The sequence below is a fragment of the Boleophthalmus pectinirostris genome, unplaced genomic scaffold, assembly GCF_026225935.1.
Source record: "Boleophthalmus pectinirostris isolate CB_2022bp ecotype Guang Dong unplaced genomic scaffold, ASM2622593v1 HiC_scaffold_7, whole genome shotgun sequence".
In the NCBI taxonomy this organism is placed as follows: domain Eukaryota; kingdom Metazoa; phylum Chordata; class Actinopteri; order Gobiiformes; family Gobiidae; genus Boleophthalmus; species Boleophthalmus pectinirostris.
This window is the reverse complement of record NW_026571473.1, coordinates 14,693,636-14,837,814: the sequence shown is the minus strand read 5'-3', so window position 1 is coordinate 14,837,814 and position 144,179 is coordinate 14,693,636. Positions and strand designations below refer to the sequence as shown.

The 144,179-nt window shown below is 38.2% G+C and overlaps 8 protein-coding genes, 1 long non-coding RNA gene and 2 other non-coding genes across 15 annotated transcripts; 4 read left to right on the top strand and 7 right to left on the bottom strand.

Annotated features, from left to right (window-relative positions):
- Positions 1 to 30,726: 30,726 nt before the first annotated feature.
- On the bottom strand, positions 30,727 to 37,208 carry mfsd8l1 (major facilitator superfamily domain containing 8-like 1). The gene is made up of 11 exons (XM_020924808.2): positions 36,824 to 37,208; positions 36,063 to 36,248; positions 35,888 to 35,950; positions 35,665 to 35,784; positions 35,458 to 35,537; positions 35,056 to 35,389; positions 34,884 to 34,957; positions 33,550 to 33,763; positions 33,301 to 33,423; positions 33,097 to 33,227; positions 30,727 to 32,803 (listed from the first exon to the last, which is right to left on the bottom strand). The coding sequence occupies exons 1-11, from the start codon at positions 36,897 to 36,899 to the stop codon at positions 32,726 to 32,728; spliced, it is 1,479 nt and encodes a 492-aa protein (XP_020780467.1). The 5' UTR covers positions 36,900 to 37,208; the 3' UTR covers positions 30,727 to 32,725.
- A 1,055-nt stretch (positions 37,209 to 38,263) lies between these two features.
- LOC110160159 (uncharacterized) lies at positions 38,264 to 40,734 on the top strand. 2 transcript variants are annotated; one of them, XM_055164925.1, is made up of 6 exons: positions 38,264 to 38,610; positions 38,823 to 38,925; positions 39,080 to 39,180; positions 39,271 to 39,818; positions 39,935 to 40,153; positions 40,503 to 40,734. In XM_055164925.1, exons 2-6 carry the CDS (start codon positions 38,826 to 38,828, stop codon positions 40,702 to 40,704), a joined length of 1,170 nt encoding a protein of 389 aa, XP_055020900.1. In that variant the 5' UTR covers positions 38,264 to 38,610; positions 38,823 to 38,825; the 3' UTR covers positions 40,705 to 40,734. The 2 variants fall into 2 exon arrangements, with proteins under 2 accessions (XP_055020900.1, XP_020780450.2); XM_020924791.2 differs by having other exon boundaries at positions 39,080 to 39,818.
- Positions 40,735 to 40,894: 160 nt separating this feature from the next.
- LOC110160158 (G2/M phase-specific E3 ubiquitin-protein ligase-like) lies at positions 40,895 to 45,294 on the bottom strand. 2 transcript variants are annotated; one of them, XM_055164804.1, is made up of 12 exons: positions 45,140 to 45,294; positions 44,886 to 45,003; positions 44,643 to 44,794; positions 44,202 to 44,511; positions 44,019 to 44,110; positions 43,733 to 43,821; positions 43,566 to 43,652; positions 43,137 to 43,447; positions 42,860 to 43,038; positions 42,509 to 42,681; positions 42,047 to 42,261; positions 40,895 to 41,434 (listed from the first exon to the last, which is right to left on the bottom strand). In XM_055164804.1, the coding sequence occupies exons 2-12, from the start codon at positions 44,995 to 44,997 to the stop codon at positions 41,199 to 41,201; spliced, it is 1,956 nt and encodes a 651-aa protein (XP_055020779.1). In that variant the 5' UTR covers positions 44,998 to 45,003; positions 45,140 to 45,294; the 3' UTR covers positions 40,895 to 41,198. The 2 variants fall into 2 exon arrangements, with proteins under 2 accessions (XP_055020779.1, XP_055020780.1); XM_055164805.1 differs by having other exon boundaries at positions 40,896 to 41,434; positions 44,643 to 44,776; positions 45,140 to 45,291.
- A 2,164-nt stretch (positions 45,295 to 47,458) lies between these two features.
- Positions 47,459 to 49,053, bottom strand: polr2h (RNA polymerase II, I and III subunit H). Its single transcript, XM_020924840.2, has 6 exons — positions 48,892 to 49,053; positions 48,548 to 48,620; positions 48,295 to 48,378; positions 48,097 to 48,190; positions 47,935 to 48,018; positions 47,459 to 47,716 (listed from the first exon to the last, which is right to left on the bottom strand). The coding sequence occupies exons 2-6, from the start codon at positions 48,618 to 48,620 to the stop codon at positions 47,599 to 47,601; spliced, it is 453 nt and encodes a 150-aa protein (XP_020780499.1). The 5' UTR covers positions 48,892 to 49,053; the 3' UTR covers positions 47,459 to 47,598.
- Positions 49,054 to 49,156: 103 nt separating this feature from the next.
- On the top strand, positions 49,157 to 69,158 carry LOC110160135 (lisH domain-containing protein ARMC9). 3 transcript variants are annotated; one of them, XM_055164977.1, is made up of 26 exons: positions 49,157 to 49,418; positions 50,187 to 50,331; positions 50,424 to 50,549; positions 50,621 to 50,773; positions 53,275 to 53,430; positions 53,505 to 53,597; positions 53,992 to 54,016; positions 54,323 to 54,480; positions 54,651 to 54,749; positions 55,624 to 55,659; positions 56,956 to 56,990; positions 57,069 to 57,180; positions 57,281 to 57,373; positions 58,032 to 58,122; positions 58,949 to 59,072; positions 59,150 to 59,289; positions 59,580 to 59,656; positions 59,831 to 59,905; positions 60,066 to 60,156; positions 61,424 to 61,476; positions 61,638 to 61,733; positions 62,038 to 62,147; positions 62,678 to 62,796; positions 63,186 to 63,279; positions 65,104 to 65,282; positions 68,212 to 69,158. In XM_055164977.1, the coding sequence occupies exons 2-26, from the start codon at positions 50,257 to 50,259 to the stop codon at positions 68,232 to 68,234; spliced, it is 2,433 nt and encodes an 810-aa protein (XP_055020952.1). In that variant the 5' UTR covers positions 49,157 to 49,418; positions 50,187 to 50,256; the 3' UTR covers positions 68,235 to 69,158. The 3 variants fall into 3 exon arrangements, with proteins under 3 accessions (XP_055020952.1, XP_020780422.2, XP_055020953.1); XM_020924763.2 differs by having other exon boundaries at positions 49,158 to 49,418; positions 62,687 to 62,796; XM_055164978.1 differs by lacking the exon at positions 55,624 to 55,659 and having other exon boundaries at positions 49,159 to 49,418.
- An 11,139-nt stretch (positions 69,159 to 80,297) lies between these two features.
- b3gnt7 (UDP-GlcNAc:betaGal beta-1,3-N-acetylglucosaminyltransferase 7) lies at positions 80,298 to 83,519 on the top strand. The gene is made up of 2 exons (XM_020924853.2): positions 80,298 to 80,605; positions 81,319 to 83,519. Coding segments are annotated over exons 1-2 (1,212 nt in total). The 5' UTR covers positions 80,298 to 80,603; the 3' UTR covers positions 82,529 to 83,519.
- A 3,083-nt stretch (positions 83,520 to 86,602) lies between these two features.
- On the bottom strand, positions 86,603 to 92,024 carry ncl (nucleolin). Its single transcript, XM_020924738.2, has 16 exons — positions 91,870 to 92,024; positions 90,971 to 91,072; positions 90,773 to 90,899; positions 90,464 to 90,568; positions 89,882 to 90,151; positions 89,670 to 89,810; positions 89,517 to 89,597; positions 89,223 to 89,346; positions 89,007 to 89,143; positions 88,803 to 88,929; positions 88,589 to 88,728; positions 88,384 to 88,519; positions 88,008 to 88,147; positions 87,689 to 87,815; positions 87,322 to 87,587; positions 86,603 to 87,237 (listed from the first exon to the last, which is right to left on the bottom strand). Exons 1-16 carry the CDS (start codon positions 91,885 to 91,887, stop codon positions 87,176 to 87,178), a joined length of 2,103 nt encoding a protein of 700 aa, XP_020780397.2. The 5' UTR covers positions 91,888 to 92,024; the 3' UTR covers positions 86,603 to 87,175.
- Positions 89,414 to 89,480, bottom strand: LOC129412207 (small nucleolar RNA SNORD82). Its single transcript, XR_008633606.1, has one exon. It is a non-coding gene; the product is annotated as a small nucleolar RNA SNORD82 (small nucleolar RNA).
- Positions 90,283 to 90,420, bottom strand: LOC129412208 (small nucleolar RNA SNORA57). Its single transcript, XR_008633607.1, has one exon. It is a non-coding gene; the product is annotated as a small nucleolar RNA SNORA57 (small nucleolar RNA).
- A 1,559-nt stretch (positions 92,025 to 93,583) lies between the features above and the next one.
- Positions 93,584 to 95,964, bottom strand: nppc (natriuretic peptide C). Its single transcript, XM_020924864.2, has 3 exons — positions 95,768 to 95,964; positions 94,957 to 95,251; positions 93,584 to 94,081 (listed from the first exon to the last, which is right to left on the bottom strand). The coding sequence occupies exons 1-2, from the start codon at positions 95,858 to 95,860 to the stop codon at positions 94,979 to 94,981; spliced, it is 366 nt and encodes a 121-aa protein (XP_020780523.1). The 5' UTR covers positions 95,861 to 95,964; the 3' UTR covers positions 93,584 to 94,081; positions 94,957 to 94,978.
- Positions 95,965 to 105,569: 9,605 nt separating this feature from the next.
- Positions 105,570 to 116,920, top strand: LOC129412081 (uncharacterized). Its single transcript, XR_008633568.1, has 4 exons — positions 105,570 to 105,762; positions 106,375 to 106,598; positions 116,428 to 116,495; positions 116,641 to 116,920. It is a non-coding gene; the product is annotated as an uncharacterized LOC129412081 (long non-coding RNA).
- Positions 116,921 to 144,179: the final 27,259 nt, after the last annotated feature.

Genomic DNA, 144,179 nt, shown 5'->3' with positions numbered 1-144,179 from the left:
TCCTGGGTCTCTCTCACCCAGGATGTCCGGATAAACCTCTCCATACCCATTCCACTTCTTTTATCTCCCACTTTGCCACTTTTCACACAAGTAGGAGATTTGACAGGCGATAAAAGAGCAGCCTGTTTTGAGATGCTTCAGATATAAAAAAGGGAACTGGTCCATTCTGCTTTGAGTGGTTTGTTTTCCCTCTCCTCTGTGTACTTTGCTCCAGATTTTAGCCTCTTTTAATGTGCGCCTATTAAGAGAGAAAGAAAGATTTAGTGGAAGCTATTAGCGCTACCGTCGGCTGTAACATGGCCAAAGGAAATCCAAGCACAGAGGAGCAGGATAATGAAGAGTCTGTATATGTGTAAGGGCAGAGGGCCTCAGACTGTGGTAAGAGTGCCACTTATGGCTGGTAATGTTTTATTTGATTTCATTTTTGGGGGGTTATTTGACAGGGATGAGTTTGTTTCATGAGCTCATGTCATCTACGACATTTTCATTATGCAACTGTCTCACTGTGGCGACCTTGTACGATTTTGATATAATTCCATCCTGATTAATTTATTCAAATCCAAATTCCAAATCCAGTTTATTTCTATAGCACATTTTTATCATCAAAACAGTTTACAAAGTGCTGCACAAATAAAGATAACATTAAAAACAACAAAAGGTATTAAAAACAACAGAGAGTATAAATGCTCAGTTTAACCTTGCCACTCCTAAAACAAAAAAGTCAAATAAAAGCAGACCCATAAAATAGCAATAAATAAATAAAATAATATAAAAATTGAAATAAAAAACATGAAGGACCACACAACTCATGCGGTGTTAAAAGCCAGAGAGTAAAAGTGGGTTATTCATTCAACCCATTTCTTATGAGGCCTGTCCCAATAATAGGCCTAAATCTCTAGTCTGTGTTATCTTTTATCTATTCTGGTTTAGCCATGTATCTCTCTGCAGGTGGTAACATGGTATAAGATGCTTTAATATTACCAATGGGGAGTTTTTAATGAGAAATGTTGAGACACACAATTTCTCACAATTTTAATGATTCACTATCTACACTGGTGTCCTTGATTTGACTCGACGGGAGCTCTGGACACTGAACGGACACACTGACCTGAAATTCTCTCGTAGTTTGATCGATATAACAAACACAACAGGACAACCTTTCAAATCTGCTGAGACTCAGTGCTAGAGGCCAAAATGTTGAAAACATTTGATCATCACATGAGGCGTTTTGGATTCCATTTTACAGTAAAATCTTCCCATGTAGATGATGATATAAATATTTATTTCCCCCTAGATTCATGAATAATGTAGGGTTATGATAGAAGAAGACTCAGAGGGGCTGAGACTGCGGTTATTGTTGCTTGTGTTTACTATTATAGCAGAGCTGACTTAGCCTCCAGGTAGTGCGTCTCATCTTACAACATGTGATTTTAACATTTCATTTTGGCTGTTTCATTTTGAGACAAGGGAAATCATTGAAATCTATTGTTTTCCAGATGAGTTTCTGCTAATAAAGCATTTCACACTACCCAAGTAAAACTGTATGAATAACTGAAATATATTCTGAAATACATTCTGCTCAGATGTCAAAATGTTGGTGTACAGTATTATAAACATGTCAAAATGGTGAGATTACACATCAGCTTAAAGGGCATGGCAGGCCTTGTAATAATAACAGTTTAGATTTGTAGTCAATACAGACAGGAGTGTGTTACTAATGACCTGCGTTTGCCAATATCTGTCTTGTGGTGATAGCATGTATCAGGGGTAGCGGCTCTATGCCAAAATGTCTGTCCTCCCCAATATTACAGTGTCCAGCTGTGAGGATTATCATGAAGGGAACTCAAGAATGCTGACCTCAACCATTTTTCATGACTTTTAGCAAGTTATTGTTGATACAGCAAAGTTTGGATGATAACTTAATATGCTTAAATAGGAGTTGTGCATGTTTGAAAGCCCAAGAAAGCCAGTCATCAAATTTTGCTCTGTTTGTTGGGTCATAGGTAGCAGTCTGAACAGTACCCAGGTACTAGCTTGTGATGCTGTGATTAAGGAGGGTAAATGGTCACATTTTTATATAGCTTGTATATAACTCATCACCCATTCACACACACATTCATACACCACTGTACGCAGGCACAAAATGGGCAAAGTGTCTTCCCCAAGGACACACCAACAGTATTCATCTGCAGGAGCTCGAATCATACCACCAACCTTCAGATCAGTGGACAAACACTCTACCAAATAAAGTACAGTTGCCAGGACCAGGGACTTAAGGTTACAGAGGCTGGATTTCAATATCAACAAATAAAAGAAAGGAATTTGAGATTTGAGTATATCTGAGTGTGCTACAGCTCTATACTGAGATACACCATGGTTCCAACTACTACAGAAGAGTGCATTTTCTTCTCAACATAATAACAAAAACATGGAGCTAATTCTTATTATATTGACAGAAAATAATTATATTCATCAAAAATATTAATATAGAAACTCAGAGTTACTTTACTTTGATAAAATACATACACATAGGCAGTAGATTTCATGGCTTTGCAGTTTTCGTCCTTACTCCTAAACTGAAGCCTAGAATTTCAACACAAGATGCATCCTTCTCCATTAGAAAAGTTCCACCAGAGTTGCTTCAAATTCATTACCGTGTGCTGACCACAGGTTTTAATTTGCAATTCAGACGAGGCTTATGAGCTTGACCTGCGAGACTTCCATCAAACTGCCCGGCTTCTTAAAAAAGCCGCTAAGTAATGCAACTTATTCAGTGCGGCGGTAAAAGGGCTGTCTAAGGAATAGCTTGATCAGATTAGGCCTGAGATATACAGAGAGTTCTCCCCTTGGTCTTTCTCAGCTCCAAGGCACCATGAGGGAGACAGAAAGCTGTGTCAGCAATCTGCACCAGTGCACTCACAAACAACACAGACAGAGGAGACAGCGCAGGACAGAATGGACCACTCAGAGGAGAAGTGTGGAAGCTATAGTTGGGAAAAAGTTCTGATCTATAGCTTTTTATCTGAATTAAAACATTGTAAAAGTTATATGCAACAACATGCAAAGTTTCAAAATAATCTATAAGATTGGCTGGATATATTAGTTTAGTTTAGTTTTTATATAGTGCTTTTCCACCTTCCATGTACTCAAAACACTTTACAACAAGGAACCACTCACCCATTCACACACACATTCATACACCTGTGTATGCAGACTTTGTGGGAGCAGCAATCGCATCGCCAACCTGTGGGTCAGTGGATCTGACCGCTCGGAAAAGGATGTTTATGTCAAGGTCTGTGGATAAACACACTACTAACTGAGCTACTGTCGTCCCTAATATAATTTTTCTATAGCTATTGTAATTGTAAGAGATGCATTTCCCTCACAATTGTGTATTGTTACAATACTGCTAGCCATGAAACTTCAGCTTCATTTGGTAGCTTTTGTGTGTATCTGCTTATCAGCTTTTCTAAACTCGTCACTAATACCACATGTTAACTGTGGCTATTATATGTAAACCCAGAGAAAATAATAATGCACTACTATTTAAACACCAGAATTTTATCTCCCTTTTCATAAGTTTTAAATTCATTGGTTCTTGAAACTTTTCCCGTCAAAGTAACTGTGGAGAACATGTCTATATCTGACCATATATCAGCCAGTGCTGCATAATTGAATAAAAACTCAATTGGCTTCACAGTGTGCACCTACAGTCTAGAGCCTCAAGGGTAGAGAGGAGTGGTACTCACCTGTCAATCAACATCAAAAGACTTCCCCATCATACAGTTTTATTCTGCCAGAGGAGCTGCAGAGTCTATGGTCAGTTATTACCCTGCAAGATATGTCAACGCAAGTCCAATAGGCTGATCTGATTCATTAACCAATAAATATGCTGATGCTTGCCGTGTGAGGAATGCCGGCTACTCCAACAACATGGGACTGCACCACCTGACTATGCCTCAAAGGAAATATATCTATAACACAAAATTATACAATTAAAAGTATTGAAATAATTCAGGAAGAAGAAGTGAAAAGTCAAAAGTATTTTGGCTCCAAGTTATATAGTTTTGTACCATCTTGATTGAGCTATACCATACCGTATGGTTGTACTGACCTCTTTTGGCTGGAATATATTTGGCTTTGTCTTGCAATGGCATGAGATACAATGAAAATAACTTCGGTCATCTCAGGAGCAGCCTCTTCCTGTACCTAGTACCTACACTATTTTTACTCCTTTCATCTCCATCTTCTCACCTTCATGTCTTTTCTGCTTCTCATTCCTTTTATCTTTCAGGTACTGAGGGTTACCAAGCCCAAGTGCTGATCTCCTTCTCAGACACTCTGAATCATCACATATCACTGTCAAATATTATCATCATAAAATGTTAAATGGTCACATTTCTATAGCTATTTTCTACCTCTTAGGAACCACTTACCCATTCATACACATTCACACAGTGTACGCAGACACAACTGCAGTATTCATCTGTGGGAGCTGTAATTGCATCACCAGTCTGTGGGCCAGGGGACCTGAACACTGTAATGTTTTTATGTTAAGAGTAAGATTCAAACCACCAACCTTTGTATAAGAGGACGAGCACTTTACAAACTGAGCAACTGTCACCTCTGTCTGCATGCATAATGAAATCATATTTATACTGTATTCTAAAGTTGTTGCCCTTGCTGGTGAACATCCCCTTGGCAGGTGTAGGGAGGGTGCAGTAATTTACAGCAGTGCCCTTTCTGTAAAAAACACATAACCATAAACAAGTAAAGGAAGACAGATATTCTCTCTGTGAGGTTTCAGAGTAGACCACCTAGACTTGACCTGGGTTTCAACAGACGGCTTTAATCTTTTACCAGTGCCGGCATAAAGATAAAACCTCGACGCGAGCACGAAATAGAATGTTTGGAGCGGAAGATTTAAGGAGGGTTGGCCCTGCCTTTTCAAATGTCTGCCTCCTTGATCTCCTCTTGCGGTTTTATAGGCCCACTTTTATTGCATCCGTGAATTGTCTCCCAAAGGTTCGACAGTCGAGGATGCATAAAACGTCTTCATCTTTATTCATTTGTTTTCAGTGTTTGGATGCCCAGAGAAAGCAATAAATGTCTAAGGAATGAAAACGACATATTTTCTGTTCAGGAAAATTTGGGAGTTTGGAAAGGATGGTTTAGCACTGGGGAAAGTATTGAATTTTGGAAATATAATTTGCAGGATGTTTGTAATTGAGCCGGTGAGGTTTCTGCCAAGGGTGAAATGTAATAGATCAGTTTAGATATGCTACGCAGATATTAATGACCATACAACTGCTCTGTATTGCAAATCTGGTTAACTATTCTGCAAGACATATAAATATAACAATTAATATTTCCCTTTTCTCTCAACAGCTTTAATAACAAATATTTGTGGTAAGCCCTTTCATAGAAAAGGAACTGGAAAACAAGACAGTATAATCCTTCATTCGTCCAATAGTGATTCAAAATGGGCTTTGAACTGCATATACAAATTTTAAAGGTCTACTGTATATTATGCAAAGTTGACTCTTTTGCACTTTAGGCTATGTTAAAATGTTGCTACCTCGTCAAAAACATACATGGAGCTGTGTTTGGTTTTATTCACAAATGTTTGAGTAACCCATTATTTTAAGTCTGTCTGCATCTCCAAAGCTCAAAGTGCTCTGTTCGACCTTGTGATGTCATGAAGTGGTAGTTTTGAAGTTAATGATTACCTTTTACCTTTTGTTCAGTAAAGAAATGGCTATCCCATGTCTAACATTATCCAAATGATTCTAGTAAAGGTGTATGGAGTTTAAAAAAGTGGAGCATTTGCATTACAACCATCACAAGGTGTAGCAGAGTGTTTTCAGTTTGAGAGAACAACTGATGTAAATTAAACAAAACAAAACTCCAGGTATGTTTTTGATGAGGAAACAGATCAGAAAATTATAACAGATCAGAAAATAGCAAAATATGAGCCCTTTAAGAAGCAGAATATGTCAGTATTTTATGCAACTCACTGTGCAACAGATGTCGGATTTGCTTTGTCGTTTGCAGAAATGACAAGCAAAGAATTCCAAAAAAGGGATAAGAGGTACAGTGTAGCACACCTGGGTACTTGCTTATAACACAGCAGCATAACCCCCATCCATCTCCATCCTAACACGAGCTGCGCTGAAGGTTGACACCTAATCAACAAACCACTATGAGGGTCAAAGGCCTTGTGTCCGAGTCACTTCCACACTTGTCCTATAAACGCTCCAAGCAATACTCCAGAGAAAACCCCAGAGAAGCGTCCTTAACTTTAAGTGTTGAATCAGCAGAGACGAACATCGGCGTGTGCCACATAGATCTCTGAGCCATCCAGAGAGCGTGGACTGGCCATATTTACGCTTGTGTAATTACTAGAGCCAGATGACAAGTTGCTGACAGATGGCACATAGATGGACCGTGCCCTTGGGTTTGGACTCGCATGCCCTGTTCATCAAAGATATAATATAACCTGGAGGTGGATGACGCACACATGCGCACAGTAGACAGCATTCTAGTTTCAAGGACAGCAGGTCTTTTCACAAATATTGCTTATATTGCGAGCATTGAATTAGGCTCTCAAGCTATCTGACTTTAAGGGAATATATAAGAGCAGTGTATTGGGATTAGAGTGCAACTCCAAATAAATTGAAATAAGTGAAATTGAAAAAGAAAAAATGAGATGTGCATTGAAATTACAGATTTATAAAACAGTTTGAATTATGGCAATTGCTCCTGAAGTGCAAATGCAGTCTTGTATTTTTACTATCATTTCTAACATATATTTTTTTATTATTTGGGTTTAATATTTAATTACAGTTTTATTTTATGTCTTTATTTTCAGAATCTACTGGTATTTTCTGTGCGGTTGGTGGGACAAAGCTTCTACCACTGTTGCATAGTTCTCATATGAGAGCAGAGACAAGAATGGCAACGTCAACTGTCCGCATCCCCTATAAAATAATTCTCCCACAGTATCTATAGAACCATGTCCGGATGTGGGTTGGGATTCCCAGGGTAAGTGGTCAGCTTTTCTTTTTACATCTATTTTTATCTAATCTTAAGATAACGAACATGAACACTATTAAGCACCACTTCATGCAACGGACGTTTAGAGTGGATGCTGTCAGTCAGATCATTGCATAAATCTGTCAGTGCAATGTTATTACAGCTGATAGGACTACTCACACAAGCCTTTCCAACCAGTTGTATCCCATTTAGCACTGACAGAAAAACAGCATCAAATATTGCAAAACACAGCGCCAGCAAACTCCTTATCGCCATCTGTTCTTGCGGCCGTGCAACTTTCATTCCCAAGTATGCTAAACTTCAATTACTTTCCCTTGTGGTCCCCAAGCAGCAGCACTCTCTCAGATGTTGATGATGGAGGACAATAAATATGCCGAAATATGCCAATAACTCATCTGCAAGTGTGGACAGCAGCATTACAAATCACAACACAATTTCATATAACTTCGCTCCACAAATTATCATACAGTGGTGCCGACACGGTAGCCCGAACCAGCTTTTCACTGCATTGAGGAAAAAAGGCAATTTAGGGTGATAGAGGACTGTATAGAGCAATTGTGTAGAATTTTGTCAATATATCATTAACTTGGGATAAAGCAGGAATAGGCACTGCACAATGCTAAGCCCTCATTTGTGATTTGTTATACCGAACAGATAAAACTAAATCAACCATGTGGCTATATTATCCCTGCAAGCTGAAGCCCTGAAACATTTTACAAGCACGCAATATTTAGTCTGCCATTATTTGCAGGCAATCACAACAAAATATTTACTGGCAGTGAGGTTTTTAATTTCCTGTCCACTTTCATTAACCACAGACTAAAAGTTTAAACAGTCATGACACAGGAGAAAATTAATCAGGATTTAGGACTTTGGGGGAGATTGTGATTTGTGCTCTGAAGTGGCACAAAATGTTCCGCATTATGAGCGATGGGAACGACAGGTAGTCCGTTTTTATGAGAGAAAAGTTGTGTCATCTCTCAAATCTGTCAGGAGATCTTAGGAAGGAACACAAGGTTTCATCATGCAGAGATAGTTAGCGTACGACATGCCATCAGTCACTGTATGAATGCGTTGCGTGTGTGTGCGTGTGCGTATGTGTGTGTCTGTATGGTAGCCCTGTGTGCCCGTCATCCTGTCTCCACCAGGATTAAATCTAGTCCCTGAGGCCTTGTGCTCAAAGGCAGTGACTGACAACTGGCAGAGCAGTGGAGCAGATAGGCATGGTGTGATGGGCCACTGTGTCTTTGTGCCCATAGCTCTGTGCTCTGTTGTGTGTGTTAATGTAGCTTTAAACATGACCATGTTTAAAGGCCCTAGATAACACAAAATTGACTCTGAGCTGACATGTTATAATGCTGTCTCCTCATGAAAAATGGAGTTGTATTTTGTTTCATTCACACATGATTTGAGTAATCCTGTGTTATGAGTCTGTCAGTTCAAATGCTCTGTTCCACCTTGTGATGTCATGTAGTGGTTGTTTTCAAATCAACAACTACCTTTTACCCTTTGTTCAGAAGAGATTGAAATCATCATCCATTGAAATCATCGACGAATCTAGTGAAGGCGTATGGAGTTTAAAAACACAGTGGAGCTCTATTACCACCTGACATCACAAGGTGGATCAGAGTGCATTCCATTTGAGAGAAGAAGTCTAAATATGTGTGTTAAACATGAGTGAATGAAACAAAACACAACTCCAGGTATGTTTTTGATGAGGAAACAACATTATAACATAGATCAGAAAATAAAGCAATATGGACCCTTTAAAAGTGCACTATGTAACTTTTCTGATGGAGGGTTGTCTCCCTGCAAATGTTATTGTTTTGCCTGGAATGTGTATGATATTGCACTGTATGATATCTGTCTATCTGTGTGAAGACCACCAGGCTAACTTACAGGTCAGATATGTGGAAAGACGAGCCCAATCACAGTTCAGATGTTTTGAAGGTATATTTTAACAATAAAACCTTCTAATTGAATAAACCGAAGAGAGAAGAATTTAATGTAATACTGGACAACAAGGTACATTCCAAACAAAGCAATAACCCTTCTATGCAGACAAGTCGGTGGTGGATATCTTAGTGCACACTTAAGCATAATACTATACTAGCTATGATAGTTTCAGTATTCAAACTACATAATTTTACATTCATATGTTCAAAAACGAATGCGCCCTTTGCATCAGCCCCGTATTTTGAATTAGCCTGACATGATTCATTTTGTCTCCACATTCATAAAATCCTTGTGTTTTGAAATGAGATGGATGTCAACTTAATCTGAGCCCTGAGGTAGTATTGTACGCTGTATTAAATGGTCTGTTAGCTTAGAAAACCAAACCAAGATCTGTCACAGTCACTCATCGCTTCAAGCTAAACCTTACAATAACAACAATAGCACATTCATAGCATGCATTTAATCCTGCATTTGCAGACAAGACAGCTGACACTGATACGAGAATTATAAAACAAAGAACTAAAAAGAATATTTCGATAAATAAAAACGTCTATTGCCAATCTCAAACCAAACAGCCTTGCACTATACCTGCTATCAGATTCATGGCACGACTCCAAAACTGCAAACCCAATATCAAATGCTCCTCAGCGGGCATATCGCTTGCATTAGCTGGATACGGTTGTCACTGAAATACAGAATAAAGATTGACGTTTCATGTAAAGGTCTGTGTTTTAATTACCCGAGTGCACAGCTGAGACTCCCTTGGCTAAAACTTGAGTGAGACGTCAAGCTCTGAGTTGGTGAATGAATGGTTTGAATGTATAGGCACATAGAATCTACAGGGGGCTACTGCTGTCCCACTAAGCCCCGTCATTGTTCCAGTTGCTACCGTTGGACTGGGATTTGAGCAGGTGTGCTGTGGCGTACGGGGAAACAGAGGCTTGTGGGTAATGGCGCATCATGTGAGAAATTACAGTGTGATTCGAAGCATGTGCGCACAAAACAATGCACTGAGGAGTAAACATATGGCTGCAAGGATCCTCACTGCAGTGTTTAATTGTATACTCTCAGTCTCTGGCTTGCCTCCACTTGGGTACTTTGGCAGGATTTATAGCCAGATGCCTTCACAGATCAAAGTTTCTCTGACTCAAAGAAAAAAAAAATGCATTAGTATGTTTAGGACTGTATTTATAGATCTCTTTTTACAAATGACTCATTGATACTTTGCAGTGACATCATGCTGGGGGTGTTCTACATGTATTTCTAATAGGGGTTACCATGGTGACACAATGTACACATTAGCAAACATTGTCAAAAAAGGTTTTTAAGATCAAGAAAAAACACAAAACACATTTTCAAGAGTGTGTGATAAACCCAAATGTTCGTGGTCCTGAAAAACTGTTGGCTAATACTAGCTGACTTGTGACTGTAATTTTATGTGTGAGCGACAGTTCTTTTGGTCAGTGTTATAAATTCCCTAATGTTAATTTTAGTCAGGCCTTTGTAGGCAGCTCAGGGGTCCTTAGCGCCGTGGTAACAAGGTTACTGCTAGACTAACTACTGTGGCTTCAGATCATTTCCCTTAACCTATCAAAGTCTGCGTCTATGATAGAGGTTTGTAAATTTGTTGTTTAATTATTGCTTTAATCTTTGTAAATGTAAGGATGCTAATTTACATATTATATGTTATAGTTAAAGGAACAGTTCAGAATTTTGGACATAGTACCTCATTTCCTAGTTAGCCAGAGTGTTGGAGACATGTGGAGAGACTTTTTTAAATATTCCATCCAGTCCTTGTATTTGCAGAGGTCGCTGGTGCTAGGCTAGTGCATGTCAATGGCCATAGTTAGCCTGCCACTAAAAACAGTCTTACCCACTCCACAAAGCACCCGAAGAAAATGTACTATTACACCAGACTGTCGATGTGAATGTCTGTGTCGATAAAATAATTTTAAAAATAAGACCAACCTTGTATTTGAAGGATTTATGTCTGAGCAGCAGCGGCGAGTTGTACTTTCCGATAGAAACCTTGGCAGTGGCGGACTGATATATGACAAAATAGTCCCTCAACATGCAACAATTCATGCGGTGCGAGGTTAGTTTTATTTGAAACATTATTCTATCAACACAGACATTCACATCACAGTCTGGGATAATAATAGATTTGCTTCAGGTTCTTTGTGGAGTGAGTAAGACTGTTTTTAGTGGCAGGCTAACAATCTCCATTGACATGCACTAGCCTAGCACCAGCGACCTCTGCAAATACAAGGATTGGATGGATTTTTAAAAAATTGTTTTATTCCGAACTGTCCTTTTAACGTGATTGTTTAACAGTTGTTCATATACTGATTCTGTGTGCTAACTATTACTGCTCTGTTATAGTTATTTTCAGTCAGTAATATGATTTAAATGTGTTTATAGATAACCAGATGAAAGGATGGTTCAGATGAAAGGATAGATTAACAGACAAAATCAAACAACCAGCTAAAAAAAGATTTAAGACATTAAAGCTCCTAAGATACATTCCTGTGTCCTTTTTACTCTCTGACCGGAATATTGTTTTGATAAAGTGTTAGTACACATAGACCATCCGCCTAGAAATCTCCAACAGTCAGATTGTGTTCAAATAAAGCACAGATGAAAGTCTAATAAAGCCACAGACAGAAGAGAGCCTACAGTTAACATCACACCTCCAGGGAATGCTGACGACATCAGTTGCAATATTAGTAGTTGATAAAGGACATAGCATACAAATAGAACAATTTAAAACCTTAAGTAGTTGCATATTGTCATCATTAAGAATTAAAAAATGTCATTGCCTTTTGACATTAACTAAACATAATGCATCAAACTTGTGTCCAGTCCATGCCTCCCATTAATAGTGCATTATGTAACTTTTCTGGCCACTTGCTAGTCTCCATGGAGATGTCATTGGCAGTGTGGCATTAAACTATCTCCATGGAAACAAGCAGGTGAAGCAGCTAGGTCAAATTACAGGTCAGATCTGAGAAGAGGTCATTACTCTCACTGTACAAATGTTTTTCAAAGTATTTTTGTAGTAGTGAGCAATCCACTCTCTCCAGCAGGTCAGCCTGGCACTGTTGACATGAGCAGATTTAGTGTTCTTTTTGCTCTTCTCTACAGCTTCTTATAGAGAGACCAGTTTTACCATCAGCCTGTCACCTCACCAGAGTAAGAGTAGACCAGACTGTCAGAGCTCTAGTTAAGCTCCTCATCTCTCACTGGGGACTGTGGATGGACACATCTAAAACAAAGCAACTTTCTAAATGCCAGGTCCAAATGTCAGTGAAAGTAATAACTATTTAGTACACAACAGAGGCTGTACAGTCATAACACAAAGCTGCTCTGGTATTTCTTTTGATGCCAGATGCACTTCCTCACATACCTAACCACTAATGAGTCTGAAAAGAGAAATTTGGTATAACAACACCATGGACCATAAACTCACTAACCCTCTCATGTCATTATAGTCTTTTGTTTGGAGAAATACACTCAAAATATGTGTAAGGCAAGAAACATTACACTGACTTCACTGGACTGTTTTGCCTCTATAACATTTTTTAAATAAATACAACAAACATGTATTGATAATAATAAAAGATCCAATATTTGCAATTTACACTCCAAAAAATGAAATGTTGATGCAAAATAAATGATTTCACCTTTTTCCATTCAACTGTTTTCCATTCCGTACAAATCTGAAACAGATCATAATAAAAATGGCATTGCTTGCTCAGATATTAAATGTAAAAAAGCACATATTTATTCAGGGTCAGTACCATTTTGGATGGCATTTGAACACAAAAACGTAACTGTGAAAAAACACAAGGTAAATTTGTTGTTCCCCCTATTATCTCCAACAGCCGCACTGCACTTGTCACTCAGGTTTGTTACAGGTGTCATTCATCTTGGCTGCTGTCGGGGGCTCTCTGCGTGGGACCACAGAATACACAGCCCCCCGCTGCTCTGAGCCCTCACCCTTCACCCTAAACTGTAATACACTTGGCCCCTGTCCAGCCCTGCTCCAGCCCGCCTCCCCCCGCCTGCACCAGCGCGATACCTCTCTGCCTCTCCACTCACAAACCCGGCCTATCCATCACTCTGAGTAATCTGTGTACCACCAAGGCCCTTGTTTAGGCTGCTGTCCAACTATTCCTGGTATTTAGACTGACTGACAAGCTTTAATAATGTATTCACCAATAAAAGGCCATTATCAAAAGAGGGGAATTAGCAGTGATAAAAAGGTCAGTGTAGAGGCAGGGGTGAGAGGGAGTGCAAAGAGTTTTGAGCAATTTGGGATTTACAAAGTAGCCTCGGTGAACTCATATTTAATCTCAGATACCCTGTCAAACTTTCTTCATTTCTCAGGTACAGGCTCAATATTTTTTTATAACTGGTATTGCGTTCATTGTATTGCCAATAAATTTCAATTTGCTAACCAAAAAGAGTAAATTAATCTAGTCTATCAGTAGTTAGACTGGCTGGCCCAGCCCCGCTGTATTCTCACATATCACCACTAGATGCTATCTATGTTACAGCTGTCTGGTAGTGTGCCAGCTTTGTCCTGACAGAAAAAGACCAGAGAGCACAGGTGAGCCTGAACAAAGGCCAGGTGAAGGGAGGGGGGACAGTTTCACATCTGTAACCTACTGGTAAAAAAAAAAAAAAAAAAACATAAATAAACTTACACGTGGTAGCTTTAAGTGCAGATTGTGTTCATGCAAAGTGAAATGGAATTGAATATTGTGTAACACATATATATGAACATCAACATGGTAAAATGGTAAGTGGGCACATTTTTATTTAGAGTATTTCCACCTTCAAGGCACTCAAAACACTTTACATCAAGGAGCCACTGGCCCATTCACACACACATTCACACCCTAAGACTAAGTGTCTTGCCCAACAACTAGAATCAAACTGCCAACCTGTGGGTCAGTGGCTCTGACTGCTCAACCAATAATGTTTATGTGGACAGCGGGATTTGAACTGCTAACCAACTGAGCTACTGTCCCCCATATATATATATATATATATATATATATATATATATATATATATATATATATATATATATATATATATATATAAAACCAAGTAATATAAAGAATATGTACATTGTACAGTCAAACAGACATTCGTTAACAACAGACAATGAATGCATCAGGAAAAAGCTGTGTGACTTGAATGTTATTTTGAATTTCTTTTGGTTTGGGTTTATGGCTACTAACTAAATGGGCAATATTTTCTTTTTTTTTTTAATAACCGATAAGCAAATTCTATTGGTCCATAACTGAACCGTGACCCGCAATAGACCAAATCACTTCACAGATGATTGACTCCAAAAAACAATCATTACCAACTATCATTTAGCAGTCCTTTCAACAGGTTATATCACGGCTTGATTCCAATTTCATGTGTGATTCTATGTGAAGGTACCATTAAACGGCCATCACAAAAGGCATTACCGGCATGTCTAGGAATGTGTGCTGCGCAGGCGATCCTGGCAAATGATAAGGCGCCATCTGTTCCCCATGAGTGGAGGTCTCACACACACGCACTCACGAGCAGCCCTGGCACTTGTCCTGCAGGCCGCAAGATCACGAGAGGGCTTGGTGTGTCAACCTATCTGTTTTTGTTATTGTAACTTCTCTGGGCGGTAGATAATGTGCTTTCTTCCTCTCTACGGTTACTAGCGGGGATTATGAAGTTAAAGAGGGTCAAAGCCTGCTGTCTCCAGGCTTCTTCCATGACATTTTTGGGGCTACTCCTTAGTGTTTAACTTTATATTACAATGGGAGTAGATGGGAAGTACTATAACAGCCTAAGTGATTGTACTTGTTTGAGCTTGTAACCTAATATAGTGTTGAAACTCAAAAATTGTTTAAAGCAGACAAATTATACAAAATCGACTTTTCAGAGCCATGTTATAGTTGTCTCACTGATTCACCCGAAGTTGTATTTGGTGATTCGTGCAGGTCTGTACAATCGGCCAATTTTGCCGGTCAACTCCTGTTTTCACCACCACCTGCATAAGCCTACTGCTTTCTAGCTCCAGTCTCCAGTTTTGTTTTCTTAATCTAAGATTAAGTGGCATCACATGGTCATTTTCATACAAATGAAAAAAATTTATAAATAAAGAGCGTGATGTGCAGCTATCCATCAGAGGTGACTTCGGACAACTTCACTGCTCTTTGTTGGGATGACATTTATGGCACTGCAGTTTTCTAATGCAATGTTGGATTTTTTATTTTTATTTTTTCTGTTAATTGCATGATAGTTTATACATCTTAAATTTTTGGTTAGTCTGATCATTACTTGAGGACTGCCCATTTTTATTTTTATTTTAAAGGTGCTATGCAACTTTTCTGTGGTTGTCTCTAAGGGGATGCTATTGCTTTTCCTGGAATGCTCCAAAATGGAAATCTGCAGGAAGCACGGGACGCAAAACAGTGAAGCGTGGGACACATTTTGAAAGCTCATTGCGGGCGTGGGTGGGAGCAGGACTACACAATGCGGGAGCGGGCGGGTGGGACGATAAACTGCAGTCCGGCAAACTAAATATTAATGATGAATGTATGCCTATCATATGTAATTTGTGCTGGATACTTTATTTGGCATTAATAAACACATTTTAATCAACCTAAATTTGCGGACGTGGTCTAATCTCACGCACATTTTAAACAATTCCTTTTTGCTTCTCAGTATTTGATAGAGCTTAAGAAAGTGAATCCTCATCCTGCGGGACAAAGTATCGCAGATGTGGGCGGGAGCGGGACTGAAAATTACAATTCTTTGCGGGAGCTGGACTGAAAATTACAATTCTTCACGGGAGCGGGACTGAAAATTACAATTCTTCGCAGGAGCGGGACTGAAAATTCTGTCCCGCACAGACCTCTACTCCAAAATTCATCAAAAAATCCATGAAAACAAACAGATGGCACCTTCAGGCCAAGTTACATGTCAGATCATAATAAGATTGCATGCTTTTCAAGACAACTGCAACTGAATAAATGCAAGACAGGTCAGTTTAATGTCATAGTTCGAACTCAACCATAAAAGTTACATAGTGCAGCTTTAAGTGAGAATACGGTTCTATTATTGCTACTCTAGCCTCAGCAAGATATAGTAAGTAAGTCAGGCTATAATGTATATGTGGTATAACAATCCTTAAGCAGAAACTAAAGATGGGGCCGTCAGTTTTTCCCTGACTGTACGGAGGAGAGTCCCACAGTGTTTTGGTTGGACTTGGTTCAGTGTAACGGCTGTCACGGGGCAAAGAACATGGGGTAAGTTAACTCCATAGACGCACTATCGGGTTTCCACAAAAAGCTTTTTAAAACGGATAGAACCATCTCTCTGACCTAACTGTGTCTTAATTAAAGGCTAACTGCACCGAGAATCACTCAAAGCACATGGAAATCCAGTTAGAATGCTGCTGTTTACCGCATCCCCCGAGCCTCATAGTGTCACTGCATTCAATCAGAGACACAGATTTAAATGCCTGTCTTATCTGATGGTGTTTGAATAGAAGGCGGACCACAAATAGTCATTGGTTGATTCCTGTCTGAGCTGACTCACAGTGGGGAGTGACCGTAAGCTTCATATTTATAATAGCGCAGGTTATTTTGAGCTGTTTGGCTGCCAAGTACGGATGTTATAAAATGAGAAAACAAATTGGGTTACCATGGATTTTCAAAGTGTTTCTCTGCAATGAGAATTTGATATCCAGTTATTTGTGAATATTTTGAGAGGTGAATGTGACAAAATTGCTATGATTAGTGCTGCTGCTGGAGGGTAACTATTTACTTTTCTGAAGAGAGACTTTTTTAATGAGCGAATTTTGTATGTGATTTTAAATAGTATTTTTTAAAACTGCAGAAAATGCAATAATGTATAATAATTTCAGGAAATATCTAAATACAGTGATGGTGGTAAAAGCATAACTAAATAGTAAGAGTAGGTATTTGCTGAGGTGTTGCAAAAGTACTTTCTACTCTAAAAACTAAAAAAAAAAAAAAAAAAAAAAAAAGAACACACACAGCTAAATATTCACTAGGATATTTATGTTTAACTACCAGTATTTATTATTGAAAGTCTGACATATTAATTGTTATTATTAGAGTGTAAGATTGGACAGAACTTACAACATACATAAATTATTACCAACAGAATGTAAAAGTACTGTACTTAAATGTAAATCTTCAGTATCTGTACTTCAATCCATTTTCTTTTCTTTTTTACTTTTACTTCACTTCACCATTTGAGAGCAGGTATCTGCACTTTATACTCCACTACATTTTTTAACAGAACCGAAAATTAAAATGATTTTTTTATGATTGTTTGAGACCTGCTCAATAGACTGAAGGATATTTAACATGTTCATAATTTGAGCAAACAAACAAATTCAGCACAAAGCACTACTATGTTTGAAGCTTTATTAGATCACAAAAACTGCGTGAAATATTTGATTCTTTTTATTCTACAGGTACTTTAATAGTTTTACTTAAGTCATTTTTCCACACGATACTTTTAATTTAACTTGAAAATCTTTGCTCCAGTATTTGTACTTTTACTTAAGTGACAAAAACTGCATACTTCTTCCACCACTGATCATTACACACAAAGATACAAAGCTATTCCCCATATCTGCCGTTTTGTGTGACTGAAATGGTGTGAGTGCACGTTAAAGACAGAGTAGTGTTTTGGGGTGAGCAGTGCCGTAGAGTTGTGTGAGGCAGCAGGAGGAGGAGATACAGAGGAAAAAGCAGTTTAAGAGCTGTGGACTAAAAGGCTCCGACTGCAGGAGTCTGAAGAGAGAGGAGCAGCGCTGTGGGGGACAGGAGAGGACAGACTCTCAAACACAAGGAACGCACTGTCCATATACCTCTCATCACTTTAAACCACTGCACAAGGAATACACTCGGCTCCTATGCAGTACAGATGGAACTACAGCCAGTGAAAATGTATTATGGGGTATCCAGTAGAAAAGATATCTGAAAAAATATTTTAAAAACACACAAGGACAAAAACAGAAAACATTAAAACATATGAAGTAACACTGATTTTTGTGCGAGCATGTGAAAGCGGTAATTCCAAAATGTAGGCTATATTAGGTAACATGAAAATATATAGTTTTGCTAATATTTTTGAGGAAAAAATAAAAATATATTCATGTACTGTATTTATTTTAGTTTATCAGATTGACACATTAAAACTAAGTCATATTAATTTTCAATATGTAGCTTCTATACTGGATATTTATTATGAAGTATGTATATAGTATTTATTTTCTTCTGTGATGATTATTTTTCCCCAATCTTGACAAGAAATAAACTGCTTTAGGCTGTGTTAGCGTAGAGTTTTGAGTTTGAGTAAATGTCAGATTAGAAAACCCTTTGTGTCTGTTTGATGATCAGCATCAGTGTATACTCCCAATTGCAGCAGTCCCATTTTTATCATCTGAAATATTGCAGAGCATGTCGGAACATTTTTAAACAACACATTTTTCTCATGGAATAAAACTTGCTTTCTAAGTCTATCAGCGAAAACATGACAAAACAGACTGACTTTACCGTAACCTCTGAGTATGAGGCCACAAATCTGGATGTCTCTCTACCCAGTGTGGCCCAGACATCTCCTCCAGCTGTTCTGTGTCTTCACTGTCGGCCCCTGAACCCACCATGAAATGTGTCAATACAGAGGTCTCCTGATCAGGGCCTGGCTCCTTCTTTAAAAGCTGTCATATTACTGTACATTGGCCCCAGACCCACTAACGGTGCAGATGTGGGTTGTATTTTGGCTGGACTTTGTACCGGGCCAATCCAAAACCTGCAAATCTGAAACCAATTAGAAGTGAACTAATCATGTGCCCGCCAGTCCTGGATTTAGTTGAGAAATGCGCATTTTGCCAGTGGGGTAAAATAAGTTTTCATTGTAAAAGCAGGAGAAGAGGTATGAGAAGTGAACTGGCAACAAAATACTGGAGCAGACTTAATTAAATCAGAACTATACTGTAGGTGTTGAAACAAGAAGCACAGAAAGGCCAAACTTTGCTCTCAAATAAAACAGTCACTTTGGAAAGAAATGCATTAGGACTAGAAAATGTGGTCATCTAAGTATGTATTTACATCAGAATTTTGAGTTATTTCGCAAAAACAGACATAAAGCTAAAAAATATTGTCATTTAAAACATGTGTGTTTAAATGTAGGGATAAATTATGACAAACTGTTACAGTTCAGTAAATCTTAAAACCAGCAAAAAAAGTATTTCTCAGTACATCTGAATGAAATTGTACATGCATGTGAATATAGAAGAATATAACAGAAAACTTTTCATTTAAATTAATTCAAAATGAATATTTAGTAAACCATATTTTAAATTAAGTTTTTTAATTGTGTTAATCATGATTAAGCAGAAAAGTATGTATTTATTTATGTATGTATGTATGTATTTATTTATTTATTTGTTTGTTTATTTATTTATTTATTTGTTTATTTTATTCCAAAACTGTAACTAACAGTAAGTTAATGCATATATTCTATAATCACTGGTGTTACTGAATACAGTAGGCTGCAGTGTAAATACTTTATTCATGTTGAAAAATGTTTTGAATATATTTTGTTTATTAATAATGTGTAGATACATTTTAGAGAGATGTGTTTGTTAAATGTATCTGTCTGTGGGAACAATACTTTGAAAGTTTAGACAGACAGAATAGACCTTCTGAAGACTTTATAATGTACAGCATATTCCAAAGTCCAAACAAAGTAGCATACTCTGAACAGAATAAAACATTAAGACAAGCTTTATGGTTGTTTTGCCATTTGTTTGTCTGTATTTATTTACTACAAATTAGAGAAAGAAAACACACACACAGACAAGAGCTGTTTTTTTTTTTGTTTTTTTCTTTTATGTCTAAACTAATGTGGTGCAGTTAAAAACTTCATTTGCGTGATCAAGTACCATATTTTGATGTTTAAAACTGTATTTACTATATTCAGAATTCCACCAAACTATACTGCAGTGTAGTTTGTCAAAATTAGTGTTTCTACATATTTTTTGGAAATTCACTCTAACTTCACAACACTGCATGTATTAAAAGATCAAGGACTATTAGAAGTGAACTGTTTTTTAAAAAGTAAAAATGTGTAATTAGGCTACTATCTCATGTATGAAACTTTACACGGAATTTTATTTCAGTTAGTTCTCCTTTTTGAGCAAAGTCTAAGCCATCTACATGCAAAGTTCAACGATTTTGGTTTAGTCTATAGACCATTCATTTACCACAAACTGTCTATTTCTGGATCACCACGTATGTAACATTTTGGCATGTATACAAAGTGTGTATGTGCAAAATAATCAGTGAGAATAATCATTTGCATTGTCAAAACCCTCTTCAAAACAGTGTACAGTCGACTGTAGGCCTACCGTGGAGCCAGGTGCTTCTGAATGTATCACTGTCACTCTCCCATGCAGGTGGAGGCCTGGCATTTAAAGAGTCAGCAGTGGCCCGCAGAGCTCCCAGCAGATTTACAGTTCATCAGGGGGTCAACATCTCCCGCACTCTCCTCCATTCATATCCCTCTCCTGCGCCGAGCTCCACATACACGGCTACGCACTGCCCCCTAGTGGTCTGACCTAAATACACGATAAACAAAAGCTTAAGCACATCATTCTGCTAATTTGAACTCGTAACCTCTGAGTGAACCCTGTGTCAATCAGAGTTCAGGGCGTCTAAGTTAACAGCTAAGCTCCTTTTGATTCTCCATTATTCAGGCTTACACATTTTCATCCAGTGCAGTGGTGAGCATGTGTTTTTTTTTTTGTGCTACAGCTTCTGGTCGATGATAATAAAGTGCTCAGAGGTAGTAGCTGCAGGGAAGTGGGCAAAAACAATGCATGCTTTTGTGTGTAATGTTGTGGTCAGTGTAAGGGTTAAATAACTCACCATTACCATAACTGTACTGTCGGGGCGTTGACGTTGCAGGTTCAGGTTAAGTTCATATTTGTTTAGGCCAAATGTGTCACAGTGAAGAATTAGGGCACTTTTATTATTGTGTTACTGCAAATGTCTGAGGGGATTTTTTTTCACCTTGTTTTTCCCCCATAGAGTAGACCAGAAATATAGACACAAATTATAGTGATATTCAGAATTTGACGCATGTGAGAATAAATATGAAGGTAGATTTTTTTCTTTTTAATTTTAATATATATTTACACTACCAGTCAAAAGCTTTGACACACCCTTTACATTTTTGATACTTACAGAAGGTAATAAAAATATGAAGTAACATATGCAATTAAAAAACAAAAAAAAAAAAAACAATTTAGTAGAATTATTTAATTATATTCTATTTTATTTTTCAACAAAGCAAAATGTGGCTTCTTTGAGGATTTAAATATAATAAAATAAAATAAATAGTAGAGTTATTTATATATCTTTCATTATTCCATACATCTTACTTTATACATATGATGTCTAAAATGTAGAGAAAAAACAACAACATTGAATGAGATACGGTGTCCAGACTGGTGTATATTTTTATAACAAGCTTTAATGAGACAAACATTTATTTTCACATTTCTATATTTGTAAATTCATTTGATACAGTATTTTCCCCTCATCTATAAATCAACTGAATTTATAAAAACTTGGTTCCTTTCAGATTTGGACATTTGAACATTTAACAGTCTGAAATATCTCCATCTGTTGCTGTTTAAAAATATTAGAATGAGTGATCTGACCCATAAAGCAGTCTGCGTTTGTTCACTGGGTTTATATGTACTGGCCTTCGTCTCCCCATTACTTCTGCTACACTGCACATTCAGAAAACTGTCTGCACCTATCTGTCTACTTTTACCACTGTTTCCCCAAAGTATAAATATACTTAGACACTGGAGACACCACTGTGGCTAAAGGACAGAGGGATTGTGGGTCATTTACATTGGTCTGTACATGCACAATCTTTTCCTAATGAGTGTCAATCCTTTGTTTAGCCCACAGCAGATCCACAGATAGGATTGTTTTAAATGGGTCTGGGTCTCTCCGACCACCCCACAAGAGAAGCACAGTGAACAGGGTTTTAGACTTGTTTATAACACTCTCTTCTCTCGATTTCAGTATGTGTACTTTGACACTTTTTGAATAACTTCTAAAATAAATAAATAAATAAATAAATAAACAAATAAACAAACAAACAAATAAATAAATAAATAAAAAGTACTATAACCAATAATTTTTATATTTTAGAGAGTGACTGGGTTTTTGGTTGGTCATGTTAAAGTAGAATGGTGACTGGATACTGCATTTTGCATTAAATAATTTACTAATAATTTAATAACTAAATACATAATATACAGTCGTATATATGGTACTAGACTTTTCCATTCACCCCAAATGTTACATTTTTTTTTGACCATGCACATAGATACCATGTACTTTACGTTTTCCTAAATATCATACATAAACTGTGATTTCTGAAGAAGCTGTACATCACTGCTGCTGTGAACAGAGACCTGAGCAGCTGAGGTCATGAGGAGGTCACACACTGACTGGTTCTGTGGGGCTGGATGCCTGGAGGATTTCCTCCGCAGCTTCACTCAGATGCACAAATCTGGGGCACCAAGTCGGCCCCAGAGCCAGCTTAGGCCTGCAGTCACAATGTTGTCCTCAGATCTGTGGACCCACGGCCTGCGTTTAAAGTGACGGTGCTTATTTGGTGCGGGAAAGTCAAACACTGTTGTATATTAGAAGTGAAAAGTTCATGTCAGCTTGCGTTGGAGGCAAGGCAATATGCAAAATAGATAAGACAGATGCTCCAGAGATTGCTAATGCACAGGTGATTTAAAAAAAAAAAAAAAAAAGTTGCAGTTTCTAATTACAATAAAACTGACTTTGTAAAATGTATATGAATTTTGTATTACTATTTATGAACATATAATTATGATGATCAAATGTTCATAAATATAAAATGATATAGATATAAAACACACCAAATCACAGCATTCAACAAAAACATTAAAACAGTGAAAATATTGTTTATTGTATTATAGGGACATTTATATAATCACATAAATAGAAATAATAATAATAATAATAATAATAATAATAATAATAATAATAAACACAACAAGCTAAATTAAATTTTGTTTGTTTGTTTTGAAAATTATTTAGTTAAAATATTTAGTTTCATGTTTCCATGCTGTTTTACTGAACACCAGTTTCGGAGGAAAAGCACGGAAGTAATAAAGATTTTATATATTACATTTTTAGAGAAGACAAAGGCGAAAATGAAACAGCTTTTGTTAAAGCACACTGCTGACTTATTCATATTCAGGGCCTGCACATCTTTATCCGGATTGTGGGGATTTCTGAGGCCTAATATTTCGGTGTGTGTGGGCGTCTCTGTGGACCAAAACAGGCTTGAAATCAGGAGAGCACACAGCAGTGGCCAGAGTTTTATAGCCGGCTATAAATATAGTCCACTCTAAATTTAAAACCAACATTATAAAGGCCATTAGATCCCAATGAGATAATGTAGCATGAACCCCAGTCAAACACATCAGGTGGAGCTGAATTTCTGGACTGAGACCCGTAAACAGTGTGTTTCATTACTTCTCTAATGCACTGGGGCACATAATTCTCCAGGATTTCAGCCCATTTCCGATAAGCTCAGAGCAAAGTGTGGGCATTTGGCAAATGTGTATTTGTGTGTTCTTAAAAAAACACTACAATTTAATGGAAGTGTATTTCAGTCATGCATTTTTTTTTTTATTCTATTGAGATTACATACTAATTTCTAGATTCAGACAAATATAACCAAATAATAAATAACTGCTTTATTGCATGATATTGAAGTATATTTATTTTAATTACACTAATTATACTATGGTATTGTTATGATTTTGAGACAGAACAAAAAGTTTAAAGAAAACATAATTATAATAGTATTTAGATTATTTAAAATAATTCTAATGCAATATTGTAGAGGTTTCATGCTATCAATTTTTTTCCATTCCAAGCTGCAATTTCTTTGATTAAATAACAAATTTGTCATTTGAAATTATTCTACTTGAAATGTTATTGCATCATGTAGCATAACTGTATCATGTTTTGTTTGTTTTCTGAACTCGAAAACAAGACGTATACACATAAAACAATATAGCTGCTTGAGGACACATTGGAGTTGACAACAGACCACATTAGTCCTCATTACAGTGATACTAACATGCACTGGAGCTAAGTCTGCTGTGGCGTTTGGTGCAGACTAAACCCTGGGATCATGTTCATAAATTTGACTCATAATGGAGACAGCCCGTGTAATACTGCATCAACCTCCTGAAAAAAAGTGAACAGAAGGATTACTCAGCGTAGTATAATTTTTTATTTGTTTATTTTGAATTTTGAGGTTATATAGAGGACAGAGTAGCTACCAGGCATTTTTGGTTGGTTGTGTAGGGACTGAAGTTTGCGACAGGATCAACAGTAAAAATTGATTTGATGAGACAATAATTGGCTTGCAGGCTGGAATACCCAAACACATTCAGAAGTGAAAAGATGGCGCCCACTGTCCTGTTACCTCACACAATAGGGGGAGCTGTCATAACCATAAAAAGCTGTGAACACTCGGGGTCTCCCAGCCGCCTGCGCAGGGAGTTCACAGTAGGACTTTGTCACCTGCTCGTTTGGCAAAAATCTCTGCTCCTAATTGGATTTAATGAGCGATTGAACACCACAGCACTGCCTGATCTAATCAAATGGCTACTGTCCAGAGCACTTATGCTGGGTGACTGGTTCCTAATGCCACCCCCCTGTCCTGGGACACCTTCAGCGGGCAGCTCCTGCACATTCCTGCCCTCCCTGGTGGACCGTGTTCCCCCCACAGTTTGGCCCTGTCACCCCCGCCTCACCCGGGCTCACCCCCGCCTCCCTCCTCATGTGTGCTCACTCACCAGGCTCAAAAACTGCCCAAAGCACAAGCCAAAGTGTGCAATGGTTTTATCAAGTTAAGAGAGCTCCAAGTGAGATCACACTCACAAAACATGAATTGCAGTATTTTGGACAGGGATGTTGTTGCTTGTCACATAAAATCAAATCTTTTTATTTTTATTAATTTATTTATGACATCAAACCAATACCAATACCAGTGCAAACATGCATATTATAAGCAATATGTGTGAACCACTAACATATTAAGTGAATGCTAGTGAGAGAATCTTCCACTATATAAATAAATAAATGTGTAATATTAATATGCAAGATAATGGCTGTTAGAGCTACAACAATATGCAAAACAGTCAAATCTATTTCATATCAATGACTAAAAGTGCTGTTTATTCTAATCAACTCCTTCCTGTCCATGATTCCTGGGTCTGACTGCATCATCCCTGCACAGCTCTATCAGAGAATCCCTGATCAACATGCGATCTCTCTCTGTCATACATGCTAAGCTACATGTATGACATTCATTGTGCTGCTTCCATCCAGATTCCAAAGGTAAAGGATTATCCCACTTCCAATGGGATGATTAAAGATTTACAAGTTCACCCAGGAGAGGTGAGCAGCAGAGCACTGAGAGCCAGGGCCAGAGCGGCGGTTAAACTTTGGGAGGTTTTTGTGTAATCTGTCAAAGCGGATCCTGAACTTCTAATGGTAAAAGCAGCTTAATTATTGGGTCAAAGGAGAAAGGACCGAGGTTGGTGCGGTCGATGCAGGGTATTACAAGGTATTATCCGCACATTTGATTGGGCCTATGTCACAATCTATTACAGAAGGGTTTTTATCTTGCATCTTGCATATCTATCATGTAGCAAGTATTTTACTTTAAATTGCATGGCTATGGATCAAATTCTCTAATATCATCTCATGAGGAAAGTACATTATTATATGTATTTAGAAAACACATTTTAAAATATTGTATGTAATGTATGTAAAATCTTTATACTAAATATGATTATAAGGCACTTTTTTACACTTAATGTTAGTTCCTAGGCTGAAAAATAAATAAAGAAAAGATAAGTTTAGCCAGACATAATAGGCGATTTTGGCTTGTTTACATATGGTATCCTTTACCTAAAAATATGCCAATCAATTTCTTATACAGTTGAGATAAGTGACTTTATAAATTAAATCACAATGAATTCAAAGTGATTTGTTGGACTGATATTGCTTTATACAAGTACATACTCAAACACCAGAGTAGCAGTGGCCGTCACTGCACTTTTCTCTGCACTAAAGCTGTATAAGCACATGAGTGCGCCTCAGGGACTGAAACATGAATGAAACTTCATGGAATAAAAGTAATTGCAGTGTGCACGGCCATATGCTGCCATCTTTAACTATGCTCCAGTTCTTACCCTGCTCATAACCTCTGCTCAGAACACCATTATTTCTCATGCTGATGAATATTTCATGTAAAGCTCTGTGGATACACTTTATTATTACATTACAAGATAATCAAAATGTTTACTTTGAACATGGTTAAACGAATCTGAGGGTACTGCAAATGCGGAAAAATACAACAACAAAGTGAATCATGTATGAAACAATACTGTTATGCAGAAAGAAGGTACACCACATTTGGTATTACTATCTCTACTACAAACTTCTACTGTGATAATACTGTAACCATGTATCATTATTTAAAATTTATTTTAACTTCACGTACAATTCTGCGGTCTACGGATGCTTCTAGCACTAGAGGGTATTTAGCATTGTGTTTGCTGAAAGTAGAAAAAAGCAGAAGCCTTTAGCCCGGCTCTTTCCATGCTCCCTCTCTCTCCTCCTCTATGTTCTGCTACTGTTTGTCTGTCCATCTCCTCCCTCCTCCCTTTCTGTCCGAGTTTGGCCCATTTGAGTGTGGTTCAGTGGCAGGGCACTAGGTCACAGCCCTTGCTTGATTTTCACACTGTTCTCTGTATACCGAACACCACGTCAACTTAATCAGGGTTAACTATGGTGGTGGTGGCTTGCTGAGCGGGGCTTAGCGTGTTGTGGGCCGCTGTGCTACAGATGGGCTCCACCATAATCTGTATAAGGCCGCACATGGGCACACGAGGACGGAGCAGGGCCAGAGGGAAAATAAAACTGGGAAATGTTTATTAAAAATAGTTGTACGTTTGTAGTACTGTACATTTTGTAGTCCATAAGCATAGGGCTGCACAGTGAGTTGAGACGTTTTGTATTGCGACATTATGAGATATCTTAATATACATTGCCAGTGAAAAGTCTGGACTCTCATTCAGGGTTTTTTCTATATGTTGTTTACTACTTTCTACATTTGATACACATACAGAAGACATCAAATACATGAAGTAAGATCTATGGAATTATGTAGAGTTATGTAAAAAAAAAAAAAAAATCAATGAAATATTTTTCAACAAAGCAATTTCAGGATTTTTGGTTATGAAATATATAAACAATATATAGTAGAGTGATTTAACTTTTATTTTCATTGCTACATAATCCCATACATCTTACTTCTTGTATTTGATGTCTTCAGGAAACGTGTAGGAATTTTTTTTTTTATGACAGCGTGAGTCCACACTTTTAACTTTTTGGCTCAAAAAGTTCAGTTAAATAAAAAATAAAAATCCCTTAATTTTTCTTATCAAACTGTGTTAAAACAAAAATTAACAGAGACTAAACCAAGACCAAACTGAGTCTAATATAGGACAAAGACAGGAAATCATGAATACAATCTGTCTTTTTTCCAATTCACTTTAAAAATACAAAATATTTATACAAAACAGTTGTGCTGTTTCATTAGAACAATGTTTTACAATATTCAATTTTCTTGCGATACTGATTATTGCATCACCCAGTATTGAGATATCAATATTTTTTGTGATATATTGTTGATTATTGTGATATATAGTCTACAATAAAAAATAAAAAAAACAACAACAACACACTTGAAGGTCAAGTGTAATTGTGTATGTATCATGAAAATATCAAAAGAATAAAATACTCTACATCAATCAAAATTATTAAATAATAATAATAATAATATTGATTATGACTATAATAATCTAAGAATTCATATCAAAATATTTCCTTCATTCCATCAGGCCTATTTGCCTTAAGCATTTTTCCAAAAATAAAACAATAACTTCCTGAGCAACACTTTTTTTTTTTTTTTTTTATAAATAATACATTGGGAAGAAGCATTCATATAAAAAAGGCACAAATGAAAGGGTTAACACGAAAACATCCATATCTGTGAAAAGTACCCATCAAAGAGGCACTATAGAAAGAACTATCACACTTTTGCACTATAACACTTCATATCCTGCACATGCAAACACAGTCTAAAGGCTACAGAGTCTTAATAATTCATTGACTCAGAAGTTACACAATCGAGCTTCTCGGATGAAACCAGTGAGAGAAAATGGGCCTTTTCTTGTGACATTTCATAGCAGCTCACAGAACCAGGCTATAATGACCTTTTCAACTCAACCAGGCTCAAGTACTGCTGATGGAGTGGCATTTTATTCTGTGTCTGGAGCTGGGCACAGAGGGGGAAACACCGCCTACTATTTAAAGGCAAGAAATAAGACAGAACTGCTTAATTTAGAAGAAACTGTATCCAAAACTGAAAACATTTGAGTAAGACTACAAAAAATGCAAAGAACTAACTAATTAAAAATATACTTAAATCTAACAGTCTAACTACAATATCAGAAGATACGGATAGAATTGAGATACAAAAAGACAAAGTAACACATAAAGTAGAAGTATTTATAGCAATGTCTTTTTTTTATTTAACACAATTATGTAAGGCACAAACCTTTACCTCTGTTTTCACAAGCCATATTTACAGTATACCTATTTTTGCTAGGGTGCATACTTGTACCTCAGTCACACACTTAATCTCTGTCTCTCCATAAGTGTGGTGTTTTTAGCTGTGCCACCTCTCAAAGTGACTCATGTATTATTGACATGGACTGCTATACTTGTGGGGACACTCTTGGACTTTTACAGGTTCACATGCTGCCACCGTTTTGATTCGAGTGTGGCAAGTGCGTTCGTACCAAACATAGAACTATGTGACACCAGTCCCACACTAAATATTTGATTGGACCTGACAGCACAAAGGCTCAGAAGTTCACTCCAGAAAGCACTTCTGTCCATTTATTACACTCTCGACCACCCTCATAAGTCTAAGACGACTATAGGCCAGTGTGGTATTATTCTTCAACTGTGAACTTGTGAAATGATCAAAGTGGAATACGTGCGAAAGGGAAAAGAAAGGTAGATGAAGAATATGTGTTATGACAGAGATACTTCAAAGTACTGAAAAATTACTGCACAAACTTGATACTTTGCCCAATATGACTACAAGTAGTTCATCAGTCACAGTCAGTAGATCTATATCACAGGCAGACGGTGACAGTTCAGTGGTTCAGTGCGTAAAAAAATAAATGAATTAAAGATAAATCGTTTTAATTATTGATTGAGATGCATATTGCTCTTATGTAAGACTCAATACAGGCTTTAATGTTGCTACCAGCCTGGACATCCTGGATAAAATGAATCATAATATTTATTATAATTACTTATTAGCTGTGGGGGAAAAGGAGCAGCTAAATGTTAAAACATAAGAAAAAAAAAACAACTTAAAAACTGTGAGTACCAAAGATGAGTCAAATAAAAATATATACATAAAATGAGTATAGCCTATATTATTACTTTCACAAAAAAGTAAAAGAATAAAAAAATAAAATAAATATATAAATAATAAGCACAAATGCATTTCATCTACAAAGGACATCTTCCAGTTGGTTGGATCGGATCACTGAGGCCTGAAACCAGACAGGAAAAATAAATAATAATAAAAAGTCCTACTAAACTCTACGTGCCCTTTGTGTCCCCACGACAGTTCATCCAGAGTTCATGTGTCGTTGATCGTCGATTTGAGCTTTATATGCCAGTGAGTATTACAGCCTGTGATCGCAGGGGGAGGAGGGAAAAGGCCAAAGTTACCCGACGACAGCTAGCTAGTGCAGCTATGAAGTGACCCTGATTCGTAGGGTCACTGTTCGGTCAGAGCGCGCTGTAGGCAGAGTGTGTGTGAAAGCAGTGATGGTGGTGGTGAGGGGGAATCAAGTTCAACTCAGAAATACCCAAAATATCTCAATGTGCCTGTCTTGTGTAATAACATGTGCATCGGCCCCGCCCAAACTCAACTCTGGGGTCAGGCGAAGTTCAGCGTGGCCACGCCCCCTCACAAGCACATCATCAGACAGATGACATGGCATCACTAAACTCAAATCCCACAACAATGGCCTCGTTTGGGTCTGTGGGAAGGAAGGCCACAGCGACACCCAGCGGGGGACAAACAAAGTAGAACAACAAAATCCCACCACAACACCACCACCAATAATATTATTTAAATAAATACACACAAATTAACATTCAATATGGCTATGCTACCATGCCTCATGTGAAAGCTTAGAAACTACATGTTGTATGTACAGTGTTAATCATGTATATACTGTTTCACTTGGTGAGGCTGCACTAGCACAGATTAATGATTAGCTACAGGGGCTGGGGTTTAGGTAGTGACCATTCAGATCAAAGAGCTATTTTCAGCTTTATGTCAAACTGCTTTTTAGCCGTTTTGCTTTCTTAGATAATCAGCTTTAAAATCAAAACATCAAATGACAAAATCAACAACTTAGCCATTAGGTCCAGTGTTTATCCTTTTTATTGTTTGTACTCTGAACTGTAATATATTTATAGTAGAGCTTTCTCTGTATTCAAATTGTACATTGAAAAATTACTACTTCAGGCTACTATAAAACAATGAACATACAGACATGACAGGCTTTGTTTTCCCATTACATATCCCTGCAACTTGCAACCACTAGAGATACTTTAAAAAAGACCATATGAGGTTGGGTACCAAGAGCAAAACAGGCTTTTCCTGGAATCAAGTAGCTGAAGTTTCCAGACTTGGTTTGGTTCAAAGCACCCATAACCATGTTAAAGAATGAAAAACATGGTACCAGGAAATATTCAGAAGTTATTTACTTGACAGGCAAGAAGGCTGCTACCTGACAGGGGACATCAATTTCAAAAAAGTATATTTCTGTAACAAAAAAGCTTGTGTCTTTTCATTTATGGGATGGACTTGTGGAATAAGTCCGTCCCATTTAGTCTCACTTTTTAAAGTAAGGAAAAAATATGATTTTCAAAAAATTAAATAAAAATAAAAATTGCCCACTGTCAGAATGATCTTTATATAAATAAATGTATGAATTAAATAAACAATTATTTACTTTATATATTTTTCATTTGAGAAATGAAAGAATATATCCATTTATGTAATTATATCATCATCATTTAAATCAAACAAAATACACATTTGGGAAATAACCTGGGATATTATTAGTCCAAGTTTGGACCTTTTTTTTTTTTTTTTTTTTTTTTTTTTTAATATATTAAAATATATTAATATTAAAACAAATAAAAATAGATGCTGAAATTTTACTTGTGTTTTTCAACTGAAAACAATTTATAATTTGATAATTTGTAACAGAAAATGATTACATATTTCTAAAAAATGGCAAAGCCTCAGTCAAAAATTATAAAAAGGTGTGAAAATTTCACTTTCAAAATTTAACATTTTTATTTGCTATATTTCATATTTTATTTTAGGGTGCCATGTATCCTCTACACAGTGGGAAAAGCGCTCTACATTTTTTGGCGTTATCGTAGTATGTGACTGCCCCCAAGTGGTGAAAGTAATGGCATACAATAAACGACCTCTTCAACAAATAGCAGTAAAAATGTGTCTTAACAAGGGAATTTGTGTCCAATAATAGCAAAACAAACTCTTGGTTTTATTGCTGATAAGTACATCTAAATGAAATGTACACTTTGAATATTTGACCATTCCTGCCTATACATTTATCTGTGCCCAACAACCTTACTGTTAGTGTCACTACATCCTGTACAGTTTTTGAGGTTTTCGCAGAGTTGCACTACATTGAATAAATATTTAAAGATAAAGCAGAAACGGAGAGTAGTGGTTGGTTCCCTGACACATAAATAAAATGAATACTTCAGTGGAGGATGCTTCTGCCTTAAGAAAGAGATATTTGTGCCTCAAAGGTAAAGCTAATGTTAATTTTGAGGCACACTAAATATTACAATAACACCACAAAAATTATTCTACACATAATAATAATTGGGTTGTCTTTATTTAAATAAAAAAAATAATAGATTGTTTATTTTATGCTGTACCATTTAAAAGTGAGTGTTAGCTTTGAGACACAGTGAGCTAGCTAGCATGCTGCTGTGCACAAAGACCATTTTCTGTCAAAAATATTATTATAATGTTAGATATTAATACATATTTTAAATAAATAAAAAGTGTGTTGCGCAATGCAGCATTTAAGATATCAACAGATTTAATACCGTTGAGCGCTTTGAGTGCCTTTAAGGTGGAAAGGCTCTAATAAAAATGTGACCATTTATCATTTACCATTTACCAAAATGGCTTGTATTAGTGTGACACTTTCTGAGAGTCAGTATAAAAATTTAAACATCAAAACATGTGAAATGACATGCCACACGAGTCCACATTTCCATGGGAAACATACATGTAGGTGTTTTATAAATGTGTGAGGCAGTAAGATGAGGTGCACTTCCCTTCACTGCCTTCACTCTCTCAGTGAACATGCTCAGCAGTCTTCCGATGTGGACCTCTGGTCCTCAGCAGCAGGTTCAACCAGACGCTTATAGGAGAAAACCAGCATGACCTGCAACATCATGATTATGTTAACAGATAGCAGACAATTTTTGTCTTAGATCAAAAGACAATTAATTTATCCAGAGCAAATTAGACATTGAATTATAGGACAATATTCATTTTCAGATGTGAGCCTAAAGCAATAAAATGCTATAGAATTTACTGAATGAAGAAACACAAAAAACCCTTGGTGTTGGATTCTGTTTTGGAGCTGATACGATATTGTATTTTCAGAATCTATTTTAGCATCATGGTAAATAAAATATTTGTTAATTGAAAAATATGCATGAGAGATGACATTACTGATAAAAGAACGAGAAGACCCATCATGACTCCCAACATGATGTACATATTGTCCGTCAGACCTCCAGCCCAGAGAGGCCCCAGGATGGTGGCAAGACCCCCAACTGAACGACGCACTCCTTGACTGAATCCTGCAAAATCACAAAAGACATAATGTCAAAAAATAACACAAAACCCCACAAACAGGCATGCAAAGTTTCATACCTTGTGTTTTCTCTGCTGTGACTTTGGAGTACAGTGAAACTTGAGCCACAGCCACAAACGGCAAACCCAAAACCTGAAGAAACACCCCAATGATGAACTCAGTCAGCTTCCAAGGAAAGTCTCCTACATGGCCCAACGAAGGAGCAGAAAAAACATTAGCCAAAATAACAACAACAAAACTACTAAAACAGCTGTACTAGGGTACAGTTAACAGTCAACATTTAAAGGAGCAATAACTTGAATTTTGACCTATTGGGGAGGCCATAAAGATGAGGCACCACACATTGGAGATGTTGCAGATCGCCAGGCCAACAGCCAGGACCACCCTCTCAGCTACACGACCGCTCAACCAGTGCACAAAAAAGAAGCCCGCGATCACCTCCACCCCACATAGGCAGTACATGATACTGTTCTCCAGCTCGCCATAGCCAAAGAACTTCTGAGTCAGCGGGGTCACCATGGTCTACAAAAGACATTAAGAGGGGTGGAAAATTACATTAGCCTATATTTAGAAAGTTTCAGAAAATTTGAGGGAAGTTGCTAGAAGATTAAATTATGAATAAAAGGTCTTATTGACTAAGGGAATTTGTTTATACACTTAACGTTTCAGTATGTGGAAAGAGGTCAGCTGAGGTCATAGTATAGTGTTAATTGTGAATGACACACAAATTCTGTCAAATTTACTGTAAATGGCCAATCAATAAAATGCACGGTCTAGGTAGAACATTGAAAGCCTGTAAATGCAAGAATAGATATGTGGATGCAGTAAAGGACAACCTGATGTTAGTACAAGATTACAATGCATATCATGATCCAAAACCTGAAAGTCACAAAAATGTACCAACAGGCTGTGATCAGGCAGAGGAAATCAATATTCTATGCTGTATGACTAGCTGGTCAGACAACATATCATTAACCTCATTGCATAAGTGCTCAAGGTTTTCCGGAAAATGCAAATGTACATAAGATAAGTAGGGCTGTTTGCACTTTTAATGCCACAAAAGGTTTATCTTTTTAAAAGGCAACTCTCTATAATGTTTAAATTAAAAGGCCCTGCAATTGTGCTATTTTCTAATCTATTTTATAATGTTGTAATGTCCTCATCACAGTCATACCTGGAGTTGTATTTTTGTTTTTTTCACATATGTTTAACACACAAACTCTGCATATTTAGGATGAACTTCTCTCTCAAACAGAAAGCACTCTGCTCCACCTTGTGATGTGATGTGGTAATACAAGTGATCTACTGTGTTTTTTTTAACTCCCTACACCTGCACTAGAACCATTTTGATCATTTCAGCTCTGGAATTGTTCACAACTACTGAACTTAAGAAACAAAACAAACTCCAGGTATGTTTATGAGGAGGTAACAACATTGTAACATGGCTAAAAGCTCACATGAGGCAGTTTTGTGTAATTTAGGACCTTTAAATTGCATTATCAGCGGTGTACCACCCTGGTGACAGTGTGCTTGCTTCAAATGCTTTTTATTATTGACCACACTGGCAAATATGAAAACCAAAGCCTAGTCTAAAACAAAAGAGTGCATATAAAGTCACTTGTTAAGGTCAGTGTGTCATTACCTCTAACGCAGTTTGATTAAACAGGGTAATGAACTGAGCTGCCAGCAAGACAACCACCTCTTCTCTCAGGAACTCTAAAATACAGGAATAAAACACAGATTAGTTTATCTCACTCGCATATAGCATATATAAATAGAAAAACATCTTAATAACTGACTGACTGTCTACCTACCCCTGGATAAGTTAAAATTTTTAAAGGGGTTGATCGTCTCCTGAGACTCTGTTGCTGGAGATGAGGATGGGCAGATTTGATTTGTGTCAGCACAGATGTGGTTGTTAGACTGGTCAGGCGTCACCACTGAGCCATATGAGCCATGGACCTCCTGGGAGTGCATTAGTGGTTGGGCCTCATCACTGTTGTCTTCATCATCTTCAGCTCCTTGCTCATTCTCACTGCTCCTGTTTGTTTGCCTGTCTTTGGCATTAATTCTGTCCAGTGGTGGCAGGTCCCAGTACATGAATACAATAACCAGTTGAAGTAGGATCCAAAGGGTGCACATAAAGAGCTGCAACAAAAGATTATTTGAATTGACAATATAGCTTGGTATAGTTAGTACTAGTACATTATCATTACCCCAGGAGCTGTGTACTTGTTGACGACAAAAGGTCCCAAATGGAAATCACACAACCTTAGGAAAATATTAAATGCTGGACCTAAACAAATTCACAAGAAAGGTTTGTAATAATATATCAATGGTAAACTTAGTGAAGTTGTGATCAACCATTTTACATGATTACTGTATAAGAAATACTTCAAGAAACTTCAAATAGGCCTATGTACCAATTAGAAGGCCAGCTTGTCGACATGCCATGACAGCAGCAAAAACCGAAGCCCGGTCCTCAGGAAGAGTGCTTCTTGTTAAAAATCCAAAGATAGAGGAGCCAGCACCAGTGCCAATGCCTGGAAAGAGTAAATTTTCCAAAAAATTTACTTTATTTATAATACATATTTATAAAACTTTATTTTAAGATTTTAGTTATACTATTATATAATTTTCCCATACCTGCTACAAGTCTACTTGACAGAAGGAGCCACTTAGAAAGGCCCATAAAGTACATAAAATTACCTTGAGGGAGAGAGAGAAAGAAAGAGACACGGGGTGAGAGAAACATTTTTCTTTAATCTTACTTGACCAAATATCTTTGTTCACAGTATCTGGGTAAGGTTTGGTTTCTTACCTACAATCTCAAAAAGATTGGCAAACAATATGATCTTTTTGGTGGTTCGTGTTCGGTCGGACCATTGCCCGAAGAGTGGTCCTGAAAGGAGCCCGGTGAAGCTGAAGGCTGAGAGAGACAAACCCAGGAAATATGGAGCAGCATCCAAAGTCTGCAAGTATCTCCATATTGTTGGTAATATTACAGCTGAAGGACACACAAAGCCAGAGCACAGAAGTTACACAAAATGGACTGACAAATGGAAAAGTGTTTAACTTCTAAAGTAAATACAGCAATCTAGCCCACACCGTGGACAATGACACTCATGATTGCTTAAGAGACTGATGAACAAACATTTTTAAAAGAAATATACAGCCCAAAAGTCAAAGGTTGGGTGGAGAAAACTTGGGATCATGTGATGCAGTGTGTCTGTTCTTCTTGCTTATGTAGCCTTATTACTGAGGGAAGGGGTGTTGCTGAGCTGACACAATCAAAATACAATTACATAGTCATGAGACACCAATAAGTGTGTCTTAAGAAAATCTATAAAATTGTCCAAAGACTTACATATATGTGTATAACGTCCTCCTTAGCTTACCTACTGTAAATTATAAACTTATTTGGTAATAGGTTAAATCTTCAGGATATAACACATAATACATAGAATAAAGCGTATTCAAATGGTACAATGACTCGTTGTTTTACCCTAAATAAAAAAGACCAAAACAATTCAAAAAATAAATAAACACTGCAGTAAAGATATAAATTAAAACAAAACGCACCATATTCCACACCGCTGAGAAGGAAGAGAAGTCCAATCGTGAAGTAAGTCAGCTTCTTCTTGCGACGTTCATCCATGGCTTTAACAGAGACTGTCGGGAAAGTGTGTATTCATTATTCTTAGAGCTACAAGTGACAATTTGCTGTCATAGACATGTAATCTCAAGTGTAGTGCTTCCAATTAGATACGAATGCGGAACCACCTCGCGCATCATATCCGTTGCTTTTCATTAAATGGAAAAAGCAGAAGTCCTTAAGGCGTGATTTATCAGTCTCATCGTCATCTAAAATGTTAACGAATTCCCAACAAATCTTTCCTGATCCATGAGCATACTCAAAATGTACTTGTCCCGGGAGTGTGATCCATGGAGTGTGCGCAGTTTAGTTCCACACACTACATCACTTCCGGTTTACCTGACGCTCCCCGTGACGCTCCCTGACTATCCTTAAAAATCAAGATGCCAAACATCTTCACAATAGGAGAAGTTAAACTGGATTGTACGTGGAAAAAATAACAATGCACCCAGATGGCAATGACAACACACCCACCAAGAGGCATTGTTTCATTGTTGTACACAACACACTAGAACATGTGTTCTAGTGTGTTAATAATTATTATGTTAATATAATTATTTATTTTATATATAAAAGATTTTGTTAAAGTATCTGAACTTGGGAAAATTCTGTTTGCTGATGATATAGCGTTTTTTTAATGATAACAAGAAAAAGATCACATAATATCAGAAATAGATGATAAAGATACTGATTAAAAGTGTAAATGAAACTAAATTTTTAGGAGTCATGACCAAAATCTAAACTGGAGGTCTCATATAAATCACACTAAAGGCAAAATTTCAAAAGCAATTGCTGTGCTGTATAAAGTAATGTTCTCACTAAATACAATAGTGCAGCATTATTAATCTTGTATAACTCTATAATTGCACCATATGTACCATGATGTACTGTGTGGAAATTTGGGGGGCCATCATATAAAACTTACCTACATCCATTATTTATTTTACAGAAAATGGCCTTGAGAATTATCACCAACAGTCTTTATAGAGAGCCATCAAACCCACTAATTGTAAAACCTAAAGTGTTGAAAATGTATGATATTGTTAACTTAAGTATCCTAAAAGTAATGTATAATGAAAAATGCAATGTATTACCTGTAAATATTCAAAGACTGTTTGAGATGACGACGAACCACTACATTTAATTTCTTTTTACACAAACAAATAAATAAATGAATGTGTCTCTTCATAAGAGAGAATAGCTGAGATAGCACCACTATGAGAATATATGTGCACTATTAGAGACAGAGATACTTTATTTATCCTAAAGAAAATTTAAGTTTTGCTGCAGCAAACTGTTGTAGTTTTGCTGTAACATTTACACTGCATTTCTCAGTGCCCTTTGTACGGAAGCCGAGAGGGGTCACAACAAACGCAAACGCCGCAACAAATACAAATGCGACAACACAACAAAAAGCCACAACACACCAAAAAAAGCCACAACTCACCAAAAAAAGCTACAACACACCAACAAAAGCCACAATGGAAATGACTGCGGGACTCTATTTTAATGCAAACGCCACCACAAATACAAACGCCACAACACAAATGCAAATGCCGCAACACATTAAAAAGTCACAACACATTAAAAAACTACAACACATTAAAAAGTCACAACAGCAGTGACCGCGGGACTTTATTTTCCGACGGATCACGCGGCAAGTGAAAAAGAAGAACTACAACGTGAAGAGTAAAGGAACGGAGAAGTTGGAGACGTAAGTAAAAGTAATTTATTGTTTTATCATTATTCGTTTTCCGCCCACCAATGTCAGGTTTGCTGCTGACTTTGTAGCGGCGGAAACACATATAGTGCAGCTGCAGCTATCGATAGATATTACGCTAAGCTTCGTAAGAGTCATTGAGGGATTGATTATTAGTCATTTTCCGTCAGATTTAAGTCCTAAGTTGTCCTTGTGTTTGTCATCAGGATATGTTTTGTCCATTTTGTGGAGTGAGCCTCCAAACCGTGGTATCCTACTGTGGCTCATGTGGGAGAAATATTCAGTTTTTAAGAGGTCTTCAGTATGAAGGTAGGTAAGATTATTATATAATTGTTTGTGCTTTCCTTTGCAGTTCAGTTTGTTGCAACTATTTCGAATTGTTGGTCTTACTCCATAGACTTGTGTCCCACTTTGTTATGCCGAGGTTAGATCATAATATTCTATTTGAATTTCTACCCCTCAGGTGCGGAGACTTCAACAGTGGCTGATGAGCTAATACAGAGATATTTCACAGAAGGACACAGCTATGAAATAATAATGGACTTGCTGAAAACAAAGCACAAGGTTTCATTAAGCCTTAGCACTTTAAAGAGAAGACTACGTAATGCAAATTTGACCAGGAGGACCAACTATTCTCCTCTGGCTACTGTTCAGGCAGTCATTGCTGAGGAGCAAAGGGGAGTAGGCCAGCTCCTAGGATATAGAGCAATGTGGCAGACTCTCAAACAGAAGCACTCTATCGTGGCCAGAAGAGATGATGTCATGTGTTTAATGAAAAGCCTGGATCCAGCAGGAACAGCAAATCGCTCCAGTCGCAGATTTGTCCGGAGAGCATATTGTTCTGCGGGACCAAATGATACCTGGCATGTAGATGGGTATGATAAACTTAAGCCATTTGGAATCGCCATAAGTGCCTGTATTGATGGATATTCTAGAAAAATCATGTGGCTTAAATGTGCAAAATCCAACAATGATCCATTGGTCATTGCTCTAAATTATATCAACTGTGTCACTGAGTTTAGAGTATGCCCAAAGCGCCTCCGTACAGACTGTGGCACAGAAAATGGAATAATGGCAGCACTTCACTGTGTCTTGAGGTCAGAGCACACTGATGAATTTTCAGGGTCCAAAAGCCACATGTATGGCACATCAACATCAAACCAACGCATTGAAAGCTGGTGGTCCTTCTTTCGTAAACAAAGGTTTTTATCATTTGTATAATTTACTTAACCTCACAACTTGATTTTATACTAATGTTAACCATTACTTAGTCCTTTTTAGGTAGAACATTACAGTAAAATATGTGTTATCCCTGTAGGAGCCAGTTTTGGATGGACCTCTTTGCTGATTTGAGGGAGAAGCATCTCTTCAATGGGTGTCAGGAGCACATCTCTTTGTTGCGATACTGCTTTTTGGGGGTCTTGCAAAAAGAACTGGACACCTACAGGCAGCACTGGAACACCCACACTATCCGTCCTGTTCACCAGTCCAGATGCCCATCTGGTAAACCAGAAGCAATGTATCATGTGCCTCACAGGTGAGTATTACATTGTCATGTATTATTATATTATGTATGTACATATTTAAACAGGGACAAATAGTCATTTGAAATATGTCTAAAACACAGGGAATTAATTAATTTAATAATGATTAATGAAACCAGCCCCGCCTGTACACCCCCATTTCCTGCCCCACATATTCCCCCTTTTGCCACAACACCCAAGGGGCCACAATCCATCCAGGATTCTGTTCGTATTTTAGCTTTACATTTGTCTTTGCAAATACCCTTAGACTGTAAAGAGTGCTAGTCATAAAAGTAAAAGTGAAACAAAATCAAGGCTTTGAATACTTTGTTAATGTTGACATTATTCTGTACCTGTCCCTAGATTCCATGGGAGGAACTGTGGATTCCCAACTTCGTCACAAACAGTTCACCACTTATACAGCCTACTTCCTGCACGAACAACTCATGATGAACTGCAACCCATTTTTGATGAACTGCGTCGGCAGAGAGGTCTGGCAGCTCCTCTGCAGTGGGAATCTGCTGTGGAGAATTATGTTCTACTGAAGGACATGGCTGGTCTCTAAAACTACCCCTGCTGTTCAGGAAACCATTGAAGTGAAAGGGAAAGGATTTGAGGAACAGTGTTGTCCCCGAGTTATTTTTTAAGGCACTGCCCTAATATTGCCATCCTTGAAGTTGTAACAAGTTGTACATTTCAATAAAATTACACATTACAGCTGTATGTTTTGTGCAAATGTTCAAGTCCATACAATAAACAAACACACAAATTATTTTGGCCTGTTTTTTTTTTTATATTCATAAAAAAATTGAGTAAAAGTAGCACATTCAGCTTCTGAAGCGCTGATGACTGTAACAATAAACAGTGCTAGTTGCTGGATAAAATGTAGAATTTCCTGTGACAATGTTTAAACACTAGCCTGAACATGTGGCCACTGCAATCACTCAGTTAACTTGTATGGTTTTTCACATTTGTTTTACTGACTGTTGAACACAACACATCCTATTAAGATACAACATTAACTCATTAACACTCACAGAACAGCTCATTAACACTGAATTAATGACATCCAAATCCAGGGGAATTCTTTATCCCAAAATCCATGTTTGTTTTAAAGGTACTGTAGCAGTCCAGTAGAGGAAGCTTTAAAGTATTGGCACATGTGTTTGCCATTGGGAATGTTGAACTTGCGAGAAACTCAAGGCGTGGCTTTGGATCCATTCCAGCTGGAGGCACGCGTGGCACCCCTGTGGCAAACATGAAGAGCTCCTCCAAGGACACCAAGGTGTTATTTTCTAAAAATTGACAGATATGAAAATAATCAGCTGAATGTAAACAGTCTCACTCTCTGTCTGTCTCTCTCACTCTCTCTGTCTGTCTCTCACTCTCTGTCTGTCTGTCTCTCACTCTCTGTCTGTCTGTCTCTCTCACTCTCTGTCTGTCTGTCTCTCTCACTCTCTGTCTGTCTCTCACTCTCTGTCTGTCTCTCTCTCTCACTCTCTGTCTGTCTGTCTCTCTCACTCTCTGTCTGTCTGTCTCTCTCACTCTCTGTCTGTCTCTCACTCTCTGTCTCTCTCTCTCACTCTCTGTCTGTCTGTCTCTCTCTCTCACTCTGTCTGTCTGTCTCTCTCTCTCACTCTCTGTCTGTCTGTCTCTCTCTCTCTCACTGTCTGTCTGTCTGTCTCTCTCTCTCACTCTCTGTCTGTCTCTCTCTCTCTCTCACTCTCTGTCTGTCTGTCTCTCTCTCACTCTCTGTCTGTCTCTCTCTCACTCTCTGTCTGTCTGTCTCTCTCTCTCACTCTCTGTCTGTCTGTCTCTCTCTCACTCTGTCTCTCTCTCACTCTGTCTGTCTGTCTCTGTCTATCTCTCTCACCCAATTTGAAAACCCCTGTAATAGAGCAAATTACCTTCACAATCAAGTAGGTAGTCTGCCCAGAAGCTCATGGTTTTGTCCTCCTGGACCTTCCTGTTGCTTCCATTTGGACTCAGCTCAGGTTGGAACATGTGTTCAACCTCTGCAGCAGTTAACCTTTTGTTGACGTGGCAGAGGACATCGGTCAGAACTGAAGGATGCTGTTGTAGAGCCGTTAAAAACTGCAAAGTGGCAAGACCGGCTTTGAATCTAAAATACAACAGCAGGATGATAATGTGATTAATCCTGTAGCATGGTTAGGTGCCTTTTCAGCATTCAAACACTTCAAACACAAAATTTCTAAGATTTTAAGTTTTCTGATACACTTTTCCATAGCCTATTTCTAAGGATAAGTACTAGAAGAGTTTTATGTACACTGTATTTGCTAGTTTGCAGAGATAACACAATAGCCTTTTTTACAATAAACATTTGTTGTTGAAATATAGAAAAAAAATACCTGTCAATAGCAGCATGATTCCTGTCGATGATGAACCACCACAGGTAGTCCTTCACAATTGTGTCTTTTTCCTCCAATGACTTCACATATCTGAAACACCCAGCAGTTTGCAACATGGCACTGTTCTCTGCCAGCAGGTCTCGCAGATTCTCCAGGGACGCTGCATTCTGAATCTAAAAGAAACACACACATATATATATAGTTTACTGTATTATGCAGGTTTCAGTAATGTGCTTTCGAACATGTACGAAAGTAATTAAAAGTAATCATTAATTAACATGGTCTAAAGAAAAGTTTTACATGAACAAAACCTTTCTTTTTACCAACAAAATCTCTGCCCTGGCCTCATACCTCTCGTAGCACTTTCCCTATTTCCTCATCTGTAATGTCTGCTACTGATGACTTGAAACTGGATTTCCCTGAGATGAAGCTGACCAGATCTTCCGACAGAAAATTTGGACCAGGACCACCGTGTACTATGGACAAGGCTATCATCTGGCCGGCAAAATAATATTCATCCCCTCTTATTGCTGCCAGTAGATATGCAAAATAAACAATTATTACATTTGTTTCTATATTTTAAGGCATTGGATGGTTGAATTATGTAGTAGTTTACACAAAATAGAACCTGTTGTATTGTAAACAAGGTAGCGGCTCTCCACAGGTCCATCAAATATGGGTCGTTTGTTCAGCTCTTTCATGAGCAGTGAGAGGAATTCCCTCTTCGGCCCGCCTGTGTCGACACATTCCTCAAACCTTCCAGCATCATCAGAGAACTTAACTAGGAGGTCATAGTTTTCAGCAAATGTTCCCCTTTTGAGTCCCCTAACAGCCCCATCCCAGATGTCAGAGCGACATATGTTAAATCTGCTGACATGTTTATGGTCAATTTGGAGTGTCAGATTTTTTATTATTTCTGAAACTGACAGTAATTCCACCCTGAAACCAAATAGAACAAGACTATTTTTACTTCATAAACATACTGTGTATGGTAAATTACAGCAGATTAATTTAACCACAATAAAACTCCACAATTGTTGAGCAAGTGAGTTCTTACTCTGTATCCTTTGGAATTATATGGCTGTCCACGTCCACGTCTTCTTCATCCTCGATCACAATGGGTGAATACAACTCAGTGTATTTTCTAAGAAATTAACAAAAAAAAATACATTTTGGTATTTTTAAATAAATAATATTTGTGATTTGAAAAGTGACGAACAATACCTGTAACTTGTAGTTTCCATCAGAGTTGTTAAATCAGTGGGCGACTGTTCATCATTATTATTTGTACTGTTCAAGACAGGTTCCCATATCTGAGGATTAAAAAAAAAAAAGTATTACTGTGATACTTCAGACTATGGCAGAAAAAAACATATACAGTACAAACAGTTATATACATTAGAGGGAATGGTTATTTCAAAATATAGCAAAATATAACCATTTAGGTGTTAAATTTAAAATATGAGCAATGCATGGGAAAAAACAAAAAAAACAAAACACAAGTATATACCACTGTATCAGCTGTATTGAACTCTGCAGCACTTCTGCTCATGATTATCACATCTGAGTCTGACTCCTCGGAATCTGTGGTGAGCTTCTGAGCTGGGAAATACAAGATCAGATATTAAATTATTATTTTGAACCAATACCAGAGTGTTCCTCTAGGTTGGTAATTAGTCTCAGGTTAACTCACAACAGGTCATGAAATCTGCAGCTGTACAAATGTACACGGTGATGCGTTGGTACGCCTTCCCCACTGCCTCCTTGTATTCTTTTAAAGAGAATGGGTTGTTTGTTCCTGGTATATTTTCAATCTTTGACCCATCAGGATACAGCAGAAAGTAGGGACCTGGTGGTACATTCCTGTCAAAGGCCTTTAATTTTGTCAGCGCTGCTTTGTGCAGTTCTTTGGCATCTATCCCTGGTTTGACTGAAAGGGGGAGTGTCTTTCCTCTCACAGGACTCAGGACTCCATCTTTCAGCCTCATAAGGCCCACCGAAATCTACAGAGAAACACAGAAGAAAGCTTCTGTTGACTATCCTAATTTAATTTATTTTGGGCTACATATTAGGAATACACGGCCAAGTTGACAACCTGCAAGCTCATTCACATACACATTCATAGAGAGGTTACCTTCACAGGAGTTTCTTCCACAAGGGTTTCCATCAGCGGTTCTTTTTTCTTTTTAAAACATAATCGCCTCTCCTTCTCTTTTAATATTCTAAAATTCCGGAATGACTCCACTGCATCCTCTTTCTTTATGCCTCCTGCATCAAACAGAGCCTCTTTAAAGCGAATTTAAGAATCATTCAGGAATCTGACAGAGGTACAATATAGGACACATTTGTGTTAAATAAAGTTCGACTGAAACATTACCTTGACTTGTGCTGGGTTTGTCAAAGTCTTGTAGGAATTTAATATTTTTGCCACAAGAACTGCAGAATACTGTTTCAGATGGTAACCCAGAGCCACAAAAAGGACAATACATCGTAACCTGTCAGGGGCGAGAATGGTTGTCGCTAAGATTAATTTCGTAACTTTAGGTTAAGAATAGCAATCCACAAATTATTTACGACGGTCAGACAGTGACATAGATCCTGGCCACAAAACAATAAATTACTTTTACTTACGTCTTCAACTTCTCTGTTCCTTTACTTTTCACGTTGTAGTTTTTCTTCTTCACTTGCCGCTTGATCGGTCCGTCGGAAAATAGAGTCCCGCGGTCACTTCCGTTGTGACTTTTTAATGTGTTGTGACTTTTTAATGTGTTGTGACTTTTTAATGTGTTGTGACTTTTTAATGTGTTGCAGCTTTTTGATGTGTTGTGGCGTTTGTATTTGTTGTGGCGTTTGCATTAAAATAGAGTCCCGCAGTAATTTCCGTTGTGGCTTTTGTTGGTGTGTTGTAGCTTCTTTTGGTTTGTTGTGACTTTTTGTTTTGTTTTGTCGCATTTGTATTTGTTGCGGCGTTTGCGTTTGATGTGACCCCTCTCGGCTTCCGTACCCTTTGGGTCTGAGTAAAAGATCTCAGCGCAGTTTAACAGGACTGCCAGATAGTCAGCAGATCCTGTGGAAGAGCCAAAATTGTCCCTCATCTGTGTCCTGCAGCATCACAGCAGTGTCCAGTGGGAACTAGGTGAACAGGAAAGGCCGTGTTCTTACGCCTCTCTGGTATCTTAGGTCGTTTTCACACTGCTAGTTCGATTATTTGGTCCGCACCAGGCAATAAAATTGTTATTATGTAGCAAATACACTCCAGTGTGGTCCGCGTTCACACCGGCAAACGAACCAAAACTGATTCGATTGACGTGTCTCTGTTTCCCCGGTAAAACAGCGATACTCCAGTTATCAACACCGATGTTCCTGTTAATACCACGGGCCGTCCTCATCTCAAATTATCACCATGAACTCATAAAACAGCAACATGTAGAACTTTGTACAAACTCACCGCATCAGCCCAGAGTTCGGGTAACAGCAGCAGCCAACAGCACTCACAGTAGCGTGCAGCTCCTCAGCACCCTAGTGCATGAAAACACATCCTCCACCAGAGAAGTTACATAGTGTGGCTTTAAATTTCTCAGAAGTGAAATTATTCTAGAGGCCAAAGTGTAAAACTAGGGCATAGGTCTTACTGACTTTTATGATGAGTACGTCAGTGAATGTTTTGGCAAAGTTTTACAAATGAATGTAAAACTAATTTTATGTCACACAATAATAAATTGTGTGCATTCATATAGGTGGCGCTGTATCCCTGATAACTGTATTTGACATATCAATGGAATAAGGGTCATGCAGTGTATAACTGATAGAAATGTCATCACAATCGGACAAAACATGTGCATATAATAATTTTTACAATATTTTTGGGGGGATTCTCTGTGCCCCTGCTGGCCAACCGTGAAAAATACACCATGACTGTAATAGACATTTTTGCTTATAATCATGCAAAGAATTTATTCCCCGACTTTGGTCCAAGTCCGATAATGTTGACATTTCATGTCTAAAGGGGCGTTCACACCAAAGCGTCAAAAAACGCCTTGACGCCTCTATTTGGACGCGTTTGCATTTGAGTTTAGACGCCCCCGACGCGCGTTTTTTAGACGCGCGTCCGTTGCCCTGGAAACAAAAGCCCGGTCCCGGTCTTTTCCCGAAACAATATCAGACCAGACTGAGAGAGTGTTTTTATGACATAAAACATCAGCGGAGGAGATCGGGTCGACGACTGGGGCGTATATATATTTATACTCCGCTAATGATAATAATGTGGCCGTGACAGGTCACCGAAAAAACAGGAAATGAAGGCGTTATTCGCCGGCGTGCTACGGGCGAACCGTAAGGAGTATCCCAAAAAAATTTGGCAACTTCTGTGAGTTCATGTCTGTAGATGTGACATGTCAAATTTGAGCTCATTTGGACCAAACCCCGGGGACTTGAATCTTTTTGTAGACCCCCAAGTCAAAACGGCGGCGAATGTTTGATCCAATATGGCCGACTTCCTGTTCGTCATAGGGTCATGCTCCAATTCATCTTTTGGCTTGTCTCATTGTTCTCTATCACTGTCCCGAATTTCGTTTCCCTGCGACAAACTTTGCCTGTCCCCACTCCCATAGGGGTCCAATTCTAGGCGGCGCTGTTGAGTCGGGTCACTCGGGTCATTGTTGCGATGCCCATTTTATCGAATTTTTCGCCGGGCTGATCGATCTGGACCCCGGTTTGGGGACTTTTCGTCGATGTTCAGGGGGTCAAAAATGCGATTCAATGTGGGGAAAAAGAAAAAAAAAAGTAAGAAACCGACAAAGAACAATACCCCTCGCCCCTAACTTTGTTAGTGGCGAGGGCCAATAACTTCATTAAATTAATAGCAGTTTTGAACTTCTTTACAAAAGCCAAGACAAAACTAAATTTCCCAAATAATAATAATAATTAAAAAAAACAACACCTTCCAACACATATGTAAAAATTGTTTATTTACAGTAAGAAGCAGTGGGGGCGTTTGTTGTAACACCAGGATTGACTGATAAATTATTTTCGTGTAGAAATGTTGTCTTTATAAAATGAAGTATACATTGTTTTCAAATTAGCATAAACACTCAAAAAGCCAGTTTCTTCATCAGAAGATACACCCTAGAGTCCACTTCAAAGCCATGAAGGTTGTTGGCATCTCCTTGAAGCCTCATTAAAAGACCACCATAAGAAACATATGCAGACCTACAAACAGCAACACATGAACATAGTCAGGCAGATTGGATAAGTAGTCAACTGGATAGCTTGTTAAGGTCAAGACAGTCAAGCCTAGTTCAGTTTTTTTTTACCTTTATTATAGAGCATGCCTGGATGATGGATTACACAAACATATTGCACATTGACACAAACATGTATTATTGTAGTACACTATACATATTTTCATAAACTATGCTTCCACTTACAGGCGAGTAGCTGCTTCTGTTGAAGTTTCATCACCTTCTATCTTGTAAACCTTTCCATACATTACATACTCAAATTGGTCAGACCTAAAACAATATGACACACACATGAATCTAAGAAACACTGCACATAATCATTACCATAGAAGTTTCCACAAAACATACCTAGATGGTCTGTCATCTTGAGGGTTGTATTCTCCATCATCTGGTGTACCATCCTCATATAAAGTGCTGGCAATAACCAATCTGAATTTGTCACCTCATGGCAAAATAAGAATTGGACCAAAATTAATGTTTCAATCATACTTATTTAAAAAAAAAGAAAGAAAAAAAAGTGCAAACAAAACATAAATTGATCCTTACCGAGATCCACTGGGTAGATTTGAATATTTACGTCCAAGATAAGGTCCATTTTAAAAGATTCACTTTCACAGTGCAGGCGAGAAACTGCAAAAATGCAAACCCAGTTCAATCAATCAAAACTTTGTTTGTATGCCACTTTTCATACGTACACGATGTACAACAAAGTGCTTCACACAAAAACAAATTAGCAACTAAAATTTTGGAATAATATGGATCAAAATTCAATACATCATATGTAATGCATGCACTTTACCTCTGTCAAACTTCTTGCCATCTGGATCTATATCTTTTACATCAAAAATGTCTTCAAACAGTATTCCAGCCATCTGTATTCAGGAAAAAAGTGATATTATAATTACTTATGGCGAAACCTACCACAAAAACATAACACAACGCGCTGATATAGTGAAGCTAGAACTGTGTTTATTTCACGGACTCAGAATAAGGACACCCAAATAAACAAAACAAAAAACAATGTTAAGCAAATTAAAAACAGGAAGCATAGAAAGCACACAATTGTTTTATTATTTAAATAGCAAATACAGTGGAAATTTAGCTCTTAGCTTTAGCCTAATATAAAGTTTTACTTTGACTTACCACGTGTAATGATCGTAATGTGCTACGGATGCAAATACAAATAAACCCCAAACTCTAATATATGTGAAAACGAGTCGTTTTAGTATGGAGATGCAATTTAAGTAGTAATTTCATTCATTGCTATGTGAAACACAAGTAAACCGCGCCGCACAATGTGCTCAACCTTTGACACAGGACTACTTCCGGTTACTTCCGTTGAAGAAAATATATGAAATATTTTTTGCATAAATTGTACAACAACACAACATAATATTATGTGACATTTGTCACTGTGCCCGAAATACATATATTATTTATTAATTTATTTTAGATAATTGTTTGTTTTTTGATATAAACGTCACCAACAGCTGGTTGCTAGGGACCTTTTTTCAGCGTCTTTTCCTGTTGCCAGCAAGACGCTAATGCTTCTTGCTTCACATGACCACAACGAATTAATTTCTCTCGATTAGTAAAGACTCTGTGGTTCCCTTTTTGTTATGGTCATAATGATTTGTAGATAACCTACGTGCGGTGCAAAAGCTATCCAGGTAATGATCCTAAAGTGTAAAATCCTTGACCTAAAGCTAGCTAACAACATTTTGCTAACGGATGCTTATGTTGTCTTTTAAAATGTATTTAAGACACAAGTAGGGTAATAAATGTTAATAGAACGGCAATTTAACGTTAATGAATGTACGTTAATGAATGTATAGATTTTTAAACTGCTAAGATAGCTAACTTAGCTAGTTGGTTTGATACAAATTCGTTAAAAAAAAAAAAAAACACACACACAAAACACACACACAACGTTTTTTTTTTTTTTTTTTTATTATTTTATTTTATTTTAGTTACTACCACGTCGTATGGTGAGCTTTTTTTTCTTTTTTTTTTTTTTTTTTTTTTTTTTTGAAACGCAAGGTTATGCTTCATTTGTGTGCAGATGTTATTATTATTACAGAAATAACAGCAGTGAAGTGGTTGGCTGCTTTTGTGGCTACCTGGGTCACATACTGAGCAGTTTTTGAAACTTGTAATTTTTACAACATATCATGGGATTTTGACCAAATAATAAGTGCTGCATGTGCAGTTGAAAGGACACTAGTTAAGGGGCTGTTGAATTTTGTGAAATGAGCTATTTGTTTTTCCCGTATCCATGGAGACCGTGCAAGAGGCTAAGTAGCTAGCTGAAAAGCTAGCTGTGGACATTTCACCATCCAAAACACCAGAGTTGCAGCAACATCAACTGCAACAGTTTGCTACAGCAGAACTTGAATTTCCCTCAAGATCAATAATTTCTCTCTCTCTCTAATTTACAGAGGATCCTCCATGTTTATTTGACATTTTCTTGCTGGTAAGGAGTACATTTGAAAAGTTTCTGTCGTTCACATGAGTTTCAAGGAGACAGGCGAGATGGGAGACATCTTGGCAACAGAAGCAGATCTTCTTGGGATGATCAAAGAAGTAAGTTGACAAGTTGGTCTTATTTGTATATACTATATACTACAGTTGTTAATCTGAATTAACCATGTTTTATGAACTGTGTGGTTTAATAGTATCTTAAATTTGAGGATTTTAAAGAGACTGTTGATAGCTTTGACAAGGAGTGCAAATGTAAAGGAAAACTGGTCTCTAAGCCTCAAGGTAGCTCACTGAGAGACTCAAAAATGCATGCCATCCAGGTAAAACAATTGTTATGTAGTAGGTGTACAAGTGCTTCCATACCTATAACGCTCAGTTTTTCATGTTACAGAGAGACCTTCTTATCTCTTTTGATGATGGAGATCATAAGGTATTCTTTGAACTGTGGACAAACCATATTGAGGTGAAAGATACAGACACCACTGCTCAAAGTTTGGAGTTTTACCTTTACATTCACTTCACTATCTACCCACTGAGGAAACAGGTTAGTCACTTATGAAAAATATTTTTTAACTTCTAAAATTGCTATATTGGCGTGTAATATACACATTGAATATTAACCATGTTTGGACCTAAATACACTAAAAGTGTGACTAGCCATACCTTTTTATTATAAATGAATTCATAGTAATGGGTAAACAAATGAACTACTGGACTACTGTTAGAAGGGACTAGTTTCAAATAAAACAGAAATAACAAATGTCTTAAATATCCATGGATAGCCAAAAAAGGTTGTCATATTTAAAAGTGAACTATTTTCAGTTTGTGGGACCATGGTAGAACCAGATTAAATGACTTGGAGCAAAGTGTTTCACAGTTTTAATACATGCTCCAATGTGTGTTGTGGTCTTCTAGACTTTGCGTTGTGTGTGTTAAGTTTCGCCCATCAACCCAAAACATACACACTGCACAGTAGGGTGGTCCATCAAAGCATGGTAAAAAATAAAGTTTCAGATAACCTTGATTAGAACCCTGCATTAGGTTTTAACATCCAAAAGATAATTTAGGAAGAAATTTGGAAGGAAATTGAGATGTTTTAGCAGTTGCTCAAGCTGCATGAAGTTTCCTGGAAATTGACTAATTTTGCGTTTTCGACAGATTTGGGTTCATTACAAAGTAATTAGTTAAAGTTACTAGTTACTTCTCCCAACAAATAACTGAGTTATTAATTGAGTTACTCCATTATAGAAGTAACTTACTCACCAGGGAAAGTAACTATTGTGCTACATTTTTTTAAGGGTGCACTCACACTAGGACTCTAGAACCGTGCCATGCTCAGGCACGATTGCCTAGGGTTCTGTGGCCCGCACTCACACCTGCACAACTGATCCAGGCTGTGACCTGATGATGGCAGATGATTTTGTCACCACCAGCACAATGCGTTTCTTTGAAGCTCTTGACGGTAAATGGTCACATTTTTATATGCGTTTTTCCACTTTGAAGGCTCAGAGTGCTTTACAACAAGGAACCACTCACACACCAGTGTATGCAGACACTGGTGGACTAAGTATCTTGTCCAAAGACACAACAATAGCATTCATCTGTGGGAGCTGGAATCACAGTGAATCTGACCGCTCAACCAATGATGTTTATGTCGCGGTGGGATTCAAACCTTCGGATCAAATACTCTTACCAGCTGAGCTGAGCTGAGCTGAGCTACTGCTGCCCTGTTCTGCCAAAAACATTTTTAACAATTCCCCCAGCAGACTGGACTGATGATGTAGACTTTAAGATGTCTGCTAAAATTGTGCATTCCAGGAAAGTTGCCAGTGATGTTGCTGAATGGGGGGTGAAGCTTATTCAAGATTTTAACTGTAGCCTAACAAAGAATGAAGATCAGAAACAGAACAGGCAGTATTTTTTTATGCAAGTTTCAGTTTGTGTTTGCAGAATGAAATGACAAATTATTCAAATATGCCTTATTTATTTGATTCGCTATGTTATAGTATAGGCCCTACTCATGCAATTTTCAAGCGTCTTGAGCAAACCTAAATATTAATTAATTTGCATAAAATTTAGACCCAAATATTTTGGCCAGATATGGAACCAAATGCAGGGTTCTAATCTAGAGAATTAAAAAATAAAAAATAAAATAAAAATTGGACCACCCATCTGCACAGTAGGTCCAGCTAAGTTAATCCTGACCAAGCTTAGCTCAAGATCTGCAGATGGGTTCTGGGCACTGTGGTGCCGTGCCCACTGCTCCTGGCAGGTTTCCCCAGAGGTATTGAAGGATGGGACAAATGCAAAGGATGAATTTCCCTGTGGAGATGATAAATTGTACCTCAGTGTCTCCCACCTTTTTTTTTTTTCTGATGAGCTACCGTTACAAAACAAAAATGACAGAGAGCTACAAGTTTCTCTACAAGGTCACAAGAAACTGAGTATATATAAGAGCCATGGCAAGCCTTAGATGAGGTACAGTTAGAGGCCTATAAAACATAAACCATTATCTGTTTATAAATGATACATGTACAATGGTAAAATAATGGTAATGGAATTTAATTAATTAGATTTTACTTAGTCAGCACAATACTTATAATTCAAAAATCAAGCTACTTGGAAAGGGGTGGGAGCTACAGGTTGGAGACTCCTGTTGTACCTAAACCTTGTCAATGCATATGTGTTTGAGAGGTGGGTTTGTGTAGTGAGCTACAAGTTATACACTGTGTCATATACACTGCACACTGCAAGCTCAGTTGCTCTATTAGATCTTCCCTAAGAAATAAGCGTTATTAAAGACTGCATATGTGGTGCATGACTTAGACCTGTGATCATGTTTACTGAGCTCAAAACATCATATGGTGTGCGTTTTAACAATATGGTCACTAAGCTGTGCTGTTGAGCTTTTTAAGAATCCTCTTTTACATATGAAATTATGGTATATGTTAAACCAGAATAAATAATAATAATAATAATAATAACCCCAGTGTTATTATATTAGGATTTATTCATATCTGAGTATGATTTTATTTGTTGTTCCAGGAGCGAGGTGACCTTGAGGAAAGGGTATCTCTTTTTAAACAGTTTCTTGAGACACGAGGAGCAGCACTCAGTCAAACTACAGAATTCCTTCCCTACTATGCACTACCATTTGTTCCCAATCCTACTGCACACCCTTCGTTTAAAAATCTTTTCCAGGTAGGAATTGTAGTTTTTCATTTTTTCAATCATTTTGTATAATTTCATCCCATTTGTATTTTGTGTTGATTTAGGATTCCTGGATACCAAAGTTGAAGAAAAAGCTTGAGCAATTTCTGGAAATTACATTGAAGCCACCAAATAGTCCTAGACTTTTAAGCTTATATGTATCCTTTAGTTTACTTCATGCTAATGTCTTGATGCCATGCTGTGTGATTGCCTGAAAAGGGTTCTTCTTTGTTATGCTTTAACTTACACTTACGTTATACTGAACAGTTTGTAACTGTGTGTAATGGCAGAATATTTCAGCCAGTTGACTTCCTGGTACATAAAGGTTTCATTGAAACATTGCATGATATTATACTGTAGATCCTTTGCTAATACAATTACTAATCAAATGATCTTTAAACAAATACATTCAGTGAAGACACCGGCCTCTCCATACAAGATGTAGGATATATTGTAAACCTATCGCTAAGTAAGAGATTGCGCGGGATTATAGCTCTACTTGACTATAGAGCAAATATTTTTTAAGTGTATTCTTTAACAATGTCATTGTAGAGGGACGGTGGCAGAAGTACAAAAGGTTTGTCACTTTTCATGCCCCATTAAACCTTGTTGAATCTTACCATATAAGCTTATTTGCAGTCTTTTTAATGAACAATTCAAATGATGGCAATGAAGACACATATTTTCCTAATTGTGAAAAGCAAATTTGAGATCTAGACTGTAAACAAACGTTTGTATCTACTTTACTATTTAAAGTTAAAACTTTCCATGTGAATAGAAAATTGTTGTACATGACTGTAGAGGAAAGCATTTTACCAGTCTATAATTTGAAACCCACAAGATAGATTCTTAAATATGACTGTAATATGTTTTTTGTGTCCAGAAGCCATACAGCAGCTGCAGATCCAGTTGTCTGAGTCAGATTGGTCCCTTGCAATTTACAAAAAGAAGTTTAATAAGAGTCAGGCTGACTACCACAACCTGATTGGAATAACCGCTGAGCTGGTCGACGCATTGGAGGCAACTGTTAACGGAAAAATGGTTGGTCAAACACAAGTTACTACTAACTATTATAGATACATAAAATAACAACAAAAATCTCTGATTACATCTTGTGTGTTTTTGTGAGCTTTTAAAAAAAAACAGTATGCTATCCCACCACCATCCTTGTAGACTATTTATACTCAAGACTGTGTGGTGTGCTTTTGTAGATGTCCCCTGAGGACCTGCAAAGGGTGTGTGTTCGCCTGTTCAGCAGCCAGATGAGGCAGAGCATGGTTCAGAGCACAGACTTCACCAGGCCTGGCACTGTAAGTATAATGAGACCATCTTTCCTCACTCCACACTTTACACCTGGTATCAAACAAGACCCAACAACACAGCGGAGCAAAACAGTTCCTAAAGCCATTTTATTAATGAAATGCATGGGCATGACATGTCTGCAGCAACACAATGTATGCAGCAAAGTCAATTGCAAATGTGTCAAACCAAATATCATTACATGCAAAAGATGTAGAAGTGTAAAATAGGACTTCCCTGTTCTTGGTCAATGAAGTTAAATGTTTGTTTGTATATTATATTACACTAGAAATGTTTTGAGCTTTTTAAACAACATTGGGTGATATACCTTACAATATTTCTTATGTCCCAAGGATATTCTGATGAGCACAAGTGAGCAAGTGTTTTGGAGAGAGAGGAATAAATATACAGGGTTACTGAGATGTGTATACCGGTAAATGCTACGCTTTGGTGTAGTGGTTTAAGGCATTGTACATAAGTAGTTGTTACCACCTTTGTGTCATGGATTTGCTTTCCAGCCTTGACAGTTTAAATGTCTCCTGCACCCTACAGCTGTACTGGTCAAGCCTTCGGGCAAAATATCTAAAAAAAAAAAAAAAAAAAAAAAAAAAAAAAAGTTTGCAAATAAAACTAATAACGATAATGCAAGTCCTTTAACCTGATGGCATTTATCAGTAATATTAAATATAGAAAAGTAAATATCTGAAACGCCCATTTGTGAAAGTTTATTGCTGCTTTTAGCACACACCCATCATGCTTATCATCAGTTGCTCATATTGAACTTTGTTGTGCAATTTTTTTGTGTTGCTTTACTGAACAAGTTCTTTCTCTGTGTTGTTTGTTTGTGTGCTGTGTTTGTGTGTGTGCTGTGTTTAACCCACAAAGGGATATTACTCTATGAGTCCTTATGATGATGGCTATGTAAGTTTATTATTATGTTCCACGTTTCCATTTTTAGTCCCTGACATCACCCAGGTCATCTCATTTTGCTTTTGCCTGTTTCTTCCTTCTCTCTTTGGTACACTCCCATTCTGTGCCTGCATCCTAGACCTTTACTATACAAGTAACCAATTGTCTTGTTCTGGTATTCAAGTAGGTCTATGGCTAAAACTGTGTGTTATCTTTCTGGAGAAAAAATAAATTTATTAGACTAGATCATGTCCTTATGTCATATAGTTCCCAAAAAGTTGCAGTCATTGTCCATTGTTCAGTCTTTGGCCTTTCTTTTGAGTAATGTAAATGTTGTTCCAATGCTGCATTTACCAGCATTAGTGCTTTTAGTATTGGAGTACTGGAAAGCTCAAAGATGCGGATTTGATTACATTACAACCTCTCTCACGCTCGGGTTGCTTAAACGACAGGTATTTGTAAAGATAAAATAGAACCTAGTTGCTGAATGAAATGTAGGCTTTTTGATCTCGTGACAGTCAAAGTTGTGTTTATCTGAATAGAGTAATCAAATCTCAGGTGAAAGCCTAGGCTCTATGGACAAAGAGGCCTCAACAATAAGAGTGAGGACTATAGAGGAGGAGTATAGAGGACTATAGACAGCACTTATGTAAACTGTACATTGTTGAGAATTGAGGTCAACTTGTTATTGTTTAGGCTCAACCAAAAGTCTAAATCTAATCATTCATCATTACTCAATTGCATTCGCATAGAGTTGTGTAGATTACTGCAGGGCACTGACTTGAACATGCCCTCTTGGCCTCCAGCATGCGTCGGGGCAGGAGGAATGTTTAGAGTAAAAGGAGAGGCATTTGAGAAGGAATCCAGGTATCAAAGGCCTCCCATAAGCCCTGCTGTAGTCCAATGCAAATATGTGGTTAGTCTGCTGGATATCTGAGAAGACATGGTTCACTCACATAACCTTTCACAGGCCTAGCTTAAAGCTGGATTTTAGGTTAAATTTCAAGGCCCAAAATTACAAATTGAAAACCTCTCAAAACGTTACTAAACATCTCAACTATACTCTAGTCTGCTACACTAATAGCATGGGGATCAAGTTTGGGGACAGTGCATGTTACACAAGCATGCATGCATGCATGTATTTATTATATCTGATATGTATAGGTATGTAAAATAATACATATCTGTTTTATTTGTTTTGAATTAAAGATTAGTAAACCAAAACTAAGAATATAACAATGAAACACTTATATTTAGTATTTGTGAGGTTAACAACTGTTCAATTTTGTTTTATAAATCTTTACCAAGGCCTCCTCAATCCTCAGAGCATCCCTTGCACCTCAGTAAGTATTTTAAACACATCTTTCCTTTTGAGATTCTCTCATTTGATGTCACTGACAATGGGACTTGCTGTTTCCCAGAGGACCTAAGGAGGTGCCAATGCTGCCCTCACTGGACTATGACAAACTGAAGAAAGATCTGATGGAGGGGACAGACAGGCTCAGAGCTCTGCTTCTACAAGCACTGCGCTGGGTAATTCATAATTTATTAGCGAAAAACATACCATCAGAAGTTTTTGAATGTTTGAACATGAATTGCTCTTAAATAATCTAAACCAAACTTGCTGTTTTAGAGACTCACAAGGTCGCTTCCTGGTGAGCAGAGAGACACGGTGCTTCAAGCTTATATCAGCAATGATCTACTTGACCGCTTCAGCAATGATCAGGTGTGGCCAATATCTCTGTAATAATAGACATTTTGAGATAGTTTTGTACTATGCTTTTAGCCTGTATACAAATGTGGTGAGTGAATGTCCAGTGAGTGAGTAAGTGAGTGAGTGATCAGTGGTGGTCACTCAGAAGGGCCTATGGTGCATATTGTAATCCTCTCTTACTCCAATCTATCACACCGCCTAGTATGGTGAGTGACTATAGATAATTAATACTGTGGAATTTAGCCAGACTTGTCAGGTTCTATATTGCAATACAAATTATAATATTAAGGTATTATTATTACATAAGCAAATTTGTGGTATTGAGATGAAAAACATAATGCTTGGATTGCGTTATCAGACCCATACTCACTTTAATTTAGGGTTTCATCAATATTTCACATTTTAATTTATCTTGTACAGTGTGCGCTCACTAAGGCTATGGTAAATAACCCTTGAACAAAAGAGTAAACGATCCTTACCTCCCAGCTCAAGCCTTTGTTCGAGTCCGTACAAGTCCTTAAAATTCAATAGGATGCTAATAGTACATAGAATTTGGCATAATGGAAAATAACTATGTACTTCAGTATTACCCCTAGGATGTGTGTCTGAGATGTAGAGCTTCGTAGGCTTTTCTTTATGGTATTTTATGTATTTTCTTATCTTTTTTCAGACAACTGTGCTTCATTTAATGTGGTCTAGAAATGATATTGTCCGTCAGTTCATGGCTCGCCTGATCAATGCTTTTGCTTCTCTTGCAGAGGGTAAGTGGTCCAGTCAGTAAACAATCTCAGTTAATGCTTGGCTCGGGACATTACGAGTTCGGAGTCTTTTGTTTCAACTCAGCCCTGTTCAGTCTCAGGATGCCCAAAACCCCTTTTTTGGGACCCACCTTGTGCAAAATTATGAATCTGTTAAGTGGTGCTATAGTCAATAGAATACTGACATGATGAGGAATACAACAAAATAACCTTGCATGACAATGCAAATCAACAGGGAGAGACAGAACAATATGTGATGGGAAAAGGTCCCCAGAATGGTTACTTCAGATCTTAAGTAATATTATATATTATTACATATATTATTATAAATATGATATATTATATAAACATGAACTGTGCCAAGTTTTAATAAAATCCACAAAAGTTAAGTTGAATTTTTATCCTGAAATTTGTCAGATTCCCATGGCATGGGCCAAATTTCTGAGAATTCATCTTGGGCTTAATTTGAAGCTGAAAAATTTGAGATGTTTTTTATTGAAACTGTAATTCCATGCCGATGTATCACAATCAGTTTGTAGAGAGGATTTGTCCCTGAGAATGCTATTTTTTGATTTTTTGTATTCCTCATCATGTCAGTATTCTTTGTTCCAAAGTTCACGACTATGTGAGTGAGTATATAATGTCAGTATGTGAGTTGTGTGGGTCCTGAAACTGAGCCCTAAAAAAGGCCCCAAACTTTAATGTCCCGAGGTGTTCAATACATGAAAAATAACAGTAAGAAAAAGGTAGAAAATAATCGAGGTGGATGGATCTGGCTCCCAGATTTATACTACCTTATGATGAAAACGCCTTGTGCTTGTCTTTTTAGGCCGAGTTTACCTCTCTCAGATTCCAATTCTTCTGCAATTGATGACAGAGGCACTCAAGAAGGAGGAAAAAGACTCACAGACAAGAGAATATGTTCTAATTGCACTACAGAAACTCAGCCTCAGGTGAAATCATTTTGAATTTTCTTGTAATAAAAAAATAATTCAAAATAACATCTGGATTCATTTGTACTGTGCTGTAGGAGGAGTCAGCAGACTGCCATGATACAGAAAGGTCTGATTGGCTGGCTCGTGGATGAATTGCAGGACTATGACTGTCTCAGCGACTGTACTCTGGAGTACACCACAGCTCTACTCATGAACCTCTGTCTAAGAACAAAGGGTACACACTAACACACTAACTAGCATATTTTATATTGCAAATAAATTGCCTTTTACCATTTTATTTATTAACTGCAAAATTTGGTATAATGCACTTCTTGCCTCAAGCTTATTTTAATGTTATAAAATACCAATAGTTTAGTAATAGGCTACAGCACATACTGAGCTCTGTGATGGCCTCAGCTCTCAGCTTTGACAATTTGCTGGATGTCTTTCCCTACTCTTCTCACCCATTTTGCCCTTAGATCTACCCTGTATGGTCTAAAAATATTCTTTATTTTTGTGATTCAGGAAAAAGGAAGTGTGCTGAAAAGGCCAAACATGTGCTTAAAGTTCTTACTGACCTACTGGGACATGAGAAACATGAGGTAGGGAACACATAGCACTAAAATAGAGCTATCATTTGGCGAATTAATTTGATCTACTCTTTATGCATGTGTGTGTGTGTGTGTGTGTGTGTGCGCGCGCTTGTGTGTAATTGTTGCTTCTAAATAACCTAATTCTTTTGATGTTGGGTATAAAGTTTGATTTGTTTGGTACAGATTCGACCGTATGTCAATGGAGCCTTGTATAGTATCCTGTCTTTACCCTCTGTGAGACAGGAAGCCAAAGAGATGGTAAGACAATTTAATGATTGTCACATCATAGAGCAAGGATAAGTAGGGCAGTATTCCACAAGCAAGGAGCAGTTTCTTGTTTAACCATATCATTTTCACTGTGGAGTGTCTATGCTTACACATTGTTTATCTTCTTTCTTACCTGTTTTGTACTTTTTAGAGTGTTGATGAGATTCTCTATTGTTATTGCAAAGAGGATGATCCAAACCTGAACAGACAGATTGAGTATATCATCCAACAACTCAATTCAAGTATGTCATGTTTTTTTTTAATATGTCTATGTTTTAATATTCATATTTTATTTTATATATTCTTCTATTTCATATGCATTTGGGATCAATTATAAGGTGCTTATTCTGTTTATTTCTCTATTTGATTTAAAGGGACAGTTTGGAATTTTGGACATAGGGCCTCATTTCCTAGTGAGTCAGAGTACTGTAGACATGTGGAGACACTTTTTAAAATATTCCAACCAGTCCTTGTATTTAGAGAGGTTGCTGGTGCTAAGCTAGCGCATGTCAATGGCCACTGTTAGCCCGCCACTAAAAACCCACTTACCCACTCCACAAAACACCCAAAGGAGATCTATTATTACACCTGTAATAATGTCCATGTGTAATGTCCATGACTGTAGAAGTAAAACCAGCCTTGTATTTGAAGGATTTACATCTGAGCAGCAGCAGCGAGTTGTACTTCCTGATAGAAAGCTTAGCAATGGCGGACTGATATCACCTAGCACCTACCTTACCGGCTCTGTAATAGTTTATTTACCTGCAGCTGCCATAACAACACATAGAGCACAGGAAGAAGCATGTTCCAGTTATAGCCACGTTCATATCATCACAACTAACTAGAGCAGAGTAAAATTTTGCTGCTGCTGAGAAAATAGTCGCTAAACATGTGACGATTCATGCGACACAACTTTAGTTTTATTTCTAAAATTATTCTATCAACACAGACATTCACATCAACAGTCTGGTGTAACAATAGATTTGCCTTGGGTACACTGTGGAGTGGGTAAGACTGTTTTTAGTGGCAGGCTAACAGTGGCCATTGACATGCATTAGCCTAGCACCAGCAACCTCTGCAAATACAAGGACTGGATGGATTATTTCAAAAAGTGTCTCCACACATCTACAGTACTTTGGCTCACTAGGAAATGAGGCTCTATGTGCAAAATTCTGAACTGTCCCTTTAATCTACCGTATTTATTTTGATTTAGGTCCTATAGTACTCAGAATTCTCTCTTGTAAACATCTTAATATGTTGTTACCTCATCAGAAACATCAGAATTGTGTTTCATTTAATTCACACATGTTTGAGTAACCCTTCATTATTAGCCTGTCTACATCTTCAAAACTCAAAAATTATTCTAGTGAAGGTGTATGGAGGTTATAAACACAGTGGAGTCAGTTTTGTGTAATATAGGACCTTCAAATCAAATATATAAATACATACATAATAAATGCCTAGCGATTGACCCCTTTAACATTTGTCCTTACTGTTCTAATCTAACAGCTGAAGACGAAGGGTCGGAGTCAGAGGATGAGGAAGAAGAGGATGACAGTGATGTAAGCACAAACAATGGTCTAGTTTTTTATTTTATTATGGTGGTCTCTTATGGTCTCTTCACTTGTAAAAAAGAGTTAAAACAGATGTCAAATTCATGGTGCATATCTGGCTTGATGATGATGTATAATGTAAAAAATGATGTTTTGTTTTCATGTAATAGGAAGATCTGATGGAGACAGGCCTGGAAGAGGAAGTTGTCCAGCCACAGTTAGGGGAACTGTCTGGGGAGAGTCTGCTCACTACAGAGTACCTGGGAGTAAGAAATATTTAAAATAGCAACACTCCATCCAAACAATGGCTCTGTGTATTTTCGTACAAAATGAACACGTTTTCACTTGACCATACCGTTTACCATTTGTTGACCTTGAAATCTAGCCCAGCTCTGACATTGATATTGTATAATGCTTGCAGAAAATGCTATGTAAATAGATATTGCAGCATTGGTTTTTCTATTATTCATGCTTGATGGATGCTATATAGGATTTTTACTCCTCATGACATCATCTGTGCAATGTTCTAAACAACATTCAGTATTTTTGTTTTGTCTATGTGTTGTTTAGATTATGACCAATATGGCAAAAGCTAAAAAGCGATCTACAAATCCACAATTTAGTGGCGATGAACCCCTACAGCGCCCTGTCACTCCAAGACAGAGGAATTCTAACCTAGGGTATGTGTCCCAATCTAATTTGCTCTTTTGATCAGGAAAGTTTTGTTTTTATTAACTGTCTAATCCTGTAGTATTTTGACTTTCATGCATAAATCTTGAATACTCTCAGGTTACAGCTGAAGATATCTTTTTGGGTTTGTGCTTTCTGCCTGTGTTGAAGACAATATGGAAATGGCTCATTGTTCTACTGACCCCAATATTGTATTTCATATCAATTACTGTCAGATAACTGCTATAGGCCAAAATAGATGGAGTAGTTTTGCTCGTGATGACCATGACTAAAGTATAATTATATCGGTATGAGTCATTATTATTATTATAGCCTGATGGCCCCAAAAGTAATCTTTAGACATACAGGTTAGTATTTCAGTCTAAACCAGAAACAATATATATATTTTTTATATTCATACAGTTGAAATAATGCCTATGGGGGCAAATTATGTCATGCATCATGTGACAGTTTCAAATGTAACAATCTGAAACCATAACATGTGTAACTTGGTGAATTTGCATGTGTATCTTATTTTGAGGAATTCCAGCCATGGAGTTGACGGCCAAGACAGCCTCCCTCCATCTCGCTTCAATTCCCGACCTCCCACGCGCACCGGCAGCCGCCCCATGTCCGCTGAGTCCTTACATCAAAGCACTGGTCAGTACACCTGCATGTAGGAACTAGAACTAGAGATGCAACAGCTAATCAAAATAATTGTAATTAATGACCAAGCTGAACTATGCAGACACTAAAACAAAAAGAAAATGTGTATTGTATTTGTTGTAGTTTGTTCTGTGAAAGTAATTAAGTTAAAATTAATTCATATTGTAAATATTATACACTATATATGTAATTTTAGGATTATGAAGAATTTGCTATTTCTTATTTCAAGAAGCTCTCACCAGAAGCTCTAGTTTGAAAGTGGTTCAAAGTTAATTAAGAATTGAGCAAAAGAATCATTTGTTGCAGCTCTGGTTAGCTTGTCAGAAAGTACTGGTTCAATTTAAATTTGTATTTTTCTTTTTCCTTAATTTATTTTGTTGCAGATACTGAAAGTGTAAGATTTTCCCAGGATATAGATTTGGATGCTCTGTATGAAAGTCGTACCAGAAAAGGACTGGAGGAGCAGAATGGAGAGAGGTAAAATGACCCTCGAAAACACTGTTCTGACATTATAGACCTGTCAAGTTAAGTAGCACAAAACAAGCTTATAGTGCCAAAAGTTTCACAGTATTACTGTAAACATATATAATTTATAGTACTTTGTGCTGTAACTTTGTATCTGAAATGAATATATTTTTTTATTGCATAGTACAAAAGTAACAGATTAGTATACACATTAACATGAACCTCCTCACCTGATTGCATCAAATTATGAGGCTAATACAGATAATGTCATAATATTATCACAACTGGATATAGCTTCATCCCTGGTCTCTAAATGCTCTAGATACACATATTTTCTGTATCAAGTTTACTATGTGGGTCAGAGTTATTTGTGGGTTGGGGAGGTTGGCAGGCACACTCCCTGATGGGTGACTCAGCACTGGCCAGCCGCTCCATGCGCCTGTGACATGCGTTTAAACCAGCAGTGGCCACAAAGGGACCCATTCAGGCAGACCTCCCTGACTCCAGCCCTTCTTCAAATCCCAAAGGAACCCGACTCCTCAATCTCACCAAGAGTAATGAGTCTCAGGAAACTGCTTCAGTCATCCCTCCGCTGCTCCCCCAGGAACGCAAGACCATACTGCCATGCAGCTTGGCCAGGTCTGAATCCAGTCTCCTGATTTCACCCCACATTTGAATGACGGAGACTTGAGCGAGATCAACAAAGAAATCAATAGAATCCTAGAAACACTGCAATTTGGCCCAACTCTCTGGAACTACTTCTTTGTGCTTGTTAGCAAAAACACAGCTGTTCCTTTGGTTGCATGGACAGAACTCACACCTGGAGTGGCAACCAGACTATTTTCCAACATCAAAAGTTTAAGATTAGTGAGGAGAGGGAAGACTGGGTAGTTGACATGAAAATCTCATCTTTGTATAAGGTCGCAATGAATTTCAAACCCATTGTGAACGTAATGGTGTATTTGTCTTAACATTGTTTAGAAAAGTAATGACCAATCCTACTCCTGTTATGTTCCACACCCTCAACCACATCAGACTTTGTGTCCTTTAGCCTCTCTTCTTACCGGAAGAATGGTCATAAGAATTAATGGGCATATCTACTTGCCAATGCACAGCAGCACTTATAGCAGTGCATCTAAGGAAATCACTGTGGATCTGCCTCTTCCTGTGATCCAGTGCATCCATTTTTATGACCTGTTCTATCTGCTGTTGTACTCATGTACTGTGTTCTTATTTAATATCTTCCAGTATATCAGACATTTTGTAATGTCACTTTATTGTCTACTCTCTATTCAAAAGTCTACTTGCCCTCCCTTTTCTTCACACTGGTCAGATCATTTGGTTGAAACAGATTTTATCTTTTACTGTGTAGCCACCGTGACTCATATGACAAAGGGACAAATGATTTTTTTCTGAAATTAATCCATCAATTATAGTATAGGATTGACACAGTGGAGACAAGTCATTGAGAATTATGCCTTTATGCTCTATGAATTTTGATTCAGAAATATCAGTAGATCTGGGGGACAGACGCCGTCACAACAACAAACAAACATGGTTGGATGTATCTTTTCATTTTGTCAGTGGGTGGCATTATTATAACTGACTGATATTAGAACTGATGAGTACAGGCACCTGTTAAGTCCTTGTCCCTGAGGACTTGTGCTCTGTTATATTGGGTTTCGTGTCTTTTTAGAGGCTTGCACCTTTTTCAATGAGCCCTTTAAGCATAAACAAAGATAAAATGTCCACAGTGTTCTGGAAATCAGCAAATTTGTGATTATACTCTTACTTCCCCAAGTGTAGTATTTCTATTTCTCTACTTTATGTCCACAGGGATTATGTTCCAGCATTTGCGAGTCAGCCAAAGATTCCGCGCACACCTGATGGCTCATCACCACAGAGAGGATCCAATCACAGCCGTGGCCTGGCACCTCATTTCTCCCACTGTGAACCACAGCAAAGCAGACCCAACTCAGGCACCTCCAATGAAGACAAATCTCAGATAAACCCAAGTAAGAGTATTAATACAACACTATTACAACCCTCATGTCTCTGCTGAAACAGAGAGACATATACATCAATATATACTTGTATTATTTTTAAATAATATGAAAATTTAAATAATATGAAAAGCAAAATACATAAATGTAGATCCATTGTAGATCCTTTAATTCCAGTATTGGTATACAAAATAAATGATCAAATATGTGAGATTTTAGCTCATATAATAGAGAATAATGTTTATTCCTTCAACTGGATCTATATATACTGCTCAAAAATATGTTGGATATCTATACAAATACAGACAGGGCAATGTCTTAGGGCAATGGCACTCCAGGGTGCTGGATGGTGAGCACAGGGCCCACTGCAGGATGTGGCACCCTCAAGCCACCCACATGAAGTCTGTTTTTGATTGTTTGGGCACTCTGTAAGGCACGAGCAGAGCTCAGCCTGTTCCTCCTTGCACAAAGGAGCAGATATGGGTCTTGCTGATGAGTTGAGGACCTTCTACAGCCCTGTCCAACTCTCCTAGAGTAACTTCCTGTCTCCTAAAATCTCCTCCATGTTCTGGAGATTGAGCTAGGAGACAGTAAAAGTCGTTGCAATGGCACATCCAACTGTGTCAACCTGGAGAAGTTGGACAATCTGTGCAATTTCTGTAGGGTTAAGGACTGGCTTCATAGTTCCAGTAGTGATAATCACTCTAGCCAAAACCAGCACTAGTAGAAAACCCCAAAAAAAAGATCAAGAGGGAGAAACTTGAAATGACTTCCACATGCAACCACAGTCCTGTTGCCACTCTAGTGCATCAATCATTTCCATTAAAAGAGGTGGCATCCTTTCATTTGGCATTGAGATCTAGTGTTTCTTTTATTTTTTAGAGCAGTGTATTTTAGTCTTGTCTCAAATAGTTGCTCTCTCTTACTTTGGATGCAATTGTCAAAATGTGTATATTTCTGGGCTGTTTAGATGATCAGAAGCTTTTCTAAACTGTTCTTTTCACAATATTGTTCACACAATACAACAAAAGAAAAGATCGCTCTTTTGTTCCCTGTTTTGTCAAGTCTTTCCATAAAATTACTCAGGTTCGGAAATACTGCAATACTACACTGGAGCTTTTGTGGTATTCTTTTTTTTTACTGTAAAGACACACAATATCCTGAAATTCACTGAGTCACTGTTAGATTTACATTTTTGTTTTGTCAGATAAACCTGATACACTTACTCTCTAGTACCTGAAATTCAAAGCATAATCATTCTTCTTTGATATTATGCCTTGATCTATTATATCTATACAGAGTAAAACAATGTAGAACAAAATAGAAAAAAGTAGAACAAGATTTTAAATGTTGTAATATTTCATCAAAGCTGTATCACATTTAAAACCACCTTTTCTTTTAACACTGTGTTTTAGCCAGATGGAATTATGCTTTGCGTTGTTGGCATATTGTACTTTGCTTTTTGTGTTGTTGCTTTTAGTTGGCTGATACCATCTCTCTATGCCCTCATGCATCTTAATTGTATTGGAGTATTGGACTGACTTCCTCCGGCTCTTATACTAGCTACCCTTATCATAAAGCCTGTAATAACACTTAATGGTCAGAGCCACCACTTCCGCTGAGTGTGTGTGGTACTTCTGAGGCCTGGCAAGTGTCAAACATTTATACTGTAGACGCACCAGGAAGTCACTTAATCCCACTTCACTTCACTCAAAACGCATTAGAGACGCACACATGACATCTCAAACAGAAGATATAAGTGATTTTTCTATTGGTGTGTTTCTGCCAACTGTCATGTGCGATTAAATGTAATGTTTTCTGCTATCTGCCTAGGAGAACACGCCGGTTTCTCATCCGAAGACTAGGACAGACTTTCACCAGAGGGGGTGTAGATAACTGGCCCACTCATTCAGGCAATGAAAAGCAGAGAGGCAGCAATTGACCAAAGGATTTAGAACAATATAAATATGTGTTCATATATCTATTATTTGGTTTCCATGGTCATTTGTATTAATCATATGTTGGGCTGAAATGGGAAAGAGCAAATAATAATATAGAAGTACGTATAACTAATTAGTACAACATTATTATTATAAAGATGTGATTTCTTGCGCTGGGGAGGTCATTATTTGCTATTGTAACCAAGTGCAAGTTAATCAATCTCTAAAGACCAAATCTATAATCAAATCTAGGTCTATAAAGAAAGGATGGGCGATATATCAGCTCCAACATAAGTCAGGTCTTCCCAGATATCAGTATCAGTTCAGTTATCAATATTGCACATGTATATTTTCTGTGCATCACATTTGTCTTTTTGAACAGACTAATGACAATGAAACGAAATGGAAGAGCAGTTAAATATAAAAAATAAAGATAAATGTTTTTTTTTTATATATATATATAAACATATGAAGGGAAGTTAACTAAAAGTAAATTGAATTAGTAGGGAAGATGTTGCTCATACCCTAATCCAAAGAAGTAGATCATGTACAACTCCCTCATGGAGTCTGCCACTGGATTTTCTTATTACCTCACATTATGTAACTGTCACCTGATGCATCTTGTAATACCTCCCCCTAATGTCCCTGTCTACCTCCCTTGCACCTCATCACCCCCTCCCTCCTCTCTCTCTCTCTCTCTCTCTCTCTCTCTCTCTCTCTCTCTCTCTCTCTCTCTCTCTCTCTCTCTCTCTCTCTCTCTCTCTCTCTCTCTCTCTCTCTCTCTCTCTCTCTCTCTCTCTCTCTCTCTCTCTCTCTCTCTCTCTCTCTCTCTCTCTCTCTCTCTCTCTCTCTCTCTCTCTCTCTCTCTCTCTCTCTCTCTCTCTCTCTCTCTCTCTCTCTCTCTCTCTCTCTCTCTCTCTCTCTCTCTCTCTCTCTCTCTCTCTCTCTCTCTCTCTCTCTCTCTCTCCCTCTCCCCTTCCCTCCTTGTCCTAATCCTGCAGGCGGTCAGTCCAAGAGGAGGTGAGGAGGGACCTGTCATCACAGAGCTCCACTATCTCCTCCATGGCATGGGACTTCCTGAAACCTCATCCCTGGCCAGTGGTGATCAGGGTCCGGGCGCAGAGACGGTCGAAGATCAGCCTCACCAGCAGGGAGGTAGAAGGGAGTGGGGTCAGAACAATGCAAAGGATTGTGGGGGTTGCGTTTTTTTTTTTGTTTTTTGTTTTTTCACCCCCTCTGCAGCAGCGTAGACCTGTTCTGTAACTTTATAGTGGGTCAGACAATAATCACAGTCTGGAGCTGTCCCTCCCCCTGGGCCCTGTGTATTCATTCACCTCTGCCTCTCCATTCACAGAGCTATTTCCTGACTAATCTTCCGTTTTGCTAATTATTACCTTCATTTTCTAAGCTTTTAAGTGTCTACATATTATTTTTGTAAATTGCTGTGTCTTAAACTTGAATTTATTTATCAATAAGCATGCCAAGGATGTATGTTTTGATAACATAATCTTTATAGGAAAAAGGGATGTCCACATTTTTTTTCTTCTTGAATATTATTGTACATAGTGACAGATACAGATAATTATGGTGACTGATAAAGACTTAAGTTGTTTTTAACTTATGCAGTAGGAATGTTTACAAATGACACAGGTCTGCACTGACTCATGAACTATAGGAATCATATGCTGCATATATACCAATATGTATATACCAATATGTATGAAAGTATATACCGATATTTATGAAAGACTTGTTATTGTTGAGATGAAATATTTCCACGTGTTGACGTGTATAAGTATAGTTTTTAGATTTTTTTCTACATAAATCCTGCCATTTACCGTAATTCATTATGGTTGTAAATAAAAGTATGCCACATTTTATTTTCTTTCAAATGTATTCAATTCTTAATGTCTACCATGGATTCATACATTTTATAATAAATGCACTAAATCACACTTGGTTGCTTATTGAACTGGTGTCACGAGCCCAAACAAGAGCAGTACAAGGAGTTCTACTACAGGCAGGGGAAGGGGATAAAAATTAACCCCTTTGGCAATTTGGCAATAATTCCACACATTTTGCACATGTTATGACATGTGCGTATTGAGTGTCATATGTTACAATATGTTACACCTGAAATGAAGTCAACCATTGAGAGCTTTATTAAGAAATAACAGCCTTGTTCAAATAAATCCAATTATTCAAATACATCAGATTGTTCAAATAATTCAGATTGTTCAAACTGTCCACGTGTATGAATAACAAATATGACAAAACCCCACAATAATTCCCAGTTTGTCCTTTTGTGAGCTTGTGTATGTGCAATTACTTTTATTTAAAAACTCACTGTTTAACTTCTGGAGGAGGGCCTGTCACCTGCTTGCCTCTCCATGGAGATGTTTTCAACAATACCTTGAATAACATTCTTATCATGGCAGGGTCACCTCTCCACATATCTGACCTGCAACTTGGCAACCAAAAAGAAAAAAAGACCTAAATTACTGCGGATTAATATTCAAGGAACTGAGGTTTCTGAGTTCAATATCTATTTTCAGGCCAATATAGCTTTTGCAAAAAAAATTTTTTTTACCAGGATTCTGTTCACAGAACACATTTTAAACAGATAAAGAGAGCATTAACTTGTAAAAACATATTAAAATACTCTAAACTATTAAACTAATACATAAACTCAAAACCTGTGGTTAAAGTCATGTACAGGTTTTACACACATTGTCCCCACAAATACACATTCAGTTTGCTGAAGAGGACGCAATTACCTGAATAATAGAAATCGTTCCAGTTGCTAATCGTAGCCATTCAAAAAACAATTTGACTGTGAATAATCTCAGCTCTATAAATGTTCACTCAACTCAAAGCAACATTTTCAATTATTATCAACACTTTGGTCTGCATTACTACCAATACAATCTTGTAACTGCAACAACATATCCCATACAAACAGTTTTCGACACTTCAACGGGAAATATAGCCAGCCTTTGCTACAACATTCTGACCATCTTCCTCCCTGATTTCGTCCCTTGTGCCTCGACATATTTAGCATTAAGCGAGTGAGGATGATGTCTGGGAGTACGAATACAATCTAAGGAAACCACATGCACATGACAGCACTGACGCACTTGGGGCCAGGTGGCTGTGTAACCCTTCGCTTCATCCACAGTCTCTCTGTCCAGCTGGAGGAAACTGCTTCTCTATCCAAACAACAGAGCAGATACAGACTAGCTAGGAGATGGTGCTCACAGGCATGGGAAAACACACTTACAACACCGTTTAGCACAATGAGACGGCCCTTTAAGAATGTTTAGAAGGTTGTAAAGTTTTAATACGCCACCAAGCTAGAATCTGTCTCTCGAAGTTGCAAACAGAAGTGGCTGATGCCCCTGGAGACCCTGACTGACACAAATACTATTCAGATGGGTTTATCAGCAGACAGCCATGAGTATGACTGATAAATGGTGACGCCAGTGCAGGGGAGACAGCATTTCCTCCCCATCAGTCCTTTAGAACTAACAAGTCACCCTTTATTTATTGTATTTATAACCCATATCACTGTATTCACTGATCTATGTTTTAATGTTGTTTCCTCACAAAACATACCTGGTGATGTGTTTTGTTTAATTCACACATGTTTAACACGCACACACTGTATATTTGGGCTAAGCTCTTAACACTGTTCTACCTTGTGATGTCAACAGGTAATACAGGAAGTGCTCCACTGTTTTTACTCCATACAACTAAAAAGAATCATCTGGATCATCTCAAATCTGGAATTGCCAATCTCTACTGAATAAAAGGTAAAATGTAGCTGTTAACTTGAAAACTACTGCTACATGCTATCAGAAGGTGGAACAAAGCATTTTGAGCTTTGGAGATATAGACAGACTTCTACTCAAGGGCTACTCAGACATGTGAATGAAAGACAAAACAACTCCAAGTATATTTTTTGTGTAGGTAACAACATTATAACATAACTTAAAGCTCACAACAGTCAGTTTTGCATAATATAGTACTTTTAATAGTTGAGTAAAACTAATATAAGTGGGCATTTAAAAACAGGATTAAAATTATATTGTGAATTTAAAAATGTGTCCACGTCTAGTTTGGATTATTTTATTTACTGTTGGTGCTATCTAAAATATGAATTCAAACTTGTCCTGGTTTAGTCCTGGTTTGAGCCTAGTTTAGTCCTGATGTAGACTTGGTTTGGTTCTGTTGTAGTCCTGGTGTCATCCAGGTTAAGTTGTCAAGTTCAAGTGTCAAGAATTTAGTCACTATTTTGGTGCAGTGTGTATTAACATAGTTTCATTTGCTTCTGCTTTCAATACTTAAGTGGTTTTCTTATTAACACTGACAGGAGCATCGCTGTCAATTCATAGACTGATAGTTTTCACAATTTAACTTTCTTAACATTCTTTTTAGTTGTTTAAGAATACTTGTACTGAGTTACTCAACTCAAATGTCAGTGTTCCGCCTTGACAACAACATTGCAGTAACTAGACTAAATACTTCCCTCTTATTTTTTTTATTGATTAAAACCTTATAAACCTTTTACCGTATGCAGCATCTTATACGAACACTGGTGGATTTCATTGGTGGTAAGCACACTGTTAAAAGTAGAATGAAGAGGTACGCTCACACTCCGGTTTGGTTCTGGTTTGATACTCATTTTAGTGCTGAGGTAGAGTTTGTTTGGTCCTGTTCTAGTTTTTGTTTAGTCTTTGTTGCTCTAGTCCAAGTTTTGTTCCTGGTTTAGTTCTAGTTTAATCAAATTTATGAGTGTAATCTTTCATTTTGATGTGGTGGATGTGTGAGTGTCTATTAGTAGTAAAAAACTAGGCGTTTATAAGAAATGAATCAGTTCATCTGAAAGGAAATTCACTTTTTAATGGCCAACATCGAGCCTACACTTGCTCACCTGTCATCTGAAAACCAGTGTCTTTTGTCCATACCCCTATTTAACCATGTACTGCTAACCTTAAAGACTGTTTAGTAAACACTATAGCAGTGGAGGAAGGTGGGTGTTTACCTATTGCTTCAGCTGAAAGAGTCATCCATAACAGACCTGCTCACATCCCCTTTGTTCTGAGGGCCCTTTGAGAGAGCAGCATAGTCACTTGACAGCTGCTGGAAACAAGGGGAGGGGGAAGGTGTAAAAGAAGGAACAGGGAGGCAGACAAAGATCCCCTCTGGCTACTTTTTTCTTTGGAGGGCTGTAAATTCCTTCATGGTGACTGAGGAACAAGACCCCCCCTTCCAGCACACACGTATCTGAAAAGGAGGTGGGACACAGAGAGTTTCTGACACTTATTCCAGGCAGGTAACAGATAGAATGCATGTGAACTTGTTATAACAATAGATTCAGAATCAATCTCAGAACAAAGTGAGCATTTTCTTTTCCTCATTGATCCTAAGAAGATAAGGTGTTGTGTATGTTTTCCATCACTTTGACATGAAATTTAATACAAATCTAACACAAAGTACTATATAAATTACCAGTTCTTGTAAAATACACACTCAGATGTACACTACCACTCAAAACGTATTCTAAACTTTTGATTCATCAAAGTGTCCACCTTTGGCAGATGTAACAGCTGAACACACTCATGGCTCATTCTTTTTACAATAGAAATCAAATATTCTTCAGAAAGTTCTTCCCAAGTCTGTTGCAGAAGTTCCCATAAATGTGTCGCCCTTGTAGGTCCCTTGGCTTTCACTCTTCTATCCCGTTCATCTCAAACCAGCTCGATTGGGTTTAAGTCTGGAGATTGTGCTGGACACTCTGTGTTTTCAATCTCACCATCTTGTTCTTTTTTCCTGAGGTAGTTTTGGCAGAGCTTGAACTTATGTTTTGTTATTATTTATCTTTTTTTTTTTTTTTTACTTCTGGCTGTTCAGTACTTACTTTTGTACCATTTCAAGCTCTACATTGGATTTGCATGACTTAAATTGCAATAAATAACTAAATAGTAAATAATAAATAATAAATGACTGGTAGTGAATTAACTTATAACTATACATTAGTAATTAAAGTTACAACACCTTTACTTGTGTGCTGTGAAATCAGATACCTTTAGGATCTTTAGGAAACATTATTCTTTAGTTAGATTTATTTAGATTGATTATTTAGCTTATATTTGTTTGCTTCTCTTCCTGGGGTCCATAGCAAACAAAAATAACACATCAAAATTTTAAAAATACTACACAAGCATTTATGTAACCAAAGATTTTAAAATATAGCCAAACTTGTTAATTTTAGCAACAGACATTAAGGGTGTCTAACTGGAACCACAAAGTTTTTGCACTGAAATCTGATTCAGACTTCATATAGTTTCTTCTACAGCCTGGCTATAAAACCTCTTCATATTGTGATTCATGATTTGATTTTCTGGCTTTGATCAAAGTGTACAGTCTTTAGGTGGACATTCTATGTCTAATAGTAACAGTGTTACTATTTATTTGCAGTCTGATAGTGATGAATTTTGATTTTTTCACAATTTCACTTGAAAGGGGTATTTGTTTGTACTCAACTATGTATTATAACAGTTTCCATATGATCTACATCAATCAACTATACACGTGGCATATTTTTAAGCGCTTTTATTTAAACTCGAGTTACTTAGTTTTGTCCAACATTCTCTTTACTTAACTGCATATTTGGGTTACTTCTTTCACCAATAGGTAATCCTTTCCATAGCCTCACAGGTAGTCTTAAGTCAACAGTGGATGGAAAACTTCCTCTTCAGTCTATTGTGGATTCCATCTTACTACTACAACCATTGTCAGGTCTCGTAAATATAAATAAGAGATAACTGTCAGTAAGTCGTCTGGTGGTGGGGCCTTGTTTATAGTGAATATGGGCCAGGTTAGATCATCTTACCTGCCAAGAACGCAGCGGATGCATTCTATAACAGGTGATTGTTGAGAGAAAGTTTCCTTATCACTTTCAGACAGGAAAAGCTTTGCATATATTAACTGGTTAATATCTCGGTCTCGATCTCTGGACTTTTCTATTCCAGGCACAATGGCACTGTACGGGTCAGGGTCTCTGCAGATCTCATTACACTATCTCAATAAGGGTTAGGGTGGACACCACTGGGGAAATGGCAGATAACACACAATATTGTGTAGAGCTATGTGAGAGAGAATGGGCTCAAAGTATGGCGACTGTCGGGTAGTAACCTTTGTACCTGGGATTATATTAAAATAGACTTCAAACAATTTGACACAATTCAAAGAGAAACTGTACTTGTTCTTCTGTGTCTTCAGATATAATTTATTGTTACAACCAGACTATACACTACAGTATATGCAAATATACAGTAAATATTCAGTTCTATAATATTTTTAAATATTTGTAATAATAGCACTGAAATTTTATTGTAAAATGAGACAATTGTTAACAAAATTTGTATTATATATATTCAATTTGTTACGTAAAAGTGGAAGAATTATGCGGTGGAAGAACATTTGCATGATCTGATCTTCAGATGTTTATCAAATTAATTATCATGTGAATGTTTATTGCCTTTATGTTACACATAAAGAAAACTTATTATGCTTTTCAGGTATTTTGCAAGGCGTACAGACATTATTTTGCATTTTGTTAATTGTAAACCACAATACTGATTTAGGTTAATAAAAGAATCATGCCCAGAGATGTCATGTTCAAAACTGCCTTGCCTCTTCATAGTGACATTTCATATCAATCTGCAGATTCTCAATGTTTTTATTATAAAACATTTTGAAATGTTTTAACTCTAAATGTATTACCTGAAGTCTGATTATTTTTGAGTAACTGTAAGTGAGCAGAGATAGGGGGTAAGTGATCACTCAAGGCTTGAATGCAGGCCAGTAGAAGATTACTCAAATATGCATGAATCAATCAAAAAGCATTGAGTAAAGTATTAACAAAGGAACATTACACCATGGTTTAAACCTTTTAAAAGTTACATGATATGTTTCCTTTAAATAATTTCAGTCAAAACATTTCTATCATAGTACCTTTTCTTTTTTTGTTTTTTGTTTTATTGCTTTATTGCTTACTCTTTCATTGTATTAAATGTAACTGTTACAAGGCTACATCCTGTTGCTGTGAGTCACTGTCCCTCACTCCCTCTCTGAGCGCAAACATTCATGTAGGAAATTTTGCTTGAGTGGACTGTCCATCGGCACCCTGCTCCAGATCTACCACAGCACCAGGAAAAAACACACCAGCCAGGCAACAGGATGCACATGGCCCCGCGAAGGATAACTGGAGTGGGCAGGAAATGGAGAAAGAAGAGGAGGAAGAGGATTTGGGATCACAGCTGTGTGCACTGTAAAGAAAAAAGAAAAAATGGTGTTGGAAGCACAGGGAGATACAGGCTGTTGTTCTTTCCCATCGGTAACAGTGAGGCGGAAGACATGGTTGAAATGGGGACAGACATTGTTACAGATATACTGCTCACATTGAAGGATTTATTAAATACCAGTCCAAAAAATATTAAACATGGAGGAAAGAGGGTTAGAAAAAAAGCACACCACAACACCCATACAAAACTAGTGGACAAGGCTTATAACATTAAAAGCTGGACATGTAAAACTCCCTAAGTACAAAAGCCTACATACTTCCAGTGGTACATTTTAAGAATAACTCTAAACATTGATCAACAGAACAGAACTTCTCTGGTTTGCCAATATTTGATTGGGCATTAACAGTTAGGTAGAGTATTTGACATCTATCTTTGTGAAGATGTTTTAGGATGTTCCACAGAATGGCTTAAAACCATAGACTGTAAATATAAATGGACATAGCTGATTCGCTAACTGCCGCATTCCAAATAGGAACTAAGGCATGGAGCTCCATTCCAGCTCCATCCTCTTTGGCTCCAATTTACTTTATTGAAAAACTGTGACCCCTCTCTCTGTGACTGGTATCCTGGTATTTTAATTCACAATTTTGTCTGTAAATTAAAATATGAACAGTAATAACAGACAAATCAGGCACCTTCTTTCACTGAGGTCATTCCCTCTAGTGTTAGCAACATGTTTGATTGACAGCATTGCTAAGCACCCGCTCTATCTTCAAGAGCCTCGCCTTGATTGGCTCTATAACCTCAGGCCTCGATGAACTTCATTAGACTGGAGAAAAGGCTATGGGGGGACATCACACTCCCTTAGTTTACTTCAGTCTATACCAGGCATGTCCAAACTATGGCCCAGGGGCCAAATGCGGCCCTCAGGCTTCCAGGCAAAATGGCCCAAATTACATTGCATCAAATAAAAATATATTTTTTTACTGCAAGTTTTCTGAAAATCTACCTTGATAAAGCTAATATTTAATATTTAGTGTGTGGTTTTAAGGATCTAAGCATGAATAAAGACTGATGGTTCATTCTAATGCACATATTTCAATTATTCCTTGTACTGAGCGCCTCGATCGGCCCTCTGCTTCATCTGTGTTTAGATATGTGGCCCTTGATGAAAAAAGTTTGGGCACCCCTGGTCTATACAGTCTATGCCTAAAACTTGTCAGTGTCCATAGAGACAAGCAGGTGACTTGACATATTTTTCTTTTCTCTCTCTTTCTTCTAAAAACGCCTGTAAATGATTATACTGCAGAACTTTAGAGGCAACACAATAACAGTTCCTTGAGACAATCAGGTGATGTACCCACATCAGAAAACATACATAGTTTACCTTTAATCCAAAAGTGAGCTCCTTTAAACCTCTTTCAGTGTAATAGGTCTTGTCATCAAGTGTTCCAGCAGTAATGTCCAAACTCAAGTTTACAGTTGGTCAAATACACAAAACCTTTGACAAACAATAGTGGAGTTTGTTCTGTGATGGTTCATTAACACCAGGACCTGAAGCTGACGTCAGAGGAGCACCGGACATGCCACTGAGTGAACTGATTAATACAATTTAACTATTCGCTAACATGGTGGAAAAATGACAATGTGATTTCAGTTAAAAATTAAACTTAAGTTTTGCAGTGAAGAGGAAAAAGAAAAAAAATCCATACGACCATAAACCTCTGAAGTTATCGGAACAGTTGTCTTTCCATGGCTTCCGTGCCAGACTGTTTGCTTTATTGGAGTGTAAAGAAAGTATAAGGATAGATTTGTCTCCATGGAAATATTCACAGTAACACTGCCAATAGCAAAGCTTAAAACTAACATTACAGTCAATGTACCCAAAGTAGTCAATTTTAGATTCATCACGTCTCCTTAAACATGCCTCTGGACAGAGGGCGGAGGTCACAGAGAGCCCTCGGTAAGATAAGCAGCATAAGTAGAATCCACTGAGGGATATAATGCATCCAAATGGGCAGGGGCAGTCCTAGGCACGGGCCGACAGGGCACCCACCCGGGGCGGCATTTCGGCAACCTCCTGGTTGTTGGCGAAGAGAGAAGGATTTTTTTAGGTCCCGGGAGTGGGGCCCAGGAGGGGTTCTTACCCGGGGAGTAAATCAGTATAGAAAAGCCTCTTCAAATGGGGCACGTATGTGTTGACAATATTTATTCATCAATCAACTATTCACATTTCTGTTGTTACGTGTTTTCCAAACTTTCTACTCATGAGGTCCGGTTTCCTAGTTTTACACACCATTTTCGAAAAAATTATAATATTTGAGTTGAATTGTCAGCATTTCCTATTTTTATCTCTCTGAAACTCATGGATGTTACAAATATGGAATTTATTATTTGCTGACTATTTTTGGTGGGAATGGCCGAAAATAGCCAATTAGCCTAAAGGCTACAATAGGCAAGGCAAGGCAAGTTTATTTGTATAGCACAATTCGTACACAAAGTAATTCAAAGTGCTTTACAGAATAAGAAATACATTAAAATCATAATAAAAACAAATCAAAACATATTAAAATTAAAAAAGAGAGACATAAATTGGAGAGAAGAGTGCGGAATGAAATGAAAACCTTTCAGTTATATGCACAGTTAAACAGAAATGTTTTGAGCCTGGATTTAAACAGCATCACAGAAGAGTCTGTCTCACATGTTCAGGAAGACTGTTCCAGGTTTTAGCTGCATGAACCTGAAAAGCTGACCCCCCTTGTTTAGTCCTGACTCTGGGCACCAGCAGGAGGCCGGTCCCTGAGCTCCTCAGAGTGCGAGATGGTTCATATGACACTAACATGTCACAGATGTACTTTGGTGCTCGGCCATGGAGAGACTTGTACACAAGCAGAGCTGCTTTAAAGTCTATTCTCTGAGGCACAGGAAGCCAGTGCAGAGACCTGAGCACAGGACCTATGTGCTCGTACTTCCTAGTTCGAGTCAGGACCCGAGCTGCAGCGTTCTGGATGTTCTGCAGCTGTCTCACAGCTCGTTTGGAGAGACCAGTGAGCAGACCATTACAGTATCTAACCTACTGGAGACAAACGCATGGATAAGTTTCTCCAAGTCTGATTTAGACAGTAAACCTTTGATTTTTGCTATGTTTTTTAGATGGTAAAAGGCTGCAGATGTTATTGATTTGATGTGGCTGTTAAAGTTCAAGTCTGAGTCCATTATTACCCCTAGATTTCTTGCCTGATTTGAAGGTTTTAGAGAGAGAGACTGGAGGTGACTGCTGACACTGTCCCTTTGTTTCTGTGGACCAAACACTATGACTTCAGTCTTGTCAGAGTTTAGCTGGAGAAAGTTGTTTTGCATCCACACACTGATCTGTTGGATGCAGTGACCAAGTGAGTCCACTGGTCCATAGTCTCCTGCTGCCAGAGAGACGTAGATCTGAGTGTCATCTGCATAACTGGGCAGGACACGTTATTGCTGCTTATTAACTGGCCTAATGGCAGCATGTAGAGATTGAACAACAGGGGGCCCCGAATTGACCCCTGAGGCACCCCACAGGTCAGGGCCATGTGATCTGAGACACAGTTTCCAATTTCAACAAAATACTTCCTGTCTTCTAGATAGGACTTGAACCATTTTAGTACAGTACAATACACAGTTTAGTACAGTTTAGTACAGTACAATACTCATCACCTCAAACAAGAACGAACAGTAGGGAAACCATGAAAATAATATATCATAATTACTGTATGTTTGGCTGACATGACATTTAAATGTATTTGGAAAAACAAATGTTGCAACACAGTAGATGTCTTTCTCTGTCCAAAGCGTGTGACCCAAAGATGCTCTCGCTCCCAGCTTATCACACTAAATATCAATACAGTTAAATCTCTGAGGAGCAGATGGCTATAATTACAACCGCCTAAACTCCACCCAGAGCCTCTGTCTTTGTGCAAATGTATCTGTGTTCAGTTTGTCCCAGTCAGCTGACAAAGAACTACTCGATATGAAGGCATTTAGGACATCAGCTTGTCATATTTACATGTAACTGGAAGCACTAATATGGATTCATATAGATAGCTTTAAATTATGCCTTATTTGACACAGGTTTCTTGCAATTTTCCCTACATATTTAGAGTGTATTTATCGCCATTGTTTGTTTGTTTTGTTTTTTTTCCTCTTTGTTATTATAATATATTGCGATGTGTGAGCTGCTGTGTCCAAATAATTCCCCTTGTGGATCGATAAATATCAAAGACTTAATAAAACAATAAAAATTTGCCTTTGTCCGTCATTGGACCTTGTACATTATTTCACCAGTGTCTTTACGCACCCTATTGTTTTTATGGCATGATTATGGAGTAATGTTTTATAGGCTTACCAGAATCCATCCTGTGTATTATATAATTTATCTGATCCATAATACGCACGCAGTTAATCACTCATTAGTCAAAACTCGTAACACTAGACTATTTGATAGGCATACTTGAAACATGTTCTAGTCTAGCCTAGTTGTTATCTTAAATAAATACTTGGGCAATGTGTTTTTAAGTAGCACCCAGTACTTCACAAGATAAACATTACTTGAGATTTTGATTACAATATGTTTGGATGGTTTGATCACTGCCTTGAAACCAGTTTACGAAAGGGCATTACATTTATTTCCAGTAAATCTGGTGCAACATCGTCTCCTGTCATTTAATCACGCTAACCACACAAAAGAACACAATAAGTCTTTGTCTTAGCCATATAACTGTCAGATAAAGGTGATCCACGGTATAGTGTCGGGCAAAGGACGCGCGCCAATATCCATCCACCTCCTCCCTACGTGGTCTACGTAAGAGCCCCTCTGCTTTAAAGCGGGGACTGTTCGCAGAACGGTCACCACATCTTAGCAGCTCTCAGTACACGTCTACGCGTCTTGCACATTTTTAACAAGCAATTTTATCTAAACGTTTGATTGTAATACCAATATACTCAACGTACGACCGACATTTACGCAACATTTTTTTATTTTTATTTTTTTTTATTGGAGCTAAGACCTTTCTTTGGAGCTCTTCCCGACGCACTTTACAGAAAGCAAAATGTAAGTAGCCAATCATAAACTTTGAAAATGTTTGCTATTTAGCGTGTTCTAACGGTATCAATACAAAATGTAAGGCTTAGTATACTTTTACGCATAAAATAAATAGACCATTCCACACAGCCTATTTTAATATAAACTTGTTAATTGTGAAAGTGGGATTTTTGTTAAAATTTGGAGAGCGATCCTAGTGACTATTTTAAAACATTGTTGACCTAACCTCACTTCACAATTAGGATAAAACTCGCTGTCTTGTGGTAGAAAGCGAGCTAACATGGGAGTGCCCCAGGGGTCGCGGAGGAACGAGCCCCAGCATGATACGATGCTAACGTGAGGGTCTGAAGTGTAGAGGCTCACATCACGAGAAAAAATGTGTTTGGAAGTAGGCTTAGTTATGCTGAACCACAAACTTTTATTAGGACACTTATTACCACACTTCAATTACGCACACAACACTTACGCATAGACGCTTATCTCTCATCATATCTCCTTATGTTTTTCCCCAAGGCTTTTTTGAATTATCTCTCCATTGTTGTGAATAGAAACGTTTGAGGAATAGCTATAGTGGTTACAGTTTGTTATCTCTTTCCACTTTATGTTGAAACTATTCCCTCAAGGCTAAGGATAAAAGAATAGATTGTAACTCTTAATTAAACTTGTTTGTGAGTGAGGTTTTCTACATGTCTGGAATTTATATTATGTATCTTCCCTTATAGGATGAACAACCGGGACCGCTGGAGGGTGTACAAAAGGGTGAGCCTCATGTTCATCTTTGCTGTGCTGGCACTGACTGTTGTCCAGCTCGGAAGCATCAATATGGGTGCTCCCTTTGAACTAGAGAGACAGGCCCGTATGCAATCAACTGCTGACTACGATGAGAAACAGGACAACAGCTTTAAGACATTCTGGAAGTCAAGCAAGCCAGCACCTACAGAGAGTACCACTGTTACGCATGACAACCGACTAACCACCTGGGATATCGCAAGCACCAACTGTAGTGCAAATCATAACCTGTCAGGCCAAGAGTGGTTCAAGGGGTTAGAGGCAAACTTCAAACAGTTCCTGCTTTACCGGCATTGTAGATATTTTCCGATGACTCTCAACCACCCAGAAAAATGCTCAGGAGACATCTATCTACTTATGGTCATCAAATCAGTTGCTACCGAGCACGACCGCAGAGAGGTGATCCGTAAAACATGGGGAAAGGAGCAGGTGGTGGATGGAAAGCGAATCAAAACAGTTTTCCTTCTCGGTAAATCTTCAAATGAGGCAGAGCGGGCCAACCATCAGAAGCTCTTGGAGTATGAGGACTACATCTACGGTGACATCCTCCAGTGGGACTTTCTGGATAGCTTCTTCAACCTGACCCTGAAAGAAATCCACTTCCTAAAATGGTTCCACACTTACTGCCCAAATGTGCGCTATGTTTTCAAAGGCGATGATGATGTTTTTGTGAGTGTTCAGAATATTTTTGAGTATCTTGAAATGAGCAGCCAGGTGAAAGATATGTTTGTTGGGGATGTGATTTTCAAAGCTAAGCCCATTCGCAAAAAGGAGAACAAATACTACATCCCCCATGCTTTGTACAACAAGAGCTTCTACCCGCCGTATGCAGGCGGTGGGGGGTTCCTGATGGATGGGCCCCTGGTTAAGAGGCTTCATGTTGCGGCAGATACCTTGGAGCTCTATCCCATTGATGACGTGTTTCTGGGCATGTGCCTGGAGGTGCTTAAGGTTACGCCCACCAAGCACAATGCCTTTAAGACGTTTGGCTTGGTGAAAAATAAAAGCAGCAAGTTGAACAGAGAACCTTGTTTGTTTAAAAGCATGATTGTAGTGCACAAGCTGCTACCCACGGACCTAATTCGCATGTGGAATCTGGTTAATAGTGATCTGGTATGTTCCAAGAAGGCACAAATGCTATAGCTTTACGAGAACATTCGGACTTGAGATAGAACTGCTCCTTTGATTATGTGGACAAATATGACATATCAAACTGCTGTCTAAGTGGACTACCTGAAGGAGCTCATAAGTAAATTATGAACTTTTATTAGTATTTTTATTGGCAATTGAAGGACTTTTAATTAATTTTATAGGTGGATTTGTAAGGAGAACAAACTACAGTAGCTGCTTATCCAGTTGCGTGACACTGGACTTTTTTGGGTTAATGTTTTTGATAAGCCTCCACCCTGTTCCATCCGGAATTTCCAAATACTTTAATATTTAAGTTCTTAAGGTTTTTTTTTTTCTTTTCTATCCTCTGACAAACTACTGTAGACTTGCAGTTAACAAAAAAAAAAACCCAAAACAAAAAAAAAAAAAAAAACAGCCCGCATGAATCCAACAATGTGAATCTGTGATAATCTATCCTTCGGTCAAATGGTACAGAAACCATTCATGCATTACTTTTATGTGTCGGTTTGTTGATGTTCTGACCTGAGGGAAATTTCTTGTTTCCTTTCAATAATAACATAATTTTAGACTGTGCCAATCAGTTTTGTTCAGTGAAACATATTGCAATTAATAAGGGAGAAAACAGTCTACCTCAATGCAGTAGTAGAAATGAAAGATCTTAAGTGTTGGAACATTACAGGTTTCAAATGCATTAATGGTGGCTTTTTTAAATAATAGAGATTCTTGCACTTGTTTTTAAATTGAATTGGACTGGACTACTGCCTTTTTATGTTTATGTCTGTGTGTATGTGCTAAAATACTTGACATGTATTTGGTAGTGGGTTTACCATTAACACTGTGAACTGTTGATTGCTGGTACGAGATAATTTAATTACAAGAGGCCAATATAGAATAAGATAATAGAGATTATGTGATTTTTTTATTTTTTAGAATGGGTGGTGATTATGTCTTCAGAGTTTATGTAAAAATGTACATATTTGTAAATAAATGTCTTAAACCTTTAGTCTCTCTCTATGCACAGACCATACTATAATATTCTGTACAGTAGTTGCATGTCCTAGATCTGTTCCTTATCTGTTTGTGCATCAATGTGAACATCAGTTTCAGGTCAAACAACAATAGTGAACATTTTGACGGGTATCGGTTACTATGAGGATAACATACATGCACACATATGCCAGAAATAATGAGATAGAAAAAACAACAACAAAGAAACAAGCCACCTGATCATAACTGTGATATATTAAGTATCTGAATTCTCTGCTCATCATATTATGTTTTGTGGTGGTTTTAGCAGGATTGTCCATGTAAATGCATGTGAAAGAGTCTACATGTATTTACATGTGTTTTGCATTTTACAGTGTGTGGCAGCTAATGTTGAAGCTTGTGTATTCACATGGCAGACTAGAGATGGGGCAGATACAGCCATGCATCTAACAGTGGACATATTGTTGAGTGGTTTAACTTGGCTCAAGAAGACAAAGCTGAATAACAAAACAAAAGAAATGCTTTCCTGTTGTTCTCTGTTTCTTATGGGACAAAGTGAGAAAAAGCCATAGAAACTGGATAGTCTGTATATTGTATTCCTTGTAGTGTACACTCTCGAAAACAGGAACCTTTTAATCTCTTAATACAGCTTTTATCTCTAGCAAAACTACAAAGCGTGAGTCAAATGGTGTCAGATTATTAAGCATTATTTCTGTGCTTTATATTGTGACAGTGATCAAGTGGATGATCTTGGCAAAACTGTCAAAGCAAATAAATACTACTCCAATTTATGAGGGAATATTTTGTTGATATTGATGATAATGCCTCAGTAAGGAGCACTTGTGTTCTTAAGAACACAACAACAGTGTTCTGACAGGCCAAGTTCTGTTGTTGTGTCCTTAGGCAAGACCCTTCATCCACCTTGTTTATGTAATAATGTGGTATGAGAGTGAGTGATTGGCTAGTGGCACAGACTCTCAGCCTTGCATCCCTGTTGTTAAGGAGACAGCTTTACATGGAAAATAGACGAAGATTAGGAAGACTGGAAAAAAAAAAAAATTCAATCTAGTATTTCTAAATTTGTTAACATACAAATACTAGTATAGTAATGATTAACACTGGAATACCAAGGATGGCTGTATGACAAAGCATAAGCATAAGTTTCCCGGGAGGACAGAGGCACCAGCTAACATTTACCAACATGCAGTGTAAATGTCCCACTGTGGTGTGGATCTGTGCCTGTATGCTCATAACCTGCCAGTGGATAGGCAACTGCACCTTTGTTGACACTAATTGGGGTGGCTTTTGATGTCAAAGCTGTCAATGGGTTGGCAGAAGGGGCTGTAGGCTTTCACACTAACCCTCCATTTTCTTCAAAGCCCTCTAAGGACCATTGCTGGCATGGCTGGAGATGGGAATGTTGTAAGGCTCAAATTAAAAAGAGCATTCCTTGACTGGTGACATGAGAACAGGACAAGAGAATATGTGGTTTGAAGACTAATTGTTCCAAAGTTTCCAATGTCTCTGGCTCAAGAATGTACAGCAGCATCATATGTTTGATATGTTTTGTGAATGGAGAATAGTCATGTAGTTATGCATTTAAAATGCACTAAAGATTGGAAAAAGACACATTATACAGCAATCAATACACAGTGATTGTTTAAGTATGACCTAAAAAATCATCTGCTTGTCACCATGGAGATTTGCTTTGCCTGGAATATTCCACAGTATGGTATTAAACATAACCTTTTATTTTGTATTCTTATTCCAAAAAATAACAAAAACATGCATTCTCTATGAGCCGAATGCCTCTCCAGAGATCTGACTGGTAACTTGGCCTGGTGGTGTCACCTGTTTGTCTCCATGCCATAGAGTGGAACATTCCAGGCAAAGGAAAAACATCATCATGGAAATACACAGGGGCCTTACTTACAACAGCACCTTTAAGCGAAAACCTTACATTTTCACAAAGAATTTTATCATATATATTTTCTTCAAAGTGATCAACCACTTTTAATCCAATGTATCTGTCTACTAAACAATTGTCTGCAAATAATTAAAATCTTACTCACTGTGCTCCTTTTCTCTTATATCAATGAATAGGTCTGAGGCAAAGTGGCTTAGAACATTGTGTGCTATAGGACACCGGGTCCCCACAAAGATCCATTGTGAAGAGGACTCCGAGAAGTATGCTTGTATTTAAAAGAGGCACTATTTACACTACACAACAGAAAAGAGATTAGAAAACAAGTATCCATCACTGCCATTGTCTTTAAAATATATCATATTAACCATGTTCTATGCATGTTATAGAATTATGGAATATTTTACAAAATTGTAAGTTAAATACTTAAAGCAAAATCTTACTTGTATGAGCAGCCTTCGGAAAGCAAGTTAGCAGTCTTACAGACTGGTTATTCTGAACATGTACTGGACTGCACATCTTTAAAAAACAGACCCGGCTCCTGCAACAGCAGCAATGTCACCATGTGTAAACTGTGAGTGTAAGAGAATGGACAGCATGGGAGAGGGGGATGAGAAAGAGTGAAATGTGAGAGTTTGGGATATTTTGATATTTGACACATTCACTGTATTTATTGCTTTTTCATCCAACAATCCCACCTTGGGGGGCAGTGTTAAAGGCCTTCTGGGGACTGATGCGAATTAGCCTTGGCTGTTAACACTGATAACTGCATCAGATTACCGAATTGTTAAATAAAATGCCACCCAGCTCAGACCAGTCCCTACTAAATCTTTAATGGTAATGTTGCATTCAGTAGCTTCACATTCAAACTGAATTTAACAGTTGTTTGTACACCTCAAATTTTGTGAGGCTATCGCACTGTGCTCGTTTGATGTTCTCAAATACTTGTATCATTAAGTGATGCTGCCATCTAGTGGAAGTTACTCGTAATGAACAGCTCATTCTCACCTCAAGGTAACCTACATATGAATAAGTACGTTCTAGTCAGGTGAAGTCACAACCAAGTGCAAATCCCAGCCATTTATTTAGGATTCTGTGGCTCAAAACTTACAGCATCTTGACAAAATGCTGGATCCCATTTGTTCATTTGAATAAACGCAATACATTAGACAACACATTTTAAAAATCACCTACTGGGATTTATTTTCATTAGGCGTAATTAGTCGATGCACTACAAATATTGTGGGAAGAATTCTGACTCACCGACTGCGTCCCATCCCACAGATGGAACAGCACAATGCACATTACTCACTTACCACACAGCCTCATATTTATCAAAATATGCTTTACACAGTACAAGTAAAACTTGACACCTAAAGCAAACTAAAGACAATAAGAACAAAACATGGATACAATTGTATCATTTACAAAATGTAAAATGAAATAAACATTTTTTACATGAATTTGACAAAATGCTTTTCACAGCAAACCATACATTTCATCCATTGAGAGAATAGGGTTGGATGGGGCAAGTTTGCTGCAGGGACATTCAGTACTCAAATTGAGTACAAGACAAGAGTACCTTACTGGCACAGAGCAGGATGGTGTTGTGGGGTATACAATATAGGCCTAAAATGCCCATTAAAGTTAAATAACATGGATGATGCTTTCTGGAATGTCCAAAAGCTCTGAAAACGATGAAACCAGAGTCCATTCAAAAGTAAAAAAAAGTTTGATGACCAAGTCATTTAGTCATCAAACTTTATCTTCTTTCCCTGTGGTTTGGCAAATCCACCACCACCTCTTCCACCTGGGGGGGGGGAAGGAAGAAGAGTATTTAAAAACACTTAATTGGCAATTTTTAAATGTTTCCATCAATTAAACTGAAACGTACCTCCAAATCCTCCTCGTCCACCCCTTCCTCCTCCACGTCCACCGAAGCCACCTCTGCCTCCCCTGCCTCCTCCGCCACGACCACCGAACCCCCCGAAACCACCTCTGCCTCCCCCACGGCCGCCCCCTCGGCCCCCACGGAATCCACCGTCACCCTTGGGCTTGGCATAGTCCAAAGTTACTTTGTTTCCATCGATCTCTCCATCATCCATGGCCTCCTTCGCCGCTTTGCAGTCACTCTCATTGTCAAAGTCCACAAAGCCAAAACTAAAAACAGTATCAACAATTGACTTCAATGTTCAGATATGGCAAAAGGGTAGATTACCAGATAACCAAGTTCACACACACACAATACAACTTTAACCTACCATTTTGATGCCCCCGTTTCGCGATCCGTCACTATCCTGGCCCCAACTGCACCTTCAAATGCCTCCCTGAGTGACTGGTCTGTTGTGTCCTCTGAAAGACCCTTTACAAACAGGGTCTTTGTTGGACCTTTAGGGGACATAAAGCAATGTTAAAAAAAAAAAACAATTCCAGTGTTTGTTGAAATCTAACTATAGCAATATCCAGATCAGGACTTGACTATCTTAGAATTCTTCAGTCAAATATCAGAAGTCAATTTTTCATCACATCTGGTATTTTCAATGTGTTTAAAAAAAAAAAAAAAAAAAAAAAAAAAATTACCTGAATTCCCTCGGCCTCCATCACCTCTAGAGTTTGAGCTGTACTCCAGCCTAATCGACCGGCCATCAATCTCGGTGTTGTTCAGGTTTTCAAGAGCCTCCTTGGCATCATCTGTGCTGTCAAATTCGATGAAGGCAAATCTAAGAAAAAACAAAAAATTAACAAGGCTGCCACAACATTACTGAAGTCTTGCTAACATTTAATGTGTTGTTGCACATCAGACATAGGCAACATCCACAAGAATGAACCCGTTTAACTGTGCATTAACTCTTCTTCTCGTGCGAATCCACAAAATCATTGGAAGATTAAGAGGAGCTCATGAGAAGGCAAATTGTAAATGACCAGTTAGTAAAAATGTACGAAATTATGACCTTACCCTTTAGGCCTTCCATTATTTTGAGGGATTCTTATTGACACTGCCTTTTCAAATGTGGACTGCAAGGTTTCTTCTGAGGCACTGAAGGCCAGATTGTTTACCACCAGCGTTTTACAGGCTGCTGCAGGTGCAGCTCCTACATGAACAACAAGTCATCAATAACCATTGCTAAGACGAGTCATTCAAACTTCCAATGAACACTCACCTCCCATTCTGCCTCCTTTTTGTTGGCTTTTCTCTCCAACAAAGTCAACAATGATGGCTCTTCCCTGAATATCTGTTCCCTGGGCTTGTTCTAGCATCTTCTCAGCTTCTGCTTCAGATTTGAATTCTATGTATGCAATGCTGTTGGAAAATACAACATTAAGTGCTTTCAATGTGATTACATGGATTAAAGTAAAATTATGAGTTTGCCTTACCCTCTGTTGGAACCGTTCTGTCCTTGGGGTAACCGAACATCTACGGCATCTTCAAAGACTTCTTTAAGTTCATCAACCGTTACAGAGAAGGAAAGGTTCTTCACAAATAAGGTGCGGGTGTCCCTTTCTGAAACAATGAATATGACCAGCGTTAATATTACTCTACGAGTACATAGTCATTTCATTTGTCTTTCCACTCCTTACCTTTCCTCCCCTCCTGTGAATTCTCTTTACTCCGGGCTCTGTCCAGCTTCATTTCCTGGCCCATAAACTTCTTGCCATTGAGCTCCAGTGCCTTCTGCAAATCCTCTTCACAAGAGAAGTCAACATACCCAAATTTCCTAAGATAAAAAGGGGGAATTTACCATTATTTCATAAGTATGACCAATGACAAGTTATGGGAAAAAAAAAACTACTTACTTTGATCCTCCTAACCGAACATCAACAACTTCCAACTCATTTTTCGAAAAGAATTTCCTAAGCAAAGACTTAATCTCATCAAAGTCTTTGTTTGTATTAAGGTTTCCTACAAATAGACAAAATCCTGGGGGAAGCAAACATAACATTAGATTGATCATCTTTGACCATTCCTGCACATGTTATACAGTAGCAAAATTCAGAAAGTATAAGGTGACATCATGTATCAGTATTAAGTCCCTTGTGATCATCATTATTTAACAATTGAAGATAAAAAGTAGTTCTATATATCCATACCTTCTCCTTCGGTTTTTGCCTTCTTGGCAGGTGGAGTTTCCTTTTTGGCTTCTGCCTTCCTCTTTGCAGGAGTCACTGGAGCTGAAGAAAATGATGATTACCAAACAATGCATAAAATATAAATATTCTATCCAATTGTCCTAAACCTCATACCTTCTTCCTCCTCGTCGTCATCATCGTCTTCCTCATCATCGTCGTCGTCCTCTTCATCTTCCGACTCCTCCTTTGCCTTCACCATGCCCGCCTTTTTAGCCTTGGCAGGGGCTGGTGTTGTGTCCATTTCTTCCTCAGATTCTGAAAAACAATTTTAATGTTGAAAACCTTCATCTTAATTACAACCAAGATGCAACCTTTGTGGTCCCCACCATCTTCATCATCATCATCTTCGTCATCATCTTCTGAAGATTCCTCTTTTGTGGCTGCGGCCTTGGCTTTTGCTGCAGGTTTAGCTGCAACTTTAGCAGCAGGGGCCTTCTTCACTGGCATCTCTTCTTCTGAATCCTCGTCATCATCATCATCATCAGATGATTCTTCAGCTGCTGGAGCTTTGGCTGGGGCCTTGGCGGCAGGTTTAGCAGCAGGTTTAGCAGGGACTTTCTTGGGGGGTGGCACCTCCTCTTCTGAGTCATCATCATCTGAAAGCACCAAGATCCATTTCAAATATGAGACTTGCCCCGAGACCCTTTGAACATTGCAGAGGAGCCACAGTTCAGTCTGGGTGCAGTCTGAGCAAGGTGTAATCAGTTTTTTTTTTTTTTTTTTTTTTAAATGTTACAGCGATTGAGGATAGAACCGGCAGACATAATAACACACCGGCACCGAAGACATAGCACTGCATTTCATATTCCTCCATACATAACACGCATGAGTACTGCACAACTACATGCATGCCAAGAAAGAGAGGGTTCACACCAATACTACTCTGTAAAAGGCAACTGGGTCCTCACCATCATCGTCGTCATCGTCATCTGAATCTTGGGTCTTTTTTGGAGGAGCCTTGGCCGCAGCTTTGACTGGGGTGGCCTTTGCTGGGGGAGTTTCCTCTTCAGATTCTGCAGGATTAGAAAGGCATAACTATAAAGGCCAACTAAGAAATTCCTGTTGTTCAAGTCAGGGCAAATGAGCACAACATCGTTCACCAGACTGTAGGCAATGGCCACTGAGAAACTAAAAGTTTATTGCCAAGTGCTGCTACACAATAACTTAATATTTACTCAATGATCGCAAATGAAATAGCAGAAGAACATTCTTATTACCTGAATCATCATCATCGTCGTCGTCACTGCTTTCTGCCTTTTTAACAGCCTTGCCATTCTTGGCAGGTGTAGCCTTCGTAGGAATAGCTTTAGCAGGTGTAGCCTTTTTCACCTTTGGTGGAGGAGCCTGAAATGCATAACAAACAATAAAGAACCTGAAAAGATTTCAATGTATACAGGCATGTCGCAAGTATATACCTCTTCCTCCTCTTCACTGCTGTCTTCCTCACTGGACTCATCCTCCACTTGTTTGGGTGGCGGGGGTGCCTTTTTTTTCTGAGAGACTTGTTTATTTGCTGCCTGAAAAAATAAAGTATAATTTAAAATCACAGCTGACAAACAAAGGGATTAAAACTACCGATCACTGTAAGCAACATATGTCTAATATGTAATATTCCATCCGTGCGTGCCCACCTCGTGTGTCACACGCAAAACCCACGTGGGGCACAAGAGGTCCGCCTGTTAGCATAAAGCTAATCCGCTCATAACCATGCTAATATAAACGAAGAAATAAATACATAACCACGTTAATTTGAAGTTTCTTGCGGAATTGTGTTTGTGCAAGTTAACTGAGGAACGCATATAAGTTGCAATGTTTGAGCCTGCCATAGTGTGCATGGCATGTGTTGTGTGCTAATGCTAGCTAACGCACACATGTCGTGGCCACATGTTTATTCATGCAGAACACGAGGACATCTATATAGAAGGATGGAAAACATTTCAATTTGTTCAGTTATGGTGAACTTGGGCCACAGTAAACTGAAAAGCAATGGTTTCGGTCAAAATAGTGTCGATCGCGTTTATGCGAGCCATTTTGAGGTGTTAGCAGGCCCGCACGGCTGCCTGCACCACGACAGAACAAACATGGCTGCTGCAAACAGAAAAAGGGATTCACAAAAAGAATGGCGACGAATCTCTTCTCTTTTCGGTAAAAAGCTCAGGAGAACATGACACGTACACGGTAGAGATATTTTAGGCGATCTGCTGTGCAGTATGTTGTACACAATTAACGGGATACTGCCCCCAAATCTTTAAATACCAATACTTAATGTCATAAAGCGTTAAGATTTTAAAATAAGTGTATAAAATGTCCTTACCTTTGCTAGCTTCACCATGATGTCGTTGTGTTTCAAAGAAACACAAATAAGTACGAAAGAGGGGGCTGTGTAGATCTAGCACATGCACGTGGCTCAGCCTGCTCAGTGAGACATTGGACAGGAAAGACAGGGGGACAGAGACGGGCTGCTTGTGTCCCTGAGCTCTTCCACTGCGCCCGCCCACACGGGCCCAGCACCAATCACTGCTGCGCTTGCCTCGAGCAAACGCCCACTGCAAGCGCCATGGAATTTACTACTACAACAAGCATGTACTACTTCATGCGTTTCACTGGACTGGAGGGCTTTCATTTATATTAAAAGCAGTTCTCAGTTATGCAGGTCTACGCTATTACAAATCTAATCATAACTTGCAAAGAGATAGCATTTAGCAAAGAGTAGGCTATTGTATATGGCGTGATCTTGTAAAATAAACCAAAGGGTAGTAGAGTAAAAAGCCACCACATCGTGGCAGTATTGCCTCAGCTGTAGAGGGGCACTTTTTGCATTGCAAACATGAATCTACTAAGATTGCAAATCGTTCAACACTTCCCACTACGCCCCTCATAGTATGCGCTACCATACAAGCCTCAGACTGCAAAAAATATTATCTATTAGTATCTAATTTGTTTTGCGTTTTTAATCACTATAGATTTACTGCAACATAAGCTGACTACAACAGGTTATCATATCCTATTGAGTCTGGCGGTGTCCACAATCTTCATGAACGCTATATACAATGATTCCTCTGTTAAACAGGCGAACCAAATGCTGCTCAACAGGTGTGAGTTTAGTGTGCCCCACTCTGCCCTCTAGTGCCACCAGTTTGCAATTACAGTCCCCGTCAGTCTACAGTATAGACAGTATAAAGAAGTCATATATACAGTATAATCCACAGACGTGGTCAAAGTACTGCATTTCATTTCTTGAGAAGTAGCCTACAGTTTTAGCCAAATGTTACTCTGATACAAGCAAAAAGTTGCTCATTTGAATTATAAAATAGGCTATAGAAATAGTAATTAGCCCTTTGAGGCTTTTTAGAAATTGATTTATCTTTCAAATGTAATGTCAAAGAAAGCAACAAGCAAAAGTACAACTCAAGTTAAGTATGTCTACAGATCCCCTAAAACTGTACTAAAGTAGCCTACATAAAAAAATACATTTACTTTACTAAGCCCAGGGTTACAAAGAAAGAAAGAAAATCCTCAATGGAAATGTGAATTTTTGTTTCAAGTTTATAACTGAAATACACTATCCATTTGTGTCATGCGTGGTGACAAAATAGTTTCACCTACTGACTAAATCCAATAATTGCAGATACTAATTATATCATATCATATTTGACAATCTAAAGGGGAGTTTTGCCATATAATTCTTTCCAGCTCTTCACCTTAATTTTAAACTATAGACTATTATGTGAATGCAGCTTGTTCTCTGTAATGTATGATTATAATGGAGAACATTCTTTTGCAAGCCCATAAGATGATATTCCTTTTCTTTTATTTTCAAAACTAATCTGATCTGCGTAGGCTCCACATATTGATCTATAGTTAAATTCTTTGTTAAAATGGAGTTAAGTGTGCCATTATTATAGATTAAATAAATGTCCTAAAGGTTTGTGTTTATTACTGCTGTGTGAACAAGAACATGATTATGGCACAAGTCAGAGTTATTTTGATCTTAAATGTTTTCAAATAAAGAAACAAATAGACATAAAAAGAATTCTGTAAGTGCACATGGAATGTAATCTTTATCATTTTTTAAAACATTTACAACTATTTGAAACAAAAAAGTAACAAACAGAATTGACCTGCATTTTGTTTTTTCAAAATGTTACATAAATAAAACATATTTATAAATATCTCTTTTATAAACATATAAATAGTTTTTAAACATAAATACATTTATGCAGGAGGAGATGAAATACATGAATGTACAGCAGCAGCAGCAACAATATACAGCTTTGCATTCTGTCGTTTTTACACCATTGTCCATCATCGTGTACATTATATCTCTGTCGGGATGTGTTGACAAATGGATATAGTATCTGCATATACTGTTTATATGAGGGTTTCGGAGCGTCGTCATCTCAGTCTTTGTAGTTTCTGGTCACGGAGACTTTCGCACCGGAAGTCGGTCACATATTCAGATTTGTTTTTTATTCCTCAGGTGAGAACAAACTGCTGTAAGTTGTCCAAACCCATCGTCCACAGATCTGTAAGAAAACCATATAAAAAGTTGTTAGTCCCATTTTAAAAACAGAAGAATATTTAAGCTGTTGGGTACATTTAAAAGCGAGCAGGATATGGTCTGACCAGTGGCTGTATAACGAAGTGTGCCGTGATGAAAAACATTGACTCACAGAATTAGGACTAAGGACTTGACAGTTTGCCACAGCCACACACAGGCACGCATACAGGAGCCCATAGCTGCAGGACTAATTGTGCGTCACCTTAGCTTCCTAACTCCTGCTGCTTTGCCTTAAAATGTCTTTGGTAAAAGAGGTGGGCTTCCCAGAAAGATCTCCCACTGCCACAGCATGCTGCTTTGTTTTCGTGTGTGTCCCTCCTTCATCACACATTAGCTTTTAATCTTAAACTTGATACATCCTGTCTGCTCCCAGATGAGACAGATGCTGTTCTTAGCAAACTCCTATAAAGTGGACTTCTTCAAAGACCAAAGATACAGTACAGTTACTTTGTTTTGCTTACAGTTTTAGCGTTACTTTATCATCACTTGCAAATAGGAAATCATGTCACTGTCATTCATCATTCATTCATTCATATTACATCCCTGAGTGAATGACTTGTCAACAAAAAGGAAATTAGTGGAGAGTGTGTTATTGCTCATATGACTTCATCTTTGTTCCTGGTTCCTTTTTCTCCTTTTCCCTCCCACTCTATTCGCTCTCACTCAACAGGTCTCACAAAAAGTCTAACATTTTGAGGAAACTAAATTTGTATTTGATATGATTGCTTACTATTTCATTTTTATTTTCCTGATTTCATTCCTAAAATCGGACTTTCTTTGCTGATGTGTATGTGTATGTGTATTTACTTTATAATGGTATGTGTGTTCCAGATGCCTTACCTTCACAGCACCGCTCCGGTCCCTAGCATCCCATGCCACTTAGGGTTCCTATTCTGTCCATCTTATGTCCGAAGCAGCCACTCCTTGACGAAGAGCCGGCTTTTTTATTTCCTGATTTGTGCCTCCTGGGCACAGGGTGGTCATTAAGAAGCCGAGCCCACATCCCCCTGGCCCTGGTGTCCACGCGTAAATCACGCAGTAACCGTATCCGTGAGCGCACAGCCTCCAATTGCCTCTCTCTTTCCTCTGACTCCAGAAAGTCCGCAAGCTCCTCACCCAGCAAACTCCGAAGAGACTGGAAACATAAAAAGGAAACAACGTCTTAAAAACAATACAAACTTATACTAAAAGTATAAAAATCTAAATTAAGTTTATATATATCTATGTTGATAAAGTTAATTTCAAAACAAGCTGTGCGTCTCTCGATAGCACATCTCACAAGGCAGAGTCGAAGGCAGGTGCTTTGTGCTGCGTTATATGTACACTACAACTACCACCGATAAATGAAATAACATACAATACTATTATAAACATTTACTTTAGTTGTGTAGGCTGGCACAATTATGTGCGTTATTGTTCTTTTACGCATGGGCATGGGCATGTTTTAGCATAAGCATTCTACACGAAATCATTTTTAGCGTTTTGAAAATAAATGTTACATGAACAATACTTGTCTGACATTTTGTTAAATTTTTTTTTTAGCAAATTTTTTCGGCTGAAATTGTTGTTTGCCAAATGTTTTAGCTCTCTTTATCATTCTATGGTAACGCGCGCCCTTACTCTGATCCTAGCGATGAAAATTAGCCCTTACCTTTTGCTGCACTTGAGATAAAGGCTTTGCTCCAATCTTCATTGAAAGCAAAGTGACAATAAGTCCACATGCCACCAAGTAGGACACGTTCATTTTGGCGACTGGTGAGTTCTAGAGTGAATTGATTCCTCTGGGACGCAGTAGCCAATCAGCTGTTCGCCGTAGGAGGCTGAAATCCGTCGTTCACTCTTAGGCTCCTCAAGTGCTCCTCTAACTCAGTGTATTGGTTCGCAGTGCTTTATAGCCGACCCATGGTGATGTCATAACAACCTGCGTAATGGTGCGCTCCCTTTCGCACAATACCTGCCTCTGGGCGCGTCACGTCACGCGCAACTAAATGAGCCAAGCTTCTGCAGAAATTAGATGAGATCGTCCGACTTGCATCACACTTCAGACACTAAAAGATCAGAATGGCCTCTCAAAAAATATATATATTCGCCATGCCTCCATCTGTGCCAAGCCGGTTTCAGCAAAAGTAGCGGGGGGAAAAAGAGCAGAGATGATAGCGTAATCCTAAACTACTGAACTACTAAATGTCTCATACTATAAATATATATATAAATAATAAAAACTGTATTTTGTATTTCAAAAATAACTTTCACAATAATCTTAAACGGCATAATTCTTTTTCTCATATGCATGTTCATGGTTTGGGCTCTGGGCAGTTCGAGCGTACTTAGAAGCACTGTCTGCGCTGGGACACAGAGTGGCAGCATGTGCCAAAAAGAGAATCCAATGGACACGGGACATCAATCAGAGCGCATGGACCTGAACTGTCACAGATGTCATCAAGGACGTTTGCATGTAGTCAACAAAAAATAATGGCTTTAATATTTTATTAGTGTTTCATTTATTTCAAGACCAGATTTGCATCACTCATGATAAAACATAGGGTTGCCATGTCTATTTCCAAATAAATGTATGTATTAGCCTATGGATTTCAAGCTTCAATTGATCTGTTCTTTAAAATGTAAAAGCTGCAAGAGTTAATGACAGTGATGCCAGGCTTAAACGTCTCTGACCTCTAATAGTCCTGACGTTTTATGTTTTACAGAGCATTTTCTGCATCTTACGGCTTCTTTATATTTATGTTTTACAAGGATTTGACACATTCCTTTGTAATGCCACAAGTGTCACTAGTCTCTCTTGTTTTGTATTGTTTAATAAAGTTACACATTCTTTCCAGTGACTTCACACAAAGTTACAGAGCATCATCTGTTTTGCCTCTTTCTCCTTGTTTCTCTCCATGCCCTAATTTTATTTTTAGTTTTTATATAGATTTTTCATTTTTAAGTAGCATGGCTTGCACAGGAGGAAGCAATGCCGGGTCATGCACTGTTGTTACTCAGGGCTTTGGCTAAGACAAACTACAAGTCAGTTACAGCCCTATAAATAAACGATTTATGGCAAAAGGGATTTAAATACGTTTTACACAAGATCTGCAAAAAATTACACAAGCTCCAATATACTACACACAACTTCTTTTGTCTTCATTTTAGTTATGGTTATTGGAATGTATGTATGCATATTTGATTTTCTGGTATATACACGTAATGTTACCTTGAACCTTCTGTCAATTTTTAGTAGCTGCATAACCTTTTAAATGTTACCATTGTACCATTGGCCGCATCCAATAACATGACCCATCAAATTCCAAAAAAATGGTGGAATCCCTTGTATGTATTGTTCAGTGTTGCTCATGCATAACGCCAAACAAAAAACACAAAGCCACAGTGGAATAATGTTAGAGTTTTACTGGCTGTTCCACAGATCGTCTCCCTTGCAGCAGTCCCATAATAACTCTTATACAGTGCATGTTTTCAACAGACACTGAGGCATGAAAAATATGGAAAACATTGTCCTATATAGTCTCCAAAGTCATTATGCTGAAGTAGTAGTTGTGTCAGTATCAGTATCAGTCTTGTCTCACTTCAAGAAAATCCCAAGTTCTTATCATTGACCTATGAGTTCCATTCATCAGCCTAAAACATTGTCAGTTGTTCCAGTTCTGTATTCCTGTGAGATCTGAATGGGTCGAATGTACTATACATTGTGCTATAAGATTCTATTAGTGTTTTTGGTTCATTATTCATAACTTCTTAATCTCACAGATGGTTTTAAAGTGACACTTTTGGGGTCAAATCCACTGGACAAAATTAAGTAGGCTAACTTACCCAACCCCAACCAAAAAGTTACATAGTACAACTTTAATGCCACTGTGCCCAAACGGTCAATCTGAAATGCTGAAAATGCACACAAACCCCTATACTGACTGGAAATGGCACGTGATTGTGGCTTTGTCATTGAAACCCCGTGCATTTTCACAGTGATAGTCACTGCACCAATTTGAAACATTCATGGAGTGGCGTGCTGACTATGTGAGCCAGAATCAAATAAAAGTATTTGAACCCCCTTTTTTGTGGCTAATCTTTGACGTCAACATTGGTAGACCTGCGCAATGGCCACACAGGTTAGTAATGAGAAAGTTGCACAGATCAAAATACAGACTTCATCTATTTACAGTGCATGTACGATTTGCATATTCTACAATTTGTGTGTTTTCAATGGAACAGGTTTTTGTTAGTGAGTATAATGCGTTCAAAGAGCGTCAATGTCTGGATTTGACTCATTTGAATATGATATGCACAGAGGTAAAATTGTGCAGAATAAATACTGCTAACATGTTGACAAGGCAATAAGAGACTGGTTGGCGTACGAATCAAATGTTTATCCTGATTGCAGTTAGCTTTAATGTCAAGGCTTAATTCAATAAAGATCACTTTTCACCCAGAAGTCTCTAAGCCCTGAATGAGTAACGTAGAAGACAGTTAACTAAGTGCTACAAGAGGTCCACAGTACACCACATGAAAAGAGTTGTCCAACCTCTGGGTTCAATACTCAGAACAGGTCATATAAACTCTTGTCACACGTGGACTGCTTGTAAATGTGCAGCACTTAGCCTCTGCACGACCCCTCCATACATTCTCACAAAGACCTATCACAAAGGGTTCTTAAATAGGAACTGTATACAAACAAAAGACATGCATCTTGGTTTATTTATGCAGAGTGGGTGGGAGGGAAAAGGACCCAAAAATTGTTCTGTGATATGGTATATAGACATGGTGATTGGAGAACAAGATTTGGTTGTGACGCTGACAAAGCGATGGAGCAGAGGATGAGATGAGTGCACAGTTATAAGTTATGAACAGAACAGAGTAAAATAAATGTGGAATAGTTAGTGCAATGTCAAGTAATTTTCCTTGGATCAAGAAAGTTTATCAAGTCTAATAAGAACGTGGTGAGATGATTTCGTAGTGGGACTGACCAGTTTAAGATTGCTCTGATGTGGTGCATTATTCTGTTACAGACACAACCTGGAGAGAAGGTGTGGTAAAATTTTACTCAGGGACATACAATGTGCACACTATAATTGCAGAGATTAATGGAGAAAAATTCTTCAATCACAATGCTCATAATTATTTTCTGCAAGATATTTTTTCAAACAATATAAAGATTCAACAATAATTCAATGTTAAAAAGACTATTATTGTCTCTGATGTTGAGGATTGACAGCCACTGTAAACGATGAAGATTACCGCTGTAGTCACTCACTTCAGGGGGCTGTGTCTGCCCTTCTGCCGTGCTGCCATGAACCAGGTTTTTACAATAGGAAGGAGTGAAGCTCTGTGGTCTTTATCACAATGATGGGATCACTGATTTAACAGAGGCTAGCTTTAGCCCTCATTCAATCTCTTGGCCCCTTACCCCTTTCCAGGGTATATACAGAGGAGCATTGCCATGGAAAAACTGTTAAAGGCACCCCAGTGTAGATGAGAAACTACTTTCCATTTTATTCTAACAAACTGGATTGAGATTGTCATTGTCATCAAGATATCTCTGTATAGAGTAACATGAGATGGATGTACCTATTGTTCAGGCAGGTGTCTCCAGGTCCCTGATGTTGCTGCAGCAAACCTGTGCTAAGTTTGTTTTACATTGTCACCATGTTGCCATGCACAGTGTCTTTTCCATTGGCTGGAGAAGCCTGCTTCTGATTGCCTGTGGTTGTACAATGGAATCAAATTAGTGATTGGTAATGACCTGAACGCACACATATTGAGGGCGGAGGCCCATCTCACTCTTCCCATGCAAACTTTATGTAGGCCTGTTTTTCACAGTGACACCGTCAGCTTTTGCTCATTACCATCTAATCTGTAGGATTTGTTTCTAAAACAATCGCTGGATGTTCCACAAACTAACTGTATGTTCATAATTGGCCAACTTATACATCATGTTCTTCCATGAGTGAGCCACCTACTTTTAACTTGTTTATAAACCTTCACAGTGCTTACACTGACTGTGGTTATGCAAGATAAGACAAGAATAGTGCTTTTCAAGCATTAAAGCTGCACTATGTAATTTTTGTGGTGGAGGGTCTGCCATCCACATGTCTTTATGAATAGTTGCTGCTTTACCAGGAAAGTTCTACTGTATGGCATTAAACTTATCTATATTGCATGCCAAAACAAGTGTTTGAATTGCTAAAATATTACACTGAAAAAACATGCAGATCTGATCTATAAACTGGCTTGGAAGCACCACCTGTTTGTCTCTATAGAAATACATGTTCAATGCCATACTGTGTAACATTAGTAATCACACACAATCAATAATTGTGTCATTGTTGCTGTACTTTTCTTTGTCCTGTAGATGATTTTACATCAACCTGCTGAGGTACTGAAGATGGAAATTAGCCACGTTGGCTATAATCTTTACATTTTTTATTTTCATTAATATGTGCTGTCTCTTTACAAATAAATAAAATAAGAAACAAGAAACAAGAAACAAGAAATAAGAAATAAGAAATAAGAAATAAGAAGAGCTCCATGAAGATTCATCTTAAATATTATTAGCTGCGTATTATGGAGGGTCAATGTGTGATGATGAATGGCATTGCCTTTGGTAATTTTGTGGTCCACGCAATGTTTTGTGATTTTCTCTTTATTGCAGAGTGAAGGTCAGGGTATACTGTGATTATCTCGGAAATCAGGCCTGATAATGTTGCCAGAGCTGAGTCAGATGACTGCAGTGATTATAACTGCATGCACTACTACCATCAATTATCATCTGGACCCACACAATACCATGTCCAGTTCAGACAAATGAAGTGCTATGAAATAAATGAAATAAATGAAGATACACTTTGATTGCAAGTTTTTCTGCCTCATGACTGACAGTATTTTAGTAGGACCTGGCATCCCATGTTTAATATGAAAAAGTAAAAAGTAGTCCACTTAATTCAGAGCATGTTAACATGTGGCTAACTGTCATCTTTGGACTGACTGAGTGAGTGGTTTTAACATCTTGCTGAAGGGCAGTTGGCCAGCTCATAGGGCTGTTACTGCCATTGAACCCTTGTCCTTTACATGATGGGAGGGTCACTGTAACCACTAGGCCACCCTGTTGCTCTGGATAATCGTTATTATGTTCTCCAAATAAGTAATATACTTTTGGAACGGAAGAGAACCCATAAGTGGGTGGTTGTAAAGAAGTTGACTTCTTCACTTAATAAGACCTCTAGTTGCCCTCACATCTGGGAGGAGCTTCATTCTATGCACATGTGATGCCAAAAACAATGTATGACCAATGGCCTGGGTTAAGCACCAAGCAGGTCACGATTCTTTAGCAGGTAATTAGACGCAAAGCAGTTAGGTGACGGTATTCCTCCCTTTGTCATTAAGAGCTAATATTAGTTTTTCTTACCTCACCATTAAACTAGGCATGCCACCTTTCGTCACCCTGCTTGATACCTGCCAAAGGACCTACTAACATCTGGCTTTTGTCTTAAATGTGAAAAAGCTCAATCTACATTCACTTGAGGGTCAAATGACATAAGCTGGCAGTAATGAAAATACAACTCTATTTGGAGACACTATTAAAGTATGACTTAAAGTGTTTGCCCATTTGGTGAAGTGAACAATAAGTTCACTATAGTCAAGGTGGTCCACAAGAAATAGGGGAAATATGACCTAAGTTAAGGTAAAGTGAAGTCCAACTATTTTCAATGCTGTTACCTCATCCTTAAGTTATCTAATGAGAGGGATGGATGTAGCAGGGCCAGTGGATCTATCGTGATATGCCAGTGAGTGCACTGCAAATTTCTCTGATCAGTCCAAGATTTTAAAACTTATATCAGGTTATTCATCTTGTTTTCAGATTTATTATCTACTAGCTTTGAATTGATTGTATAATCTTAAAAATTGTCACATATATTTATTCCATGACTCAACTAGTCAGAAAATCTTAAATTTAGGCAACGATAATAAGACAATGTTTAAAAGAAGCTATAATCCATTTAGCATAATTTTCCCCTGCAACACTTCACCTGTTTTCAGAATCATTTTTTTTTTGTTTTACAGATCTGTTTGAAACTCAAGTATGTTTTGTCTAAAACTTAGCATGCATAAACGTATTTCCAGCCCATGAACACTTACCAGAGACTGCTTAATTCTAGTCTAGAAGTAGTTTATTTTAAGATAAGTTGTCAAGAGAAATTATCTTGCTGCATGGACAGATAATTTCACTACTTTTAAACATTTTCTAATAGATTTAAGTTTTTATATTTAAAATTTTGGCCAAGCTTGTTTGCAGTGTATGGATGGACAATGGGGACGAGAACAAACAAAATAACTGTGTCTCAAGGATTTCACCCTCAACCTTCTTTTTGGCAGCCAGGAAAAAGGATTCTTAGTACTGTTACTGCATGTTATAATTTTCTTCCAATTGTTGTTATTTTAAGGGACCTGACAGGGACATTAATTGTAGCAATCTCTTTACAAAATAGGTTGGGTAATTGAAAATGTAGATAGGAAACAAATAATGTTATCTTTCATCTAAACAAAACCCAAACAGCCATTTTTTAAATAAATGATTTTTCAGTAATTACATCCTGGAACAAGAATTATTATATTGTGTGTACTGAGTTGCTACAGGCCTTATATCACATGCTTTTTGTATTATTTTTAAGTTACAATGTTATAATGTTTCTTCATCAAAAACAGAGTTGAAGTTGAAGTGTTTTAATTCATTTACACAAGGCTGAGAAATCTTGGATTTTTAGACTGTCTCCCTCTGGAAAGCTCAAAATAATTGCTGTTAGCTCTTGGTTGTCTTGTATACCATGAAGCTCCCCACATTTTTAAAGTTAGAGAAATTGCATCAGAAGTAATAATTAAAATGCTGACTTCTTTATATTGTGTGTTTATGGGTGGATTGATTGCCAAAGCACAATAGAGTAAATCAGTTATGTTAATACAGTTAAGTGAGATGCCAAGTTTTAACATAGCAAGACAAACCCATTCACAAGCGCATCATTTGCTGCCAACACAGTGCGTGGAGACTTACCCCAATTACCTTCTGTGATAATATGCACCGTAAGTGAACGGTGAGATGAGCTCCAGTCTTTTTAATATTTTGTGTGGTCTCTTACACTGTCTGCTTTGGCACACATTCTGTTTGCTTAGCTCTTGACAGGCTTAATATAGCCCCTTCGGGTGTGTGCATAGTGGTTTGTAGCACTGTTGTCGTGTATGACTACTTCTCCTTCAAGTGTGCTGGCTGTTTGCTCTGCAGGAGGCTGGGTCTAAAGCCCTTAAGTCCTACCAGAGAGCATTGTGGTGAAGCACAGTGTCAGCCCATGCTACTTTACTGGTAATGGGGCATGCGTTTGGAGTGTTCCTTCTGTCTCTGCCATGTTGGCTCCTGCCCGGTTCTGCCGAAGGGGGATTCTCATTCAAGTTTTTAAGTCTGTTCTAGATTTGACAGACAATTTACTTGACATACTGTGCTGTTATGCAATATTTAAATGCTTTGCTGAATTGCGATAATTATTTTAGATTCTTATCAAATGACTGTACACCTTTGTTTTCTAGAAGTGACCTTAAGAAGTGTTTTCCACTGTTTGCTTTTAGAGGGTTCTTTTTTCTTGACAGTCATGAAGTGATTGGCAGCCAAATTTCACCCACTATTGCTTCTTAATGAAATAACACACGTAACACACTGGGACAAATCCTCAAACAAATTACCATGCTTGGATCCCATTGAAAGAATGGCAACAGAATGCTGCAGTATGTGACTAGACTTAAGTCCAATGGCATTGAATAATTGGGAAAATATGACATGTTATAATGGTGTAAAAAAAATAATAAAAGTGTATCTTAAAGGTCATATATTACGCAAATTTGACTTTTGTGACCTTTTAGGCATGTTAGAATGTTACCTCCTAAAGACATATCAGGAGTTGTGTTCTGTTTCATTCACATGTTTTAGCAACCCTTTACCATTTATTAATCTGTCTACATCTTCAAATCTCAAAAAGCTCTATTCCAGCTTGTGATGTCATGAAGTGGTAGTTTTCATGTTAGCAGCTACTTTTTAGCTTTTGTTCAGAAGAGATTGGTAAATAGGGCAGAAATCATCCAAATTATTCTAGTGAAGATGTATGGAGTTTAAAAACACAGTGGAGCACTTCCTGTATTAGTGTTTTCTGTTTGAGAGAATAACTCAGCCTCAGAATGATCCTGAATATTATAACATGAATCAGAAAATAGTGTAATATGGGCTCTTGAAATTAAATAAAAAAGATGGAGAATAAGAGGGCTTTGACAGTGCAGTACTGCCTGTTATTTTGAGGGAAGAGTTGTAGAAGTATCAATAGTCTTAACTCAGGAAATATGCAGCCCAATAAAAATGTCTTTTGATCCACCTTTGATGAACCGGAGCACTTGGTGAGAAGAGCGTCCTGGAGGACTATCAGTGGTTATAGGAAACCAGACCCCTCCTGTGTTATCTGTTTATAAAGTCAGCCGAGGTAAACTTGTTCTGGGTGGGAATGTTGATATGAACTAAAAAAAGGGCTGGAAACATTGTGGCTTTTTTACCATGCAAAAACATCCCGTAAGGCATCTGTAGTGTGCTTTCTGGCACCATTTTAAAACGTGTTGCAAGATTTGTGAACTGAAAAACATTTCACTGAGGCAGCTACACTCTACTTGCAACAGGTACAGAGCAAATTAAAGGTCTATATTCTGTTATTTCCTGGTTGATGTTATAATATTGTTTCCTCATTAAACATACCTGGAGTTGTGTTTTGTTTCATTCACACATGTTTAACACACAAATCCTGCATATTTAGGCTGAGTTCTTCTCTCAATCTGAAAACACTCTGTGGGAAGTGCTCCACTGTGTTTTGAAACTCTAGAATCAATTTGATAATTTCAGGCCGGAAATCTCTACAAAATGAAAGTTTAAATGTAGCTATTAACTTGAAATCTAACTCTGCATGACATCACTATAATGGAGCATTTTGAGCTTTGGAGATGCAGACAGATTAATAATAAAGGACTACTAAAACATGTGTGAATGAAACAAAACACAACTCCAGGTATGTTTTTGAGGTAACGATATACTAACATGGCTTAAAACTCACACGATAAATTTTGCATAATATAGGACCTTTACGTTTTCAGTCTCTTCACTGCCAAAACAGGAGCAGAAAATCAAGATATGGTACATTTACAAGGCTATAACAACAGTTTCATAGTATCTAACTGATATTTTTCTTCATAACATGACAATGGACATACTGTGTAAGAGAGGGGTGTTTTTTGACAGCGGAAGTGACAACATTAACTGCTGACAGGACATTGCGTTAAAAGATAGACATTTGTCTCAGTCAAAAGGTTATTTGGAGAAAAAACATGTGCTACTGCAAATCAGCACGTACTCACAGGAATATGGCAGGCTGCGCTGTTTCATCTCACATCACTTGTCTTAGCACATATTGCAAGCAAATCAAGCTCTCTGGTTTCAGCCTTTTTGGTGAACCACAAAGTTGAGGCAGGAAAACGGACAGCAGCCGAACGCTCATCAGCTGGCTCCTCTTTGAGTCCTGTAACAGTGAAGTCAGGGTTCACGGGAGCATAGCGTCAGATGGAGTAAGTATTCATTCAGAGATACACCAGCTTTGTATCATGTGCTGTGTCGCTAACCACTGTTGGCACCATGACTGGCCGGTGCACAGACTAACCACAAGACTTGCCCAACTGGCATGGTCCTGATCATTACCATATGTGTACATAGAAGACAGGAGAGTGCTCTGGTTTAAACTATGGTTGGATATATTGAAAAGATCTCCATTGTGATCCAGGGTACATTTGTATTTGCGTTACTTCTGACAGGTACATTTGACTAATAAATAGCCGATTTTATTTAATACATTCTGGAATAGTGTGGTTGTTTTGGTCAGGCGTGTATCCATTAGATGCTCTCAAATCATGACCATGTTTGAGTGCCTTCTCTGCCAGGCTTTTAGTGCCCTAACCCTACAGACTTTGACTCGAGTAAGTAAATTTTACAATACCAACTAAAAACAACCTGTAACTATGTAAAAAAAAAAAAAAAAAAAGACTCAGAAACCATCTAATTTTGAATTATAAGGTACATTGTGCTAAAGTAAAAATACATAAATAAATAAATAAATAAATACAGGTACAAGATGCATTCTATGAAATCATATTCATCAATCTTCTTCTGTTTATGTGGGACAGCAGTCTGAGCAGTGACCTCCCTCACCCCTCCAGCTCCTCCAGGACAGCCAAGAGACACAGTCCTGCCAGTGTGTCCTGGGTCTTTTCTGTGCCTCCTCACAGGTGAGACATGCCCCAAATACTTCCCCTGGGAGGCATCCAAGAGGCATCTGGAATAGCCTGGGCTACCTCATCTGGTCCTCTTGACATGGAGCAGCAGTGGCTCTACTCTGAGCTCCTCTCAGGTGATCGAACTTCTAAGGGAGACCTCAACCACCCTAGTGGAAATAAGATGTTCTGGTCTGTCTTACTGCAGTGCAATCGCTGCTCCTGTTTCAGTTATTTTTCATGTGTGATTAAAATAAAGCAAGGTATCTAGAGTAGGAAACATGGGAATCCTGCATCTCTCTGAGTCATCCAACTCAAGGTGGTCCTTGAGAGCTCATGAAGTGGGACCCCATTCCTTGTGTGCCCCTCCTAGTGGTCTGTTTAGTATCAGCTCCCTTTTCCATACCTGTTTGGGACGACTGCACTTGTACACTGCAGGCTCTGTGCTAATGTGCAGCTAATTATGATCAAGTCCAACCCTCTTTTACACTGGGCTCTGGTGTTAAGACTACAGAATGTGTATGAGCTGAAACCTTTGCACTAATTATATTTACGTTATAAAAACTTCATATGCAGTCACTACATGTTGGATACTCTTAATTTGTTAATGCAGATAAAAGGCCTTCTCTTATATTCCATATTCTTAAGACTCAAGTATCTCACTATGACGTTACTGGTGGAATGCTTGTTGTCTGCTTCTATCCATGGAGATGTTTATGGAGGCAAGCAGGCAATGCTATCATGTCAAGTTACAAGTCAGACCTGTGGAGAGGTGAACCCACTCACTATATGTAAGACAGCGCCATACTGTGAAATATTACATGGAAAAACCATAATATCTCAATGGTGATCTCAATCAGGTAGTGAACCCCACTCTGTAGAAAATGGAGATGGTGCTCTTTCAAATCTGTTTACAATGTGGATTGGCAGAATACGACTAAAATCTAAATGCTGGATTGGAACTTTCCAATGAGAAAATGATCACTGTATCATGTATCACATTCAGTTAAGAGTGGATTTGATCTTTACAGATTTTTGTATGATTATTTATTATTGCCTTTAGTTTGTGTGTTGTAGTTTTGGCTTTGTATTTCGTGGTTGTGTGCGTTTGCACGGACTTGCCTAGTTGTGACCTTACCTAGCTCCCCCTCATCAGCGTGTTTCTTTCCACCATAACCTCAGGAAAAGTGACGAGGTAAACACTGGACTCTCAGATAGTCTATGTTTGTGGTGGGGATGGGACCGAGATGACATAAGCCCAGTTCCTATCTGCTCTCAAGAGGAAAGCCCTGCTGGAGCGCATGACGTGGAAAACGGTCACAGCACGTAGCTTCCTGTACAGTAATACTTTCATTGTAATATTCAGTCATTCAGTTCAAGGATGGCTTTAAAGGAACCAGCTGTGTTTTTGAGGGAAACCCCCAAAACACATCTTATCTCATGTTAAAAGAGATTTCCAGTCACTTCTTCGCCTTAAGTGGTTCCAGTGTAAAAAGCAATAAATGATATATTGAGTCCATATTTGGCATGTGGGTAATTTTAGACCTTGTCAGCACAGTAAGTGGATCATATTTACATGGTTACCACATCACATCATCTGCCATATAGATTTTTAATAGACATCTCAAATCATTGGGTACATTGGACTTCTTACCACAGCCCAATGACAAGCATGTGTTATGTAAATTGGTGACTTAAACTGTCCAATGTGCATTACTGTTTCTGTATAAGCCCTCCTAAAGGACCACAGTCAGTTGTATCAGCAATTTATTTAAATGACTCTTTTCACTTACGGCAATAAGCAGAATTTCAGGTCATGTACTTAACTTTTATTTCTTTTATTACCCTTAATATGCAGTGTAATGTAATGTCAGCTGAGATGAATCCCCGACTGTAAGATATGAAATTACGGGGCATTTTGTTGGATGAAAACCATATAGCTGCAACTCAAACACTTTTTTTTTTAAAATCTGTTTTGGCACATTGTCGGATGAGAATCACGAGGAAACAACCATGTGTGATTATCCCTAACAGTTGCTTGTCTGTTATGGTTCAATATCAGAGCGAGAAAAGGGACTAAATGAGCTGGGCTAACAGTTCAAATTAAAATACGTTTTTCTCTCATGGTTCAAAATTGGATGCAGTGGATTTAATGGTAAATGAAATACATGAATTTGCTTAAGTTTTCTGATATACAAATACATTTATTTATAAGTGTATAAGACTTGTACAAGCAGTGGGCATGGGAAACCTCATAGCTATAAGAATCCTTTAAGCCAAAATGGGGAAACCTCCCAAAAGAGGTAGGAATCTTTGACCTTTTAAATAATAATAATAATAAACCCTCTCAAATGAGTCAGTCTTTAGTCAGACTACCAGTTACAGTTGTGTCATTTTCTTAGGGATGGTGAAGTCTGAAATTATCTAATACACACAAAAAACTATTTTTGGTTAAATCTCTTTTCTAACTTGTGAATGTTTTCAAACTAATGTTGAGAAAACCTTGAGGACAAAATTCAAAACTTGAGGGCATACTAAAGTTCCCATCAAAACATGCATAGAGGAGGAAAGCCATTGCCATTAAAACCAATGGTCTGTACAGATTCATAATAGCATAACTATGAATAATGAAATAAACAAAATATCAACTTGTAGCTTTTATAACCTCCAACAGAATTCTGCAGAAATGCTCCATTTAACACACTCTGGTCCAGCACCATGAGCGCTGCCTGTGGTGAAGTTTGACAGTGTAGAAAATCCAACTCACGATATGATATTTTACCTCCACGTCCTGCAGCACAATCGTCACTTAGGGGTAATTTCTCCTGTTGGCGACTACATTCTGAAAAAGCAATGAAATCGAAAGTTTGAAATACACATTAAAATCATTACGTAACTGAAGTCGCAGAGCTAACCTTCTCCAGTGTACAACCCGAACATTCACCCAGTCTTTTTAGTTGTGGTACAATTTGAATTTAAGAACCGTTTATCAGTGTAATTGCACTGTGAATTAAAAGTAAAGTGCTAATTTAAGGGATATCTGAAATACTAAGGACTTAATATGGACCACATGCGTCTTTATTTTCCTCTGCAGAATTGAAATGTGTAATTAGTGACATTGTTTCACAGTCAAAGTGACTTAACAGGAGGCATTTGAGGGGGGTCTGAGTGAATTAGTTGGAAATTTCTATTGCTTTCTTTGGCGGAGGACCACTTCCTCTCGTAGTGTGCTCTGTGTCCCAGGTGTGCTGTTCTCAGCCTCAGAGCTGCGTATTAAAACACATGCGGCACACCGCACTGGGCAATAGTCACCAGCCACTTAAACCTATCTCAAATCCACTCTTACTTGGCGGTTTTGACTTTGACTAATATGTTCAGTGGGAATACTTAACATTATAACTTTTATAATGTTTTAGCCTTTTCCATTTGGGATAAGAGCAAAATATCTGCCTTTTAAAGTACACAGATATCATCAAACCTATTTTGTAAAGATTTTGTGCCAGATGCCATTCCTGACCCAGCCCTCTTATTTCTTGAAAAATCTTTAGTTTTGTTGTCAATGTTTTGTAGGATGTCAAAGTCAAAAACATGTACGACTGCCCTTAAACAAATGAATTCCATCTGGATGTGATGATTTTTCCTTTCCCTCCAAAGCACGTCTTTTGTCCCCCACAGTCTTAAACAGGACTTGTGGACACTGCTCATGAAATATGAAGTCCAGACCAGGTTCACCATCAGGGAAGTTAATTGGCTTCACCCGGGTCACTCAGAATCCAGATCTGTTCTGTGCGTTGATGTAATGTGCTCCACTGAGACTGTGCCAAGTGTTAAACTTGGGCTAAGAGAACCCATTGCCTAACTTTATATATTAAAAAAAGAGTTAAAACACAGTTACATTACCTATGTTTTTTCTTCAGTTATGTACTGCTTACTTTGGATAACTAGTGAGTGGTTATTCAAAGACAAAGACTTCCTAATTGTTTATGGTTACCAATCACACTATTTCCTCAGTCTCTAAGGAGTCATCAGAGTGGCTCAAGACGTAAGGTAAACTCAATCAAAGATCTGCTTTTTCTCTGATCCAGAAAGAGGACTTAGCCTCAGTCAGGACCTCACATAATTCCTCTTTAAGTTTCCACGGATGTCACTGGGAGAAGATACAACAAAGAAAAAAAGAAAAACGCTACTGACCAAACACTGAGTCATGGTCAAGACTTTTGCCAGTACCTTTGATGAACATGTGTGCCTGTTGTCACAAGTGGACATACAGCTTTTACTGTTAGTAACTTGTTTTTACTGATAATGTTAAGAGTAGAAGTTATATTGTTGTTCTATAGACAAAAGCAGTACAAAGGCATTCACTGAAATCATGTTCACACACACAAATGAAAAAAGAAATACATCAGAAATGAACCATGTAAACTGCTACATTTGATGGTGCAATCCAACACAACAATTTAAACAGAATTTGACTAATAAGTGAAGAAAAACCAGAGTAGAACCTTGTGCAACAAGGCCTAATGTTTGTGTGGCTGGACCAGTCTCTGGTGACCATTGACAACAATGTGACCGTAGGTTGACTGCTTCCTGAGTTCAGGAGTTATTTTTGCCTCATCGGTTTGCACAGAAAGAGCCACATCTGTGAGTGGCACACAGTCATTACAAATGGAGTGTGTGTGAGAGAGCTGTGGTTGAGGAATACCTTATCGGAGCACATCCAGCGGAGAGAAGAAGCACCATCAGCCTGAGCCCAGACGGTGAAGGCTCTTGATATTTGATGACAGTGTGACCTCAGGAGGCTTTCAAAGAGTGCCAGAAGACCAGCCACAGTTCTGCAGTCAAGCCCCCTCCTGTTGGCTATAGTACAGTATAAGCACCTGCTCTGTTATTAGGCAGGTATTTATTTAAAACACAATCAAATTAGTGTGAGATCAGTGTGTGACTACTGCTTCGTGCTTCCAGCCATTATTTGCTTAGCATTTTTCACAAGTCTGAAAGCTTAAGTAGGCAGTATTCTTTGGCTTTAATGACCACACAGCACATGGAGCCCGGCCAAACTCATCTGTGACTTATGATCCAAAAAGCGGCAGGAGGCAGGAGGAGACCGATGTGACAGTGGAGATGTACAGTATGTAACACACTGCCACAAATATCCCACTAAATCAAATGATAAAACGTCAACTTACAGGAACATTAACTTCAGGTCGTACTGACCTCATTATTAACTTTTGTGGTTTATGACGAACTACGGTCCATTGAAAAGCTCCTCTCTCTAATGGGGTTTTTAAGAATGGTGTACTCAGAGTAATTCAGAAATTCAGGAAGTTGAATATTACGTAGATAAGTTGGCTTAAATGCATATCGTCTTTGGTGCCCTATCGAAAGAAACATTTTTTACTGTTTCACTTTTACACTTAGACACAAGTTTATTCAAGGTGCTCACAGTGGTACAGGCAGTCAGCGCAAATAATAATTTGAAATACATTCATTTTTTTGTTCTAATTTATTAACAGTATGGGTCAATTTTATGCTTATCAATAATAGTCGACACAGTTGCACGGTTCAGGTATGGGTGTCTTAAATGAGAGTATCATTTAAGTATCCCATAAACTACCACAAATGTACTTATCCCGCTGACACACCACATACTCTGCAGCTTCCTCCTTATTCAACTTTCCATTGTCATTCTCCAAAAACGCAATTGATAGGATGTCACAGCGAATGAGTCCAAAAGAAGCGCACTAAATTTCCAACTATATTGAAGATGCACTTAAGCTGGCACTGACGAGAGGAAAACCCCATAATTTATTACAAGAAATCGTGATCTTTTAAAGTATTGGGACAATCAAATGAGAATGTTTTTAAAGGTTAGAGCTGACTGATGATGATGTGAGTTTTAATGTGGGGTTCAGTTAAGAACAGCCCATATTATATGTAAAATTAATTTTGTGTTGTGAGAAGTACAATGAAGTATTAGATAAATAACATATTCAATTTTATTTTCAGCTGCTTTCAAATTTATTACTGTGAGGTAAGCTGCAAAGCACTTAGTAACAAAAAAGTAATGGCTGTTGCATTGACAGAAGTTGGCACACAGAGACAGTGCTCCATTCAAGAGTTCAGAGAGTCTGTGAGGGAAGTTACTCATCGAGCAGGACCACGGACAGGGCATGGCTGTTTGAATACATGCAAGAACCATGTAATAAAGGTGATCATGGAAATGTAATGCTGCCAAGTCAGAGAGAAAAAGTCTAATTTGCATAGTTTAACAATGCTAAGTATTATTTATTTCTTGGGCACTATGTACAATAAAAAAAAGAAAGTATGCTCTGGATTTTTGTCCAACCACAGTCCCTTCACCGGTGTGTTCAAGTTTGAACATTACAAAAACAATACAAAGGTAAAATATTAGTGCAAGAGACTTACACTTCATAAATATGCTTTGTAAAATATGCTAATATTAAAATAGATGCACTTCTGGCCTTAATAAACAAAACGTGCAGGTTAATAATTAAAAATGTTAGTTGTACTGCTACTCACACTGATGATAATCAAGATGATCTAATAGAGGTATTCTCATCATTTTCAATGTTGAACTTAAAGTCCCAGTACTGATTTCGTCCCATGAATTTGAGCCGAATTTGTTTTGCCCTAGTACAGAGCTCTCATGGAAAAATTATGTCCATTGTGTGTTTCTGCAACTAATTATTGTTTGGTAATCAGAAAGTGTATGTCAGCATGCTAGTTGCTATTATCTTCTGTCACAGCAAAACTCTGCCCTGGTTTTGAGACTTGTGAAAACAGTTTGTAAACTCATCCTGCTGAATAATTAAAATGCTCAGAGCGAATAAGGTAATTGAGGAATAACTCTGGACCATTGCAAAGCATAGCCACAATTTTCAAGTATTTAAGAGAGTAGAACGAAGAACGTACAGCACCTTTAACTGCATGCACACCAGAGTAAATCTATATAGATACAGAATAACTATATAGAAAGAGAATAACTAGCAGCCCCTCTAGGGCTATGTGCTCCTCTGTAAACCCAATAAGGCTGAGGGCACACAGACCAGGTAGCTGCAAGTACTGTACCTTTACAGTGTTTGTAAATAATATCATTAAAAGGACAGAGGGCCATTTGGTACAGTGTGGCTAATAGTTCTAATCAGCTGACTTTAAAAGAGATTGTCTTAAAGGGGCATTCTGCAGCTTTGGAACAGGAGACAGATGTTGGGAAGTGAGAGATAGACCAAATTACAGAGCAATTCCCACAAATTAGTGTCTGTCTAACGCTGATACAAGGAGGAAATTCGGGAAAACGAGGGGTGACGTGTTACAACCCAACAAACTTAAGAACAATTAGTACAGTGGATAAAAGAGACTGTAATAGTTTCTTGTAAGCTGATTTCGCCTGCGGGAAAAGCACCCATCAGTACCACTTAGTCAGAGAAGTTATTCAGAAGACAGTAACAGGGCAAGGCACCAAAACATCCACAACAGGCTACACAGTATTGACCAAACTTAACTCAAGATTTGGACATGGGTCCCTCACGCCCTGCTCCTGACAGGTTGCCCAAAGTAGGTGCCCAATTTTTGTATATGGAGACAATAAAGCTCAAGTAAAAGATGTTAGGGAATAAACAGGCAAGAAGTTGAAACTGAACCATTTGTTTGTTTCTCATTCAAGCCTGATTCATTCATTTTACATGTACTGTAGCTCAGTTGTAGAGCTACAGTGCATATTCAAATTTGAAGTTTAAAGGTAAATTCAATGGTGATGGTTGCAGTTAATAAAAAAATACACAAAATTGTGAGCTTTAAACCATGTTAGAATGCTGTTACCTCCTTAAAAACATACCTGTCCCACCTTGTAATACCAGGTCTGAAATCGTCCAAATGATTCTAGTGAAGGTGTGCGGAGTTTAAAAACACAGTGAAGCTCTTCGGGTATTACTACATGACATCACAAGGCGGAACAGACTGTAAATATGCAGGGTTGGGAAATGACATATAACTTGGAACAGAATAATATGGGCCGTTTAAACTGAAATGACAGAAAAAATTGTATAAAAAGTATAAAAAATAAAAAATAAATCACAATCGTTGCAGGTAGAATGTTTCCTGTAATCTTGCAGACTTCCCCCATTTTCAACAAATAGTTTGATACTTCTGATACATGTGACAAGTACATACACTATTTACACACTATTAGCTGTTTTCTGTTAGCTTTCGTGATTACTCTTGGGGAAAAAAACTGTGAAAATGTGCGCAATTTTCAGTCAGAAGCGCGTACTGTTGCCTTTAGCCAAGTGAGATCAATGCGTTTAAGTTTGGGGTCGGGGCAGGAGCCTGCTTTTAATTCCTTAAAGGATGTGACCTCAGACAGCCAAACATGGGAGGCATGTTGAGCCACTTAGCACCAGGGAAATTCATCAGAGAGGGGTGGAAGCATTATTACTGCTGATAGGAAAATGAAGCTGATTCACAGAGTTTTGTCTCCAGACCTGCCCATTGATGATTCATTAGAGGAGTGTTTTGTGTTATTGTTCTCCGTCATTCAGTATCACACAGAGTATCAAGTCTGTGTGTGGACTGGACATGCTGTCATGAGAAAGGTCTGCTCTGTTCACACACATTAAGGCCAAATGACAAGGTCTGAAGCATCTGCACAGAGAACTACTCATGTTTTAATTTGTATAACGCAGATTAGTAAAGCCATGATGCAATTTACTCTAAACCACGTCTGCCTTCATATTTACTGCCTTCTTTTACACGTCCATCTTGGCTGGAAAAAACAGAAAACTATTTTTTATACAGTGGAATATCAGTCAGTCTGATTCCCAGTCCCTCCATTGCGTCTCCAGTACTAACCTTTAGTGACATATGTGAAACAAAGGAGCTCATTGGTCACCCATCATTTACAAACAAAAATTTCCCTCACCTCAAATGAACAGAGTTTAGTGTTTCGTTTATTGATTCTGGAGAAATAAGTGAAGTTTTTCAGTCTCTTCTGATATTATTTTACTTTCTTTTTCCTAATAAGTAGCAATATTTGTTTTGTTTTTGTACTGGCTGATCCACCTCTCAATCACTCCCATCTCAAAATGGGAGAGTGAATGGTGAACGGACTCACATCTTTGTAAAGTCTTAGAGAAATGTATATTCTGGATCCCAGGCAAATGTTTATAATGAATCAAATAGGCTTTCAAAAGGATGGCATAAAGAAGAATATATTGTCTATACCATAATAAATTCTGTAATAGCATTTTAGTTTCCATAAGCCAAACCAAATGTCAAAAGCTGAATTGTATTGCACATGGCACATTCTCTATATGTGCAGCCTTCACATATTGAAAGTGTTCCTTCTCAAGTAACCAGTTTATTTTAGGACTCATAATTTTATCCAGGCTTTACTTGTCTTTTTATCTTAAAATAATATTACCTCATTCATGAAGTAGAAAGCAGGCCTCTATATGAGAAAGCCCACAGGTGATGACATGTCTAGGTGATGTCCCATATCAAGTTTTGGAGCAGGCAATATATAGATTTTAACCAAAGGTGTCATTTTCTGAATAGTGCCCATAATAGTTTCAAGGTCATATAATTCAAATGTATCCATGTTCTCTGCAGCTTTCCAACAGTCTCCTGGCCTGTATCTGGTGCGCCATAAGGGGTGCCTCCATGTTGGATTTTCCATTTCTGGAACTTAAAAAAAAAAACAAGCTCACGGAGCAAATCATTGAATGAATGGAGGAATGTGACACACACTTCAGATCTGGTGACATTTGAGAGGCTTCCAGTGTTTACATGTTCCAATAGTACTTTTGACATGTTTCGCCATTGGCTGAATGGGAATTGTTAAATGTCAACGGTGTTTCCAAAAGCTTTCATGCAATGTTTGGCCACTTACTTTGATTTGTTTATTACAGAGTCAGCATTTTGCTCTTTTTTCTCTTTTTTCATTTCAAGGTATTCCTCTTCGATTAACGTCAAAGCCAATAGAATGAGCACTGGACCTAAAATAATCTTCTTAAAATGTAATTATCAATAACATTATAACTTATGCAAATTGATTGTTAAAATATTATTCTAGTTATGCAGCCAAATTACATTACTATGCTGTTACAAATGTCTATGGATCCATATGTTTATGATGCCAAGTTTTCTTTGTGCACATTACAGGAGTACTGTAGAGTGTTGAGTGCCCTGCCATTCACCTCACCCCCCAGAATGCTTCACGACACAAGACGAGGTGAGCCTTATGGACCAGGATTGAATTTCTTACATGTCCTTTTCAGCAGTGAATAATATTCTTGTAATGTCTATTAGTCCTGGCAGCCCCACATGGGTCTTCTGGCAAAAAATGTAATCCCACACACTGACAAAGTACATGAAGTCCAATTGTATCACTTAATATTGTAACAATACTTTACTTGTACGTATACCTTTATATAATAATGCCTTATTTGACCCCAGTTTCTTGCTATTTTGCTACTTATTTTGAATTTATCACCATTTATATTCTTATCTTAATTATTATATTATATTCTCTAGTGTAAGTGGTTAATCTGTTAGTGTCATGTTGCTAATAGCACCCACACAAATTCATGACATTATAATAGACTTTTACTTACCTGAACAAATCCAACACAATGTCCAAACACATGTAACAATTTTACAGAATGTAAAATTGAATGTAGACATTGCCTTTTCTCATCTAGTCTAATGGGCATTGTAAAGCCAACAGCCAGGCAGGTGATGATAAAGTGAAAAAAATACATGATTGTGTCCCTTTAGATTGGTGCTAAACATCCAAGCACCTATAGAACGTGGCTGTGGGTGTGGACTGGAGGGAGAATAGGACAATGCTTTTCATATGTGTGTGTGTTATCTGCTGGTAGCACTTCCCTCAGACCCATGCAGTGCTTTGTTATGGGACATTCAGCTTCAGTATCTGACATGTAGGAAGGATGAGTTGGTGCAGAATTGGACATGTCACCTTTGGGTGACATACATTTGGCTTTCCCTAGGGTCTGAAGGATATTAAAAAGATAGAAAGTTAATGATGAAAATGAAAACTTCACAGAGAAGCTAAGGGGGTGTGATCATTTTATGTATGTATATAATATATAATACTATATATTACAGGGTTGCCAAATTTTCAGAGATTAACAAGTAGTGCCAGCCCCACGAAAATAAAAACTAAAATTTTAAAACTAAATAATGTTTTGTGTACTGAGGTGCTCTTATTTTTAATAGGATCATAAATTTTAAAAAGCTAATTATTTCAGTCATTATTGGGTCTATTGACATGAAGCAGAACAACAAAAAAGAAGCTAAGATCATCTATATTATGGTGTTAAAGTATCGGTCAGTGACAAGCCCCCCAAAAGCCACACAAAAAAAGAAGCCCAAAGTTGGACTTGGCAAATCGGCTTTGTTGTTTGATGATACTATCTTGATCTCTACACTGTATAAAAACTGTGCAACAAAATGAAACACAGAGTCTGTAAAGTGCTCAGTCCATTCAAAAATGCAGATTTCTTTCCCCTGAAAGTTATATAAAACAAACAGTGTTGTTGTTGGTCATGGTTTGAATAGTGAGAATAGCGCAGTGCTGTGTGCGCCCGCCTCATTACAGGGGAGTCCTGGGCGTCTTGTCAAGTCGTAACAGTGCAAGTTTCCATGTGATTTCTTTGAGGTGACTGTTTATGATGGTGTTTCCCAGTGCGCCGGTGGAACTCCTTGTTTTGTTTTTGCTCTGCATATTGGAAAGAACATGTTTCCAACACTGCATGGCCAGTGCTGCCAGGGACCCCTTGATGATGCCTCATCCTGCACAACCACTCCCAGATGCTCGCCCACTTTTACAAATAGACTTTCCTCATTATTTGAGGCCTTACTTCTTTGGCACAATGCTGGCAGTGATTACTGAACAGTAGAATTAAGTAGGCTCTTGTTATGAAATGTGGGAAAATCAAAACCTTCAAAAATGGGTTAGGAGTCTTGGGTTTGACAATGTGAAAAAATATATTGGACTTTATAGGGGTATTACACAAAACACATAAATGACATTCACTTTACCAAACCAAACGTAAAGTTTAGTTTCCAAATTAAACTCCAAAAAGTAGTAAAGATGTATAAGTAGTAAACATAAGATGTAGCCTATAATGTTTATTTTTATTCTTTATTTCATGACATAAAATCCAAAACCCTTAATAATATTGTTAACTCTCACTGTAACAATTTAGAAATACAAAATAAAAGGCATTTCCCTTATTATGGAAATGGCAACTACTACTCCTGCTACTGCTGCTATTACTAGCACTATTAGCTGATCATGTAATTTTACTCTGTGGACTGCAGGCTGTGTTCATTAGTGACGTAACCGCTCCAGTGCACAGCTCTGCAGTGAGGTTAGTTTGTCCTGAGCCAAGTGGGATATATTTGAGCCCAATACCTGTGGGTTTGAGGGCAGAGACACAAGTGTTTTTCTGTGTCTATGAAAGCCTCTGCAGTAATTTGCTTAAAATAGATTTCCAGTGTAGAATAACTGTGGGAAAAAAGACTGTGTTTGGTTAATGGGGTTTATCCTGCAGATCCATTTGGAATCGTGAGGTGCAGCTACTAGTTGTGTAGATCTGCATTAAAATCAGAGATGACATCCAAAATAAATATAGAATGTATCATTTAATATCCCAACAGCTGAAACATGGAAGAGAAATCGAATGGAAGCTTATGGACTATCCCAGCGCATTGTCAGACAAAAGAAAAAGCTACATTAAATAAAAAAAGGAGGTTCAACCAACGCTGCATGGTGAAGGAATTGTCTTACTTTATAACATTATACTTTGGCTAACAGTTTCTTCCCACCAGGTCTTATAAGCTTGAACAATGCACTTTGAAATTTGATGTAGCACCTTAATATTTTATATTACTTAATCTTTGCAATGTGCTTATTTCACAGTATCAACGTTTTGCCTGTAATAATTATATTTTGTTCAAGTGGTTGTTTTTAATGTATCATGGTGCACTTCAAGCTTTTTGCACATTTTTCAAAACTTGTTTTTAACTACAAATGGCAAATAAACTAACCTAAACCATAGAGTGTATATATAAACGGACACAGCTCACTTTCCACTTGACACTGAAATATTGTCACCCCTCTTTTTGTAACTGTCGCTTTGGGCCTTGTCATTTTGGCCTTAAAATGGCCTTAAAACACACTCTACAAGATCCCGGTGTTTTTATTTTGCTAATTTGTCCGTAAATAAATTCCTGTTCCAAATGTGTTCCAAAGCTCGCTCCAAATTTGCTCAGGTAACCTCCAGCATTGTGAGCTTCATTTGACTGGAGTTGGATGCTAAGGGTGAGGTCTTATCCCCTTAGTCCACTTCTTTATACAGTCTATGACCTAAACCTATATTATAGCTTGACACACAAGTTCTAACCAGGCATTGACAGTATTTATGTGAATTCAGAAATATGCTAAACCACACATTATTTGATTTTGATGTCATGATTCAACCCATCTGTCCTCATTTGTCCTGGGCACAGCTAAGCCATAAAACTCTATGTGCCTCTGATCTTTGATACGGAGCCTGATGCTGTGTTCACCGGGACATGGGACTTTCACAACAAACAGGTCATTAGCATCAGACGGGAAACAAATAGCGGACCTCATTGCGAACCAGCGCCTTGTGAGAGAGATTACAGGCATGTGGGCCCAATTGGTTAACAATGGTCCAGTCCGGTTTGAAGGGCAGATGATTGCTGACATATGGTAGCCTTAAAGTCAAAGGAGAGGGACATCAGGTGGTATAAGAGTGGGGGGTCAGCGAAAGAGGGGCGCTCGCTCTCAGGGATGAAAGAACCGGGGTGATGTCAGTGTGGCACAGGGAATGTACGGACCCTGGAGCGCCACTGATGTAACCTTTACCCCTAAACTTGGATGAGGAGGTGGTACTGCTCCAAGGAATGCAGGCTGAGCACGATCAGTACAGACAGAGAGCATCCAGAAGCTAAGCCAGTCTAGAATGAAAGTACTACTCCTGGTAATCCTGAACCCAGCTGACTTCAAACTATATGTCATTTGGATAAGTCTTGGTTTAGATAAAGGTTTCTGAAATTATTTACTGGTGAAAACAAACTATGTCATATCCGCATATTTTCTGAGCTCTGGCCCGTCAGAGAAAGCGATGGGGTGTTGTTATGTGTGTGTAGTGAAAGAGGAGCAGAGCTGGAGGAGCAGACGCAGCGGTGAGACAGATAAATGGGACTGGTGCTGTAGTCAATACCACATATGATTTTAAATGTAGTTACAACATAAAATTATACTCAATTACAAATGCAAGTATACAGATCTACTCAAAAAAGTACAATTACCCCAAGAAATGTACTCAATTATAGTAACATGATTCCTGATACTTTCCATCCCTGCACCCAGATAATTAGATCATATTTATCAGGTATAAACTACCCACCCATCTCTTTTTTCTAACAACTATATTGGGCTTTTCAAGTTTGAAAAGCTTCCCAAAAAGCTACAGTAGGCCATAAGTCATTCATATGTATCGCACACTGCTAATATTTTAGAGCTAAAACTGCCCTGGTCTTACTGACTCAAAATGCACCATATAACGCAATCAGAACCACAATCTCAAAAATTAAGTCATGTTTTAATCACACCCAGGAGAATCATTGTTTGAGAAAAAATAATAATTAAATATGAACAGCTAAATAACATACAAAATTCCATACAAACAGAATAGGAGGTTAGGAATAGCCTAATTGCAGTATTTGGATTTTAATTAACTTGTATGCTAATTAATCCCAGCATTGTTTTGAAGCGCTGTACTGAATAATAAAATTACACACTGTCTTGACCTGAGGAGTCAAAACTCATTTGTTTCTGACTACATGAGTCAACCCCACATTAGCTTTATGAAGTCACCGCGAGTAAGTTGAGAAAAAACAGCGCCTTTGCCCATGTAGGTCTGATGCACTGTTAACAATGACGGAAGGAGACGGTTCGGGGAAATGCACCACAGGAGGAAATACGATTAGCAATTGTGATGCAGCTATAATGAAACATTTGTGGGGAGTGGCAGTACACCTGGAATGCCTCCGAGTGGAAGCTACTGTAATGATTTTAACACTGGGCTGTTACCATGGGGCAGTCTGGATCTATACAGGCGGCAATTACTTTAGACAGCGGCCCTAAAGGAGGAAGTGGCTATGAGAGGCCAGTGAAGAAAAACAACGCTATAGAAAAACCCTGGCAACCAAAAACGTACAGCTTCAATGGAGTCATTTTGTCACAATTTTAGACAATTCTTGAATACACTGAATACAAGAAATTTGCAAATGCATCACAGGTTTTCAGACATCAGCTAGAATTTTAACAAGAATAACTAGATTTTGTGGTTTCTAGACAGGCCACAAAGGACATTTGTTATGCAAATTTGACTCTTTTTGGCCATGTTAGAATGTTCTCCCATCAAAAACATACATGGAGATGTGTTTTGTTTCATTTACACAGGTTTGAATAATTCTTTTTTATTAGTCTGTCTACTTCTTAAAAGATATTTTGAGCTCTGTTACACATTGTGATGTCATTAAGTTTTAAAGTAAACCACTACCTTTTAACTTTAGTTTAGTAGAGCTGGGCAATTCCAGTCCCAAAATGATCCAAATGATTCTCGTGAAGGTGTATGGCATTTAAAAACACAGTGGAGCACTTCCTGAAGAACTCAGCCTAAATATGCAGGATTTGTGTGTTAAACACAACTCTGGGTATGTTCTGACAAGAAAACAATATTATAACATAGATCAGAAAATAGACTAATATGGGTCCTTTAACACATTCTTTTTTTTATTTTTTTTATTTTTTTTCTTAGTTTTACTGTGTATTTATAAAAGTAATCCCATTGTCAAGGTTTTTCACAAATAATAAAACCAATATTACAATAAGTCTAAGCAAAAACTTTCCATGCACCTTCGTGGCGCATTCTGACCATTTCTTTTACAATTGTCACCAGCATCTGTTAACATCTTTATTATCATGAAGTTCAATATAGGTGAAACCAAAGCACTCAGAGGGGCAGAACATGCAAACTCCATACATAGGACCCCGTATGCTATGCTATGTATCTTTTAGCATCGCATTAATTAAGTCATGTTACTATCTTTATTTAATTGCATTGTCTTAATAATCGGTCTTACAATGTTTAAAAATGAATTTGCTGATGGTCAGACTAATTGAGTGCCTCGGTGCAATATCAGACGACCTAAATGCTGGAAATTCAATCAAATACACTTATGGTTTTGCTCTGGTCTCCTGCGTGATTAAAAATTCCAACATAATGATGTAAAAAATAGATCAACACCAAGAAACTGTGTAACTGTGGCTACACGTCACAAGTAATGAACTAAGCATAAACCACTTCCTTACTGCATTTTTGTTGGCGCCACCATTTCAATTTATCAGAAAACGCAGAGATATACAGCGGTAATATGTTTTGAGAGATTCACATTAATGTATTTTCAGAGCATAGTTGAACCTTTTCCATCAGGCCAAGGGGGTCTGCACTTTGCAAAATGTGGCACAAAAAAGTGGCCATATCCGTCTGGCACTTTCACAGAACTGGCCATGATTTTTCTGTAGCTCAGCAACAGCAAACACACAAGGCTTCATTTGTAAAGCAGACAGATTGGTTATTCGATACACTTCCATTTTAGTCATGGTCTGGTTTTCCTGGGTTTCTTATATGGTACATGGCAGAGGGGCAAGAATGGAAAGTATGAATTCAATTTATTGTCTTCCTCAACTCTTCTGAAACCAAAAATAACTTATAAGAGCCCTCACTCAATTTATTTAGTATGAAGCTATATGGTAATGTCATTATCAGGGACGGCTCTGATTGTTTTAACTTTTGCAAACAAAAATTTATGTATTTTTATTTTGGTTTCCCATCTAATTGGAGATGCACACATTCCAAGCTATTGATTTTTAAAAATAATTATCTTTGTCCAATATATAGCATATGTAACTGCAAATAGGGGTACATTTTATGTCATATGCAAAAATCTAATGAAATCGAAATGAAATCTAAAACAGCTGAAATTGACAAAATATATTGTATATATTTGTATTTGTTTTAGGGTGTTTCAAATGGGCAGGTTATCCCAGAAGCCACGCACCCACAATGCCGTTTGATCTTATGAGAAAAAGAAACATTACCTCAGCCACTGAACGGAGAAAAATACAGGCTCCTCTTGCTTGTTTACATTTGATTTTTCACCGAAAAGTGTGGTTTATAAATTTGAAAGAGAGCACTTGGACGGACTAATATTTCAGCAAATGCAAAATCAGCTGAGTTTATTTTAAAGCAGCCCCATATTTTTATAGTAATTTGTGCTGCTCATTTCATAATGTTAGTTTTGGACACAAGTTGGTGAGAGAGCAGAACCACATTAGATTAGCCCTCTGCACAGTGTAAACATGCGGAGGAAAAAGGTGCATGATCAGGTGAGGCAGGTTTCACACATGACATTGTACCAGAGACAACAGGTACCTGCAGCGGTCACAAATAAGGCGGTTGGGGTTTGAAGCTGATGAGCACATGGCAAGGGCGTTGTCCGTTCGAGAAAAGCCAGAGTTTGCCTGGGGAGCGCTGGTTTGTGGAGCGTTTTAGGTGGTCCAGCGGAAAGTCAAGCACCGGAGGGCTCTCAGGGTCTGTACAGTGTTGAACTTTTTTCCTCCTCTTCCTCCGACACTGGTGCACAGCTCTGTGTTATTCTTCTCTCCTCGCGCTCCCTCTCTCCTCCACTTGTTTTCCCTCTCAGTCGCCCTAATGAGACATCAAAGGGCTGCCAGGCACTGTTGTGTGAAAGTGTCCTGGACTCCTGTTTGACAGTACTCTATGTGGGGATACAAGCATATACATGGTATTTAATCATAAAAACATTTACAAATATGTTAAAAGTACATTGGCAGGTATCCAACTGAAAGAGAAAACTAAACTTACATAAGTCTTCCAACCACAGGCTTTGCATTTGTCTTAGTGTCACAGGGTTTACACTTAGAGACATAAAAGTTTAGAAGAGACATTAGTTAAGATGGGCCCTTTTCAGGTGCAGAGTGCATTTTTGGTCTACCATTTTCAACACCTGCATGTGCAATGCAGAATCATATAGATAATTTCAAGTTAACTCATTTTGTTATCGGGATCATGGCACTGACATACCAGCTGAGTAGAGAAAAAACATGTCTTCACGCAGCTTCAAAGTGTTGTAATAGAAAATCCTTCACTACTTCTTTTCTTGTACTGGATATACTGTTTCTATAATTCATACAAACCTGATAGACACTTGATTAGGTTTGCTGCTACAGAAGGCTGAGGCATTATCATTGCATGCACAAGAACCTATATTGCAATATCCCAGGGCTCTTGGACATGTAATGTGAGATGAGGGAGAGTAGCCATGAAAACCTCTTCATTTCCTCTTTCTTTCCTCTCACACTCGAGAAACTTTGAAGTCCTTGTCTACAGTCATTTCCAATCCAGGAAAGGAGGTTTGTATTGTATCAGATAATATTTGTTTTATATTTTTATTTTTTCCAGCTTGTCAAATGTTGTGCAATTTACATTTCCTCAAGCAATATTAACTCCACAAAAAATATTTATTTATTTTTTTTTTATTTTATTATTTTACCGGGAAGTCTCTCCCTTTTTTTAAGGGAGTCCTAGTCAAGAAGCACTTCAAATTGAAATATATAGCACTTGATTTGGGGTTTTACACATTATTTGGAACAGCTCTCGCTGAGCGATTGGGAATAGGCGAATACCTTATAATAATAATCTGATTGGTTCTGATCCAATCTCAACAGGGAAAGTGAGAAAATATGTATTCTTGTGAGTTTGTGAACTCACAAATTTCATGGGAAGTTGCTGTACAAGGTTATACATGTTCTGGGTTTGAAAATAAAAAATCTCTTTGATTTAGAGTAATTCATTCAACTGCATGACTACATTTGTTTTCTAGTGAACACATTGCATGCCCCCACCTCCTGTTTACTGTAGTATTGCAACAGAAGAACCATGTTATTTAATTGTGTGCAATAAACATATTCTAATGTAGGGTTTTACTTGGTAATTTTTTCTCTAAACTACATTATGCCTCTAAATGAGTTAAATCATTTCATATTAAAGGGGCATTGCACAACTCTAGACAGTAGAGTTTAAACCTATCTATCTCAAGAGAGACAACTATAGGCTACATTATAGGTCAGATCTGTCTACTCACAGAGAGAGTTACTGTATTTATGAGCAACAGAAACACCTGCAAAAATGCTAGATAAATATGTTCAATGTCATGCCATGGAACATTCCCAGCAAAGCAATAACATCAGCATGGAGACAAGCAGGTGACAGACCCTCCACCAGAAAAGTTGCACAATGCACCTTTAAGATTGTGGAGACATCTGGAATAACTTTAAAGTTATTCGCAACTTAAGATCAGGTTTTGTAGATCTATCCAAACAATTTCAATGCAAGAATTAGCATACCAATAAAGATTTGACATGGTATTATCGTGATGGTTGTCATGGTGATGCAAACAGTTCCCGTGGTTTAGGGTGGATTTTTTTGGGCTTCGCTTATTGTGTACCAGTTGTACCTCACAACAATTTCAGGAAGAATCATCATCACCACAAGGATGAATGAAAATAAAGTTGTTCCACGTTTTATCTTTGGTGGTGGTTGGCTTTAACTGACAGGGCATTTGTTTTAGACATTAAACTGAGGTTGACCTGACCCAATGCACTGATTTACAGAAGGAAAAGAGCAGTTTAACAGATCAGGGCAATAATAATGTCAACTCTGAAGTTAAAATTGTTTTTGAATTTGTTTAACATACCTGACATACAGTATATTGAGGATCGAGGCATATTATTACCACTTCCTATTCCTGAATGTGCTGTATCCATGTTACAGTGGATCTGTTTGTGCGACTGCTGTGTTTTCTCCATTACATTTACCTCATGTAGTTGATTTATAGTGACTGTGGGGTTTTCAGACATCATTGTTTATTACATGGTTGAGATCTAGAACTGGCTCTCACATAGTAAAGTAGTTGCATAATTTGGGGATAAGAAGAAATCACTAAGTCAGAGACATCTGAAGCTGGTAGAAGACACTCTCCCAACCCTTGCGCTAAATTTCTTCCACATACATCCTAACACATTAATCCTATTCACCCATTTTCTAAGCAGGGACTCCCAGTTCCAGACTTCCCTTACCCAAGACACTTCCTCCAGCTCCTTCAGTGAAACCCTAAGGTGTTCTCAGGCACCCAAAAGACATAGTCCTTTCAGTGTGTCCTGGGTCTCCCATGAGGTCTCCTTCTGGTGATTGAAGAAGGAGCTGAAATGAAGGGCAAAGCTCTCCATTATTTACCGGCCAATCTTCATTACTACTTTCACCTATGGACATTTACTATAATTTTACCTAAATCTAGACTGACTTCTTTGTGATAACGCTATATTTGTGCTGTGTTGTAGTGCTTTGAGGTCCAAGGTCCAGCTCTACCTTGTGGTGCCCAAAAAGAGTGTGGTTGTGGTTGACCCTAAGCTCTCGAATACTCTGACCCCCCACAACTGAACAGACCCCACAATGGAGCATTTTAAGTCTTGTCATAAGACACATCTTTATTTTCTGGCTTTTAACACTGCATGAGTTGTGTGGTCCTTAATGCTTTCTATTAATTGATTTATTTACTATTAACTGTCTTTTATTGTCTCCATTAATTTGCTGCATAAATAAAGTGGATTGGATTAGAATATGGACAGTGGGACAAAAGTACATTTTTCATAAATTTTTCCCATAAACATAAACAGCTACATGGTAAATAATGAGCACAAGATTTACAATTTTATTTAAAAACTGTTTCTAAAACTTTATAATCCACTATGTTACTAAAGCATTTTGCCAAATCATGTGTTTGAAATGTGCTTTTTGGACTTACTAACTACTTACTGACTACTGTGTTAAGGATATCAGCTACCATGTAGCTGGCCAGCCTCCGCAATGTCCTTGAACTCTTTATATTTGAGTTTTTTGAAAAGTCAACAGGAAAAATGAATGAAAAATGTACTTTCGGAATAGGAGCAGGGGGTCATTGTTGAGCTTCATTCAATTCTCAGAAATTTTAACTATATCAAAACCAGACAAAGTCTTTCTATGGTATGACCTTATAGACTCTGTGTATCATTGTGCTGCTCTCTATAGCTCGCAATGTCTCCCCAGTGAGTAGAAGCATTAACCCCTGTTCCACCTTCAACTATCAAATATAGTTGACCGTCATCGGAGTGCGCCCAAAAAAGAAATGGGACCTTTTCAAAATAGTTTGTGATAAGACGAGATAAAGAGACCCACCGGACCTAACCAAACACCTGACCTAAGAGCCTCTTTATAGTTTTGACTTGTGTTGTGAAGAGCTGTAGTGTAAGTGCACCATGAAAGCAATGTGAAAGATCATGAGTAGATTAAATGGATCAAGGATATCTGAATCAAAGGAGCTCTCTTTAAACCTAACATCAAGTCATGTGTCTATCCTTATCAATTAGTTTCTTGCATGATTTGAGGCTTGGATGTGTAAACACTGATCTTGTATTACAAAAAGCACTCGGAGAGCTTTCATCATGTCAGTGTTCAGTGATGGTAAATGATGGTTGATGTAAGGTTATTCTGAGCATAGAATGATCTGGAAAATAAGTTACTATGTTTTAGATTTGCCATTTTGTGCACATACTTTGCATCTAAGCTCACAAATCAGACAGGTAGAAATGCACAAGACATCGTTGTGTAGGATAAACTATGGATATTGTGTATATTAAGTTTTTATGGTCAAGAATAATAGACTCTTATAGGTTCTTGTTTCAAAAGGTAAGATTTATTTATCCTTTATTTACTCCTTTATTAAGAACATATTCTTACATACAGTTACAAGAATATGTAATGGTACAAGCAATAGCTACAAGTAATATTACATGTATAATAGTGTAATTAGGGTAAATAAGATACTAAAACTGGTATTAAAACTAGATACTCATTTCAGCAGGTATAGATACCAAAAAAGTCACATTCACAGGACAGAAATGAACCTTCCCTAAATAGAGCTGTACCACTTAGTATACGCCCATGGACCACTATAGAACCTAACTGGACGACTGAGGGATTACACAGACATACCACATGATAATATACACAAGTACTACAATTTAATGTTGAAAATCACATTCTGTTGTATTTTAGTAGTAAAAATGTCATTTGACATTTTAGTATCTGGAAATGATGTAATGTAATGTGGAATGTTTTAATTAAACATTAGATTAGATTTCTCTATTCACATAAATCTATTCATACATTTTTTATTTAAATTATACATTTCTAAATGAATTAACCAGATTAAAGATTCAACAAATACACAAATGTACAACAGTAGAATGTTCTAATTGACTAATACCACAGAGTCACTGTTGAATGAGGAAATGAAATGTTTATTCATGCCCTTCATCTTTGTAACCTCAAACATCACTTCATTCATAGCTAACTGGCTGTGGTCCAGTCTGAACTGCATTAAGTCCAAAAGGATACATCACAGATTGCGTCATTCCTTCTGTCACTGCTGATTGCATATGCAGGACAAATGACCAGATGATGTGTGCTTGTCTCTGCCAATCCACGCAAACTCTAGGTGTGTACACCGAAATCCGCTCTGCACCACCCGTGAACCCCAAAAGGTAACGTGAGCCACAGTCTGTTTCCCCAACTCTGCACTTTTATGCACATAAATCATTTCCTACACTGTGTTTTGGGGGATTTATAGCAATAATAGGCCATCTCTGCCATTCCCATCCTGTTCCCTCGGTGCGCTGCCTGGGAAAAAACTTCACAGGTCTTAACTTTTGGTCACATCAGGTTTTCAATTGCAGCTTTACCTTTTCTTAACCTCAGGCCCAGACCGAATCATATGTTTCCATGGAGCTACCTGCCCAATCTAATCTGGAGGAGCTTTGAAACAGCAGCAGCCCGGTGCATAACAATGTTTTGGAATATGTCCACATGACCTCCTTCTACTGTTTGATCATGTTGGTTTTGCAGGGAGGGTCCACTGGTTAAACACCGAGACCGCTTGTACAATAATATAGCCACTGTCACATCTAATCGGAGTCTTAAATACACATGTCATTTTGGGCTGCAATTTTGTTTAAGGTGCATAAGGCAGGAAGGGGAATCACTCATTCTCAGCATGTTATTTTTGTCTTTATTTAGTGCCACTATCTCCATGCTTTGGCCCAGGTCATTCATGTATGCATAAAGCTCTTATATATGAACCACTTCCCAAAATTCAGATCATTCACCCATTTTCATTTAAAGTGTGCACCCGGTTTGAACAGATAATCAAAACCTTATATTTATATTGTGGTCAGGTGCAAATATTTAACACAGGTGGGTGCTCCTGTTACATGAAACAGGCTTAGGATTTTATGAGCACAATTTGGTGACGCACATCAGCCCATGACAGACATTTTAATGATTCTTTTGTTGGCTGTGTTAAATGCAGGGATTATGAGACTACGTCACTCCCCACTCTACTACACATGTCGCCTGCAGAGAGAGCCACTATCCTGTCTTGTATCACGTCAGTGTCTTGTAGGATTTCAGGCTCTCCTGGGAATAGGGGATAGGTGTGTCGATCAGGATGTCCGGCCACTGAAGTTTGGGCCATTTCTTCTCCTCATTTACCCACTCATCTGCATATAACACATATGAGTCATTACATGGGAGTTTGCCCAACCAGTCCACATGTGCCTTGTGGATCTGGAGAAGGGATTCGACCGTGTACCTCGTGGTGTCCTGTGTTATTTGCTTCAGGAGTATGGGGTTCGGGGTCCTTTGCTAAGGGCTTTCTCTGTATGACCAGAGCAGGAGTAGTGTTCGCATTGTCGGCAGTAAGTCTGACCTGTTCCCAGTGCATGTTAGACATGGCTAGGGCTGCCCTTTGTCACTGGTTCTGTTCAATGTATTTGGACAGATTTTCTTGGTGCAGTCATGGGCCGGAGTGGGTCCAGTTTGGCGACTACAGGATTTCATCTCTGATCGCAGATGATGTTGTCCAAATGACTCCATCGAACCAGGACCTGCAGCATGCACTGCGCAGTTTGCAGGTGAGTGTGAAGTGCCTGGGATGAAGATCAGCTCCTCCAAATCCGAGGCCATGGTCCTTGGAAAAAGGTGGCTTGCCCTCTCCAGGTGGGGGGAGAGGTCTTGCCTCAAGTGGGGGAGTTCAAGTATCTTGGGGTCTTGTTTGGAGGAGGATGGAGCGTGAGATTAATGTAGTGTCAGCAGTGATGTGGTCGATGTATCAGACTGTTGTGGTGAAGAGAGAGCTGAATCGAAAGGCAAAACTCTGGATTTACCAATCAGTCTACGTTCCTACCCTCACCTATGGTCATGAGCTTTGGGTAATGACTGAAAGGATAAGATCGCGAATAGTGACTGAAATTAGTTTCCTCCATGTCGAGAGGAATGAGCTGAGGTAGCTCCAGCATCTGTTCCAGATGCCTCCTGGACACTTCCCTGGGGAGGTGTTCCGGGCATGTCCCACCGGTGACCCTGGTGAAGACCCAGGCCACACTGGAGGGACTATGGCTCTCTGCTCCTGGGAACGCCTTAGGGTCCCCCCCGGAGGAGCTGGAGAAAATGTCTAGGGTGAAGGAAATCTGGGATTCCCTGCTGCCCCCATGACTGGGCCCCAGATAAGTGGAAGAAAATAGATGGATGGATGGATAGACGGGTGGACATATTTTATCACGTAGTATGTACCACTACTTTTGTAGGTAACACAAAAGACCAACAATACGTGTACAGAACACTGTGCAGTAAAAGTGAGTTCAAAGAACAGCTTTCATTGCTGTTTCTCTGAAAATGCAGTTTGTCAAAGTCAAAAATATATTAAAAATATTGTTCATGTTGGGATGAATAAAATATGAAATTAATCAACAAAATCTATTGAAACACAGGGGTCTGCAGATGCTGTCCCTGTTCATTTTAAATCATATAATATTCTAGTACACTACTGCGGCAAAGAGGAAGCATAATCCTGTCTCCTGTTATTTATAGTTCAAAGCTCATTCCATGAAACTAATCTTTACTTTGGGACTTATACTGCTTGTTTTCCAAATCTCCCTTTTATCACCTCGTAAACATCAGTGAAAGGTGACCATTAGTGTCTGTAAGTGAAACTAATCCGACTGCTGCTGTGTCAAGCAGAATTCTCCTTCTGCTATTTGGGACATAACACTGACTGACCACAGCACACTGCTGTTGGTCACTTCCTCGAACTATTGTAACTATGTCACTTTGGCTCCTAGTGAAGTGTTATGGCCTTGTAGACCTCCCCATCATTTGGCAGCCAGTAAAGATTTCCAGTTCTCAAACTACAAATTATTACACACACTGAAAATAACAACACAAATCAGTTAAGTTTATAGCAATAATAACAGATTTACTTGACGTCATGGGCGTCCGACTGCGGGATAAGGGGTATGGACATCATGGTGGAGCAGTGGTTATGTGCTTCAAGAGAACACAGTGGACAGCTATCAAAAAGTCTGTATCTATACAACCAAGAATTGTATATTACGCTAAATAACCTTGAAATAACCTTGTTGGTCAGTATGGAGGCTGTCCCCTCACAGTGTGGTCTGGAGTTTGACTTGTTTCTCCCAGTGGCATTGAAGGATGTGTCAAGTGCAAAGGACACATTTCTAACTAAAAACATGTGTCTGTTCTGCAAAGTCATCACAAGGTCTAAACATGAAAATATAAGGAGTTTTTAATTTAATTGAAATTATATTAATATAGTGCTACATATGAAACATCAAAGTCATACTCGAATGATGAATGTGACATTTTTCTAATTAAATGTTTGTAGTGCTGGTGCAGTTGGCTGTTATGTGGTTCAAATAGTTCAGAGACAGGAATAAATATATTCACCAAGTTTATGGTGCCATGCCCCAATGATTTAATGGAAAAGGCCATTTTCAATTCTACAGTAACATGTAGCGATTTAATTTGCCCTCTCATCTTATTCTACCACTCAAACTGCAGTATGGAAGATCCATTACAGAAAATGATGCCACTTTCATGTTTTATGTTTATGCTTCTCCCTTGTTCAAATGTTAATTAGAAAACTTATAATCAACAGGGTGCTTGTTTTGGCTGGGAAAGTAAAACAAATATTTCTATTTTGTACATAAAGGATGTGTTTTGCACTGTAAAAAGATTAGGCACGACTCTGCCCTTCCAAAGTGAGATGCATTTACCAAAGTAGTTGGAGAGATATTTTGGTTCGTTCATGCAGTGACATCACCGGGAGTGCGGCTCTGTTAGCAGAAAGGAGGGATAGCAATTAGCCACTGCAATTAACCTTTAAAAGGCTGCCTATCTGCAATGAGACCAGTAGATGAATAATAGTCAAGCCCTAAGTATAAATCCAACGCATTGCCATCCTGAGATCCTCCCCAGAGACTACTGAGATAAAAGGCAAGGGCACTACAGGAGAGCCCCATGAGTCAGGTGTAGGAAAAGCAAACTCACACTTTGGATTGGCCACTGAGCAAGTTCTGTCCCTGTGCTTAACTGACAAGGTCTAAGGTCCAAAAAGGTTGACCCCGGTCCCATAGATTACCCTAGGACAGTCCGCAGTACTGCGTCACAGTGACGTGGAGGGCTGCTCTCCTGTTTGGACATGATAAGGGTCAGACATTGTTACTGATGGCCTCAACCTCCCACCACCAAATCAGCTGCTGCCACCTGCTTCATTACCTCTGAACAATGGTGGAAAGTGGCTGAAAGTGTGAAGACCATAGAAAGGGATCCTCCTACTCCTACTCCTCCTTTACTATAATTACAAACAGGTTAAAATCCACACACAATTGTTTCAAACATTTGACTTTGAATTATTTCATGAAATAAATTGCTCTGATTTTCTATTATTTTACTATACATGCACATATGTGCACATGTGCTACGTGATTAAATGCATGGCTGTTTTTATTTTGTACGTCTCTGGGTGGGAGTAATCCATAACACATTTTGACTTCATCAACCTGAAACATTCTCAATCAAACGCTTGTACGCTAACTCAGCCAAAAGAGATGTGGGATAAAGCACGTAGAGTAATCTTATCAAAAACAACACTCAAATGCCTTAATCTCTATTGCTGTGTTAAGCAGTAATTACAGTTAGTATCAAAGCTGTTTGATTTCTTGCCAGTGCCTGAGAAATCATGGCAGAGGCAGAGTTCCCCAGACTAAATGACCAGAGGAGATACTGCGGGGACACTCTGCTTCACTGACTCAATGATAAAAGTCAAGTGGCCTCCTGAGACTCATGTTGAAAGTGAGTGAAAAGCTTCTTTTAGCTCCAGAGCAGCTGAGGAGCACAGTGCATATAATGAAAGCAAACACATGCCAGTCATTAGGAAACACCAGGAACACATATTACCCTTCAACACTCTATCAGCCCTTACAAACACAGAGCAGAAGTCATAGTGCATAAATATTATCCTAATGAGTTTAGCACTTTTGAAATAATGGTAATGCATAAGTCATATATAGGGCTTTTTGCAAAACTCAAATTTGACTGACAATCTAAAACATAATACATTTCCTTCATATATTTTTGTGTTCTGCCATTGTTAACTAAATCAGCCACAGTGAATCATTCAACAGCTTTCTTCGTTGTATTTTGTTTTGAGGCTTAAGTGCATAACTACAATCATGAAGCCGCTGAATATTGACTATGAAAAGCTTAGGTCATTATAGACAATTTCAGATGAAGAGAAACACAGAATGGACAGCAGCTAGAGCGAACGCACACCAGTGACCCTTGGCTGAGCTCTGTAGCCACAACTTGAACCAGCGGAAATGGGAGACAGGGGGAGGGAGAGTGGAGGTGCACCCAGAAAAAAAAAAGAAAAAAGTGCTCTCAGTAAGTGAATGAAGCCAAAGGGAAGGCTGTGGAAAGACAGACAGAGAGTATAGGAGCGATTACGGGTTCAGATTTACCAAAACATGACTCAAGTAATTATGTGCAAACAGCCCCGTGCAGGTCATGGACACAGGGCTAAAGGCTGGTTCCTGAAAGCAAAGCCACCACAAATGAGTTTAAGCCACTACGTCCGATTGCTTTGTTGTACCTTTCGGGTGCCACCGTTGCTCCTAAAAATGGTCTGTGAGATTATTCAGAAAGAGGAAGTCGCTTTGGGAAAGAATTAGATCATCGCTCAATGACTTTTCTCAATGGCAAGGAGAGTGAATTTTCATTTAATCTCCTAAAGCCAGCAGTTCAAATCACAGTACAACTTTAGAGCTGACAGTACCCCTTAGCTGAATTGTATAGTATAATTATTTATTAAAATGTCTCATCTCATTTTTTACAGTTTTGGCAGAAACTATAGGTTCTGCAGTATGAGCTGAACTGTCATTGTCATCAACATTATTTCTAGGTGCAGTCAGAGGTCATAGTGGGTCTTGATTGGGGACTGCCTCGACTCTTTGCAGACAATGCTTTAGTGTTTGTTTCACCATGGATAAGACGACAAAACTGATTGATAGATAAGCTTGGAATTACACAGCACCTTTCAAAGCACTATGCATTACTCATTCAGTCCATATATGGTGGTGGTAAACTGCTATTATAACCACAGCTGCCCTATAGGGTAGACTGACAATCTCATGTAGATTCAGGGTATGCATTCTTGTAGGTTGAGATGCTCAGTAACCCTAGAAGAGCTCAGAATAGAGCTTCTGCTCCACCCTGAGTTGAGCCCTCATAAGCAGATGGCCTCTGGATAACTCACTGAGAAAGTGTTCTGAGCATGTTCCACTTGAGAATGCCTTGAGATAAGCTCTGGAGGAGCCAACCAGTCCTTTCCACTTTTTGTTAGAATATACAAGGGTCTTGAATCGGACCATAGAGCATGAAAATCCACTGTCTTAATTTTGGATTCTCCAAACACAGTTGCTAATCGGCCTCACCTGTCTGTCTGTTTTGACTCAAATTGACCATGCGTCTCTCTGATTTGTCAATCATACCCTCTGAAACTGTTGGGACAGGATATGGTTCCAGACCATATAAAGTCATACAATGAAGGAGCTGGAGTAACGTCATCAAAGTGCACCATAAGAACTAAAAATAGAAGTGTCAAAAAACACTACTAAGTTAGATAATATGATAGCAGTGCCAGTCCAGATCAACCTAACACTGGTAAAGCCATAAAGACCTTTATATGAACTGGGAGCTGCCGGGGCTATTAAAGTAAAGGGAAAACTAAAAAGCATAATAGGTGCTAATTAAATACGTGTTCTACTGTTGATTTTCTGCAGACACGTCTAGAACAAGCCATTTTATTTGTGAATCCCCGTGTGATGCCAGCAGGCTATCATTCTCCAGGAGCTGTGCATCTGGCCTTCATTTTCATTGGATGGTTGAGTTTAACACATCATTAAAGCAGTGGCTATAAAAACCTGACATTTATGGTTTTCTTTGTCAACTTTAGGTCTTTCCATCCCAAACTTTTACTGTCATTGGTTCGACAAAAGTGTTTCCTCTTAAAATGGACTATTTAGTCGGCTGTACTAACTTTCAATCACTTGTTTAAGTAGTGTTACATTTCATACTAGTAATATCAGAAATTATTTTATCCCTGACTCATTTTTACTGCATGTGTCTTTTGTTCCAAGACAGTTACATATTAAAGTATTTTCTGAAGCTCGCAATTTAATGCCACATATTCTGAGGAAAAACCTTGAAATTGAGCCTTTTTGAGAATTAGCTTTGCCTTTTCAGTGGAAATGATGGAGCTTTGCAACAGGTTCATTTGTACAATACACAAAAGTTTCTCAAGAGTAAAAAGAAAGCTAAGGAGAAAGGGGAAGAGGGAAAAGGGTTTTGAATTGGTGATCGATGAGGTGGCTTTATTTGACTTCAAAGCTGTTTAGGCCCAGCTCTGACTGTCTCTGGGCTCTTTTAGTGGCTCAAGAGAATCACGTGGTGTTTCTCGACCCTGGCTGGCAAAGTACCCCTGCTGTTGCAAACAAAAAGATCCAAACAATGTTACTTTCTCTAAGTCAATGGCTTTTGCCTCATTCTCTACATTTTCCTTCCTTTTTGCCATTTGTTTTTTTATTGGTGACTTGTTTTGTATCCAAGGCTTGGCTAAAGGGACTGGGATTCTTTCCTCTTTCCTTTTGTAAGAAGGTGCGTGCTGGGAATATCTATGGCTACTCATATCAGAGGTCATGTTAGCCCCACTCAGAGGTGCTGTGTTTTTGGCATTTGTTTTGTAAAAGGCTGACTGATGTAAGGCTTTGAGACTCAATCATGCAGGACCTAATTGAATCCCAGAAGCTAACCCAGTTTTAAGTGCAAAAGTTGCCTCTATATGGGCATGTGAAAGACTGTGGCGTCCACCTACACGTATGGACAATCCCATTCTAACAAAGGTAGTCTTTATGGCCACACACTCATTACTAATGGGTCTGTGTGTGTGTGTGTGTGTGTGTGTCTGTCTGTACTGACAGGCTGCTACAGACAATACACCCACAAATTCCCACTAAAGGGGATAGTTCTGACGTCAGTTACAGCCATTTCTCTGTTTACACTTGCGTATGACTTGGAAATGCTAGGATTGCAACAGTTGAGGGGCTACAGGTTGTATCCTTATCTTGTTAAGGCTACTTCAGACTGGATTAGTCACCTGTAACAGAATGTGTTCATGTCTGCACATCATGTAAATTGCCACACCTCTGGGATCACAATTTTAAACTGCTCTCTGCATTGTACAATATCTGAAATTATTTGGATGTAATGTGTCTAATGAATGCAAGAATCATTACATATCATAATCACAAGCACAGCAAAACTTTTCGGGTGGATGGCCTGCCTGCTTGGAGATGCTAATGCTTTGTCGGGAATGTCCGTGGTATGACTTTAAACACATCTATCTAGCATTTATCTGAACTGAAATGTATCGTAGTGCTGTAACCTGCTTGTCTCCCTCGTAATAGATAGGTTTAATATATACTGTGGAACATTCTAGACAAAGCACTAGAAATGTTACACAGTGCACTTTTAAAACAGCTGTGCCAGTAGTAACGATCGTAGTATTGTTTTTTAATTGAGAGCTTATTATCACCTCCCCCAAGCTGTAGAACTCCACAGAAAAAAAGGAAAGAGCCAGGAGACACAGAGGTGAGGAAGTATGTAGAAAAAGTAGGTAATGTCTTGGGTTTGTCTGGCCACAAGCTTGAGCTATATAGAAGCTGAAGAAACTCTACTCCAGTGCTGTTTTATGAATTAAGTTTGTGGCAAAGGGAGCATCCAGAAATGGCAGAAGTAATGACTAAAATAGATATTACTTCATTTTTGGTTCCGGGGACACTTGAAACTAACGCACTGTGATGGCCGGAATGCACTGGCCACAAAACTAAAGTAACAACATTGATCATATTGTCCTGCTCTCTGGATGCAGTCACTGAATACTAAAAAGATGTAAAAGCATGTTATTGAAAATATCTTACTGAATAAATATATAATAGTGGAAACATTCACTATTGCACATCATCTAGAATTGCTACTATTCCTACTTACTCCTGATGACTGCAGCTACAGAATTATCCTAATCCAAACCTAATGAAGTTATTTGCCATTTAAAGATCCTATATTACACATAAATTGATTCTTGTGAGCTTTAAACCATGCTGTCGTGTTTTACCTAATCAAAAACATACCTGGATTTGTGTTTTGTTTCATTCACACGTCTATGTTATAAGTCTGTCTACATCTCCAAAGCTCAAAATGAAGTGATAGTTAAGAGCTACTTTTTCACCTTTTGTTCAGTAGAGATTGGGAATTTCAGAGCTGAAATGATTAATTAATGATTTTAGTTAAAGTGTTTACAGTTTTAAAACACAGTGGAGGAAATCCTGTATTACCACATGACATGAGTGTTTTTGAGAGAAGAACTCAATCTGAATTGCAAGATTTGTGTGTTAAACGTATGAATAAAACTCCAGGTAACCCCCCCTCCTCACAACGCTAACCCTGCAGGGGCACCTCAACCAGGAGGGGACGTTTTTTTTTTTCCAGCCCCAGCGGCTGTCCTGTCGGCTCGTGCCTAGGACCGCCCCTGATAACATAGACTATATAGATCAGAAAATGGCGTAATATGGGCCCTTTACCAGATAAATTGGCCTTAGATATATCAGAACATAAATTACTTGAGCAAAAGAATTAAGTTATTTTTCACTTATGTTCATCAGAGCCGAATGACGCACTTATGGCATTGACAAAATGTGTGGGAAGATGCTGCAGTTGCCATTGTCTTTTGATGTTTTATTGCCTTTCCGATTAATATAAATCATTGTAATGGACTCCGGCAGTGGTGCCAAGACATAGCCATTTGGGCATGAGGCCAGTTTCCAGGACATATTTCACGCTGAGAACTCTCCTAAAAAAACTTTTGTCTTTGCATGTCTCATTTAGTTTGTGATCAAAAAATACTAACACAATTATAGCTGTCAGGAGTAGAGCAGAAACACTGGAACTGGAGGGCGGGTCTGAGAAGTGGTGACGATAAATCTGCTCTAAGGGTTTTAGCTAATCTTTTTTCCCTAACTACTTAACAGGTAAAGACAGGTCTAATCATTTGTCTAAGTAAACTGTGTTTGTAGCTTTTCTTATTGGTAGGTCTTTGGAAAGTGTATCTCGCATAGATTTATTTGTTCCTTATATAATATCTCATTGCAACAAATGTTTGCCAATATATTAATAACTGCTTTTAGTATTAGGATTAGTGTATTAAAACGTTGGATACCTAAATTGAGTCATTAGCATTTGAAGTAGAAGTCAAAGTTATGCTTTTTGAGGTTTTAATCAAATATACGGTATTACATTACAAAAGTTCAGATGAAAAAAAGGTTAAAGGTGCACTGCATAACATTTCTAGTGGAGGGTCTGCTATCTGTTGATCTCCATGGAAATGTTATTGCTTTGTCTATAAATCTTCTATCACAAGAGAGACAAGCAGGTTACAGCACTACACTACATTACAATTCAGATGTGAGGAGAGTCACCCCTATTCACAGATGGAATCATTGTATTTTTAAGCAAAAGAAACACCCATACTGAATAAATGCTAGATGGATATGGTAAATGTCATGCCATGGAACATTCCAGGGAAAGCAATAACATCTCCATGGAGACAAGCAGGTAGTAGGCCTTCCACCAGAAAAGCTGAGCAGTGCACCTTTAAGCAAAGATGAAAAAATTATATGTAAGGACTTCGCATCCTTTAAAAGTATCAAAAATAGAAACATAGTTGTCCCATTAACACAATAGAACATCATATCTCAAATTACACACAGTCACGTCATACAAACTCTACAAGGTAAAAAGAAATTAATTAATTAATCACTCAATGACTCGTCTCAAGCCTTTGTACTTTATGGGTGCATGAGAAATGTCATTTTACGTAATACAGTATGCTCACTCATGTGTCCCACAATAACTGACTGAATCAGAGCATTATTAAGATTTTATTTACAGGTTCTGGCCCAGTTTTGCCAGTGAACAACATCTCCACTGAAGTTAGTACTACTACAACGCCTGCAAGAGCGCTCCAGTTTCCAGACTTTGAGTGGAAAATGAGGCCTTTATCATGAAAAGAAGACCACACAAGAGCCCTGTTGGTACTAAACTTTCCCACTAAAAGTTTATGGAGTTATTTTGGTGGTCAAAATTGTGATTGTCAGCCCAGTATGCAGCCCCCCTCCTGCCAAAAATAGAAACCTGTGTAATGCTTTTACAAGGTATCTTTACAATTAACCAGTCCCTCAAGCAGACAAAATGCTGGGCAGGTAAATGCTAACAGGGAATCCTAGTGTGTCCAGCTGAGAGGAGGCATTCCCACAGTTTAGGAAGTGAGGCAGCTGACGCACCACGTCTGCACACATCTACCCTGCCCTCCCAGGATACAGGAGTCCCCCAGTCAACAAGTTCAGCTGACAACACCATGCTACGTGCTTCATTACTTATTTAGTCATACCTGTGTGGCCATTTACAAGAAGTCTCAGTGAGGCCGAGAAGGAAATGAGAGGTGTAATAAATCTGAACACACAAGGTTTCTGTCGACATCTTGAAGAGAGGATTTCCTTTTCGTTCTCAATAAAGTGTGCGATTTATGTCTGAATGAAAGTTAGCAGGCTAATGGTAGGATAGCCGTTGGGGAACACCATTTCCCTTGCTGATTGACGATGGGGTAATACTAGGCTATAATTAGACGGTGAACCCTTGATGAGTGCCGTACCATATAACTGAAACCGTCAGACTCCACAGTCATAACACAAGCACTGATGTCACTCACAAGGGGATTTCACAAGGGCATCACCTCCATCAGTGTGGGGATCCTCATGGGAAAAGACCAGATTTGATGAACTTATATGTGACAGCAGTGGGCAATTTAGGGATTCACAAATTTGGGGGTTAAAAATGGAATTCAAATAGCAAAATGTAAATTATCCCAGCCCAGGAGCTAGGTCTGCCATGATAACAAATTTTTAAGTGAAATATATTGCTGAAGTAAACAGACGATAAATGATATTAGTGAAAGTAAACCATAAAGCAGAATTACCCCCAAAAACGATTCTAAATGTACAATTTAGTTTTAAAAAATGAGCTGCAATAAATAATAAATGGCAGAATGCAACACTTAAGTAGTTTGCTTGTATCTATAATGAGTCATAGAACTTCATTATCCAACCTTCTACAACTCAGATTGCAGTACATAAAAATAACCCAAATTTCCCCCCTAGTACGAAGACAAATACCCACAGTAAATATTGCCCCCCCCCTAAAAATGATTGTTCTATCTGTCGTGTATTAAACAGTAAGTTGATTTAGTACTATTTATTGTCATTTACTGCCATTTGAGTAAAGACTCAAATATGAACTGCCAGAAGTCTAAAAACCATAAGATTACATATAAAAACAAAACTTTGTGCATGTGATAAGGTAATCAAAATGCCATTAACACAAGAGCCAAGTATATGCCAAGACAAATCTCAACAATGTGGCTGATTGGGCCAGCATCATGTAAAGCCATAATCCAACATAAAAACTTCTAATGAAACACTGGGGACAAAAGTGTACCAATCAACAATATATATCCATAAAATCAAGATAGGTAGCCCAAGATATCCAAACACAGCAATGTATTAATTTAGCTTCTTTAGACACGGGAAAGGTCATTTGAACTACAGGGCACACAAGAGGAATCTATAGTACAAAATACAGTTGTCAGAGGTCCAAGTATATCAAAAAGATATCTAAACCATGCTGCTTGTGCCTGAGTAATTGTGCACTTTCCCATGCAGGCAAGTAATGGAAAAGCCTTTGTTCACTGGCAGTTCTGTAGGAAAACTGGACAGAAGTGAACTTCTTAATAAAGAGGCCCCATGTTAATGAGAAGAGAAAGTTTACGCATACGGGTGGAGGTCAGGGTTAACGCAGGCTCTGACGCTGTATTATATTGTTACATGTTTACAAAATCCTTATTAAACTGACTGTGAGAAACACCCTCACAAATCTCCACCTAAAATAAATCTATTTTTGGTGCTGATATTTCTGGAAAGATATGTGTGAATCATTACGAAGCTTTTTAGGCACACATGTATTCTTCATAATAACACTCAAGTCAAAACCTTACATTATAATACTGCAGAATTCCACCAGTCATTCTGTCCAAATATGGAGCCTGTTGATACTTTGCAGCTGATGTGATCAACATTGCCTGGGGTGTGATGATAACTGTAGGCACTACTCTGTCTAAGGCTTGCTAGACTTTTATCTGTGCTTTATTTTAACATAATCTGACCATAAAGAGCTGACATAGTTGGAACTACAGGTGAGCTGATTTGTGCTGATAAACAAACCCTCTCAAGCACAACATTACAATCCCAAGATAGCTAGCATTAACCAACAGTTTTTCAGGTAGTCGCTCTCACCTTTGTGTTGAAAATCTAACACCTAAACAGGACCATGAATACTCATATAGATCACAGGCTCCTGACAATGTGTTGTTTAATTTAGACTAACTTAAACTAACTTGACAGTGTTTGCTAATGTGTGCATTGTGTCTCCATGGTAACTGGCAAACATTCCATCAATGCACATACATGTAGAACACCCCCAGCACAATGTCACTGCAAAGTATCAATAGGAGGTCTTCAATAAATGCAATACATTCATTTTATCAGGACAGGGAAGTGTTAGTCCCTCTGGAGCACTCACCTCGGGAGCTGTCCTGTGGTCCTGTATATCAAAAGTCCTGCTGAGTTGGGGAACTTTTCTTCAGCACCAGACCCAAGATGCTCCTGTTTAAAAGAGAAAATGATAACAATAACAAAAACTTTCTATTTATTTGGATATTTTTGGTATAAACAATATAAAATAAAATACAAAATTTTATACAATACATCATGTTAACTACACAATGATCTTGGCTAGTTTGACCTTTACAGACATTCACATTCTATTGTTGACCAAACACAAAACACAAAAATCAAACGATATTTTCTGACTTCTAGTGCTGGTATTAGTGAAAGTCTGCTACATGCTTTGTAGTTGTCAGCATATAGGCACTTGGGCTGCACACTCCCGCTACATGAAGGTGAAGTCAACGTTTACGTAATATTCTTACGCTGTTCCCTTACATCCTTCCTCTTTCTTATCTACTACATTTTGCTCTGACATGACTCAGCTGTATAGCCTGAAAAGGGGAACATCAAAAAGTGTGTTTAGTCACAATCTGCCAAAGTCTAGTGACCTCCACTACAGCCCTGCCCTCCCACACCCAGCACACGTCACAGACTGGAGGAGGCTGCACACGAGATGAGTTTCCTGTCTCCAATAATGCTAACAATTGACTTCCTGGCAAAGGTCAGTCATATTGGCAAGAAAAATGTGCTTTAGTATTGTTGTCTGACATGCTACGGGTATAACAGTAAGTAAGTAAGTAAAATGAGCACTATAAATTCAACTTGGGTCTTTAAAAGTGAAAGGTTGACTATACAGCCATAAGAGTTGGAGCAGATTTTGGACTTTGCATGAATAAACATCTGTGTTAAATGGCACTGATTAAAACATCTTCTTTTTTAGGCTAAAGAACTTCATATTGAATGCATCTTTATACATTTTTATTTAAAAAAAACACATTTAAAATCATAATCAAACAAGGAAAAAATATTACAGAATGCACATAACAATGATTTTCAGTTTGAACTCTACATGCTGTCAGGGCAAAGGTAACACGACCTCACAGTGGAAGCACTTTGAAATCCAGTCTCATCCATCAGAACACAAGTTCAAAGGAAAGAAAGTTTAGTCTTCTTTAAATATAAGTGCTCTTTTGTCTGAAGTCGGCCACTTGACTTTTACAGATAAAACTGTACTGCTGTCAAAATAGTGACATCAGCTATTTAAATGAGTTTGAATTGATTTTGGAAAGGTACAAAAGAACTTCAAGGTTCAGTGAGGGCTCCAATGGCTGTGTCCTTTTTAGAATGTGACATTTCTTAAGATGAATCAGCA

Bases quoted from the DNA above. Each gene is read 5' to 3' on its own strand.
- mfsd8l1 (XM_020924808.2), bottom strand. From the start codon at position 36,899: ATGGATGAACGTCGCAAGAAGAAGCTGACTTACTTCACGATTGGACTT. The intron at 35,538-35,664 runs GTACATAGGCCT...GAATTTGTTTAG, and splicing joins ACAAGCTGGCCTTCTAATTG to GTCCAGCATTTAATATTTTC. The intron at 33,764-34,883 runs GTAATGACACAC...TGTCTTTTGTAG, and splicing joins TTAATCAAACTGCGTTAGAG to ACCATGGTGACCCCGCTGAC.
- LOC110160158 (XM_055164804.1), bottom strand. From the start codon at position 44,997: ATGTATTGTCCTTTTTGTGGCTCTGGGTTACCATCTGAAACAGTATTC. The intron at 43,039-43,136 runs GTTCTATTTTGT...ATCTACTGGCAG, and splicing joins CCTTGTTTACAATACAACAG to CAATAAGAGGGGATGAATAT. The intron at 42,262-42,508 runs GTATTTTTTTTC...GTTGTATTTTAG, and splicing joins AATCATGCTGCTATTGACAG to ATTCAAAGCCGGTCTTGCCA.
- nppc (XM_020924864.2), bottom strand. From the start codon at position 95,860: ATGAACGTGTCCTACTTGGTGGCATGTGGACTTATTGTCACTTTGCTT. The intron at 95,252-95,767 runs GTAAGGGCTAAT...TTATGTTTCCAG, and splicing joins TATCTCAAGTGCAGCAAAAG to TCTCTTCGGAGTTTGCTGGG.
- ncl (XM_020924738.2), bottom strand. The intron at 90,900-90,970 runs GTATATACTTGC...TATGCATTTCAG, and splicing joins GCAGTGAAGAGGAGGAAGAG to GCTCCTCCACCAAAGGTGAA. The intron at 89,598-89,669 runs GTATGAGGTTTA...CATTTTCTTCAG, and splicing joins TGACGACGAGGAGGAAGAAG to CTCCAGTGACTCCTGCAAAG.
- LOC110160135 (XM_055164977.1), top strand. From the start codon at position 50,257: ATGAGTTTCAAGGAGACAGGCGAGATGGGAGACATCTTGGCAACAGAA. The intron at 57,181-57,280 runs GTAATTCATAAT...TTGCTGTTTTAG, and splicing joins TTCTACAAGCACTGCGCTGG to AGACTCACAAGGTCGCTTCC. The intron at 59,906-60,065 runs GTAAGACAATTT...TGTACTTTTTAG, and splicing joins GACAGGAAGCCAAAGAGATG to AGTGTTGATGAGATTCTCTA.
- polr2h (XM_020924840.2), bottom strand. From the start codon at position 48,620: ATGGCTGGAATACTGTTTGAAGACATTTTTGATGTAAAAGATATAGAT. The intron at 48,379-48,547 runs GTAAAGTGCATG...GCATTTTTGCAG, and splicing joins TGGCAAGAAGTTTGACAGAG to TTTCTCGCCTGCACTGTGAA. The intron at 47,717-47,934 runs GTAAGTGGAAGC...TGCTGTTTGTAG, and splicing joins ACAGAAGCAGCTACTCGCCT to GTCTGCATATGTTTCTTATG.
- LOC110160159 (XM_020924791.2), top strand. From the start codon at position 38,826: ATGTTTTGTCCATTTTGTGGAGTGAGCCTCCAAACCGTGGTATCCTAC. The intron at 38,926-39,079 runs GTAGGTAAGATT...TCTACCCCTCAG, and splicing joins AAGAGGTCTTCAGTATGAAG to GTGCGGAGACTTCAACAGTG. The intron at 39,819-39,934 runs GTTTTTATCATT...TTATCCCTGTAG, and splicing joins TCCTTCTTTCGTAAACAAAG to GAGCCAGTTTTGGATGGACC.